Raw genomic sequence first — 118987 nt, 5'->3', positions numbered from 1 at the left:
TCTTTCACTTTAGAACAGTACTGTGGGAATATGTGAGAAATACGTCTGCTTCCAAAAGGCACCACTTACTGACAAGACATCATGGCAGAGAAGATTTTCTGATTTGTGTGTAAGCAAAAGGTTTAATGTGAAGGAGAGGAAGGGATGCCAGAGTGGACTCCTTTCTAACTCTTCAGGGTTAGTTTTACGTATTATAAGGTTGGACCATCTACAGGTTGTTTGTTCCTCTGGAGTTTTTGTCCTTTATTATGCTGCAGAATTGCCAATTTTGCTCAGTTAATCATGGTCCTCTCTGTCATTTTTGAGACTTGACAAAAAGAACCTGTGTTTTCTGGGTGAAGAATGGACAATGAGCAATCCCCAGGATAACACCACTCCCACTTCTGCACTACTATTATCGAAGGAGGATGACAGTGTGCTTAATAAACTGGGGGTAAATTCTGCCTTGTGGATATGCAGCTCCTCTTAAATGCATCAAAGAGTACAGATGTGGTTCTCTTTGTGCAGATATCCCTTGCTAGTTGCATTTCAGCAGCAAGCGATCTCTGCGGTGGGAAACACAGCCGCCTTTCCCATTCTGTACCACCAGGATTACACAAAGGAAGGGAAGTGAGGAATACGTCATCCAGCTGAAATTACAGAGAAAGTTCAGGAAGAAAAAAAAACATCTGAACTGGAACATAGCCCACATCTCAGAGGTTAACACCCTACTTCTGTGGAAAGTGCTGTAGCTGTAACGATAAAAAAGTGGTCAAGGCCTCATGTTTCATACAAAGGAAGGTTTTTCAATTCAACTTCCATTTAAAAAAAATTTAAATTCAGAGCAATGCTGTTCTTTCCAGTCACTCTAAAGTTCTGGGTAAAATCTGCAACAAACAGGAGACCTTTTTTGGTTAAGAAATATTAAAAAATGTGGTGTATGTCAGAATGCAGTGAGCAAATCAGTTAATAACTCTCAGCCAATGGCTTATTTGTGAATCATTTCTTTGCGTACTTTGCTATCCATTACTCATGTTGTGTGGTCGATTGCTTAAGTCTTTGTCTTCACTATGAAAGGGATCTATTCTTCTCTTGGAAGTACCTGGGCCAGATCAGCTTTACTCTCTGCAGCTGCATTTTTCCTTGAGTTTACAGAGATAGAAACTGCTGAGCCTTGCTTCCATTAGGATTTATACTGGGATAACCAGCTGGAGAAAGACAGCTATTTAATGGAAAAAAACCACTGGGCTTGTGTTTGTTTTTTGTTTGCTTTGCAGCAAACATGTCATTTTTGTCCAAGACATTGTTTCGGATCCTTAATTGAATGACGGAAATTTTTTAAGCAGAACAATGAAGTGGCATTCTTGTGAAAAAATATCTGGTTGTCATCCAAATATTTGCAAATAATTCTGATTGCAGAAGTCAGAATAAAGCAAACTGATTAAAGTATTTGTGAATACATTTGGTATTTTGTATTTTTTCAATAAATTCTGCTTAGCACCACACTTGGGCATTGCTCTGTGCAGAGAAGGGAATCTTATTTGCCATCCAGCATCACCAGTTTCTCACCCATTTGTTCCTAGTCGGTAGGATCCTACTCAGTCATGTACCATAACAGCTTAGCTTTCCTTCATGTTATGCTCCATGAAGCTTTAACTCATTCTGATAAGAAACAAGATATCTAGAAGAAAGCAGGAAGGTCCAGCTAAAAATACAACTGAATTAAAAGCTCACTTTTGAATGCCTTTTTTGTTACTTAAGGTCTGCTTGTCAAGTGAGGTGACATTCAGCATTGAACTGGACCTCAGAATCTCAGCCTTAGTCATTTCTGCTTAATGCAATAACCTCTTGAATGAAATAGTTTATTTCCTGGCAAAGGGCTTAACAGAGAAATTAGACTGTGTTCTGGCATGGCACTTAAATTGGCTTCCAGAAAGCTTGTGATTATCTTCTGAAGCCAGCTGAGCCAAAAGTCTGTTCTTTGTCAGGGCTTCTTGGTCTGTTCTGTTCTTTCCATTCGAGGTGCGGCCTCCCCAGTGCCTAGTACAGGGGCAAAATCACTGCCCTGGTCCTGCTGGTCACACTATTGCTGATACAGGCCAGGATGCCATTGGCCTTCTTGGCCACCTGAGCACACTGCTGGCTCGTGTTCAGCTGGCTGTTGACCAGCATCCCCAGGTCCTTTTCCTCAAGGCAGCTTTCCAGCCACTCTACTCCCATCCTATAGCACTGCCTGGGGTTGTTGTGACAAAAGTGCAAAACCCAGCACTTGGCCTTGTTGAACCTTGTACAATTGGCCTCAGCCCATCAATCCAGCCTGTCCAGATTCCTCTGCAGAGCCCTCCTACCCTCCACCAGTTCAACACTCCTGCCCAACTTGGTGTCATCTACAAACTGACTAAGGGTTCACTCCATCCCCTCGACCAGATCATCGATAAAGATGTTAAACACAACTCACCCCAACAATGAGCCGTGGAAGCACCACTCGTGACTGGCCAGCAGCTGGATGAAACTCCATCCACCACTACTCTCTGGGCCTGGTGATCCAGAAAATTTGTTACCCACAGTGCACCTGTCCAAGCCATGAGCAGCCAGTTTCTCCAGGAGAATGCTTTGTCAAAGGCTTTACTAAAGTATAAACATGTGATGAAAGAGATGTAAAGGCTTCCATTGCTGCTGGTTATGCAGTTCTTGTTTCTAATAATGTTTAAAAAGACCCATTATTCCATAAACATGAGTTTGCAATGTGGACAACCTGACAGTGTAAAAGAGAAAATAACTTTCATTATCAAGACAATAAATCAATCACAAAGACCTATAGAATTACTTTCTTCTGTCCTTGATTTAGATCCTTTATACATGAAAGGGTAGGTCATCTCCCTGACATTCATCTTTTAGTCTATTAGATTGGAAACATTCACAAATTTATAGAAAACACTACGTGTTTTGAGGTTTGTGACAGACATTTCCATGTAGGGAAATGGGACTGCAAGTGTGAAACATTGGCCAGTTTTGAACTCATTGCAACTTGCAGAAGTGAGTCACTAGGAGATGAAAAACTTCAAATCCCTTTTTACTAATCACTTAACCTAATCACGCCCTTTCCTCTCTTGGACATAAATGAAAAAATTAATTTTCCAGAATGTTTTTAACAACATCTCCAAGTATTTTTGCATATGTGGGCAAAACATGCAAAACAATTAAAGCAACAACAAAGAAAAGTCCAGAGGAATGTGAGCTGTTTTAAATGACCAAATGTCACAGAGGTTCCTTCTTGAAACTTATCACTTCGCTAGAGAAACAGACCCTTGCTATATTTTTTTCATCCTCCTGGGGAACTAACTCTACAGCAGGAATACAAACCTGTTTCATTCTAGAGTGATCCATATAAGAAAAAGTTTACAGAAATAACTTTTGCCCTACTGATTAGAATCACAAAATGGTTTAGGCTGGAAAGGACTTCTAAGATTGTAGAGTCCAACTATTAACCCAGGGCCACTAAACCATGTCCCCAAAGTGCCACATCCACACACCTTTTGAATACTTCCACGAATGGATATTCCACCACTTTCCTGGGCAGCCTGTTCCAATGCCTGAAACAGGATTAACAGGATATTGAGTTAAGGGAAGAAAACAGCAGGAATCACTGCTTGCAGGGTGCCAGAAGAACGATGCTTCAACCCTAATCTGAATTGCTGACAACTCCCAGAAAGTTCAGGTGTAGCTGGTCAGCACCAGGTTCCAAAGTTGAAGTCTACAGAGAAGTTACTGGTAGTACGCCAGGAACTTGCTCTCCTCTCCCTTGCTTTCTGGCCGCTAAATTGCTTTAAAGGAGAAACTGAAAATACAACAAATGCTTCCTGATAAATATTTTTCCACATACATCATTTCTGCACTTGTCATAGGGCTGTTATGAGAGTGAAATGTTCTACCAGCCACCCTCTCTGCTAAGATGCCTGGCACATAATGACTGTTTGAGAGCTTGAGATTTAAATGTCAGTACATCCAAAGCAGAGGAAACCCATAGAACTTCATAGCTCTAGCTGGGATGTGGAAAAGCTTCCTGGTTTAAAAAAGTAATAATAATAAAAAAGCCTATGAAAACGGGTAATTCCACATTTATGCCTGGTGTTATGTGATCCTTCCTCCCTTTGAGGTACAGAGGATACCTTGTTCCACCTTCAGAAAACATCCGGCTCAGTGGAAGGAGGATGTTTGTTCTCTTCTTCTGAAGGAGTTTGAAGCAGAGCCCAGTCTGAGGGCCCCGATGAAAGGCTTCGTGATGCCACACTCCCTTGAGGAGATTGTGAAGGAACCTAATTTGCTGTGAGATACAAATGAAACTGTTCACTTGAACAGGCTTTTCCCTTTCGTGCGTAATGCAATCCTCCTTTTAAGCTGGTGGATTCCTGTCACCCTGTTTTGCTGAGGCACACACTGACTTGTTCAGCATATCCACTTACAATGTCAAAAATATTGAGTGCCCTGACTAGCATGGCTGGGTTATTTGTAAATACGAACCACCAGAATTTGCAAGTTTGTTGGGCAAATTTTTGGTCTTAACAACATGTTTCTCAGCTGACAATCTAGGTGGATATTTTTAAGGCTGATGTCATTCTTTGGATTTTTATGATGATGCAGAAGGTTTAAGAGGAGTTTACGTCTGTCTGTAAGATGTGGCTTACTTTTATCCTGGAAAAGAGATTGGAGAACTTGCAAAAGTCTCACAAAAAGTGAACAAAAGATGAGTCTTAGCAGGACAAAGCATTTTGTCCACTGTTTAAGCTAGAATTTTATTTTATTTCCGTTATTGCTACCCATTAACTCCAACTTCTGACACATATCCCAAAGAAAACCATATCTGTTCCAGATTCCATGCCTTATATTGTTTTTGCTGAAAATAATGAAAAATTCTCTGCTGCCACAAAGAAGAAAGCTGATTTCCAGATTTTTAAAAGTTAAACCACAATCAAACAAATTGCCAAACAAATAGATTGCAATGCCTCTAAAAATACCCAAGTGAAACCATCTCTGTCTCAGATGCCTGGTTCCTACACTGTTAAAACCAGGACAGGTTATCTTTCTACACTGTATCGCTGTGAGAAGATCAGTGGTACTGTGTGTGTGAAATTTGCCCACAACTGCAATCTTATCTTTATTTAATAATTGGCCAACTGAGACCATGCTTGTTGCTCTTAACATCAGTGATTCTGCTGAAGGGACTAAATAAACAGTTAAATGCTCAAAAGTGCTCATCCATAGCAAAACATCCCAATAGTCAGAATTACTTCAGCTTTACCGTAGCAGAAATGGAGTCAGAGACTTGTCCTGTATAATTCTCATCCTGTTAATGACAAGTTCACTGAAGACAGCAGCTTCTGCCTCCAAATGCAGAATGGAAATAAAACAGAAATCTAAACTTCATGGTGTTTTTCAGACTATGTGTTTGGCTTGTAGTGGTGAGCCTCATGTCTATACTCCACTCTGGTGACACCCTGTCTGAAGTACTATGTCCAGCCCCTGAGTCCTCAGTGGAGAAAGACATGACCATGTTGGAGTGGGACCAGAGGAGGGCCACAAAAGTTATCAGAGGGCTGGAGCACCTCTCCTGTAAGGAGAGGCTGAGAGAAGGGGTTGTTCTGCCTTCAAAGAGACTTTATTGCAGCCTTCCAGTAAAAGGGGGATTAGGAGAAAGATGGAGAGAGACGTGACAAGGGCATGTAGTGCAGGACCAGAAGAAATGGCTTTAAACTGAGAGAGGGAGGGTTTAGATTAGATATTTGGAAAAAATTATTTACTGGGAGAGTGATGAGGCACTGGCATAGATTGCTGCAGAGAGCCGGTAGATTCCCTATCCCTGGAAACATTCAAGGTCAGGTTGGATGGGGCTGTGAGCAGTGTGCCTAGTGGAAGATGTCCCTGCTCATGGCAGGGGAGTTGGAACTCAATGGTCTTTTAAGATCCCTTCCCACCCAAACCATTCTATGATTCTATGATTGTACAACCTGTTCAGCAGATGCCAAATCCACTCCTTAGAAAAAAGTCAAACTGTTGCCATGCTCCACCACTACAGCCTGCTCCTGTAAAGCCACTTTGGAGTGATCCTGTATCTACCACAAAGCTAGAAAGGCTTAAGAGCATTTTTATCAATCAAACTCTTGTTTGTTAAGTAGTAAATTCAGTGGACCAGATTGTTTCAGTTCCAGCTCCAGTGGGTACAGCTGCTATTTGATCTTGGCATTTTATTTTCAAGCCTTGTTTTATCCAAGTGGTGACATTTTTTTGTTTATTTGCAAAGAGTCCTTGTGAACACATCCACTGCTCCATTTGTGGGTAATTTCATGGTGTTCAAATACCTTAGTTTTTAATCCTCCTCTCACTGCAGCACGGGAAACTACAGAAAGCTGGTTCCACTTCTGACATACTGAGCAGGCACAGTCCACATCTGGGTTTGACTTCTTTTGATGACATTCAAGAAATTCCATTGCTAAAGGACTTCTGCAAGGAAATGGAGAAAAAAGTCAACATTTCATAATGCCTTGGTTTGGATGTCTTGGACCAGGGGAGCTCGTCAGAAATACTGTCTTTATTATACACAACATACTCAGATTCTTTGAGCTCCACTGATTTTTGGACCTACGGGGTGACACAGGTGCGTCTCCTCTAAAAAGCTCAAGCCCAAGAGCAACTACAGCCAGTTTGGCCTCTAGCATAAATTAAAGTCAGAGAGACATCAGCTCTGCTTCTCATTATTAGAGCAATACAACCTTACAAATGAATTTCAAATTTGCCTTTAAAAGAGTATTTATGAAGAGCATAATCTCATTCAAGTGGTATAAGAACATGTTGATAATAGCCTCTATACATTCTGTAGGATGAAAACAACTGATTAAATATCTTATACAAACATGCTCTTAGCTTTGTTGTTTATCCATTGCAGAGCTAAAAAAATACTGTGCAAGAATTCACTTTAAATATTTCATTAACCTTCTTGACTCTGACCCACAGGAGGACACATGCCAAGAAAGTAACAATGTATTTACATAGCAAGTACATGTCTACCCCAGTAATTTCTGAGCAGAGAACAAATAAATGCGGATTTTCCAGCTGTACCAGCTGAGGAAATTACAGACCCTCCTCCGTAAAACACTTAGCATCTTGTTAATTTTAATAGCTCCCAGGAAAAGCTTTAAGCAAAATAAATGACCCTTTCCCTTAATGAGAAGTTAGGGGCAGCAAATGAGCAAATTTGCATATGGGAAATACTTACTATTCACTAGCACTAAATGTTTCCTGTTCAAATTGGCAACAGAGAAGAATCTAATTCCCTGTAATGTTTTATTGAGGAGCTAGAAAGTTAATGGGGGAGGGAAGATACTACTCATGTCTACCTCAGGAAATAAGCTAAAGTCAGCATTGATAATTCTGCTGAAGCGCTCCAAATTTCCATAATAAATGCATTCTTATTTGCTTGCCTGAATCCACATCTAAATAAGACAGGTCTGAGGAGGGTTCAGGATTATTGCGCGTAGATTCTAATAATACAAACAAGTTTGCAGGGTCTTTTAAAACGTACATAATAACTATAAGGTCAAAGAATAACTTTGCCAAGATTTTCAAAAGAGTCTATGATTTTTGTTACTGCCCATTTACACTGAGACAACTGAAAAAGACTCAGTTTTACAGATGAGGAGCACAGTTTTTCCAAAAACAGACTTTCTGAGATATTTTATGGAGGTCACTCAAATATTAGAGACTTTAGTACACTCAGATTATCCATATCTTTGGAAAATCTTAGCCACAAGGGAAGTGGCTCCTCAATAGTGTTATAAGCTGTATGAGATAACCAGCCTGGCTTTAGTTTTCTGGCTAGCTCATAATGCAGCCCCTTCTGAAAAAAAGCAGTGAAAACAAAGTTTGCTTGAAGCATTGCACAAGACTGTAGCACTAGGGAAGCAGAAAAATCTTATATTCCTCTCACTGTGAGACAAAATCTAACCGATAATGCCCAGATGTCCTCTTTTAGTGAGGAGAAGCTTCTCTAACAGAAGCTACCTCACCATTTTGGCAGCCATCCACAGTGTGTATTTTGTGTCCAAAGTTAGAGGAAAAAAGGCTATAGAGGCAAATGATTTTGCAGGAAGATTGACATGAAAAAAAAGAGGTCAGAGTATTTTTAACAGGAGCAAATATTTTGCACATTTTACCTTCAAAGGGCTGACTGAGGCTTTTGTTTAGTTTCTTTTGTACTTTGGCTACATCCCAGTGTATGATTTGCAGAACATGATCTGCCTTTCCTGTACCTATGGGTTTTTGGGTAGCTCAGGATTAGCATCTGTTGAAAAACATATTTTGGAGATCTCAAGGCAACATATTCAACTGCACTCACCAAAATCTTATGTTAACAAGATCAGTAGCAGTGTGAGTTATGTGACCCAGGGAATAGCTCATCTTGGGCACCTCATCAGTCATTAGCAGTGACTGGAAAAGCGATAGGGTTCCAACAGTGACTGAAGGTAGATACCAAATGTAAAAGCAACCAGAATTAAGTGGTTTAGGCTGGGGGGCTACCCCAACATAGCTTGGCCACTGTCCCTTTTGTCCCTGGGTCTTAGGGATTGGAATTAGCCCAGCTCTGAAACACCATCAAAGCACTCCCTCAGAAATTAAGGAGGGATGAAAAAACAGAGAAGGCAAAGAAAAGGAGAAGCCAAAGGACTACAGGGAACAATGACTGAAAAGAAGGAAAGGGATGACAACAAAAGGTTAAAAACTTAAGAGTGGAGAGGTACAAAGAGGAAAGGACTCCCAACAGTAGCAACACTCTGGTAAGCTGCTGGAACACCACTGCTATTCTGTACAAGGTCAAAAAGACAAACAAAGAGAAACCTCACAACTGGGGGGATCAGTCAAGCTCAGTCCTCCTGTTACCACAACTGACTGGCTTGGCCAAGGCCAGAAGGACGTAGGTGAGAAGGTCCCACAGTGTTGGTGGGGTCTTAGCTGGGACAAAAGTAAATAAAAATGTGAGAGGAAAAGTGCAGCCTCAAGAAGAGATTCTGTGGGAGAAGAAAGAGGGAATGCAGCCTGACAGGCCTTACCCAAATGTGTGCTAGCCCTCATCTTGCAACAAGGCATAATTATGCTTATGAGCTGCTCTGTGAACTTATTTCTGTCATAGAACCATAGAATCATAGAATGGTTTGAGTTGGAAAGGACCTTTGAATAACCTCTAGTACAAGCTCCCTGCCATGGACAGGGATGTCTTCTACTAGACCAGATTGCTCAAAGCCCTGTCCAACCTTGAACACTTCAAGAGATGGAGCAGCCACAACTTCTCTGGGCAACCTGTTCCAGTGCCTCACCACCCTTACTGTAAAAAAATTCCTTGCCTGAGTGAGATTTTTCCATTTTTTGTCTACAGTAATCAGTGGGATTAGATCAGAATATAAATTGGAAGACTGGATACCAGGCTAACTAAAATCAGTGAACAAGAAAACAGGAAGAGAAGAAGAAATATCACTCTCAGGACGGAACATGTTGGCTACTGATTCTCCTGGATATAGGAAGTGAAAGCACAGAGCTACATGAATGATGACTGGGCTCTCTTTGCATGTGTACTCAAGAGAGCTTGCCGTTGTGACCAGTACTGTTCTGGTAGTGCTGAGGAGTCAGGGATCCTGGCCACAGGGCTGTCCATGCTGTATACACCGGCAGGCCTTAGCTCTAAAGCCCACAATTAACAAGGAATAAGAAGACAGGAAACAGATGGGGAAACTTTAAAAGAAAATGATAGGTTAAGGAGGGAACATTAATCTATCTTATCTCTGACATTTAGAAGACATCTATCACCTTGTTTTCTAAATCCCAAACAAATTTACAGAATTACAGAGTTCAGAGGAACAATGTATTTCTCTCTGCTCCTCTGGAATGACAGTGGTAGGTCAACTGAGTCTTAAAAAGGTGATGGATAGAGGCATCTCCTTCCTTTTCCAGAAACTGGAGCCTAGGACAGGCATCTAGATGGAGGAAGATCAGTTTGTGGCACAAATTTAAGTGAAAGAACACAATTTTTTTGCCATGTACTAGTTGTTTTAGAGACTCCTTCTGTTGATTTTTAAGTATAGGAGTTGCTTCATCTAATATAGAATTCATAATTCTCTTGGGAAATCCTATCCAGATCCCTCAAGCAATGCCTTGTCCTAAGGGTGAGGGGATGATACCTCTCTATCATTCTGACATTCCCACTAGAATATAGTTTTCCTATTAAGTTAAAAGCCCTGTTTTGCCCCCCCCCCATACTTGCATTACATATCTTGTTCACTGCGAGTTACAGACTTTATGAATGCATTCCAAATTCTGTTTGATTTAATCAATTCAATTTTCTCTTTCCTAATGGATTGGCCTTTCCCTCTGTGAGCCAGGAACACTTCAGCTGCAGCAAGAGCAGGGAGTGCTCATTGGTGTTGTTAGCTAAACCAGAACAGGAATCACAGCAAACCTTCCACCATTCTGCTGTTCATGGTGTTTGTTCCCCATTCTTTACCAACAGCTCCTCCTCTCAAGGTCCACTTGAACTGAGTGAACTTTGAAGCCCTGTCACTTCATATAGCCACCTTGCTGTCCCTGTAAATATAGGCTCCTTAAAAATTCTGTGTCACTCACTGCCTCCTATTTCTGCAGTGACAAACTGGAACCTTCAGCTGAGACTGATGGAAAATTTATCTCATCACAAAGCCCCCTCTTACCTCTTTTTGTCATGTCCAGGATGTCCCAGAGACCCGATCTCCAAAGGTCATGGTAGAACTGCTTTTAACAGGCTCCAGGGAATAGTAGAAGTTTATCTCAGATTTGTCCCCACATCTTGACTTTCCTCCCCCACGTTCAGCCAGAATTTAATAAATTTGGCTCTTTTCCAAAAACAAAAACAAAGGAAAGAGTATCACCTTTATTTCCATGTCTTGCTTTCTACATCAGTAAAGGAAGGGTAATAAAACACATTTGTGCAGCTCTGAGGGGTGTTGTGAGGGATAAATTAGTCTGTAACATATTCTGTAATTGTTCAAAATGCTATAATGGAAAGTGTGAGCAGCATGTGAAAAGGGGATCATCTTCAGAGCCCAAACGATGCTGAGCTGAAGTTTTACAGAAAGAACCATATTTAAGAACACCAGCACTGTGTACTGAGCTCACTTTTAATGATGATGAAAACACTGTATTGAGAAAAGCAGGGGAAAGCCACCACCTCTGCCATCCACATTGGTCTAAAGCTCTTCCTTTTCTCAAGAGGAAAATAAGTAATTGTGGAGGTGCAAGCAGTGCCTAGCTGACATGACTTTTGAGATGCAAGCAGGTATCAGGAAACCTGTTGTGCTGCTGTTACACAGCACAAACTGTGTGCTGGGTCTACGACCAGATGTGAAAGAGTCTGTGGGACTATGCAAAGGACATTAAAAGAGGCACTATCAACAGCCCAGATCTTAAAACATCATGACTCAGATTTCATTACCATAAGATTTGCTTAAAAATCGCATAATTTCCTTTAGATAGCAATTGCGGAGAGGGATTACCCTTCCTTCTAACTTCTGAGCCCTGAATTCAGAAGTCCTTTCTTTGCAAACCTGAACACTAGAAAGCTTCCAAACAAATAAACAAAAGTTGAATTTCTCCCATAACCACTCAATTCCAGAAGGTGGGCTTTAATGTAAAATGCAAAGAATTATAAATGTCAACAACAGAGCTATCAGCTTGGGAAAGTATCCTCTGTTCTTGGCAAAGGCTTCCTGCAGGTGGCAAGTTTGAGCTCTGGTCTGTCTTTCTCGCAAGGCACAGAAAGGGGCAGGTTGAGGAAGGACACCTGTCACAATATGAACCCTCAGGTGCACCAAGGAGTATTACAAAGGTATAAAGGCTGCGTCAATCTCCTGATTTGCTGAGCAAGTGACTTCAGAAATGGGTCTGGCTTCTCTCTGTCCTCACATTTTTGAGTCATTAGTCAGCATGTCTGTGGCTCAGTTATTTTCCTGCTACATGAACAGCAATATTTACAGCGCCCAGAAATAGACTGAGGTGGCAAGACATCCCAGCAGTCTGAAAGCCAAAGAGCTTAGCTGGCTCCATAATTACAGTTTAAAATACCTGCAGTCACATCTGGAGAGCAAAGCAGGATAGGTATTCTCTTCTCCCTTCCTCCTCCTTTCCATGTGAAAGGTATGGCGCTATGATGCACTGTCTGAGGGCTAAGGTCATGTTTGCTTTGATCCGATAACAAATTGTCTAATAATAGCTGGTTGGCATTCAAGGAAAAACCTGCTTGTTTTAACTTGTGGTTTATCATCAGAAGTGGAAACAAAGATTACTTCTTTTCAGGGACATGCAAAAGGAAGGACAATTTGCAGGAGACAAATTCCAGACAACTGGCCCACCCTGCAGCAACAACAGAATAAACTCCAGATTTTGATATAGCTTCCAGCCACATCTTGGATAGGAAATTTTGATGGTTTTGAGGTGGTATGGGCTTGAATTCCAGCAAGACACACAGTATCTATTCTTAATTCTGCTACAGGTTTACTTTGCAACTTCTTGTTAGTTTCTAGAGAGGAACTGAAGAGTTCTATCTTACTTAAAATAAATTCCAGCACATATCACCTTTGGCAAGCTTCTGTATGGAGATAATAATGTTTACTCCTTAGCTTTACAAGGTTATTTGGGCTGTTATTACAACTGTAGTACTTTGACCATGTAGATGCTGCGTTGTCATAATTTTCTCTCCTGCACTCTGTTATGCCTAAAGCAGGACTTTGAGATTTATAGGTCTCTCAGTCATCCTTCTTTCCCGGGTGTCAAAGACACCAAAAAATCATGCTTGCCTGTGACAAAAGCTTGTGAGTGAATATTAAATACAGTCGGGGTTTTGACACCTTTTTGGAGCTTGTTATTACATCACTAAAAGAAAAGGTAATGTGGCTAGAGGCCATAGATCAAGGATGCATAATTTATCACCTGCTCTGTGGGTACCAATGGCACTCACAGAATCTTCTTGGAAAAGCTGCACCTCTGACACCACTGAGTTTATTTCAGAATCAATATTATCAACGAACTATTATTTCCTCCTTCAGAGGTAGATTTATACTGCACATAAATATGCTTCAAATTTTGTCAACTTCAGAACTGTAGCTCATATTTTATTGCTTGGAATAAAATGCTATTTTCAGCATTAATATCTTAACTAAGTCAAGGTGTACATTTACCTTGTGACTACAAACTCTCTCTGATGCCAGTACACAACTCCTATACAGCCCCTTGGATCTACACAGAAATTCTGATATATAAAACACTCCTTCAGTTAAAAGGTCACTTAAGAATTCTGGGTTTTAAATGCTTCAATTCTTTCTTGCTATGTGAAACCCCCTAAAGCCTCAAATGTAGATCTCTCCCTTTCTTCCTGAGTAGAAGTCCTGTTGCTTTTCTTAGTCATTTTGAAAGGCTGGATTCTCACAATTTTATTTAAGAATGGAGGCAAAAGAAATGGAGTATTCTGTTTCGCGTTTGTGAAATACATTAATGAGTGGTTCAGCCACAGGGAACTGGGAAGGGAGGAGGGCTGGAAGATAAATCACAGTGATAAATTCAGTAACTGTGTTTCTCTTTTAAAATAGGCTTGCTATAGTTTCAAAGGACATTATTTATAGAGCACCACATGACATACCAGTTTAACAGGCAAGACAAACAGAAAGTTTCAGTCCCAAAGCATGGTTCAATATTCTGTCACTGGACTGCCAAAGACCTATGGTTTTCATATCCCTAAACTCCCACTCTTGCCTGTACATTCCCACCTCTCATCTCCTTTACTCTCCCGACTTTGGAGCCACATCACAAACTGGAACAGGAAACTCTGATGCAAGTGAAAAAGTAACTCTGCAAAAAAAGTGTTGATAAAACACCAGCGGTATTTTTTGGTCAGATTAGTTCCCTGGTCAGATTCATCACTCAGCAGCACAAACACTGCATGAACAAGGGCAGTGCATGAGGTAGAGGTAGCTGCAGTGGCAGGAGGAGTGTCACATTGTCTGCTTAAGCAATGCCACAAGCTGATTATTAAACTGGTCTTCTGGTGCCTTCACCACAAGGGTCTGAGGACATGCTTCACTTTGGACATGGTGAGTCATTCCCTTCGCTAAATGGCACTATTCACAGCAAAGAAAGACTAAGGTTTCCCCCGTTCTTGTGATCTTTGTGGGAGCCTGGAGTCATGTTACCCATGTGAGAATCTCACCACCCCTCTGGAAAGATCAGTTTAATCTGAATCTCTCCTGACTGTGGAGGAAAAAGGCACGAAAGTCAGATCCTAACAGCTCAAAACATTGGAAGCTAAGAGAAGAATCTTACGTTCATAACAGCAAAAATGTAATGACTCCACTGCCCTTTCTAATGCAAATGTATGGCCTTTGTTAACTATTTTGTTTGATGTTCATTAAGGGAAAAGCATCTTTCAATACATCCTACTTTAAAAAGCATGTCCCAAGAAGAGAGCAAAAGAGTGTAAATCAAGATTAGGGCCATGAGAAAACTAAGGGGCAAACAATTTTGGGTGGAAGGTAAGGGGGGAGAGGGAAGGAAGAGAAAGGCATAGGAAGCAAGGACAAGAGGGAAGAACTGTCAGGAAGGATACAGAAGACCTTAGAATATGTTTAGTCCATACAGTGAACAAACTAGCTGGGTTGCAGTACACACTGTAGGTGTTCTCACTCAGCAATCCCTCTCATTACTGCACCTACCTGCTGTAGTGTGCTCTGTAGGTGTAGCCTGAATTGTATTGGTATTGTAAAGACCTCTGGGAAGGTGCAGGAGGTGAGGGGAGACCAAAGGCAGGCACTGGGCAGAAGATAATATCTTGCTGAGCAGGTGAGATAGATGGTTCTTCTGTCTGGTTTCAGCTAGATTATGGGGAACATGAGAGTTTGAGAGACTCATTAGAATTTTTTTCCAGTATTTTGTCATGCATGGGCCATCCAAGCATCACAGCTAGATATTCACAAGTTCTGACCAATGGAACTGTTTAATTAAATAGGGAGTTGCTTCAGCATGATGCTGTGTAAACTCCATTTTCAATCATCAAAGCTTCTTCTGTTCCTGTGCTACAGCAAATGTCCTTGCAGCTTCTTAGGGCTCAGAGAAGTGTCGGCATAGTTCTAAGACAGAGCATGTGACTCCTGAGACTTGTGTCCTGCATGGGATCAAAGTTCTGTCAAAAGCCCTGTACACATGGGAAATCCTCTTCATAATTAGCATTTATGTAACGACTTCTTTACTGGCCAAACACATGTTTACATTCCTCCAGTCTGTTTTTTTAAGAGACAGTGCTGGCCAGATGTTTTTGCAGGAGCTCTAGAATTATGTCTTTGTTTTCAACACTGCTCCCTCTACTCATACAAAGTCTCTAAGGGGACAAATGCTCCCACATATCCCTTTGTGTACCAAAGAATCTGGATGCATTCTGCTTTTGCTGATAGTATGTATCAGGGACAAGTGACAGAGGGCCTGTGGGGTGACTGAGCCGTCCTACCTCCTCCCACCAAAGGGATACGGGGTCAGTGCAGAAAAGAGATCTGAGGATCTTTGTGGAAGGATGCCCACCAATTGTGTCTCACCTAAAGAGGTCACAGCTCTGTGGAGTGTCTTACAAAGTGAATAACTGGCCTTGACTTGAGGAAAGGTTAGATTTCTGCATCACCCTTTAATCTTTGGGGCCCTTCTTGTCTTTGTGCTTCCTGTCTTGGTGTTTATTGTCTGTAAAATGTGTAAGCTAAAATAATCATCACGCTCTGTGACTGTAGGATACATCTTATAGACAGTCTGATGTGTATAATCATCAAATTCCCCAAAGATGGAAGTTGGTAAAAGAGTAAGGTGTGCTCCATTTGACTTTTGAGTGATTCCTCTTCTCGTTGCAAGTTCCCCTTCAGACTGGCTCACAGCCCCATGACTATCTAGTTTACATAATTTTGGCTATAATCACAATCTCACTCAGGACTACTACAATATCATGAAGGGTCAGAAGCCCAAATTTGGGAATTATTGCCTAAGGGTGCTCCTGTTATACTGGTTTCTGAAGGAAAGTTTTTTAACAGGCAAAGCATCTGTGCAAGGAAAAGTCAGTCCTATGAAATGATGAGCTGTAGTTTCTAGGAAACAAAATGACCTGGATTAGAGAAACACTAAGAGTTGTAGTCTGTGAGGCAATTTAGAAAAGTTCTTCTGGTAACTGTTTCTTCTAAAACTATGAAATGTCATACCTGGGAATGAGGCGATCTTCTGTTTTTGAAAAAAAAATAATTCTGAGGATTGCAAAGGCCACTAAATGTAAATTTGGTAGCTGTCTGCACATAGCCCTCTAGCCCAGGGGCCAGTGTTACTCCCAAACTGAGCTGGGCTGTTTACAGAGAAGTGAATGGTGAGAGCAGCTGCCACATGAACTAATTTAATGCATATCCTCTTCACCTTACTGGCAGGAATTTGAACTGCAATTTAAAACAGTAAAACTTTGCAGGGAGGGTAACAATGGCCCTCCTCAAGGAATTTCTCCGGATTCAGTCCTCACTAGCTCAAGAAGAATCCACTTTATCTTTTAGTAACAGGACTGGTTTGAAGCCTACACCTAGTTTCATCAAAGGTTTTCTTATTGGATTTTTTGTTGGTTTTTCATGACTCTTGAGGGTATCTTTTCTTAAGGATGTGCATTTGAAAATAACAGAATTCTACCCTTAAATTTCTACAAGAAAGTGTCTGCTTAGGAAGACAGTGCAGTTCCATCACATACAGGCAGGAACTACATCTAGGTTAGATTTTGTAAGCACTGATAAGATGTCTACTCAGTTGATGTTTGTTTATCTTTAATAACCAATTTACCCCATATTAATATTATACCTCTAACCTCATCAAAACCCATCTTATGCAACTGGGCACACAGAAATTAAGAAGTGGTGGATTTTGACATCTTGACAATTGAAAATGTTCACTCCAGTTGAAACATCTTGAAATTTCATTTGCCATAGAAGACTGGATCCCCAAATCAACAAAACTGTTTGTAGGGGATGATGTTACTCTGTGTCACTAAGAATGCCAGGATTTGGCCAAAAGACTTTACTGATTTCAATATGTAAGTAGTTTTCCTCAAAATTTTTGTGTCACTGATAATCACTTTCTCTAGATTTTGTTTATTTCAGTAACATACAACTTTAAAACTGTGCTCTTCTGTTCCGTTAAAATATGTGGGCTAATCTCTGGTAAACCACCATATTTGATCTAATTGAACATGTTTTGGTAACATTTCGAGTTAGCCCAGTTAGTTCATGTGCCAACTATTACATTTTTTTCATTCCCCACAAAATCAGGACAAACTGTACGTCTCCTGCTGTGTCCGAAGCCGATTTGGCTAACTTTCAGCTATGTTAATTAAAGAATACAGCAATCCTATTTTTGTCTGATTTTAAAATACTACAGATATACTGCTGGCAATTTTACTTGTTTTGATGCAAAATTACTTATTTGAAAAAGAAGTTCAGTAGTTTGTCTTCCGCTATTCATTTTCACATCCATGCACAGACCCATGCTCAGACATATGCCACAAGGCTAAGAAATGTCAAAGATTTATCAAATCCACTTTCAGGATAAGGCTTAAGAATATAGATTTTGATAAACTTTACTAAAGAAAATGTCATAGAATGGAGGAGAAGGTAAAAGAAAGAGAATAGCAATACCACGGTTAAAGACCTTTACTGAACAAAACTTGCTGCAATACCAAAAAGCTCTGTTTTGAAAAGAATGTTTCTAATGCTTCTGGACATTTAGGCTAACTATTTAAAAAATATTTACTAATACTTACTAATATAAACTAATAAAATTTATTAGCATTAAGCATTCCAGCCAACAGGCTTTAAAATATTGTGAACCTAAAAAACCCAATGATTGATATGATGTCCCAAGAGTAAAAGGGTTTTGTTCATTTGAAAATAAAAGTATTAAGATCAGATAGGCAGTAAATTTGCAGTACCAACTCCCTATTCCTCACCTACACAATTTATTTCTATTCTGACTTGGTATTGCTGGCCATACTCATAGCTTTCAGGGACAAAACCTATTCTGTTTGAAGTCAGTGGGCATTTTGCCACAGATTCAATAAGAACAGAACTTGGCATCTGAAAGCATACTGTGTTTGATGAAATATGGGCCTGCAGAGTATTTGATCTGTGGTTTTACCTGCCTACACTACTGTTTTCTTTACAACTACCCTTAGTAAAATGTTCTTTTTGGTATCTGGTCTTTCAGGTCAACAAGATGTTGCACAAACTCCTTATCTTCTCCTCCCTCCTCCAACTGTGTTATCTAATCTGAATAAGTTCAGTGCATCTGATATCAATTTTTGCCCTTTATCATTTGCTGGTTTTTTGGTTATAAGGGTTAAAAAACACTGGTGCACAGAATGTTCACCAGTATCTTGCTTTTGTAGTTCTTCCTAGGTTTCAGCTGTTGCAATGCATAAATTCTTTAGCAATGAACAGGCTCTCTTGGAGAATGTTACAAGTGAATATCAAGACATGCAGGGTTAGTGTTTGACTTGAGAATATCCCAGTGCAATTTCAGAGACTATAATACTTTCTTTTGGATCATTATTCCTTCTTTATTCCTCCGGTAGCAAGTACTGCCAACATGTCTGGCTTTCCATTGAAAAGGGACGCTGTAATAAAAAAGCAGGGGAGGGCTTAACTGATTAGTGAAAGCACACAGAAGTGGTCCAAAGAGAACTGGATAGGTGGATGCATTAGAAAACACGGATCCTCTACCACTTTTTGCCCCGGCATGCAGAAAAAAAGTGACCAGTAAAAATGTTGGTTATTTTGTGATCCATGGAAAGTGAATTTGTTGGCCTGCAGCCAGCAGCCAGTGGAAATATTCACATCACACAACTTCCAACACAGTGGGCGACTTATGATCTGAAGTCACAGAAGTTTGTTGCCAGAGTCACTTGTAGCTTTAAACCCATATGGATTTACCAGGAGGCTACCAAGGGAATTTTAGCATTCTTGTAGCCCCTCTCCCACTCCACTACAGTAGTCCAGACAATTGCCTTGTTCCCAGCATATCACCTCATCCCCTATCTGGCACCTCAACCCCATCTGCAAGCAGTGGGGAGTCACAGAGAAGGCACGACATGAGGCAGAACTGTGAGTGTGCATTCTCCTGCATTTGGCCCTCCACCGTGGGATCTCCCCAAGGCCCTTGAGCTGGTGAGAGGTGGGTGCTGACATTTAGTTGTGAAGGGAGCACTGCGTCCCTGCCATTCACATCTGGCCTGCAGCTGTCTCTGGCCTTGGCGGAGGAAACAAGCAGAACATACAATCCAATCACTTCTAGACGAGGGGGTGTGGCTGAAGTATGTTATCAAGACAAGCCTGCACCACTGCTACTCAGGAAGTATTGCTTTTTGAGCTCCAAGAAATAAAGCTAGGAAGGATGACAGAGGAGGTGAGAACATTCATTCCAGTATTACCTGTAGTTCTTTGCTTCTCAGATCCTGAAAAGAAGGCAATTTTAAATTCCAGTTAATTTCTTTTTCTATGCATTTGCTCCATTTCGCTGAATGGAAAGCATTTTATTTTATGTGCTTGCGTTTACTGGAATGTATTAGGATAAACCCTCTATGGATTTTAAGATTCAGAGTATCTTATACACCATCAGAATGTTGGGAAGCATTTAGTTAATGTTCTTTTCAGTGCAGCAGTTTGACTTAATCAGCATGGAGTCTGCCCACGTGTAAATGCAGTCACTGACCCCTGAAACATAGAGCCAAACACCGATAGCCTGACTCACTTCAGTAGGCAAGATTCAGATCTCACATAAAGACCAGGGAGTGGGACCCACCTATACAAGGCTTGAAAGTAACTCACTGCCATAAATGGATTTATTTGTTTGAGGGGGGAACCAGGATTTACTTTTGGTGCACAGACCCAGTTATGAGAATACTTTTCACACATAGGTTTTCTTCTGGGTGAGAAGCCCCATTCAAGTCAGCATTGGCAGGACCCAGCTATTTACTCTCTATAGTTGGCATTGCCAGCATCAACATTTTTGTTTCAGCTCCACATCAAAATTCATGTGGGTGTAAAGCTTTCCCAGACACAGAGCATGAGCACATGAGCCTCAACATTAATGAGGGAATTGATTAAGCTCTGCTGCACGTATGTGTGTGCAAGAGTGTGAGCATAAGTAACAATTATAGTTCGGCGGCAGGCTGAAGTGGCTGCTCCATTGTCACCCTCAATGTTTGTTTGCTTGCAACTTTCCTTAAAAATATTCCTTTGGGATTGAAGTGTGTTCTGCTTGCCTTTGATTCAAAGGTGACTGAAGAAAATTATAGGAGCGGCTTCCGAGTTACAGGAGCCCAAAAGGAATGCAGTTCCTCCTGCACTCACCCTGCTGGCATGGTGCTTGTGAACTGGCAGGGAAGTGAAATGAATGACAGTACCGTCTCAGAAGTGCCCAGAGAAGGATTCTTATCAAATGTTGTCTCCTGCTAAGTCTCACAAGCCAGCCTGCAATGATGGGGAGAAGTATTTGGCAGCAAGGCCCTAGTTTTCAACATCAAACTAGGGGGAAGGAATGAGTACAAGTGACACTAGCTGGGACAGGGCCACTTTTTTTTCCTGTATGATAGACAGTCTCCAGAAATTTTAGGGAAGTGTATGGGTGCATTTATCACGCTGGTAAAGCTGTGTTGTAAGGTTTGATTTTCCTTGTGCAGTATCTGAAGCAAGTTGCTGTGAGAGTGCCCACTGGCAAGAAAAAAAACATGGTATGAAAGAGCAGCAGGAGTGCATTAGGAATTCTCGCTGATGGGCAATGCACAGAAGACACAGAGGACAGCAGGCCTCTTGCTCTTCAGAGGTGTCGGTGTGTGACAGTTCCACTGGGATGTGTGAACAAAATGTAAGGGAGCTTGTTTCCTTCCTCTCTCACACTGGAAGACATTTGTTGCATGCATTTGTCAGTCAGGTAAAAATCCTCCTTATAGTGTTAATGACACCATCAATTTTGCAAGGTGCAAGTCTCGTGTCAGGCCAAGGAAAAGGTGTTATAACACACAAACGAATTCAGAAGCATCATATTTGTTTTCCATACCCACTTTGATACTCTCATATGGCATGGGAGCTCCTACCCAGATATTCTGCTCCTAAGTGAAGGCAGTAAAATTAGTTCTGATTGTTCCCCTCCTGTGAAATGGTACTGACTCATTTTTCTCCCTTCCTACATGCTTTTCTCAAGTCAAAATTACGTTAGCTCTCGGGCAGCTGCTTTCTTCCTTGACAAAGTCAACTTCCTTTGGGGGAACAGAACAGCAAGGGGTATTAATTACTAGATAACTGGAGCTGCATGAGAAGGTGACACAAGCTGCAGAGCTCAGAATAGTGCATATGAGGAAGGATGTTGGATATTGGCATTACAAAAGAGGAAGTGTGAAAGGAACAAAAGAAACATGAAAGCTGTCACTATTTCCAGAAAGAGGGAAGAGAATTAGGAAAGAGATCTCTGATTCACCATGGACTTCAGGAAGCTGGCTTTATCTGCAAGAGCAAGACTTGGACTAGATGTGAGGACAGTGAGAAGCTTGAAGAAAAGTGGGTGATATAAGAGGACTGCAGAGCAATAGCTGGATGTTCCTGTTTCAGCAGGAAAATTCTGGATAGGCTCAAGGTGGATATTTGGATGGAAGAGGGTGACGTATTTGAAAGAGGAATGAACACGGAATAATGATCATTAGGAAAGGAAGGAGCTGAGTAGAAAGTGTTTGAAGGATCAAAAACATAATTTCATACAAACTGGATACAAGACGAGCAAAAGGAAAACCTGTGAACAAGTGCATCTGGAATAGTGAAGAGGGGTATCAATTAAAACGTATCCTAACTCCATTGTGGTTTTTTATTATTTTGCAATATTACAGCAGGCCTCAATAATCATTTCGCCTCCCTTTCTTCCACGCATGCAATCTGGCCACTTTGAGTACCTCTGCTGACACATGCCTGGGCTGCTTCATTTCACTGTGCCACTAACAACTGCTACTTTAACTGCAAGTTTTCTACGTCCCAGTTTCTTTTTGTTTATCTTCTTAGAGGTGATACTGGAAAAAAATTCATTATTGTCCATAAAATTATTTGATGAAGTTGCTATGGTGACGCAAATTATATTGACTTCTTACTATAGTCACAGAAAAGAAATATTGGGTAAATTATTATGCTGGAGTTAAATGGGCAGATTTCTATTAGGCTGGGGCAAATTTAGGCTACTCAAAAGTTCATCACTAGTCCTAGATTGCTGCATATGGTCAGTGAGTGGCCTGGTTCTAGCCATGCAGCTGCTCTGGAGTTCTACATTGCCAGAGGTGCATGAAAAAATGGACACGGGCAGATGTCATAGAGAGCTACATTTGGGAAGCTGGTGTTTCCTGCTGTCTTGTTCTATATCTTATATCTCTAACTCAGATGCTAGCTTCTTGGGGCTGACATCAAATTCACCTTTCCTGAAAAGTTGGGGAAAATACTATAGCCCTTAAGAGTAAATGAAACTACAGTGATCCTTGAAATGGGTCATGTGAAACATCTGGATTGTAACAGGTTTCCAAATCATTTATACAACACTGATAGACTGTTTCCCAACCTTATGGACGTGGCATCTCTGCCTCTGCTTTCCCTTCCCATTGCCTTCTTGCCCCATCGCTCCTACTATTCCCTTGAGCAGTTCCACTGTTCCAGCCCTATTTCAAACTTGTTCCCTCTCTGCAACTTCTCTTCCCCAGCCCTGTTCACTTCCCAGATTATGGTTGCTGGGTTTTTTTGTTTTTGTTTCTGTTAGGACATATGCCCTCATCCTTGGTAATGAGCCTGTGACAGTTTATTAGCATGTGCTCAGCTTTGTGTCTCACTGGCTTTGTGCCTCAGAAGGGCTGATTTCTAATAGGCCTGAAATTCAGCCCAAACACCTGTTTTAAATCTGAAGCCAGTTCTGATTAATAGTGCTCCAACCCATGTCTCCTAATTGCATGCAATAGTATGAAGTGTGGAGGAAGGGCATGGATGCCAGCAGCACTGGGAACACCAAAGCACCCAGGCAGATCACAGGCATTACAGTGTGGCAGGCACCTCACCGAGTAGAAATGACAGTATTGCAAGAAAATTATATACATAATAAATTACAGAGGTCATGATGAGGCAGTGTTTTCAGTACTGCACAATACACATGGGAAGAAACAGCCCTGTCAGCTTGTTTGTCCTTCCAGGATAGCTGGATGCCAGTGAAATACTGACAATTTTGGGGAGCTTGTGAACACAAGATTCAGCATTTTCACAAAAGCTGGATCCAGATTATGGAAGAACTTTTCACAGGATAAAAGAATGTTGTTTAAGTTTGCTGCTTCACTAAATATAGGACTCCTATCTGCACTAGTTTCTCTTCAGATATATACTCCCTTCTTTCATTCTCGAGCACACCCAGGCACACAAACAAAAACAAATGAGTTATAAACTAATCAAACTTGTTTTCTTCAGGTTGGAAAGGAAAAGAGATAATATTTTGATTTCAATTTCCAAATCTTTGGGAGGTGCTCAGATATTATCTATCACAGAGCTTAAAGCTCCTCACTGGAATGGTATCTAGTGGCTCCCAAGCAATTAAAAAGCAACAATTACAAAAATATATTTTCCCATCACTTCTATCTCCCATTTCTGCTTATGAACAAACATAACAAGCAGAATTTTTAACTGTGGAGTAAAACTGTGAGGTTTCTGTGCACATGAAGGGCTGTAAAAAAAGGCAAAATTTATTTTTGGTTTTGGACCTCTAAGACCGAGGTCACTTTTTGTTCCCTTAGGAATGAAATATTTTGTCCAAATCTGGTCTCAGTAACTCCTAGAGTCACAAGCTTCCTCTGTTTGGATAGTTTCACTGTTCCTGAAGAAAAAAATGGGCATCGTCAGAGAAGAACTGATGAAGCCTAATTTACTTAGGCCTATTCCATGGAATTTCTCCAAACAGGAACTTGGGATGTTGAAATCCAGCTCCTAGCTGGAGTTAGCATAAAAAATACCAGCAGTGTCAAAATTGTTTATATCTCTGGTTTACCATATAATCTAGAAATAATATAAAAAGATGATCACAGCAATGTGTGTTGCTGTATCAGTAGCCTATAGCAGCCTCTCTGTTCTGATGGTGGGCAGCTCTATGCTAAAGCTGTCTTATGTCAGTCCACTGCTGTATATGTCAGTGATTTATTTCCCCAGCATGGATACTTGGGACTCCAAAAGCCGTTTAGACGGAGCCAAGAAATACAAATACAAGAGTATTTTCAAAGAGCTTGGCATTATGAAGGAAGCAAGTTCTACATGTGCAAGCCCTCTTTACACACACACACACACAAATAGCATTATATGGGTTCAGTTTTCGCCAGATGTCTTTCCTCTGACACCAGTTTTCCTTACGCATTATAAACAGATAATCCTACTTATACGTCCAGTCAAGCAGACAGAGCCGAGTATCATTTGTATACCTCTGTTCTTTAAGTTGCCTAATAAATATTTCATTGGCTTCATGGATGAGGGACAGTTACAAGACAACTCCTCGGGAAGCACTTCTGGGAGAGGAAGAACTTTTGTCTGCTGGAATCCTGTGGTTTTGCTGTGTTATTTGCTGCAGTGTGTTTGGGATGGGGGAGAAGAGCCCTGTTGTAAGGAGTAATGGAAGTTGCAGATCGGAGGGAGGCTGGAACAGCGCTTTGGCAATGCACAGTGGGAGGTGAGGACTCCAAGTAGCTGCTCCTCACTGTCTACCACTGGGATATAGGTAACCCTGTTTACAGATGGAGGTATCAGGTTTGGAGAATGCACCTGAAGGAACAGTTAGCTGACTTTTATGAACAGAAACCAAGTAACTTCGTACAAAATTCCTGGCTGCCAAGGGCAGAGCCACTAAGTCCAAGAGCCCTGAGAAGTATTAGCAGAATAGCAGAACAGTGGGAGGCTAATCATGAAAGACCTGAGAACCATCAATGTTTTTATGCTGGCCGTGATGTACATTCAAGACATTTCTGGTGAGCTTTCAAATAAAAATAACTCCGAATAGAAGCCCGATCACAGCAACCAGACAGCTCCGGACCCCTCGCTGCCTGCGAACAGATTTTTTTTTTTTTTTCCCCTTTACTCTTTCCCTTGCCTCAGGTGACACCGAAAGGAGTTTCCACAAAAACCTTTCAGGCTGAGAAATACAAAATTACTTCCTTCAGGGACGGACCCCCCTACACACATACACACACTCGCTCGACGAAAACTTTACCCTGCGCTGAATCCAAATAGGGGCCCATCGACCCTCCCCAGGGGAGCGTGCCCAGGGAAGGGGATGCTAGAGGGAGGTGATGCCATCGGGAGGGATGCCAGACGGAGGATCCCGCCCTGGAGGGGATCCCGAGCCCTCAGCGCTGGGGGGGCGGCGCGTGTCACGGGGCGGGGCGCCGGGCGGTCACGTGAGGCGGGAGAGGCCCGGCAAGGCCCGAGGAGGAGCTCGGTCGCCGCCATTTTCCTGCGGCGCCCAGTGCGTGTCCCTGTCCCCGGCCGGGCGGGCGCGCAGGGGGAGGGGACGGCGGCCGGGGGAGGGGGGCGGGAGGAGGAGGAGGAGGAGGAGGAGGAGGGGTCCCTGCTCGGGTGACAGGTCCGTCCCTGAGGGCGGAGCGGGGGCCGCCTGCGGCACGGCGGGGTGAGGAGCCCGCGCAGCTCCATCCCTCCGGCGACTCCTCCCGTCCCGGCCCCTGAGGAGGGAGCGGAGCCGCGCTCGGTTCCAGCGCCGCCAGCGAACCCGCCATGTCCGGCCAAAGCCTCACCGACCGCATCACGGCGGCGCAGCACAGTGTGACCGGTTCGGCCGTCTCCAAGACCGTGTGCAAGGCCACGACCCACGAGGTCATGGGCCCCAAGAAGAAGCACCTGGACTGTGAGTACCGGGCGGGGACGGCGGCCCGGGGGCTTTCTGCGCCGAGGAGCAGGGCTGTCCGGCCTGTCCCGGGGTCCCGCTGCGGGGCTGCCGCCCTTCCCACCGGCCTCGTGGGGACGAGAAGCCTCCTGAGGCAGAGGAGCTCTGTGTTCCAGCATCGGGCTTTCCCGGAGCGCGGGGGGGTGGGATCGGGGACGTGGCGATGGAGAGCTTGGGAGAGGCTGTTCAGTGTATCTGCTCTCCGTAAGGGGCCTTGCTGGCTCTTCCCTATGCACAGGGCCCTGGACAGTGTGAGCTTCTGAAGGACAGGACTTGCTCTATACCCCTTCCTTGGGAAGAGAGAACCACGGAGGCCACGCAGAGGAATGGGCTGCAATTTCCTTACTAATTGATCTTATTTGTGTCTTGCTAGGGGCAGCACTCCCCCATTCTCAAGAGGAGGTGCAGGAGTTTCAGGAAGGAATAGCTGATCACTGATCTTAATTCTTTTTCAGGTAGTCTACTAGGAAAAAAAAAATCCTTCTCTATCAATCAGGTAATTCTTCCACGTAGGGAAATATGTGAAATGAGTGCTTGAGGGGCATATCTCTCCCAGTAAGGATGTTCTTCTAGTTCGTCTTTCTGGTCTGTCTCATTCACTTGGGAAGATGGATCTAAGAGAACTTCTTTAGAACTTCAGTAGCTGAACTTAACATCCCATACAGGGATGGGCCATTTTTCAGCTTCTGTTAGAAATAAATCGAAGGTGGGAAGGCCTCAAAGGTTTTCTATCAGCTCCGGTCCACCCAGGTGATTATGAAGAGAATGATGAGCACCGAAGTTCACATTAGTGTATCTCCTACTAAGCTGTAAGGTCACAGGACTGAGGAAGTTCTTCGCTTGAATACCTGATTATCTTGCATCTGTTTATTCTAGGCCTTTTAAGGACACCCCCCCTTCACTTCACCCAATATATAATGAAAGGTACTGGATAGAGATGTGTGTCTGTGCCTTTTGTATGTATGCTTTCTCCTTTTCTCCCACCCACATCTGTGAGGAGAAGGTTGAGTCTTCATGCATCTTGAATTTGTGTCTTCTGAATTGCTCTGTATCCAAATGAGAAGATCAGATGACAGTACTAGGATTAATTGTGCTGTAGTTCTTTCTTCTTTCCACTGAAATGTGTCTGCATTAAAGGTTTAAGAAATTCTTGTTCTGCAAGCACCAGAGAGGGATGTGATCAATTTTTTAGGGTAGCCCCAGAACAGCTGCCTCTGTTTAGTTCTGGTATTCTCTCATCCATTTAATCTCTTGTGTGAAGATGGTAGTAACTGAGTGACTTTGTTATTTTTGGTGAGCCAGGGGTGTTAAAACACTGAGGAAATCTTTGGGCATTAAATAACTTACTCTCATGTGGAGAAAATACCTTGTCATATGGCTTATGTATGAAATTGTGATGTTACTGAATTTCACACAGCAGAAGTGAGGCTTTCTGAAAAACAAACTTTGTCGGGTTTAGCCTGTAATAGTGCTAAAAGTACAGTTTCAGTAATAAGGTGTTTAGGAGCTGAATTATTTAGTGGCAAAGCTTTATGAAAAAGAACATCAATCTGGCCAGAAAACTGCTCTGCAGATTGGGGGATGTGTGTGTGTGTGTGTGTGTGTGTGTGTGCAAGAGGGTGGTGTTCTGAGCAGGGCTACTAGGGGACAACCTAATTGAGACCTCCAGGATGCTGCTGCAGAAGGATGCTTGGACTTCCTTAGAAAGCTGTGTGGTAGCTTCTGGATGAGGAGACCATTTCTGTGTCTCCTTTTTCTACTCTAGATTGTCCCAGGTTCTAATTTCTGCCTCTCTCTGAGAATTCTTTTCTCAGAGCAAACCAAACTTTTTTTTTAATTAGTTTTACTACTAGTCCCTTATTTTTTTTTAGCAGTTAAAATAGATCATGGGTAGATAAGTTTTGTATGCCGCCCCCAATATGTTTGTTAGAAGTCTCTGTTCCTGGCATCAGGAAATGACACATGGTCTTGTATTTTGAACATTTTCTTTGTTCATACCCGTTATGGTTATATGTTTAAAAATAAATATTTTTTGCCCAGGCTGTGACTCAAGCCCCACCTCTGAGTTATTTGTACATACCTTCCTTTTACAACAGTTTAACTAGGTAAGTCCTATGAACTGACATCTCATTGTGAATGACAATTAATATACCAGTCTTCATAGGCAGCATGGTGCTTAAATATTTTTCTGATTATTGTTTATTGTGGTAATACAGTTAAAACTTGCTTTGTTGTGTCCCGAGTGAGTGGATTAGCTGAGTTTTCCTATACTGCCCTGTAATGAAGTCTTAGTTTTGTGGCATTTTCTGTGACCATGACACGCCTTGTTGTTAACGTGGTCTCTGTATTTCTTGTACAGATCTCAAGATCTCTGACTGTCCTGTTACTGAAATTCTTTCTTCATTAAGCTCGAGCTGTCATGAACACATTTAAGTAACTCAGCCTCATGTTAACTCATATAAATGAGGGGAAATCCAACAGAAGTACTCGTGCACGTGATTATTCCTGTCCTTATTTATCTTACTCTTGACTGTGTTTGGAGGTCCAAAACTGAAGTGCTCCCTGTCCTAGGTTTGTATATTCCCTCTGTATTTCCCTCAGTGACAGTTATCATAATAATCATTGTAGGTAAAAAGGCATTCTTTTCTTAGCCAGTAATGTTTAAAATATAATTACTTCAAAGAATGCTCTTTCTCTCCCATTACAAAGATCAGTTGCTTGTTTGGTTTGAGGAAGGAAGAATTTTAGTGAACATGACTTATGATAAGTAAAACCAGCATATTGAGGTTGTATACTTGAACTCACAATATTTTTTTTTTTTTTTGTCCTGTTTTGAAAGTCCAGTCTTTCAGCTGGGATAAGGATGCTGTTTGGTAACGTAGGTGCTGCTTTTGTAATGATGAATTCCTTGTTTTACAGAAATCAGACAGGTTTAATAGTCTTGGAACCCTGAAAGCATAGTTCATGAAATTTCTTTTACGGAAAACCCAGTTTCACTAGGACTTTGTCCTAGTTTTCACACCTCTCTGAGCAGTGAGAACTCTAAACTGGTTTGTGGGTTTAACTTGCATGCTGAGATTCATACAACCCTTTCAAGTTAGCTTTTTGTCGCCATGTTGAGTGCTGTATAGTGATGCTAAGGACAAGTGGTTTGGTTTGTTTGAATATAAATGGTGCTGGAAAACTTGTGGCTAGGTTTCACTCCTTTTTTTACGTGATTTTGATGGGGAGGTGTTCTTGTGTATGTTTGTGTGGTGGATAATTAATATTAGGAATACCTGAAGATACCCAGTTAATGCCAGATAGGATATTTCACTAGGTTGGTTCAGTGAAACTGCTGTAGCTGTGTTAGCTCAGCAGCATAAAAGTTTTTGTGTGCACGTGCACATTGTGGGGTGTACTTCAAACAGCTGTGTTGTGATACACACTTAGGGTTGGGTTCTTGAATGAGTATCTTGAATGAGTGACCCTATCTGCTGGTAGCTAATTGGTGCTCTTTAAAGGAGAATGTGGATGGATGGCTTGGAAGGAAGTTGTGATGCTGTAATTATCCATTCTTAACAGGAAATCTCTCTAATTATGCCAGAGTGTAACTTCCTTGACTTCTTATTGTGAGGGAAAATGTGTATTTTTAAGCAAGACAGTAAACCAGAGCCCTGCCCTGTGTTGGGTAGATATCTGTGAGAAGCTGTGTAAGTGAAAGTAAACTTAAGGGAGCTTGTTGGGAACTTACTTCCCAAGTCCCTGGTGTCAGCTGTTTTGATTTTGTCTAGAGGCTATTTACTAGCACAGATAAAAGTCCAGCTAAAGATTTGCTTCATGTCTGTGCTGGGGACAGCTTCTGTTTCAAAATGAGATGGTATGAAGAGGGTAACTTGTAGAACTGAGGGATAAGGACCATTGCTTTTCCCTGTATCACCCAAGAGATTTGTAAAAACGCTGGGAAAACCAATGTCTTGAGTGTTCTCTTGCCTCTACATGCAAAAGTGTAACCGAGTTGTTTCAGTGATGTGGTGAAACAACTCCTATGTCTGTGGATACTTCTGTGTTCTCCAGTAGAAACAGATTATCCACATTCCTTTTGTGATATTGTAGTACTTCAAGAAATTCATATTTTGTCTCTGGTTTTGGTAGAATTACCTGAAGTTTCTTGTGGCTTTGCTTCTCATTTTATAGTTGACTTAAATTTCTGGAGGCAATCCAGTGTTATTTTTGCTTAGAAATGTTCTGTGTAACTGTAATTATTTCAAATCCAGATAATTGCATTATTACAACTTTCTTTTGAAGTATTCTTTTTTCTCTCTGAGTCCTTCCATGATTCCTTCATCATTTCTTCTTTAGCCAACTTTTTCTTTCTTTTTATTAAAATTCCTTTGGAATATTTGTTTGTGCCTTTTAGTAGAGTGTGAGCACTATCATACTCTTCTAGTCTGCCAGAGGGCCAATTTTCTACCACAGCTGCTCATTTGCAGAAAGAATAGCCATTTAGTTGTGCAGCTGTTGTTTTATTTTACTTAGCCTGAAGCAATATTCTACTTTGGATGAAGTAAGAGGCAGGAGCTAAGGAGGAGAAGCTGTAGGACACCTGCAATCAGCTTACTGTGAATCTCCATACTGCCATTATTTCCCATCAGCTGTGACTATTCAGGTGTCATGTAACTTTGAGCTGTAGCTCTAGTGGTGGTTTGTGGGTTTTTTTGGGGGTTTATTTTGGGGTTTTTTTCATTTTCCTTTTTTTTTTTTTAGTGATGCAGTCATCTCTTGCATTTTCTGAAAGCAATGCTTGGGAGAGGCATTCTCATGCAGTTCAGCCTGTGACCTAATGATCTATTTGAGTCTTCAGTTTCTAATCCTAAAATCAGTTTTTGATTTGTAGATGTGAAAGTTTTAAGTTGTTCCTAATGACTTGGCTCACAAAGTAATGCTAGTTTGCATAATAATACAGAAGAGATGACTTATCCAACATGGAATTTAAAGCTTCTCATATTTGCTTTGTGTATGTTGCCTTATGTGAAGTACATGACCTATTGATAGTAGAATTCTGGGAAAGTTCACTTATAAAATGTTATGGGCATCGTCTCCCCCTGGAAAATGCAGCATGTTTTCTGAAGCAGAGACATCTTATGTATTTGAAAGCTTAATTTTTTAAACAGCCTTCTTAAGTTTAAGTTTCTCAATACCTTTAAATATTTTCACTCTGAACATCTCAAACATCAATTAATACTTTAAAAATAGCGCACTAGTTTACTACTGGTAGGATATGTGCACTCTTATTTTCTGTAAACTGTGAAGTAGCTGTTCCTCAAGCATGTTAGAAGAAATCAGGTAAGTATTGTAAATGACTTGATTATAAAATCTTGAAGTCCTGTAGTGGGACAATTATTAAACATTTCCAGATAGTTTGTAAACAAGTTTAAAGCAATAATATCAAGTATGTGTTCTTACTTTTGAGTATTTTAGCAAACTCTTCTGCAAACTTTGCTTTGTGTTGAAGAATTGGGTGGATTTTTTTGGGGTTTTCGTGTGGTGGTTTTTTGGTTGTTTGTTTTTTTTTGTCCATGAGTGTGTGAATTTAACCATTTAGATTTCCTGCTGATTGAGATCTTAGCTGTGGAAGTAGTTGTAATTTGGAGCTTAATGCAAATTTGGAGCTTGAAAAGATTTAGGTTGGAGAGAGATTTTATCACTGATTATGTATGCAGCCAGTTAGAAGTAAGCAGGAAGTAACTGGCCAAAAAATATGCAATCAAGTGGAAAGAAGCTTTTGTTGATATAAAATTGTTGGGTTTGATGTTTTCCTTGCTCTTGTAGCAGTTCTCTGTATTATGAATTAAGATCGGGAAGGGGCAGGGTTACTCTTGGTAACTCTGTATCCTTACAAAGGAATAAGGAAGAAGAAATACTGTTGTAGGTTGTATTTTAACCCCTAGGTTTATATCAGAGCTTTATTAATTAGCTGGTAGTTCCTAAATGTAAAAATAGTAAGTTCAGAGCTAATGTGTGGTGCTTTCAAGTCTGCTAACGGTAAATCCAAGTTATGAGTAATATATGACAAATCGGGTATAGGGATTTGAGAAATTAGGGAACTAAGCTGTATTTAACTGTGTGAGAATAACTTAATGAAGTTAAGCATTTCATGCAGATTTAGCAAATGTGCTGGATTTTCTGATTGTGGCTAAACATCTCCTGTGCTGTTTTGCTAAAGGAGCTTTTTTTAAAGTAATGCTTATCTGGATCATTTGCAATATTATACAAGGATAAATTGAGCTTTTATAAGTTTTACCTCTAAACAGAATGTGTAAAATAACAAGATCTACACCAAAATTTAACTTGGACGTGGTAATTCATAGAATGAAGCATAAGAGAATTTACTGGAGTGAACAGTGGTGGCATAAAGGAAAATCCAGAGATTTTAGTTCATGTCATGACATAAGTAGTCTAAAATAAAATAAAGAAAGAAACCCCAAAAGGTGGGTTTTGTACTCATTCTGAGCTCTTCTATATAATTTCATCCAGACTTATGTTAACTTACTGAGAAGTTCTCCACATCAAGCCTTTTTTCCTTTTCTCCTGAAAAACACTTTTGAAATCTTCACTTAATATCCTTTATTGCTTCCTCCCAAGCAAGTCCTTCAGTCACAACATCCGTATGCTGTGGCAGTGGTGCCGTTCTGGGAGGAGTGATTCTTTTGCTGATGTGGGAAGTGAGAAGTTTGCACGGGTTGAAACTGCTCTGGTATTTCACATATTTACTCTAAATATGGTACTTGCAGTAGCTTGTAGCTCAGCTGTTCCACTTGCTGCCTGTGTGTTATGACATCAACAAAGTATCTCTATTGTTTGTAACCTTTGTCGTTTTTTTTTTTTTAATAGTTAATACAATTTAAAGCACAAATTGTGAATCATTAATAAAACTGTTACCTAGTAAAATATTTAGTGTATAAAAAAAGTTTTCCATATTAATAAATTGTAAAAAGGATATTCTTTTATCCATTTGAAAAAAGGTTATAATGAGATTCATATCATTCCTTAATTACTTTTGTTCAAAAAAACCCTAAACCCCAACAAACCCAAACCAACCCAGAGGTATTTATCTGCACAGCATAAGTTTCTGAAGTTACAATAGTAAACTGGATTTCCAGACCTGGAGTGGGTATCATACAAAGTTTTAAACTAAACTCAGGCTACAAACAGAAGTAAATGTGTTTTAAATACTTGTTTTTAATTTAAAAAAAAAATTCTTTGCCTTTAATCTGGCTGTAAATCCACTCAGAGCAGTTCTGGTTGTCTGTGACTTGCTGCTCTGTCTGCCAGCTGAGAAGGTTGAATGTCTTGGCTATGAAAAAGTAGAAGTCTTCATGTTCCTTGGCATTCTTAAGAGTTGCTTATAAATTGTTTTGCTGTTGGTAGTGTTTGGTTTCTTCTGGGGTGGATAGTGAGCTGTAAAATGACATGGCAGTATTTCTGTACCTGTCTTCTGTTCAGGTGTGTGCTTTTTGTATTGGGTTTAGTTTTGTTAGGTAGCGTGTCCCTCTCTTCCCTTATATTCAGAAATCACATGGTCATTTCACCTACATTTGTTTGCAGTTGCACTGGGTTTATTTGGCTGATATCTCTGCTCTTGCTGACAAATGGGTCAATATTTAGTTGGAAATGGGGTCACCCTTGAATTTGATTTATCCCTTTTCCCTCCCTCCCTGCCCAATATGACCATAATAGTTTCAGCCATCATTGCAACCTATTTCAAACTTTGACTTTTTCTGATCCATAATTCTGTGTATTCTGGATCTGACCTTATTTTTTATGTGAAGTGTTGAAAGTTGTTTAAACTATTGTGATGGTTAAGCCTCCATGCAGAGAGTGGTGTCATTTGATTTGGTTTAATTCTATACCTTTTTCTATTTGCCAGAAACCACTGGTGTTCATAATTCAGCATGTATACTATTATGAAGAGATTAAAAATAACTTCCATTAAAAATCAGACTGTTAGGAATATCTACTTGATTATATATTGCAGCTACATACAACTGTAGTTCACAAAGCAGTTTTTCATTTCTGGATTGATGCAAAACTGGCTGCATTAAGTCCTACTTACTCATGAAATACCTTCATTCTTTTCTTCTGTCTTAAAAGGGGCACTTAAGTTTAATATTTACATAATGATTACATCACTTTTTAAATTTTAAGGATGAAATTCGGTTGGTTTACTTGCAATTACTCTTTATTCATTGTGAATCACAACTAGCACTGTTCAAATCATAGTTGCAGGTAAACAAGAAAAATGTCTTTTTGAACAATATCCTTGTGTTCTTTTTTCTTTTTAAAAGCCAAGTTTGTTTACTCTTTAGAAATATACTGGAATCCTTAGGTAGATTTTAATTTTTAATTAATTCTCAGGATAACAGTCCATATCACTGCTTTCATTGATATGTTCTGATTGGATTATTTTTATTCAAATGACTGAATTTGGATTTATTATCCTTTAAATCACTTTTCCTGTTGTATGTTAATAACTTGTCTTAAATTCATTAGGGATTATTTCTCCCCAGAGTGCTTGCATTTCACTCATGAGTGTCACAGTGTAGCATTGTAGAGTAAAACTTAGAGTATCAAAAATACACGTGAAGTGGATTTTAATCATATGAATTAAAGAAAAATCAGTGGAAACCAAATATGACCACTTCTGCATTCATGGGCTAGAGTTATTTATAATAAGGATGTGTGATGCATGGTAAGTTGCCACATTTGATTAGATGTTGAATGGAAAAGCTCAGGATGAACAGTCCTACCTATAAACTGTGTGACACACAGGGACTAGCACACAATGTTGGGATTTGAGGAAAACTGGTGGTCTGGATACAGACTTCTGTTTTTAGGTTCTTGATAGTTAATAAGGAGTTAGCCCAAACTGTCTTCCAGACCTGTTCAGCTGAAATGTTTGCCGCAATGGTATCATCATTTAGCCTGTCAAATGTAATTAAAGCTAAAACATAAATTAAGTCAGTTTCTGAGTAGGTTACTCTGCATTAAAAATCTGGCACACATGAAGTTTGTTTCAGTGCTGAATTTGATGTGCAAGTGCATGGAAATCCAAAGCAGCTTTTGTGGTAGTTCTCAAATACTAGGGAACAGCACAGTTAGTTTAACCTCTGATGCTTGGGATTTCATTGTTATGAATTTGAAGCTAATGCATTTCCAGGGGCTGATTTTCACTTTTGTTTTGTTGTTTTGGTTTTTTTTTTGCTTTTTGTTTACACACAGTTTTTGAGGAGCCTTTCTTCATATTTAATGATCTGTAAGTAAAATACAGTGTGTTGAAGGAGATACTTTTGTCCTTATTTTAAACTGTAATGAGGAGTCTTAGTAGACAGGAATGTGGTCTTGATATATAGTAGGGCTGACACAAGATGTCTTAACACCTAGTTTTACTATGGCTCCATATTCTTTTTAGCTCCCTGAAGTTTTAACCAGTGAACAAACCTTACTTTGAAGCAAATTAAATGACTGGTTTTTGACTTTTTCGAGCTTTTATTCTGAAACAGTTTCATTTTAGGGATATAATCTGGCTGAAGGTATTTTTTTTTCCTGAAGACCGAAAGGCAGATGTTATTTACTTCTGCTCTTGGCTTTAGTTTATCTTAGAGGCTGTTTGTGATAGGGACATGTCTTTGTGCATGGTAAATAGAGAAATTCCTGTCTGAAGTCTGTGGGTGCTGAGAAGTTCTTTCTGTCTATAATTTCCCTTCCCCATCTAATTTCAAACTTAGGAGTTTGAAACTCCGTGTTTGCTCTGAAACTTTGAAACTTGATAACTTATGAAGTGCTCGGGAACAGTCTCTAAAACTGGGGGATGAAGGAAAGAGCTGATCTGGATTTATGAAACTCAGACAGCAATCTTGCTGTAAGAGGATGGGTTCTCCTTTGTAAGATCCTTGGCTGTAGCTATTGAAAATCAGTAATGGTTAGTGCGTGATGCTGGAAAAATTCAACTTCATTTTCATTCTCCATGTTAAATGAATATTGTTCCTTCTCCATCTAATCTACTCTATCACAGTATATTTTAAAATTATTACTCTGGGCAGCTTTGATGTGGGCTGGGAGGGATGGTTTTGTTGTGCCGTTGTATAAAGGTGCTATTCAGATGCGCATTGAGGATGTACTTGGATGAACCAGAGGGAGTTTTGTTTGGTCAGAGAGCTCCAAATATCTCATGGGAGATGCTAGCCTAAATTGAAGAAGGAAGTAAAAGCTAAATTAGGCAGGCATTTCCAACATTTCTATTAATAGAATGGAAGAATTTAGCTGTACTTTTGCTTGACTGCCTTCCTTCATGAGAGAACCACACGCTTACATTACATGAGTGTCAGTGGGAACAGTTTTGTGGTGATACCTGTGTTTTCATGGGGTAGAGAGGTAATTTTTCTTTGAGCTCTGGTGCTTTGCTTTATCCAGTTTTCTAACAGTTCGTGTCAAAATCTGAGCCTGTATTAGCCAAAAGAAAAGGTATGAAAGTGGCTGTCAGTGACAAATCTCCTTTAATGAGTTCACCTACTTTAAGCACAAAAAGTGAACTAGATGGTATGGAATTAATGGAGCTTTTATTAAAATGGTTACAAGAAGTGCTCTAAATACATGTATCTTGAACTCTTCTAGTTGCTTAAGAAATCATAGTTTAGAAAATAGTGACACTTTTTTAGAATTTTGCTTGTCACCAAATAGGATGGCATGGAAGGAGCAGCTCCATGCTTTTTGTTAAGCTTCTTTCTCCTATTCCCAATGGGGGGGGGGGGGAAAATGAAGATTAATCCCACTTAGGAGTAGACAGAAGTCCTATAAGAACGTCTGGTGTGCAGACTATTATTTTGTTTTTTCACTACAGAGAAAGATAAATCTCAGACACATTTTGCAAAGCTGTGTGTTCAGACTGTTTTGTATGACACCAGGGAGTACAAAATTTGGCCTATTTGATCTCTGAGATGTTACCTCAAGTACCCAACTGTGTAAACCTGTGCTGTTCTGTGTGTTGTTCTGCCAGGCACTTTGTAAGAGAAGGTTTTTGAATGGTGTTTGAATAATAAATATTTGAAGTTTGAGGATTTGCTGCTTTGCACGTTTAGATAATTTGTCAGGAGATTTTTTTTTTTCCTGTAAGAAAATGCACTGTATGATATAATAGGCAAATATTTTAAATTGCTTTCCTCCTTGGTCTCTTAACTGAGATTTGGTAAGGAAATCTTTGCAGCAACCTTTGGGCAAGTGTTAGTTTACAGTATTGAGAATTACTAGTTTGGGATTGACCAGCTTCTTTTATAGAAACTACAAGGAAAGAAATATTCCTCAGCAAAGCTCCTTCATGAAATCTCTGTTTTGTCACTTATTATCAGCATGATTTTTTCTTTGCCTTATTTTTCCCTCTTTTCAGCTTTTTCCAGTTTTGTAGAACTATTTATGTCATTGTTTATAAGCCTTTAAATCAGAGCTACAGTTTTAATTAGGACCTGTTAAGTTCTGTTTAGTCAGCTATAACAGTAAGTGATCATCTGACAGGACACTGCTGTATGTATTTCCTGAGAGATCAATAGAAAAGTAAGATACACAGATTATCCGTACAAAATAGGAAATATTGCACAGCTGGATTGTAGCGTGGTGTGTGCAAAGTTTATTCATGGTGAGAATGTGGACTAAAGTCTATCATCTAAGGTGGTTTTCTCCAATGTGTGAGCATTGTGCTATTTATAAGGAAAAGCATATAACACTATCTTGTAATAAATAGCACTATTTAAAAAAAACTAAATACTTTGGACTTCCTTCTATTTCTTATATGCTGGGAAATGTACCATTTGCAGTAAGCTTATGTATTGTGCTTTTGATATTTCCTATATTAAAATGAACCCAAATTATTTAGTCATTTTTGCATCTTTATGATGTTGAAAGAGCATTATGTAATAATCATGCCATTTTATAGTATGTTTTAAGCTTCTTTGGTGTTAGGTGCAAAAGTTTCCCAGATTTTTTCCCTTTATCATGTTAGTTTTGCTACTCTGTGTAATTACATAAAAAGCAATTGGTTTCTAACCAATATACTGTAGGGGCAAAAGGACGTGTAGTAGATGCTGTTGCACCCTTAGAATCTCTTGACAGTACAGCTGTTTCATACAACATACTAGAGTGAACTCGTGACAAGAGGGAGTGTATTTCCACAAAATTATATGTCTGGTTTATTGGGTTTTTTGGTGGTTTTTTTGGGGGGGGGCAGTAGTTAACCAGATAGCCCTTTACTGTAGGTGAAGCTGTAGAAGGTGATATCTGCCAAGAAATATGTCCTACCATGCATTTAAATATTTTTATGGTTAAATTGAATTTATCATCCTATATAATTTCCGGCTTGCTGAGAACGCCAGAACACTTAGTGTATTGCAGGCCTTACACAGTCTGGGAGGCTGCATAGTAGAAGATTTGCTTTGCCATGAGTGCTTTCCAGAAACTGGAAAAACTCTGATATAGAGAAGGTCATAATCTGACCAGGAAACTTTGCTGCACAGAGGTGGATATACACACATTCATTGACAGTTTCAGCATTGATGGAGATAGGCAAATACAGAGGCATTAAATACATGCTTCCTGACAACTCCCAAAGGCATTCAGGAAAAATGTGCTATTCTTGCTCTAAGTGAGATTCTGTTCAGAAGGAAATTTAATTTCCAAAGTCTCATTTTAAAATAGGCAAGAATAACAGATATTCCAAACAGCTTTGCTAGAGTGAGTAAGACTTCTGAGCTACTGAAATGAGACAAGTGTGTTGAAGTAGGAAAGATCAGATGGCTTTGGTTTTTTATCATTAGTTTTGTCTATTAAACTGTCTAATTAAAGATGCAACACTGCTATTCAAAAGGAAAAAAATGTGAATTACATGTGTGTGATTAGTTTTAAAATTACAAAGGTCTTGAATTTTTTGGCTTGAGAATCTGTTCAGTGAGATGTGGTGGCTGGAGGTCAGGCTGTTGTTAATGATAGATGGTGGTTTCAGTTTCCCTATGCTGTCGTGATGGTACATCACTACTACAAAATTACTTCTGGTGTGTCTTTTAGAGTAAAGGAATGCAGAAGCTAAACATCTAAGAAACACCTAAATTACACTCGTGTGAATGCTTTGTATATCTAGAAGATACATGTATTTAGATTTAGAAACTGTGCTAGAAGTGTTAACTGACAAAATGTGCTGTGCTCGAAGTCAGGCGTGTTTTCTGTGTTTGCTCTTCTGTAACGCAGGATTAAGGCAACCACAGGTGTTGGAAGGTGGCACTGGCTGAGAGAGGTGGAGTTGTCAGCATGGAGATGAGAAGGCTTCAGGAAGACCTAGTTGCAGCATTCCAGTACCTGAAGGGGGATTATAAAAAGGAGGGAGAGGGACTTTTTATACTGACAGGACAAGGGGGAATGGCTTTAAACTAGCAGAGGGCAGGTTTAGATTGGATACTAGGAAGACAATCAGAGGATGGTGAAGCACTGGAACACCTTGCCCAGAGAGGTTGTGGATGCCCCATCCCTTCAAGTGTTTGAGTGCCCTCAGGTTTGATGGGGCTTTGAGCAGCCTGATCATTAGAGGCATCCCTGCCCGTAGTGGGGGTGTTGGAACTAGATGATCTTTAAGGTCCCTTCCAACCTAAACCATTCTATGGTTCTATGATAGGTACTTTGGCTGCCTGTGGGTGTACTTTTAAACAGGTACGATCTGAATGCCAGTGAGGCAGGTGAGGTGAAGTTGAGATCAGGAGTTCCTGGCAGGACTGAGGAGGTTAGATAGTTAAACAAACCCTAGTTACATTAAAGGCTCACCTTCTTGAAAAAATAAGTCATCTTGCTGCAAAACTACAGTAGAGTTGTGTTCATTGAGGATCTTTTTTTCCTGTGGTGTCTGCTGTTAACAAAATGGTTTCTTTGTTCCAGTAGGCTGGGCTACAATAATGTTACTCTACCACTGCTAGCAAGCTGCCAGGTAAGAGCATTTTTAGTACTTTGCATGAGTCTGGGAGGTATTCCAGAGCAATCTGCAAGGATTGATTGCATACAAATGGTAGTACAATAGCAGCTTGTGTATGTGTTTCACAAGTCTTGTTTTAAACACACATCCATTAGCACAACTTGTTTTTTGTTGCATGGAGGTGCAATAGCTGTAGAATATTTACAGACTGAGTTCCTTCGGAGCAGAAGGAAAGGGCTTTAAGTGCATACTATAACCAAAAATATACAGTATGCAAAGGCACTATTTACAGTATGCTTGAGCACTATTGCTGTCAGAGAGAAAGGTAGAGAACAACATGGTAATATATTCAATGTGTACGTGGTGATGAAGAGACCAATATCTTTGGCATCACATACTGATCTCTCAGTTATCTATAAACCATGTTATGTGCCTTCTCTATTCACCTGAAGGTGAAATCATAGGGTAAACTTGCATGTATGCAGACTGTTCCCTTTCAATAGCTTCATGTTTTCAGTAGGAGATGAAAGCAGTGTTAAAGCTATACAATTTTCAAAGTAATTAGTCTTCATCAAAGTAAAAATGTTCCTCCTAATGCAGTTCATTGTGCTTCCATCCATCCATGTGTGACTATTCACACTATAAATATTATATGGGATGCTTAAGTATTCATTATAATATTTAATATAATAATTTAATATTATACTCTAATATATTATTTATTTAAATATTGAACCAATGACTGTCATTCAGAATCAAAGCCTGCCTGGCCGTCTGTCCTGATGTATTCTTAAATAGCAGTACTCATACAGAACCCTTAAGGGTTCTGCTTTCTAGCTCATCAGAACCTGAAACAGTGGATGCATCCTCAAGTGTTGGCAGTTATGCACTCTGAAAATACTGACTTATTGTTGAACAAAGCTATTCTTAATTTTATTGATAAATGCATTGAAATTAGCATATGATCAGTGTAAAAGAATATTGGTTTTTCTCCCTGGTTTAAATAGGCCAGTGGGTTAAATACTCAAATTGAATGTACAGCTTATGCAAGAATTGTCATGTTGGTTGTCTGATACAGACATTTTTCATCCTGTAATCAAGAGTCTTTAGATTATGATTTATAGGCTCATTATTAAGCATGTTTTTAAAGATAGGATCAAGACTCTAAGTTTACAGATACTTTTCAGTGGGAATAATGTGCTAGCATAAGTGTGGGAGCTAATGCTTATTTTGGATTAGATTTCACGATAAAATGCTTTTAAAGGGTAGCGTAGGAATTGAATGTAATGCAAAAGTCTTCGGTAGTTTTAGTATGTCTTGCATATTTCTCAGTATTAGGGAGCTGAGGCAGTAGTTGATTTGTTCTGTTGAGGAAGAAAATCTTTTCTTAAGAGTGAGTGGTAGCTGGAAAATTAGTCTTTAGAAAGGTAACTTAATATATTTTAGATACTTTTGCACTGATTAATATTTTAATATTTTAACAAAGATAGTTCTCTCCTGTTACAACAGCCGATGAGTACAGGTTAAAACGATGGGGTTTTGGCATGTTTTTTCTTCAGGAGTCTTGAACTTAATAGAGCATAAGAGTGCTGCTTCAATACAGACTGCATCCATCACTTTGCCCACAATTAGAGGATATTTAAAGTGGAGAATATGTCCATATCTGATTCTTATGATGCTTTTTATTAATCACTGGTATGCTGGTATACACCGTGTGTCAACGTAGAATAGCATTACGCTGGGAATGTTTGCAGCTGCTCTTCAGACCAAGATTAGAAAACAGTTACCCTGATAAATTGGAGCAGTGTTCTGTGATTGCTTGCAAGTGCAGAGTTACAAATGTGTAAGGACGGTGTAAAACTTGAGTATAAAAGGATTATCTGAAAGTCTAGGAGCACTGCAAGGGACTTTGGCTCATTTAATTTTCGTTATAAACCACCAGTGTGAGAATGCAGGAAAGATGGGCATCCATCCATATGTCTGCTTAAGAATGTATTATGGGACAGAAAGTTGTTTCCATTATCCAGCTGGGACACTATATTTAAATATGTATATATGACTTAGTGAAACTATAGAGAATCCAGAGGAGATCACCTGGATTAAGAAGACTGGAAAGTCAGGAAACATTGAAAGAAAAATATTTCTTTTATTGATAAAGAAAATAGTGTTTTTTCTATTGTGTTGAAGTTTTTTTATGGAGAGAATTCAGACTCCTCTGAGAAGTACAAGAGGAAGTTTCTTTTTTAATCTGCACCAGAACATCAGGCTTTTGGGATATAAGTCAAAGGAAAGTTGGAATTATGGGGATGAACAGTAACCACTGAAGGCCAATGCAGACATCTTTGGGGAACAGAGGGTGACTGTAGCTGGGGAGTTGAGTAACATAATCACTCATTATTGCCGAAAGTGGGAGGACTTTTCCACTTTTTTCCTCTTTTTCTTCTTACTTTTGCATGTCATCATCTCCTCTTCTTGCAGTGGCTTTTACCAGTTTGTTCTTCTGTGAGCCATTTTTTATCTTGGAGGATAATGAAAAAACTATGGAGGGTTGTGTCACCCCTTGTGTCATCCCCATTATCCCATCCACCACCACTTAAGTTAGGTTTTATTGTGTGGGGTTTTTTTTCTTTTCCGAGAAATTATTGTTTCAGAGAAGTACACCAGCGCTGACAAAACATGAGCAATAGAAATGTGTGACTTAGCAGGTAGAGACAGGAATGGGACCACCCTGTTTTGTGTCATGAAAACGTATCCTATGAGTTATATATCCTAGGAATTTGTGTTGGTCTAAAAAAAACTTATGTGATGTGTTAAACTTTCTTCAGCATCTAGTCGAATTAAGCTATGATTTGTGTACTTTTCAGAGTAGAAATGTAGGATAGTGAAGGAATGAGTTACCTTGTAGCAACAGCCACAGAAGCCAGATTCATTAGTGCCAAGTCTGTTCGGTTGGGACCTTAGTAGCCTTTTCCTTATGTAAAAAAGGAGAGGAAAAGGCATAACACTGAACAAAACTAGTTGTCACTGATACTGGGTCCACATTTGGATGACTTTGAAAACTCATTCCTCAGAGGGATCCAGGCACCACAGCCTGTGTATTCAGTCAGGGGTCTACAGTAGCTGAGTGGAGTTTATATGATGTCCAGAGGTTCTGAACAACATGAATTATTTTATAAGTTGGTGATCCTAAGTGTGTATAACTAATTTTATTTATTCTGCTATGATGATCTGACAGTTCAGGTTATTTTCTTATGTTGAATTTAGCAGAATCAACTTCTCTGAAAGAGTAACATGGTGATTCTTTGCAGGATGAACAGAACAACTTAAAGTTGTCATTTTTTTCAAAGGAGAAATGTATCTGATTAGATGAGCAGATAAGAACAAGCATTATGGTGTTGGTATATTCAGTTTCTAAACTGCTCAAGCTTGTTTATGTACTGTCATGGTACACTGAATGTTTATGTAAGTGTGGTTGTCACTGTTCCTGGATTAATGAGACAAATCTAGTTGAAATTAGAATGTTGTGATTACAATCTGTGGCTGGAGCTGTTGAGGCAATATTTAGCTGTATTTTAATGTTAGTCTTTAAAGTGTGTTGAGGGTACTCAGCAAGCTTAAAGGGAAGTATTGTTCAGGTCTACCAAGTGTTGCCATAGGAGAAAAATCTAGAGTTAAGAGATACCCAAGGCAGTAATGCAGAGTTCACAGGGTTGCTGATAAAGTTAAAGTAATTTCTAAGAATTGCAATTAGAAATAGCAGTTTTAAGTACATGACATGACAGTCTTATTTGAATTGGAAGAAAAAAGCAAGATGCAGCTTGATGAAATGAAAATAAAAATTGTTGGCTGTGGAATAAGTTATTCAGCGTTCTAATAAATCTACTTTATGCATTTTTTTCTTGCTTATCTAATATAAATTAGATTAAATCACAGTTCTTTTTAAACATGGAAAGTTCAGAATAAAATGGGTCTTCTCAGATTTCTTTAACTCTTCCATAAATTGTTTCCTGAGTCAGTGTATCTAGCTCTTAAAGTGCTCCTGTATGCAGAGGAAGAATTATCAACTGGAATTTTTATTTTAGAAATGTGTAATCCAGATTTCTTTGTCCACCCTCTCAAGGATACTTGGGTGAAGCCACTGGAAAATATTATATAGTAAACTACTTCTAGTGAAGAAGTAGTTTGGTACAAGTGGGTTTTTTCAGAAGAGAAACAAAACTAAATTTAGAACAAATAGTGGGTTTAGCATACACAAAATACCTGCAAATACAGGTATTTTCTATTAATTAAGAAAATACTTAAGTATTCACTCAGTTTTCAAATATATGCTTGTTATATAATATTCTTCTAGCAGGTTAAATGCCCTTTAGTGAGTGGCTCAGACTGAAATTTAACATCACACTTCCTCGCCTGATCACTCCAATATGTCATTGGGGGTTTCTCTGTTTTGGCACAAGCTTAATTTTTAATTACCAAATGTATCTCTTTGAGGGAGAAATAAATCTTAAAACTTTGACGATTTTACCTGCTTGCATTAATATTCAGAACTATTTTGAGGATGATTTTTAGACAAAATAGTTTGGTTCTATAATGAAAATTACTTATTTACATCCAGGAACTTTCCAGTTCTATTTCACATGTTTAAATATGGAGGAGGTAGGAAACTATTTAGAAATTTACCATATGCTTGCACTAAGTTATTGGATTTTAAAATGTGAGTTGGAATGTGTAGAATCAGATTTGAATGTGTCAGGGTTTGCAGCGTTCAGAACTCTTAATATATAGAAGCAGATTTCAATTATAGATTTTACAGACAACCTTTCTCTTTTGTTCTTATTTTAGTTTTTCCAATTTCTTATTTTGTAATTGTCTTTTCATGGCACAGTTAAATCCTCTACTATTTCAATAATAAAGAACATAGTCTGTTAAATGTTCTAGAAATGTTTTCAAGGAGTTTTCCTAGAGTAAAACTGGTATGCATTTGTGAAGTCATTTCAAGTTTTGTTTTTAGTTTTTGTAACAAGATAAAATTAGTGTGAACTCTTCATAATCATTGTGTCAAAGTGAGTAGAAAAAATTACCTTCATAGTCCAAAATAGTTGTCATCAGCAGCCAGTAGAAAAACTCTTCTCCTCGATACTTTATGTTGAACGCTTGAAAACAGCGGGCCATCTTGACTTGCCAATTATTCAGGGAAAGAAGATGACCTGTTCATAGAAATTTGAAGAAACCAATACAACTAGAAAAATATCTAATATACAGACGTTAGATGTTTCTAATATTTTATGTTACTTTTCACACAAACCACTCAAGTTAAAAAAAACCTTCTTATTTAGTAAGTAACAGAATAAAAATTGACCATGAAAAACTTTGCTGCTGCTAAATTCAGTTTGTCTAATTTAAGATCTACTGGCAAATATTACATTAGTGTAACTGGATCGTGTTTGTTTCTTTGTTTTTTCCTCAATAACCCCTATTCCATAACTTCTTCTACGTCCTCCTGGAAAGGAAAGATGTGACATGTGTGCTTTCCCAGAACCTGTGACAGGACTATTTAAAATGAAAGTGGGCATATAGTTCATGAGCTGTTTGGGGGGGAAGCAGGAGGAATGTTAATCTTAAACTCATAAAATAGTAAAAGTAAATTAAACTTTACACTACTGCTAGTGCTTGCTGTAAACTGTATTCCAAACAGAAAATGGAAGGAATTTTTTGTCTAGTGGCTGACTTCCTGATGGCATAAAGCCAATAATTTTTCAGATCATTAACCAATTTGATGCAAACTTGCTGACTTCTGATATTTGAAATTTTCCACCAAATTTGTAAGGTTGACAGTGTCAGCTGCTGCTACACTGTGTGTCACTGCCTGGGAAATGGTCACATCACTGCTGACTTCCTCACCTACTCCTTGGTAATGTTTTAGCTGTTTAACAGATGTTTATGTTCAGGATTTGCATTTTGATTAAGATTGCTAACCAGATGAGGGAGCAGCTCTGTTCCAGTGATGAAATACTTGTAGAGAAGAAGTATTAATATAAGAAAATGAGACCCTAACGTAGAGGAAAGTGGTATGGTTTGAAAATCATTATATGAATTGAAATCTAGACAACTGGAGAAGGGAATTGAACTTGAATATTAGTACTGTGGATAACTGTATCTTTTTTATTAGTATTTTATTATTGTTGCGGCCGTTGGGTTAAGTCGAGACACCAAAATTTTTCCCACTGATTTTCACAGGGATGATAAAATGAAAGTGTTATGTCTTGTGGAGAAACTGGTCCCGTAGAAGAAAGCAAAATAATCCTATATCAATAGCTTTTTAAAACTTCTGCTCAAATCTGAAAATTGTTTTGTATGGCCTTAGGTGAAGGGGGAATTGATCGGAAGGAAATGCACACTTCTGAGCAGAATTATCTTAAGAGTAGGCCCGGCCCTGTATTCCACCATTATGATTAGCCATAACTGTTCCCTCCTGTGAGTGGAGTGTCAGTCACTGGCATGTTTTCTCTTCAGTTTGAAAGGTGTTCCATATACTAAATTAACTGTGTTCTATTGAACTCCTCTGTGTGGACATAAGACATATTCATTCATGCAAGAAACATTTTATATTTCCTTCTGTTTTTTAAAAAAAGAAACTGTTAAAAACCACTTTGCTCTGTGTTTTGACTTCAGTTATAAAATTTACTAATTGAGCAAATGTGATCTGATGCATATTGGCTTATACTTTGGATCCATTGATGTGTATTGAAATTCTAATATTATTTAGCTTTCATCCAGTCAAGAAAAGTTGAAGTGCTAAGGCAAATAAGAGCTTCCTGACAACTTTGTAGTTTGTTGGGTAACTTGAATTCTCTGGGCATGCAAACTTCTGATAGTTTGTATTTTATAGCATTTAGATTCTGACTATTCTGGGGAGAGTATAGTATTGAAAATTTTTTGTGGAAGTTTTAATTTGTGTGTGATTATATATGCATCCTTTTATGATTCTGTTTTCTCTATCTGGCTGTTGAGTTTATCTGAAATAAAGCAGCATATGCTATCTGAAAAGTGATTCAGAATGACCTTTAGGCTTTGGCAATACCTTGGGGTAGGGCAGAGGTATGTAATGTGTACATCTGCCCAAAGGTAGTGATAGAAAGAAATGAGCTATTTACTTAATTTATTAGGGTGGTACTTGAATAATCTTAAAAAGTAAATCTAAGAACTGTTCATATATAGGACTTGTTACTGGGCATAGCTGTGCAAATGTGTGTTTGTGGAAGATCACAGAATAAATTGGAGACTCTTGTTGCACCTGGAGCTAAGTGTATGCATATTCTGAATATATAAGCTCAGACTGTTACATGTGGTTTACTTGACTAATCATCCATAGTATCTTTTGTATGTTGATTTTGTGTTGGCTTGGGAGAAATGGAGTATTTGTTTAATGTGTTGAAGGTAGACATGCCTGTCTTTAATCACGCCTTGTGCTTCTGATGTTGGTTAGGTTCTGAAGTTAAACTATATACTAAGGCAAATTTTGCCCCTTTTGTTGTTCGGAGGGCCATTTCCACATTGAGTCTTGTACTGAGTTGCAATGCTGCCTTTGTGATGCCAATTTGTGTGACCCATGGGTGGATGTTAAACACAGGCTCAACTCTTTAAAGAAGCAGTTTGGGGGGACACTGAGTTTTTTCAATGGTAGTACCTCTAGCAGGGCACAGGAGACACACTGTCCAAGCAAAGAGGCTCACATGTTGGATAGTGCAGTGGGGAAACTACATCCTTTAAACAAGAGCAGTAGGAAACCAGTCTGCTTGTCTTGTTGAGCTCTTTATGAGCTGCTTTTTAATAACTTTTAAAAAATAAATAAATTGGGCTAATTCGTACTGTGAAAATTTATTGAGTTTCTGGCAGACCTGTGACTTATCATCTAATTGTAATTAGCCTGAATATTGCATACAAGCTGCTTCCCAGGAGAGCAGGACTTTTTTCCTAATTGTTTGAGAGTCAATCTCATAAAACTGCAATATATGCATACCTGTGTGCATGAAGAGCTGTGAAGATTTTTTTGGTCCTGTTTTAGACGAAATTTTAGCCAGTCTGGAAGAACTGTATATTGTCGTACTTTCACTTAATTTTTTGTCATCCCAATGAGCTCCTTCATTGCAAATATTACTTGGAGGTGCTGTTCCATACATCACTCACTCTGCTGTGGCTTCCCAACTCAGGGAGGGATGATGTAGACTGCAGTAATTTCTGTTCCCAAGTAATTTCCACATAAGTGTTTAAAAAACTTATTTTGCAGCAGTTTTTCCTGGGAAAGCTCGACTGCTGAATCTTGCAGCAGAATCATCTAATTTTTTTAAATCATTTTAGTGAACATGAATTCAGATTCAGTGAGATGTAGAAAATGGGCAGGTGACTATTGGGAAAAAGAGTTCAGCATTTTCCAGCTTTTTGGTTTTCAGCCCAAACTTATTATGTGATGAGTTGAAAGAATTTCATCTGTATCTGAGGGAATATGTAAATAAAGAATTAGCTAAGTGGGATGTCATTTATCTTACTCTACTTCTATGTTTTTAGGGATTTTTGTGTTGTTTTTTTTGTTTGTGGGTTGGTTGGTTGGTTTGGTTTGTTTTTTTACTGAAGAATATGATGTGTTTAACTCTTGGCAGTATCTGCCTACTCATGTTTGATGATCAATATTTCAATTACTTGCTTACTGAAATGATACTGTCTCTCTCATTATATATATTTAAAAAAATTGGACCAACTGTCAGCAACTTAAAGGACATAACCAATCATTTGCTCACTCTAGATAGCATCTGTGGTATAATGGATGAAAAAGCAATAGCTACCGAAATGGATACCAATATCTGTCACAGTTGCTTGACCTATTTTGGAGTAGCTAGGGGTGTGGGGCACACTTTTTGGCCTGGAAGATCTGATTCTTTTAAATATTTTCAGGTTGATACTTATGAATAGAAACATTATTCAAGATGAGAGATACAGGTAAACCATTGGAAATAATGGGATACTGTACAGGAAGTGTGTAATTCCAGTTTATGGTCAACCTATTTGTCAAGTTACTGCAAGTGATACAGTCTGAAACTATATCTGAAACCAAAACTGGTAACAAAAGCTATTTTCAACCGAATTCTTTATAATCTTACTGGGAAATAATGTGAGTGAGATTTTGGGAAAAGAAATCATTAAAAAATTGTGGTTCTTTATTGTGGGAAAGAAGACCAGTCTTTCATAGCTTTGTCTTAGCAGGCTGCCTGGTGCAGAAAGAGGTTCTGCCCAAGGAGTTGGGTCACAGGCACACGCTGAAAGCACGCGCGTCCTCTGGGGTCATTTGGGGCAGACGCCTTTGCTTTATTATCCGGCCTGACTGCCTCATGTTTGCCACGGGTCAAGACTCATGATCATTTGCTGGGGTTGGCTAATCCACATCTGCATTCCTAGTGTGGAGTAGATGCTGTACTTCAGCACCATAGCCTTGTAGTAATTGCTTTGTGTAGATGACTGCAGCTTGGGTTTTGAGTATGAGTCTTTAGTCTTGCTCTACTATTACTGTACTTTTTACCTTTATACTTCTTTGACCTAGTGACTACCAATTGTGTAAAGCAATGGATCATTTGGTTCTTTCCTGTAACAGAGGCTAAACAATTAAAAGGCTATAGATGTTTTGGTTGGGAGTGCAAATATATTATTTTTCAAAGCCTGTGTTCATAGCCATACCCAGAAACTGGCACTATTGATCTTGCTTTGGGGCCCTTAGGTTTCAAAACACATAGTTAGTATTTTCATAGGTGGGTGTGAGATGAGTTGTGTTAAATGTAGGATGTGAAAATAACTTTATATTTGTTCCTCTCCTTTAATGAAGGGTGTCTGTGTGAATAGGATAAATGAGCAGAAACACAGTATATGACAGTGCAGCCGTGTGGGATGCAGGGTACTGTCTTCTGCTGTGTCTGTACTATGCTGCTTATGCTATGGTTGGCACAAAAATTGCTGATCTAATTTGGGATTAACTGTGCAAATATTTCTTTACCTATTTAGCATTGCTTATGCAAATACTTTCAAAAGAAGCTTTGAGATGTAACTTTTCTGAGATGTATATGATGTAGGTACTTTGGGGTATTAAGATATACCAGACTATTGAACATTTGAGTTGTTCATCCTGCATTTTGTAGAGAAAGAAACTTTGTTTTACTTAACTTGGTTTGTAGTAACTGTGATATTGTAATGACTCTTTCCCTTCTTTGCATTTGCAAATTTACTTCCTTCCATTCAAGGCTAGGCTTGCTTGTTTGCTTCTCTTCTTGCCTGTCTTCTTTCCCAGTTGGTTACTAGTTCAGTTCTGTGAAGGATGATGTTCTGCTAGGTTACAGAGCCTGTTTTCTTTTACACACTGCAACAGATACCAAAACATGATTTGGAAGTTCAGTGGCATTTCAGAAAACATTTCTCCTAACACAAAATACCATCTACAATGGATATTTATTTGGGGTGTTTGTGGCTTTTTAAGAATTATTTTAGATAGTAAATTTTCAGGTGCCACTTTTTTTTTTTTTGTCACTGTTGACCTGTTGGCAAATGTTGCATTTAAGAATAGAAGCTCTCACTTTCTAATATGCACTTGAACCTCTTATGCCAAAATGTATGACTTGACATCCAGTGCTGTGTGCACCTTTGTGTTTGTGTGTTCCTGTCAGATAGCCTTGCACAAAACTGCTTGTGTTATTACTTGGGTGGGAAGACCTGAAGATCAAGGAGCTGCAGGGCTTCGTTTTAATGATCTAGTTCAGAGCACGTCTCTTACTGAGTAATATCCTGGCATTGTCTTAACAGCCCCAAATCATCATCCAATAATAGATAACCGTGACTTAAAAATGAGGTCATAAATGCCTGTAGTCATCACAGTTTTACTTGTAGATAAAGGAATGGTTTATCTCTCGATCTCATTACATTTATGAATGTGGAAGTCATTTCCTGCTTGCTTCCTTTAATACTTAAACATGGAAATAGCAGCTTTTTCAGTTCTGACTGTTCTAGTTCTGAGTATGTGGTAGCCATGCTTACCTGCTGCTCTGGCTGTCTTTCGTGAGTCAGTCCTTCAAGATGAATGATTGTTCATAGCAAGATATAAAACTATCTGCGAAGGTTAAGCATTTGCCTTCAAATTAAATGGATGTTTCCAGTATGTCTTAGTAGCCCTTAGACAGGCAGGCGTAGGATTTACTGAAGTCTTGATTTTTATTGAGCTATGGCCTTTAGCAGGGCTGTCAGTTTGAGTGAAAGTTACTGTTTTATTTTTGGGGTGATAATGGTAGTAAAATGTCATCAGTAGTATGTTGCATTAAGTTAAGCTTCCTATTAAATGATAGCAAGCTGTATTATATCATACCTAGATATTGCTGTAGTTGTTCCTATTGTATTTGTCAGCATAGCATCATTATCTTTCTTCATCAACATTTGGAAATAAATTACTGGGTGATAATACTCTGGTTGTATTCTAAGTATGGCTCCCTGTGTTTATACAGGTGCGACAATAGCAACTCTGGAAGAAAGAGTAACTTTTTTTTAACAACTATTTGAAGAGCCACTAGATTTTATCTACTATCAAGTCCAGACTGAACAGAAATTGGATAGCTTTGTTTTAGCTAGCCACCCTCAGGTTTTATTGTGTTCCTAACCATCTTCCTGGTTGACAACCTGCTTTGTTTTAACTAAATTCAGCTGTCAGCTTCTTACACTGTTGCTAGAGGCTCCTTTTTTTACTTAACATTTCCTCTGCCCTTTTGAAGGTGTTGATTGTGTTGTATCAAGACTAAGCAGTATTTGAATCTTCTATTAATCACATTGAACCCATGTCTAAAAGGGTTTACTGGTCCATTAAGAGGCCAGAAATCTGAGATTACAGTTAATTCTAGTCATAATCTTCTAGTAAAACTTAACTAAATGGTACCATGCAGTAATTATTTTACTGTTTAGTGCTTTTAGGTGTTTGAAAGTGTAAGTCATTAAGGTACTTCTATTCCAGGGCCTTCTAAGCTACAAAAGCAGTTGAGAACCCAAAATCTTGACAGTGAGCAGGATGAAGTTTGTATTACAAAGTTCTGGTACTACAGTACTGTGGTGCTTTTCAATAAATGAATTATTTTACTGGAAAGCCCTTCATTTTTCATAGAAAATATTACTATATAAAATGAATGTACTGTGGGGTTTTTTTGTTTGTTTGGGGTTTTTTTTTGTGTATTATTGATCTTCCTTCACAGAACTCATAATAACAACAAAAATTTCTGTATTGCAGATTTAATCCAGTGCACAAATGAGATGAATGTGAACATCCCACAACTGGCAGACAGTTTGTTTGAAAGAACGACCAACAGTAGCTGGGTAGTGGTCTTCAAATCTCTTATCACAACCCATCATCTAATGGTGTATGGAAATGAGGTAATACAAAAAATGATGTGTTTGAGGACAGTTGCAGCCTTTTGTTCCTATAAATATCAGCTAAATCCTTACACTAATTCTCTTCGTAAGAAAATCTTTATTTTTACCTCGTTGTCTAGCTCTGCATTAACACAGATCTTGTTTTATATCTGTCTACTTTGTTTCTACTTTAAAGTTTATAATTCTAGAATCAAAAGTAAGTGTCCCGAATGCTGGAGGTACCTTTTTTCGGTGTTCTTATTCTACTGATGAAACAAACAAACAAAACCAACCGAAATTAACTCTCATGGGATTCTAAAAGCTGAAAATGGAAGCATTTTTAGGTTTATGCTGTAGCTAATCCTCTGATCTTTCCTCCTGGATAACTTGATTCTAAATTGCTTTCTACCATCTCCCCCTAACCATTTACAGTGAAGACAAATGTGTGCCTGTGAGTTAGCTTTGAGTGTGAACATCTAAATAACACCAAATACCATTGACCAATTTAATAAACAGTTACCCAGAAAGGAATAAGCTTGTTTCGTTTTACAGTTTGAATTCTATGGGGCCTTATTGTTCAAAACGCCAACATAGCAGCAGCTTGAATTTTCTGCATTTAAAAAAAACAGAACTGTATTTCTAAGGCTTTCTTAGAAAGTGTTTGCAAACATTCCGTTTTACTTCAAACAGTCAGAATAAGGTAAGCTATATGAACTGTGGCAATAGCTTTAGAAAATCACCAGAACTTTTCAGGTTGCATTCAGGGTTTTTATAGGTTGTGTAACCGCTTCCTCTGGCTGATTTTGCTGGATTGCGGTGGGAGGTTAAGTTTTTAAAACATAGACTGGTTTCTCTTACAGGTTATTGCTGGTCTGGGTGAAAATCTATTCTGTGAAGCCAACTAAGCCACAAGAGGGCAAACTCCTGTTGTTGACTTGAGGCTTTAAACTTTATCACTGGGATAATTGACACTTTCCAAAACACACTATACATTTTGCACTTTGGGTCATGTGAATTTTAAACTGATATTGGTGCAGTTTATAGCAATTAGAGGTATTTCATAGTACTGCTATCTGAAATACTTTACATTTGAAGAATAGAACTGCCAAACAAATTTTGCTTGGTGAGTGTGGTACAGACGTAGTGAGGGTAAGATTGCTGCTCAAGATGAAACTTTTCACAGCTAGAAAAAGTACTCTGAACAATGAGCATGGAAATGGAATACTTAGAGCACCATTTAGGTTGGAAAGAACCTTTAAGATCATCTAGTCCAACTGTTAACCCAGAACTGCCAAGCCCACCACTAAACCATGTCCTGAAGTCCCACGTGTCTTTTAAATACCTCCAGGGATGGTGACTCCTCCACTTCCTAGGGCAACCTGCTCTAATGCTTGAAATTAGGAAAGTATCTAGAAGTTTATGGAGAAGCTGTAAATCCCTTTGGGAAAAACCGTAAGGCAATTGGTCCTCCAGCTTTTGCTTAATTCATTTATAGCTAGGTACTGATTGCCTTTACCCTTCTCCAGTCTGTTTTCTATGTAAGTTATGTATACTAGTGAAAATGATGAAGTAGTACATGTTACACTAATCAAAACTATCTTTGTCTTTTGTCAAAGTGAATGATTGGTTTATTTTTGTAGCAGCTCTATACAATCATTTATAAGACAAAATTATTTTTCCTACTAAATTAAGATGTGATGACAGTGTCTTTACAAGATAAAAATAGTGTCATTCACAAGTACTGAGTGTGATACTGTGTTAATGCTTTATCTGGATTCTTATGTTTATTTGATATTTGATTTATAAGCAAACTAACATTTATATCACGTTATTTTCATATTTAAGCTAAGTACCGTTACAAGTGTATGATGAGCAAAGATGGCTTTGCTAATTGATAAAATTAAATCAGCTGTTATAAAATTGAAGTCAGTGAAACAACTCTGAGCATGTAAAATGAGAATTGTATTTGGGGGGATTTTTTCAGAAGTTTACAGTTCCATAATCTGGCTTAAAATAAACAGTCTTTCAGTCAATGGCCTTCATACAATATCTGTGTGACTTTGATTTTTTCACAGATTTATACGTATAAAAGAACTAGTTTAATTTGATAGTTCGGCTGAGTTTTTGTAATAGTTTCCAGGTTTGAAATCAGTCTTAAAGCATGAAGGCTTGATTTCATAAGTTGGATAAAAAATTTCTAGTACTGTTACCTCAACCTCTTCTCATTTGGTAACGTAGTAAAAGCATTCAATTTTTTTTTTTCTTTCATCTAGCGGTTTATCCAGTATCTGGCGTCCAGAAACACATTGTTTAATTTGAGCAATTTCCTAGACAAAAGTGGATTGCAAGGTAAGGCATCTTTTTTTTTCATTAAAAGTTAGTAATGTGCTGGGGGTTAGTAAACTCATCTTGGTTACTCTAATGGATGATGTCGTTTAAGAGGTAACTTTTCTGTCAGTTTTACCCCAGACTGCATTTCTTAATTTAAAATACTGTAGTGGTATGGCAGGTAATGTCTGCTGGAGGAAATTCTTGTGTCTTTTAGAAAAGACTTAGTTAAATGTTTCTGACTTCCTTAGCGAAACAGATCCAACTTTTTTTTATTTCTGAACAGATTGCCTCATTCAAAGAGGTATATTTTGATGAGTAACTTAAAATTTAAAAAATGCACCTTACAACATATCAGTGAGACAAGAACTTTGTCTAAAAAATTAGAAATTAACATTTTGGGAAATTGGTTAAAGACCATTCCATCCATCTTTGAGACTAATTTGATGGGCAAAGAAGCTTTTCTCTGGTTCAGATTTTTCAAGTGACATACCCTTCCAAACTGTTATGCTGCAGTCCAGTGCAGTTCTGACCATACATGTAGCCGTCACTGTTTTTTCTCCTAAAGTGCTTCCTTGCTTTCTCTACTGTGTTTTATGTACTTCTAATCTTTGCCACAAGTGTACTGAAACAGACAAAGTGAAACAGAAACCTTCTCAGTGATAACCAAGGCTGCACTAAATTGTGTCATTTTATTGAGTCTTAGCTTCCGTGGTCTCAGTGTAGGCTATGAACAGATCTTTTTCTTAGTCTATATTCCTGGATTGACAGTTGTCAAAATATTTCCTATCACTGCTGTCTTAACACAGAAAAATTTCTGTCATATCTTAATGTTTCCTTCAATGCCTCTTGTTCTGTTCAGTTGCAAATGAGAGAATGTGTTGTGGAGCTGATGTGAACATCACTGTGAATGCATCATTTAAATTTTTTGGTAGTAATTTCTATTGTAGTATGAGAACTTGCATAAAAGTTACTTTGTTTTGCTTTTGGAAGCAATTTCCTTAGGAAGTGAAGTGTAAACTTCTACCTAGTGGTATTGTCTGTTTGATTTACATAGTGAATATGATGACGTACATGGTTCTTATCAGATTATATTTTTGCCTGATTTTGCATAGTTAATGGAGCTGTCTTGTGTTAATATCTTTCACTTAAGAACAAGAACACTACTCTAAATTAATTGATTAGGTAATAAAGTCATAAACCTCTGAAACTTGTTTTTTAGGTTATGACATGTCAACGTTTATCAGGCGGTATAGCAGATATCTGAATGAAAAGGCAGTTTCTTATAGACAAGTGGCTTTTGACTTCACAAAAGTAAAAAGAGGGTAAGGTTGATATTCTATTTTGTTTATCTTGAGGTTTTGTCTTTTGTCCTGTAATTCAAGTGAGAAATACTGATGTTGGCTCAGGCTTAGTACAGGCAAAGAAGACTCCTTTTCTCAATTGATATCTCTCACAACACACAAAGGCTCAACTGCCCAATCATGTATATTGCAAAAATATTTTACTTCAATTGTTGTAATTTTTCATTTTAAATATTGACAGTTTAATACAAAGAAATGAAGTGATTTGTATCAAAGTCTATATCAAAAAAAGCAGAAGTTTGAGCAAGTCTTTCACAGTATGTCACGTGCTTTGCCTTGTATGTAATGTAGAGGACTGTGCAGTTTATTTGTGCTTCTAGCTCTAGAACATTTAAATGACAGGTAAAGTGAAACACCTTGCAGTCTTTCCTAGTGTTTCTCTGTTTTTATCCCAAAATATCTGTATGAAGTTTACCACCTTTATGAAGGTAGTGCAATTTGTACTTTCATTAGAACATTGCAGTAGATGCTATCCTGAGTTTGACTTCAAGAACTGAAATTTTCCCTGGAAAGTGAACTCACTTGAAAGAAATAAGTTGTTTGAGACTAGATAGCTCTTTACATATAAAATAACACAGTGCAGAGCACTGATAGCTGGGTAAATTGCATGTTATAGGAACAATGGAATTAATCTTGAACTCTTCATTGGGAAGGCTGGAGAGGAGATACCAATCACGGTTGAAAGTCTTTCCATCTTTGTTACCTCTTTTTAAAGTTTAGAAACATAATATTAGTTTTACATTTTGGCATCCTATGTCATCCATGCACAGGTTAGTTTATATTGAAGCTAAAAACTTAGTTTTTAACCCACAAAAATCCCAACTTAATACTGTTAAATGAATTAACTGTAGTAGTGGGCTGTCTAATAATATCTTGCATTAATGTTGCAAAGGAATTTGCAGTGGGCCTCAGAACACTCTCCAAATCCTTTATGCTTCCTTGCTAACATGTAAGAGTCCATTTTATTTTGAAGTGTGATGGTAGAGTTAAAGGGGGATGCTTGGGCTCTTTGCTCTCTCTGCCTTTTAGAGATGCTTGGAGCACCCACAACACAAAACAGCATTTTCCACACTTAGGATCTGTGTGTGTCCAGGTGGCTGCAGCTGCTCTAGAGAGATGCATAATTGTTTTATCAGGTGTTTTAGGCTTAATGAGTTGAATTGTTTAGCCTACAACTTGTGCCTGGAGGTCATTCTGTGAGCCAATAGGAATAGCTGTGCTGGTGGCAGCAGTCTGCCTTTTCCCCACTCAGTTTTTCTCAGGGCCTTTGCACCCATGTCCTGCCCCATTAAGTTTCTTGCAGTTGCTGTTTGCTGTTTGGATCAAGTATACAGCACAAATAGAAAGCTGGAAGAAGTGTGCTCCTCACTGCTTCCCAGCCTGGAGAACAGCCATGGCCTTTTCTCTGCAGATGCACTGTGAGATTTGCACTTGCAGGAAACATTTGGTTTGCCATGTGCATGCTGATGAACTGCAAGGCTGTCTGATTTGTCTTGCAGAAAGCAGTTGTTTCATGTCACTGAGGTGATTTAATCTCTTCCTCAGTTGTTGCTTTTCTTGGATATGTTTGGTATTCACTTGATGAGGTTTTTTTTCAAATACATGTCCAATCTTACTCAATCTGAACAATTAATAAACACTAAATATTTGTAGTCAGTGGTTAAAAGAGAATTCTGTGTAGTCTCTAGAATCTTTCTGAAAAAGCTTGTAAAACATACTACCACATTTGTTTATTCTTTCTTACTGCTTTAAGTTGAAAAGAAAAACATCCAAACTGACACAAAGGAATAACCAGGTGATTGGAAAAAAAGTAGATAGAAATTTGCTGCAGAAATAACCTTCAGAGCATTTTTTTACCTAATGAATTTTATCTCTCCTATATTTCTGACCACTGTCAAGTTTCATTTCCTCTAATTGAAAATTCATCTTCTATTCATATTTTGACCAAATAAAAATTGTTGGCTTTCTGCCACTTGTATTGGCTAGACAGCATTCCTAAACACCAAAAGACCTGCTTTGAATGACAAAGACTTAAATGTTTTCTCTGATGACCTGATGTATTTTCTGTGTTGTTTCTTACTAACAAGAATTCAAAATTAACATGAAGAATTTTCTTTTGTTTTTTTCACAACAGGGCTGATGGAGTGATGAGAACAATGAGCACAGAAAAACTCCTAAAAACTGTACCAATTATACAAAATCAAATGGATGCACTTCTTGACTTTAATGTAAGTTTAGCAGCATGTACATTTCTAACATACACTCAACTTAGAAAACTACCCAAGCTTGTAAAATAGATCAAGGTTAAAGGTCTTGAACTTGGTTCCATGTTACCTGCACAGCTTAAAAAGCACAAATAGTTTTGTTCATTGAGATTCCCCCAAGAAATCAGGAAAAAGAAATACGATGCTCACTGGAGAGAATGCTCTGTGCTAAATTACTGTGTTTATTGTGTACCTTTTGTAAGAATTGCATGTTCATTTAAAAGCTGATTATTTCTACCTTCTGTCTTCTAGTTATATTAGTTAACATTAACACTGGTTAACAAAAATGTCTTCCAAAATGATTTAATTTTGTGCTGAGACAACTTGTGTTGGTGTGTTGTGGTGCTACTTTCCACTACTAGCCAGCAGGATGATTGAACTGGAGTTCAGCTAAAAGTTTTCCTTTAAGAGATCAGTTCAGTTACATTAACTTTTTTTCTGATCTTCCTAGGTTAATAGCAATGAACTTACAAATGGTGTAATTAATGCTGCCTTCATGCTCCTCTTCAAAGATGCCATTAGACTGTTTGCGGCATATAACGAAGGGATTATTAACCTCTTGGGTAAATATTACTAAATATTAATTTCTACAACGTTCAGCTTTGGGGAGGGAGCTCCGTGAATGTTTGAAAATAGCTGCTTTCTTGAGAAATTGAAATAGTTTTGTTGTAAAACATCAAGATTTTACTGTTAATTTCCAATGTTTATCTGTCCAGTTGCATTTTTCATTGCTTTGTATACAGGGATTGGTAAAATCTGAAAGCAAAGCCCATTCAAGATTTTATTTGCTTAATTTTTGTCTTTCACTGCTTTGACATGGAGTTTTTTGTGTGTGTTTTTCTCAGATTTTTTTTTTTTTTTGTCTCATTGAACTGCATGGCAAACCTGAATCACTATATTAATGGGGGGTTTTTTTGCAGAACGAGATCAGGTTGTGTTTCGTTTTGAATGGAATAAGTTATGGTCAGTTAGAAATTTGCTGTCACATCATCTGTGATTACTTGGCTATTGAAACTTCCATGTTGCTAAGTTTTAATGATTGGTTCTCTTATGTTCCTAGAGCATATCTTATATTTTAAGGGGAATTACAAATTCAGAGTTCCGTCTCTTTCACTTGCACATACTGGAGATGAAGGGGAGCCTAAATTTAGAAAATAATTAAGTTGAAAGCAATCTGTTGCCTTGCTTGATTTGGTTGTAGTCTGTGATTGGATCAAGCTACCTGATTGCTGTCATTACCCAGTGCTTGCAAAATGAAAAGCAAAATCCAGAGTAAGTTAGTCAGCCTTCCAGTCTGAAACCCCTGTCAGCTTATTTTCTTCTAGAAGCAGTTACTTTCACTCATGTTTTGAGTGAAGCTTAATATAGAAACAGGTCTTGAAAGGGCTTTTCAAAAGTGGGGTGGGACCCTCTTGCTCTCAGCACTGGTGTTTTGTAATCAGTTGTACCTCACTGCACCAGACCATAACAAGAGGCATCAGTGTGTCAGAGAAGATTGAAATCTGATATCTGGCTACTGGAATAGAGTAGGTATTTGACTGCCAGATTGTAAAACTGCCTTTTTCTTTTCTTCTTCTTCTTCCCAAGAAGATGAATTTACTTTTCTTTGGGTGACCTTTCTTAAACTTGATTGTCCTCTTCAGGGTGGTTATGCTTTTGTGAGATCTAGTACCTGCAAGGTAAGGTGTAATTGCATGCGTGGAATCATTAGCTTACACATGACAGAGCTTTTGTCATTTGGTGCAAGTTAAGCATAGTGACTTCTGCAGTTGTCATAATAACAGATCTGCAGGCCTTTGCAGAATCTTGACAGCAAGTATTCTTACTGTTTCTAGAAAAATACTTTGATATGAAAAAGAACCAGTGCAAAGAAGGCCTTGATATATATAAGAAGTTCCTCACTAGAATGACACGGATCTCAGAGTTCCTTAAAGTTGCAGAGGTAAGCTTCAGTCAGTCAACTTTGCCCTTTATTTGAAACAGCTTATGAAGGGCTTATTTTGTTATAAAGCAGACGCTTCTTCCTTCCTGCCTAATTGCCCTTACATCAAGGGTCATTTTGTCAATCCCTATGCTGGTGATTAGTTCATTTGAGGACTGTATTGAAAAACCTGACTGTGGAGTACTTATTGGTTTATCTGTTACTTAAGGAGGGTGTATTAATGTGCCTTTTAAAATTTGCATGGTTGATAATATTTGTGAACTTTCTTTGAAGAATAGCTTTGCTTTAAGCAAACAAAGTAACTTCATGGTGATCTGCTCTCTATGATTCTGGCTATATTCTAGTTTGAAACTCACAATTCTACCATAAATTTTAGACGAAATAACAGTGTTACAAATAAGAAACTGTAGATGAATTGTAGACAAGTAGATGAACATGTGATTTCTTTCTTAGATTTCTTGGTTGCAGGTGTGTTCACAAAGGAAGAAGCAAGTTACTTTGCAAAATGTTTAGTTTGTGGTGGTTTTTTCAAAAAAATGTGTTTAGTCTGTTGCCTTCTTATTACTGAACATTGCTGAATTGATATTCTGGTATTATGGAATTCCTCAATTGAGATGTGCCCCTGTTCTTTATTTCATTTGTATTCATATCTCTCTTAACAAAAATATAAGCCTTAAAGCTGGACTTACTGTGTGTCCTGACAGAGTATCTCTATCAGAAATACTGTTCAGCTGATAACATTATCAACTGAAGTTGAGAGTATTAATTTTTCTGTTGTAACAGTGTATGTCCTGCTGCAAAACATCCTAAATTTGATCTGCACATGAGAAAAGAGTTTCTTTCCAAAACTTCAAAGGTGCTTTGTTATAGCAAATATACCCTTTGTATCAGTAGGTCTGAGAATTTAACACATAAATTGTGAGATAGGCAAAATTCTCCAGCCTTAAAGTTCTGAAACACAAGATTCTTACTTTCTTGTTTCTAAGGTTCTATCTGTTAAAATATCTTTGTAACATACCTGCTTCAAATATGTATACATTTAACAAGAATTTATTATAACCAACCATTACAGAGTTCAGACTGTGGAAATTTAAAATATATATTGAACAGGTTTGTGGTTTTTGCATTACTTCATCTAAATGTTGTTTACTTTCTGAGCATCTCAGCCTTCAACAAAAGCAACCAGGTTCTAAAGGTCGTTTGTTTTATTACAGCAAGTTGGAATTGACAGAGGAGACATACCAGATCTCTCACAGGTAGATAAACTTATTATGTGTTTGCCAGTGCATGTCTGGTTTTGGGGTTGCATAATCAGAAAAATTTGGCATTATGGCATTCACTTAGGCTTTCTTGTATACATTGTCACCAAGTTATTTCTAAATTTGTGATTAAATCCAAGCTCTGTCAGAGCCTGGCTTTCATATTCAGTGATCCTGTTGTAAAATATTATATATCATTTCTGTCATTCTCTAATTGGATTTTAAGGCAACCTTATTTCTATCATGCTTCAAGATGCAAATTATATCTGTGAGTTCACATAATGAAAATTTTATATGATATTATGAAGCTGTGGTTTTAGCAGCCTTGCTTTTAACTATATGCCTATCGAAATTAAAGTGAAGGCCTGCAGAGCTTGAACATAAAAATGACTTTCCGTGTAATATCCTTCTCAGTGTCTCTTGAAATACTGTCTGCTTCTGATTGTTTGCTTGCTGTTTCCTAGTTGTTAATTTTAACATCTCTTGACATATTTCAGTCCTTACTGATGAATCATTATGATGGAGTGATGTAATGAGGAGAGTACATCACCTGATACCTTAAGTAATTAAATAGGTACAGAGTGCCAAGATGGGGTATAAGTATTCTGAGCTGTTGTACCTGGTGCCGCACAGTTCCATTCTCTGGAAGTATTTTAATTACTGATATCTTCAAATCTCTTCCCTAACGTCTGTCTTTGCAGGCACCGAGTAGCCTTCTTGATGCTTTGGAACAACATTTAGCTTCTCTAGAGGGGAAGAAAATCAAAGATTCCACAGCTGCAAGCAGGTGCTTATGTCCTTGTCCTTCTGAACAATTGTCAAATGGAATGTTAAATCAGTTATTTTCAATTTCATTATAAACTAAGGTTCGAGCAGGCTAAAGGCAAAAAATATGAGCAATTATGGAATGGCAATTTGTCATAGTTTTTGCTGAATACTTAAAACAGCTTCTTCCAGGTCAACAGAACTAGAATCTAAGGAGCTGCAAGGACTTGCTCTAGCATCCCTACTTATACTTTTGACATTTAATCCTGAACTTCTGAAGAGAAACGAAATTTTTCATGTACTGCCTGCAAATATTCATTTTGTTAATAATTAGACTTCTGTAAAGTATGCAACATGAATAAATAAATGTCCTTAGACTTATATCTCAGCTTTAATCCCTTTTTTGTCAAAACCAAGGAAATGCTTCTAGAAGTCCTTAAATTAAGAGTGGATTTTAAAGTAATTGGGGGTTAAAGCCATAATGTATATGGTAAAAGACATTAAATGATTTTGAGTACTTTATAAAACACAACATGCAATCTGGAGAAGTCCTCTACACAACAAACTTCATTGTTTAAATGAGAACTCAGTTGGTCAGAACATGGTGCTAATAATGCCAAGGTTGCAGGTTTGATCTGGGCCATTCATTCAAGAGTTGGACCTGATGATCCTTGCAGGTCCCTTCCAACTCAGAATATTCTGTGACATCAAAATTAAGTAGCATTTCTTTATTATATGTTCGACAAATAAGGCAGTAATATTTTATAAGTTCTTTATGGTAGTGACAATATTAGGGCAGTATTTTGTTACCTTCTTTTTAGAATATTTGCTTTCTTTGGTAAGATTACTCTTCTAAAAGTTAAGGGTTTCTTTTAAATCTTTTTGCATACTCTTAAAAATGATGATAAATTGCAAACTTCCTTTGGGATATACTAGTAGCATTGATAGTTTGTTAGCTAAACCTATTAAATTAACAACAATTTGAATTGGAGCCCAGATTATTGGAGATTCCTGTATGTCTACAAATAATGCCATTTTAGGCAAGCGGGAAAAGAGCAAATCAAACATGAATTTTGTGATACGGTTTGGAGAGGAAACATTTAAGGGGGAAAATCTAAAAGCCAGTGTGCAAGAGTAGATAGCGTGCTTTCTGGGCATTTTGCATTTTTAGTGGTGTATCTTATTTAAACTTACCACTTTGTCTTGTACAGTGTAAGATATAACCAGTGTTATAAAGAGTTCTGAAGGAGACTGGGTGGATACAAGCAAAGTGTTCTTTAGAAGCTCCAATCACATGTCATCTGTTAACAGCTAGCTTTTCTCCTGTCCAATTACTTTAGAGCTACCACCCTTTCCAATGCAGTCTCTTCCCTTGCAAGTACTGGCCTGTCCCTCACAAAAGTTGATGAAAGGGAAAAACAAGCTGCGTTAGAGGAGGAACAGGCTCGCTTAAAAGCTTTAAAGGTAGGCATACAGAATTTTTAATTGCAAATGCTTTTCCTGCATTCTTGTTGATAGCTTATTGGGATTCTTACAGGAGCAAAGGGAAAACCAGAGTGATTAATACTGAACATGTACTTCTGGCAAAGTGCTGGAAGTAGAACCGTGAGTACTTAGATGATACAACTTGTGGAGAGTTTGTTAAAATAGTTTCTGAAGGATTTGTGGAAGCACTGATTCTTGTAATTATAACTGGTTGATACTAGTCTGTAGAATAAATAAGAACAGTTCTTTAGTTCTGCTTTATTTACCTCCAGTGTCATATACACAAATATTGTTTCTGGATTTCTTATGCCAGCTCACTTTTCCAACAGGAGCAACGTCTAAAGGAACTTGCAAAGAAACCTCATACCTCTTTAACAACTGCAGCTTCTCCTGTGTCGACTGCAGCAGGAAGCATAATGACTACACCAGCCATTGATATTTTTTCTACCCCTAGCTCCTCAAACAGGTATGCTGAATGCTTCACTGTGAGATGCACTGCAAGCGAGGGGCTCCTCTAAGTATCTGATGCAGTGTATATTGCAGAGGATTGGTTGGGTGTAGAGTACATTAGTGATGTTATAGGAAATGATGTTTTGGGTACAGCTGATGGGAAAATAATCTATTGCCATAAATAACATAGGAAGTGTGTTTTCATCATCTGTTTGGAGAATGGTTTCTGGTATGAACCAATGCTGACAACATTTGTAGCTGTTCTTAGTCAGTAAGCCAGACAGTTGGAACTGTAAAACACACATTTGTCCTTATGAAGAACATGCTTTGTCCTCAGAGAACCTGGCAAGTAAATTTGAGAAGTCAAATAAAAATTCCATTTGAGAAGTCATAAAGAAAGTACATTTCTAGATCTTGAAAAGTAGAGTGGCAACAAATATTCTTGGTAGATTTTCAGAGAAAGGGGAGCCTGAAACAGGGTTTGAAATAAGAGAGGTAGGTTTTGCAGTCTTGCATTGCATCTGGAACATCTCTGCCTGAAAGGACCTGCAAAGACAATGCAGGAGTACTCACTGCATGCTAATCCTGATCTTTGACTAGCAGGAGCTGTTGATGTGAGCAAGTGTGTGATCTTCATTCTGTAAATTACCTATCAAATTAAGCAGCAGCAGAAGGTACACTGCTTTTATCAGTATAGAAGGAATTGGTTCTCGGAAGGCACATTTTTGCCATGAGTGTGATCCTGTCAGCACTTTGACAGCTTTCTTTTTCCATTAGAAAGCTGTTGTAGGAAATTACTTGACATGAAGTACTTGGAAAATAGCTGAATCACGTATAAGGAGCTAGAGAATCTATCAGTGTTAGTAACTGTAAGACTTTCTTGTAAGAAAGATTTTCTTTTAAATTGCTTTTTAGAGGCCAGAAAATTTGTAATGAGTATATGAACTCTGAATATCTGATCTTGCTTCTTAAGAGGTCTGAAAAAGAGAAACATCTGATGAAGCTTCTTCAGACAGACAGAAATGCTGTGTAGTAAAGACAAGAGCATTTTCTTCTGAAGAAACCAAATGTTAGTGATTCTTCATGTTTAAATTCAGTTGCTGGCAATATGACTGCTATGAGCAAAGAACAGATTTTACAGCAGGAGCTGTCATGAAGGGGATATGCTGGGTCAGAAGTTCAGTTGCTTGCTATTAAATGCAATGTGTCTGCTTAATCCCTGTCATTACCTTGAACAAGGTTTACCTTGAAAATTATCTTGGTTCAGCTGCTCACATTACAGGGCAGTGCTAGACCATGCTGCTTTTTAATAGGAGCTGTGGTGGCAAAATATGACTGCAATCACTGCTGGAATGGAACACTAAAAACTGTGAATTATTCAAGTGATGGGGTCAGCAAGAAAATATACAGAGACCTAGGACATCACTACTAGCCCTTAAGCTCTTGTGCCAATCTCATTTTGAGAGATGCTTGGATGTCGTAGTGATACAGCTTGTGTCCATAAGAGTAGCCATATGTGCAAATTTTGGTTCATTTTGTGTACTAAAAAGTTCTGGGAGAACACAGTACTGCAAGATTTATTTAAAGTATGAAATGAACTCTCTGCAAGTGGATGAATTTTACTGTTACTGTTAGATTTTTTAAATTCTTGCAGCAGTTGTATGTAAGCCTTCACTCTACATTTCCATGTGATGTTTTGAGGTTTCAGTTTGGTTTTGAATGATCTAAAATGTGCATTTAAATGGGTTTTCATTCACATGCCTGAGGTTTGATCAAGTGTTTCAAGGCTTGCTTTATTTTGCTTTCCCCGAAGTTCTTTTATAGTTCACAAGTGCAAGGCAGTTTCTTAGCAATGGTTGATAGTGGAGGGATGTGAGTTGTGGATTTAGATGTAATATTTTGGTGGCACAACCCATTATAGTTCATTTTGTCAGTCTGTTTTTGTCAGATTGTAGGGCTTTCACGAGGTGATTTTAAAAGTTGCTGAAGACTGCTGAACATAACTTGCTCTAGCCCTGGAGTTGGACTGTGTGAAAGATGAGAAGACTACCAGTCTTTCTGTCTTAGACAGCTTTGACAAAAATCACTTGGCATAACATACAACTCATCTTGCTAAATTAACACTTTTTTACAGAACTGAAAATATGGAGTTCATCAGCCCTTATAATTTTGGCTTAGTTCTGCCCATTCTGTAATAACCATTTTGTAACAAAGCTTTCATTACTGTTGACAGTCACTACCATTTGCCTATATTGAAAACTGTGATGTAGTTCAAACAGTTGTATTAATTTATCTTTGTAGCACTTCAAAGCTGCCAAATGATCTGCTTGATTTGCAGCCAACTTTTCATCCGTCTGTACATCCCATATCTGCTGCTCCACAAGTAGGAAGTACCTGGGGAGGTAAGAATTCTGAGCTGGATTAAGGTTCTAAGTGCTATGGCTGTGTTCCTGTAAATGTTTCCCCTAGTGTGGGGGCTATTTCTTTCTTAAAGAGAGACATCTTACAAACACAAGCTTTAATTGGGTGAAGGAAGCAGAAAAATAAAATCTGAGTATGGATTAAAATAATGCAGCAGCCTGTGGTGATTCTAAATAATTTTGATATGAGAGTTCATTGTTAGCAAAGTTACTTTTATTGTTGAACAACTCTGTCAGCCTCATAACTGCAGTCTTCAAGAGTCACATGGCAAGCTGGAGGAACTTGGCTGTGAGAAGCTGGTTTTGTGAAGGTGTCTGCCAGGTAGCCTGTGCTGCATCAGAATTTTTTTAATAAATATTCTAAATTTTGTCTAATGTTTAATCAAATTTGCTGGTGATGATAAAGCAGAACTTGGATGAGGCCTGATAGGAGACAGTTGCGATAACTGTACATAGAAAGAAAAGCCAGAGTTAGTTACTGAAATAATAATAAGACTTCTCTTTACAAATTCTCTGCTGTATTTCATTTAACTGTAATGGCAAATTAGCAAAAAGCTGTGATTGGATCTCTTAAATGCAGAGACAAAAATTATATTCTTCCCTCTGAAGTTTACTTCAGAACATCCAAATTATCATTCTGCTGAGTTGCTAGGATGGACTGAATGTGATGCGAGATGATCCCATTGATATAGGCAAGCCATCAAACCAGTGAGCCAAACAAGAGCATTCTAGAAAGTCATGGAAGTTACTTCAAGATAAGATTGAATGCTAGAGGATTTAGATATTCACTCAAAGTTCTTGGCTACTTTGCAGTGTTCCAGAGTAATTCAGATACAGTAACATATTGCCTGCTTGCATTGTTGGTTATACTGGTGGACAATTAAAAATCTTTAACAGATGGTTGTGTTTTTGTTGTGGGTTTTTGTTTTGTTTTTTTTTACTTTTTTACATAAATGACACTTAAGAAATAGTAAACTCCTGAACTATGTGACTATTTTCAGATTTTTTTTTTTATTAGATGCTTGCAAAAATGCTTTCTTTTATGATGCAAAACATTAGGAGTTGCTGCTTCAGGAAGTTTTGTAGGCACCAGAACAACCTTGTTCTAAATTTTTACTTCCCTGTTTCTTTTTTATAAGCTGTGGCTCTTCTTAACATCTTTCCAGTTATCTAATATATCTTCATAATAAGTGGTGTATGTATTCTGCTTTCCTATTTACTTTTTGCTGTGTACTTTGCGTTTTTGTGTACCCTCTCACATTTGTTTGTATGGAAATAACACAATTTTGAGTGACAGAGGCAATGCTAATGTATGTGGTAGCTTCTAAAATAAATAAAAGTAGCTTACTTGTCCTTTAGTTTTGCTGAGCAGAGCATCTTCTGAGAAAGATGCAGTGAAGAGTGTATGGAGTTAGGCATAAAAATTTCAGCTCTTAATAGACTTATGGTTTAGAAATGGAGAAAAATGTTTTGGCTCATCTTGATTGCTTTCTGCAAAATATCTTCTGTTTCAGCTGGTCCTATTTGTTTCAAGGGTGACAGGTAAAAGGGGAAATTATCTTCCTCTTGAAGGTCACATCACATTTCTTTATTAACCTGAAAATTTAGCCTGAAAGTCTGTGTTTGTTCAATGTTTTGTTACTCCTGGTATGAGTCTTCACTAATAGTCATTGATATATTTGCTTACTATTGACACATTTCTAAATATTTTTAAGACTTAATTAACTGTGAAGGTTTTGGATTGTCTGCTAAAATTTTAGGCTAAAATTCTGGGATCACCATTTTTTGTGTTACCTTTCATCAAAAAACCCCCAACTCTTCAGCTTTACAGACATGAACACTCACTTCACACAGGTGAGGTAGATAAGAAGTGCTTTCCACATTTTACAGATGGGGAAATCTGAGCAATTAACTGACTTGTCTGAAGTCATACGGCAAGTCAGTGGCAGAGCCAAGAATGGAACCTGAACTATTTCCAGTCCTGTGCTCTAACCACTGCACAGCAACCCTCCCTTAGGTAATTTTCTGACATGATGATGTTTGTATTTGGTGTATATGGTGACTTTGAGAAGAGTATCAAATCAACTACAATCAGCTAAAATCAGTTACTGTAAAAAATTTTGTGCAGCAGCTCTTAGGTATGTAATAAACCAGTAAATTGTTACAGAAGCATTATATTTGGGTTGCTGCCTTTATAGTCTTGTGCTTCTCAAAATGTTAAAACTAACGAGGTTAAACTCCTGGGGAATGGGTTCTGTGGTTGTATGTTCTAGTTTACCTTTTTCAAACTGTAAGAGATTCTGCTGAAAAACCTTTGTCGCTATCCTTTCAGGTAAAATCTAGTGGGATAACTGAAAGGTAGAAGTTTGCAAAATTCAGATCTTTTTTAAATGCACCTGAATCATTAATACCTAATGATAGCATGTAGGTGCAGAGTGATTCCATCGACTCAAACAGATGCCGTGTGTATTCAAGGATGAAATTGGGCCTTAGAAACATTGGGGTGTTGCTGTCAAGACTGACAGCAAATTTTAAAACCTGAATATGCAAGAATATAAATTACCCAAACCCAATTAATTTTTGGTTACTTTTGTCACTAGCATTGGCATGTTCTGAGACTCAGACAAGACTGAACACACTGGCTAGAATTAGAATGAGGCAGACAAGCGAAGAGTCTGAGAGCTGATTACATTCCTGAGGAAATCTTGATTGTCTAAAGATGCATTATATTGTCTTACTAGTCAAAACACAGGAAACTCCATATACAACCTTGGGATTTGGGAACAGAAAGTAATATGCAGGAGTTTTCCTGATGAGTGCATGTGTAAAATAATTTCAGTAGGCAGTAGATTTTTGACAAATATGATTTAAAAACTTTTTGTCTTTCTTAGCTTCCTCTATATTGTTTTATCTGGGCTGTTTAATGGGATTGCTTGGAGACTGTTCCAGCTGTGTGTGGTATATTTGCCAGCTATGAATTTGTACCGAAACTTGAAGCAAAACAAATGTATCAGTGTGGAAGTGACTGTTTTGACTGTTTGAATTTTTTTCCAATTACAAGGAGAACCAATAAAATCAGAAGAATGTGAAGCAGCAACAGAAAAAGCAAGGAGGAGCTGACCAAAGGATTATTGTCAGATCTGTTTATTCTACAGCTTTTAGAGTAGCATTCAAAGCAGACAACAGTTTTAAGGAGTACCTGAAAGCCGGGGCTTAGTTTCAGGTGACTGGCTGATTGGCATGCCCACTATATAAAACATACATAAGACAACACAAGGTTTTGTATTGTTGTTATATATTACAAATTCTAAATTAGCTTGTTCTTCTTATCCTTTATTTAGTGTTGGACACTGTCATTTTGCTGCCTGAATGATTTAGGAAAAGGTGTTCTAAAGTACTTCACCCGTTCTTGCAACGTAGCCAAGCAATCTGAGAGAGAAGTCGGGTCTTACCTAATAGAGGCCTTAAGCTTGCAGAAAATCAAAGCATTCACTGAACCTGCTAAGAACAATGCAGTTATAGTTTTTAAATTTTGTTTCCTTTAGAATTTGCGTACTACTGAACATGTTATCAGGGTCTGTGGGATTTATAGCTAAGAATCGGGTCAGATTCAGGGAGAGAAAATAACGTACACTTTGAAACTGCAGCACACAGCATGGCAGTATTTACAAGAGTTGTGGATAAATTGATAATCTAACCAGGTTTTAAAAAAGAAAGAAGAAATGGCCAGGAACTGAAGTACTTAAGAAATCTCTCTTCTAATTATTATTCAGACATTTCTCTGTAGTGACTTTGCATAGAAGAGTAAGTTGCAGATCTAGGCACTGTGATAAAACAAACAGGGCTTCGATGTGACCCTTGCTGATCTCACCTAGCGTGTTCTTGAGTTTTCCATCAAGGATTCATAGACTTTGAAACCAGGCAGCTAAACCACAGCTCCTTCTGTCAACAATTATTGTGGCTGCCTTTCCTATCCTGTTCATCTGTTGGATCCTGAAGTAAAGGAGTATTTTAGCTTGGCAATTGTCAGGAAGCCTTGAAACTCTCCTGTATGCCTTGGGAAGTTGTTCGTATAGATCCATGTTTCCTTCATTGCAGTGAGGTCTGACAGTTTTTTAGTAAGGAACATTTTCCTCATCGCAGCTGTCTGGCTGTTGTCCCTCAAAGTAGAACAGGATTTTTCTTGCTTGCAGGTAATGGCATATCCACAACAAGTTTGTAGCTCCAGATGCCCCAGGTACTGAAGGAATTGCTTATGTCCTGTATGCTACCTTGGTATATAGCTCATGAAAACTTCATGATGCTCAGTAACAGAAAAATCCATAACCACAATTTGAAGAAGGAAAAGTACAGCTCAGTTGTTTTTGTTGGGATTTTTAAAGCTGTCCTGAGGGTGGTATTGCATCGAATCCTCGCTTAGCACCTGGGGTTCTGTTGTGCTGACAGGCAGTCTCTGCTCCAGAGACTTTGTTGCTGCAAGTGTCATACTTATTTTCAGTATAAAACGCACTCAGGAATAAGCAGTTTATAAGACCAAGGTGTTATTAATTAAAAAAAAAGGAAATCTGTGGCTAATATCTGTAGTATTTTTCTTGAGTAGAGAATAGGTAATTCTGGATAATTTGAAAATACTACAATTAGCTAGATCATCCTGAGTTTAGAGGTGTCAGGAGAAAACTATACCTCCTGGACTCTTCTTAACTCTGCTCTTTTGTACGTAGGAAGCAGCATGTAACTAAATCCATCTCCCTTTTCTTCTTTCTCTTGCTCTCTGGAATTGAACAGATCCTTTTTCTGCTACTGTTGATAGTGTTGATGATGCCATTCCAAACCTAAATCCTTTCCTTACAAAAACTAACGATGCTGCTCATCTGTCTGTGTCTTCTGATGTATCTACTTTCACCAGTAGGACACCCACACATGAAATGTTTGTTGGTAACGTACAATTTTAAACTAATTTCCTAAAAAATTTAACATAATTTTAGTATGTTTTTGGGGCCTTTCAGAAGCTAAAAGCTGGTCGCTGGTCATTTGGGGCTGGTTTTGTGCTATGTTAGAATTTGATTTAGTAACTGTGCCATGAAAATGCTTGGCTTCCTAGATGGGATTCTACCCCAATGTAAAGAAACTCAGTTATAGTTAAAGCAGTTGCTTGAGTGCAGTTTTACACAGTCTCTTATAGTTGGGGAATTTTAATTTAAAATACTACATATGTCTGCAAATGAAAAGAAAATGCTGCTGCTTTCTTCCTCAGGTTGCAATGTTCCTTTTTTTAAAAAAGGGTTTTTTTCGTAGTGGATGTTTTTCCCGAGTCATTAACAAAGTTGATAGAGCCCTGCACATTTTGGTGGGTGATCTACTCAGACTGTTTACCTACGAGGCAATAAACTAATAACTCACCTATTAAAAACTGTTGACATCTTAATTTGGAGATGGCTCAGCATGGCTGTCTCATTAGAAATCCTTCTAACGTTTCTGTTGGTGCAGCTGTATAGTAACTTGATTACTTTTCAATATGAAAAGTCCAGTTAGCTTTCATAGACTAATGATCAATTAATTACATGTCAGTTCTGATAAGGAAAGCTAGGTTTAAAGACAGTTGTACACCACAGGCTGTCTTTATGCTGGTTGAACCCCACTAGAATTGATAAAAAGAAAAATCCAGAATCTTACAACAGAGAGGGCTTTTTTATACCTTTTATACTTGTTAACAGAGATAAAAACAAGGAATGTCTTTAGAGATATTCATACCACCTCTACCTTGTCGCATCTGCTGACTAGTTTCCTAGTTTGTCTGCCTTTAGTGGAAAGAGAAAGCAAGTAAGATGAAGCTGAGCAACTCTTGCTGTGAACTTGTCTCCAGAGTTCCCAGGGAGGATTAGTTGACTGAAACAGCAGTGTACAAATACTTTAAGTTAGTACTACTGTGTAACAATCTGCCCTGTGCTTTTAGTTTTCCATGCTTCCAGTAAAATTTGTATGGTTCACGTGAATGTAGAGTGATTATTTGAAATACAGCTGGTTTTTTTTTAAAGTAGGATGGTTATTTAGTCAGATGAGTTTCCTCTGTATAATTTGTTCTGCAGTCATACAAAGAGTTGCGGTGCAGGGCTGTGAACAAGGAGCCTGGTGGGTTTGCCTGTGGCGTTTGCTGGTCTGAGTAGTACATGACAGCCCTGAAGTCATTGGAAATGGATGGCATTGATACATTGCATCCCCTTCCAGTGTCTCATGCTCTAAGGATATATCTAGAACCAAATTGTGGCCTCCTGGCAAATTGATATGTGAAATGTAAATGCAGTTTTAGCTGTAGCACAGTCAAGGTGCTACGATAATGTGCACATGGATTTAAAATAACTCTTTCTGGTTCTTTAGATCATTACAATCCGTTTACTCAGCTAAATCCTTTTGTGGCAACCAAATATGAATCCACTATTGGGCTGTATCCTTATACTTCAGGTATAAGAAAAATGCCTTCAAGCTTTTACGCTCATTTCTTTCAAGGGTGTAAAACATGGCATTTGGTTGGGAAAAAAAAAAGTTTTCATCTTAATATAGCTGTTGCTTCGAAACTGTGCTTTCCCCTTTTGTGTTATAGAGTGTGTAAACTTGTTTCTTACTGTATGTCTGTGTATTGATTTCATTCCATTGGTTCTATGTTATTAGACTGTTATGTGGATTTATAGACTGACCTGAAATTAAAGTTCTGAATAGCAGATAAACCGTATATCTTGGTTCTCTTTCTGTAACTCTCCCTCTTCTCCTTTCATGGCTTTCTCTCTTGTGTGATACGCCTTATCAGATTCTTTTTGTGGTCCTCAAGCTTACCCTAGCGCTTCTCATTTCCACAATGAGCCTTCTTCTGTAGCTGGTCTATTTGGAGGTAGGTAATGGGATCCAGCCTTACCACAGACACAGAAGTTTGAATGTGTTGTGTGCCTAGAACTAGTAGGTTATTGGCTACAGAAGTGCGTTGTTGTAGTGGCTCCAACTGTTATTCCTGTGCTTGTGCCAGGTGTGTGGTCACAAATGGTATGTATTTTTTTTTAGTTTGTGCTAAACTAAGGCTTATCTAATCTAAACATGAAATGAGTATCTCCCCATTTCAGGTTCTCTTGTAGTTAACCTGTTGCTACATACCACACAAAAGACGTGCATGTTTATAAGTATCTTGTCATCTTGCTCTACCTCATTGTTTTTAAGGTAAAGGGATTGGGATGCTCGTGCTGCTTATGGCAGTTTTGTTGGTATATTACTCTTAAACAGTGCACTAAACTAGAAATAAGCTTTACAACAGAACAGGAAAAAGAGGTATCTGCTGCATTAAATTAATAAATAAAATTTAAAAATTATTTGTGTAATGTCTGTGTAGTACCCCCATAATGATGCTGGTTCGGGAACACTGTCCTGACAGTTACTAGACAGGCTGTGGGCTATGACAGGTGATAATCTGTCTAAACCAGGTGAATAGGATGTGTTAACACTGCTGAAATGCAAGGCTTAGGAATACCTTCAGTAAATGATTTGTAGAAGGGTTAGTTCTTAAAAACCCCATAAAGTCACATTTTAGTTTAGTGTCTTTGAATAGAAATCAGCTCGAGTCATTTAACCAAAGGTTAAATACTACAAATGAATCTGTTCCATATCCAAAAAGCAGGATGATTAGTTTCTGTCAAGTCTTGCCTGTTTATTCTCTTGAAGGAACTAAATTAAAAATACTGACCTTTACACCTTTCAAAACATCCATGTTAAAGAGAATGCCCTGGGCTGGTGGCTGATACCAAAAGTAGGATTTGATCTTTTCCAGAGGCTGATTCAGAGGAGTTCTGTGTATTGTTTTGTCTTGGAGCTGGTCTCATCTTGTTAGCTTCATAAAAAAACTCAGCGTGGTTCAGTTAAGGCTGTTTGCTAAAGCAAAATATGAGCTATTTTAAGTCAAGTTTTCTATTAGTACAGGCACGGTTTTAAGAGTTGCAGGACATCCCATCAAAAGAATTCCTGTCTGCAGTTCAGAGTCTCTGAAATGGCTTGTCACAACTTGATGGTGTACGTGTCATAAAGATACTCATTTTGGTTAGTTGATTGTTTACTCATGATCTTTTCCCACATTACTGCTTCCTATGTTTTGTTGTATGCTGTTTTACTCTGATTTGGTTTTAATGAAAACTATGTTGTCAAAATTCTTAGTGATGGATGCTTTTCAGTTAGGAGTGTTATGTTCCTTTAAGACAAATAGAAAGGAACATGTAATCCGTATTTATTTTTTTTCTGTGAACTTACTGCTCAAGGGTAGCATTCTGTAGTTACTAATTTTTTAGGTGAAATGTGACTTATTTTGGGAAAACAGTTAAGATTGAAATGAAGTGCTGTCACAGCAGGCTAAATGAAAGTATTCTCTGTCAGTTATTTCTATCCACTGCAGTGTTCAACTGCTGAAGTATTTGTGATTCTTTTATTTCTCTGCGTGATCCCGTTTTTGTTAGAAACCAGAAGAGCTAGTTTTCAAGATGGCATTGCATTTTTTTTTTATGCTTTTCATATAAAGTAATAATTACTTCTGTCATTGCCTGAATATCAAGGTGATGTACATGCATGTGCTTGTGTGTGATCATATTTAACATTGAAAAATTTTAGAAACAAATCAATATTCCTCTCTGTATTACTAAACTATCAACTTAAAGCTGCTGAACATCATACGCTATGCTTCGTACTGCAATAAATTTTCAGTGTTGAAAAAAATTGTGTTTTTGTAGAACACTACTTTACAGATATATATGAGACAAATGGAGTAAGTTTAGACAGAAATAGGAGTTGAAACTTTGCTGTAACTCCCCTTATCTTGCAAAAATTTCTAGAAACTTGCCTGAAAAACGTGGTCAACTGCAGAACGTGTATTCAAAAATATCTAAGTAAGCCCTATGAAAATGATTAGTATTATGAGAGTGTCTAATCGAAGGCATTGCTAGTCAGGTACCTTGTGAGAGTTTGAATCTTACTCCAGTTGTATCTAAGAGAAGTGCTGCGCTAATGTAAAACATGGAGGGAATAATCTTCTGGCGAGTAATCTTGAAACAGATTCTGCACCTAGCCAGCTTCTTTTCCTGGAGAAGCATGGTGATTATTTCCTCTGTAATTTTGTTGTAAGTGTATGGTAAAAGAATAAGGAAGATGCCAACAGTCAGAGATTCAGCAGTTGCAGGGGTGTGTCTACTATGGCCTCTCTGTCCAGTTTGAGACAAAACCTCTCTTTGGAAGAGTAGCTTCAAATAAAGACCAAATAAATTGCTCAGTGTCAGGGTGTAATCTGAACCTTTGAGGTATTCCTAGTCTTTCTGCAGTACTGAAATAATCTAAGTATTTATTTGTCTTGTCTTGCATAAAGGTGGATTTGTGGGAAATGCTGTATAAAAACATTCAACTTCTTTCTTTTTTTCCCCTACAGGGTTCACTCCATCTCCTGTTGCTCAACCACAGCCATCAGCTGGCCTTAATGTTGACTTTGAGTCTGTGTTTGGAAACAAATCTTCTAATGTTGTCCCAGATTCTGGTGGTAAGAGACTTGCTAAAATAGATGACACATGTCCTTTAACTTAATTTGTTCTTGAGGTATAAATCTCTTAATCTGTATTTACTAATACTGCTGGGACAGAGTTTCAGCTGAAGAAAATAAAACTGACTTTAAAAGGTCAATAACAGCACATTAATCAAGTAATTTTTCCTTACATACTATTTCTACCTGCACCCTGCTGAAATGCTTACGCTGATTTCCTTCACTTAAATATTTTGTGCATTAAAACTTAACACAGTGAACAGCCTTCGTTTTTATGTGCTGTTAGCTGAAATTAAGTCTGGAGAGTGTGGTTGGAAGAGGTGAAGTGGCATCTTCATTTTATGGATCTGTGCAACACGTTTTTTGGCACTTCTTTGCCTATTCTTTTGACATTAAGATTAGTTCAGAAAATGGTCAGTTATCAAAACATACACAGTCAATTTGGATTGCAGTCAGCAGGCTCTTTCTGTTCTTTACAGCATCTGGAAAGTAAATATTTTCTGGTCTTTTGATATTAGACTCTTAACATTGGATTTTTTTTTTTTATAAACCAGTGATTTGCTAAAAGCAGATACATACATGTTTTTGTAAGCAAGATTGAACTATTTTGGATATTTTTTTCTTTCTTTGGTTTACATTTTGATTGTGCTATGGTCACTGGCAATCCATTGCATGTAAAGTTGATATCACATAGGTTAAATTACTGAAGTGAAATCTCATTTCCATAGTAAATATCTCCTTTATAAAGAGGCATAATAAGTTTTGTCCTTCTTGTGTAGAGTAGCATCACTAGGTTAAATTTTATATTTTTGCCATTGTGTTGACCTTGCTGTCTATTTAATCAAATGTCATGACAGTTGTGGAAGGCCTGTGATTCAAATCACTTATGTTTCTCATTCCAAGGCTTTGATGAACTAGGTGGTCTCCTAAAACCAACAGTGGCCTCTCAAAACCAGAGTCTTCCAGTTGCCAAAGTACCGCCTAATAAATTAGTGTCAGATGATCTGGATTCATCTTTAGCCAATCTTGTAGGCAGTAAGTATGCAACCACTAACATGTAAATACTTATTTAATTCTTTGAAACCAATAGAATTTCACTAGTCTCTTTTGTTCCTTTGTGACAGATTTGGGCATTGGAAATGGAACTACTAAAAAGTGAGTATGCTTAATCGGAAGTTGAGCATTGTGATTTTCATGATAGTAGATTGTTATGAATGTATGTGTTGAAACCAATGCATAACAACATAATGTTAACCTTCAGAGCATTTTTGGGGTTGTACTTCTCATCCAAGGGAAATGAATTGTTGAGAGCTGTTGGAAGGTGGCTCTAGACTGAGAGGTAGTGACAGTGGTAGCAGCAGGCAAGGTGTCCTGTCTGTGATTCCTTTCAGACATTATCTATATTGAAGAAAAAGAGTTCATCAAAATGTTTCTTTGTAGTTGTTATAGGTAGTCACGGTACACCTTAAATACTTCGTGTGATCCGAGGGTGTGCAGAGCTGTATTAAAGATTATGAAACGACAACCTCTGTCTTGAGATTGACCTTTAGACAAGTGAATTTTGAAGCAAGGTGTGTGTGTGTTCAAGAGTAGTGAATATCTGCTCTAGCAGCAAAGTTGAGAAATGGGATTAGCAAATTTCAGGCTTATTGGGACCATCTGTGTCAGCTCTGGAATAATTCAGAAATCTAATGTGCAGTTGCTCCTGACTAAACTATCTTGTCCCAAAGGAAGTCCAATACACTAACTTACCTATTCTGGGGAACTCAACTAAGATTAAATACAGCTGAGGAGGCTCATGCTGAACATCTTGTCTTACTTTTCCAAGCCAAAATGTGTCATCATGAGACTTTTTATCAACTCCTTTGCTAAATGAACTTCGCTAATAAAAGAAGTCTCATTCCCAAGTGGAAATGGTGTTTACCTGAGGAAGTTTTGTAAGAAAGTCCAATGTTTTCTAACAATTCTTAAAAAAATTTATTTGAAGTGATGTAAACTGGACTCAGCCAGGTGAAAAGAAACTAACAGGTGGTTCCAACTGGCAACCCAAGATTGCGCCTACAACTGCGTGGAACGCTCCAACGTTGGTAAGCAAATACTCATTTTAAGTTAGTGAGTTCCCTGCAACTTAGATATGCAGGATGATGTATAATGGATGAATTTGAAAGTGATCTATAGTTGCAGTAAAAAGGTAATAGAAAACTGAAGAAGTGATCAGTTAGAGATGTATACTGCTTGGGTTTGTTTTTCTTGGTTGTGTTATACTAGTAAATAGTTTGTGATGAGACATGCAGGTTTAGCAGGTGTTTGAACAGCGCCTCTTATGGTGAGCAGCCTTTGGGTTTCGCTCAGTGGACTTCTCAAGTGACAGGAAAAGGGGGAATGGCTTTAAACTGACAGAGGGTAGGTTTAGGATTAGGTATTGGAAAGAAATTCTTTACTGTGAGGCTGGTGAGGCACTGGCACAGGTTGCCCAGAGAAGGTGTGGCTGCCCCATCCCTGGAAGTGTTCAAGGCCAGGTTGGATGGGGCTTTGAGCAGCCTGATCCTGTGGAAGGTGTCCCTACCCATGGCAGGGGCATTGGAACTAGGTTATCTTCAAGGTCCTTTCCAACTCAAACCATTCCATGAGTTTGACATAAAACTGTGAATTCCAGGGAGTGAGTGGATACTTCTCTGTCTAGAGAAGTAGAAGTGTGAAAGTACGCCCTTCAGGTGCACTGATACATTCTATATGTATACATTGCAACTTAGCCTGCTCTAGGGGTGAGAACTGGCCCCATCGATACTTGCAGAGCTGTCTGTGCAGTCATGTGGGCTATAGCTTTCTTGATGTACATAACTACTGCTTTCCTGCCCTGGTGTGTGCAGCTGTTTTTAATCCTTGGCAGTTTTGCTGATCAACTTCATGTCTATTGTAGCGGGTAGTATTGGCAAGGACTTTGAAGTGGCATGTAGTACAAGGGCTCTTAATTACGTAATCAGGACTTTACAGAAGTAGTTTTCACAATGCTCACAGAACATTTTTGCATGTGAATCCTACTCACCTTTTCACCAGTGTCCTGAAGAACTGTACATGTACAGAACAGGTAGCAAACAGCCCTCAAGGATTTATTGCATCTGACTCTCTAGCTGGAGGTTGAATCCTCACTGTAGTAATGCTGCAGTGTTGTGGATTTGGAAAGGGAGAACTTATCTCCCTGCGTGCAGCACCTCTTCCCTACCAAGTGTCCCCTATCAACTCACTGCCTTTATATAGGGACAGATGTTTGTGGATCTTACTGGAGGGTGTGTAGATATTGAAGAAACTGTAACTACTCACCTGCGTTAATGACTGGTGGTTTGAGTTTACCTGTGTGCTTGAATCTGTTTAATAACTCGTCTTGTATATGCATCTTCTTGTGATAAGTCATTACATTGAACAGCTTTTATTATTTAGAGATACTGTTGAGACACTTCTCTTCCTGTGAAACTGTTCTAAACATAAAAACCCGGAAACAGAAGTAATGTAAGGGGGAAAAAACAGCTTTGTTTTCCTCTGCTGGTCTATTTATTGTGGAGTTGCTGCTGCTTGCTAAATAGATATGCTTTTGAAAATCTTTGAAAAAAAGGCATATACCAAATAAATGGACTATGCAAACCAGTGTCAAACCTAATAACAATGACAGTATCACAGGTGTGTGTTGTCTCAGTAAATGACTTGAATTACAAGAATGTGTTGGGGTAAACATTTAATGTATTTGTGAACTAAAATGCTATCTGTGTATATTCTGTTGTGTAAGTATTTGCTTCTAATCCAGTGTTATTGCATTATGTAATTGTTCTCCCTGGGAAATACAGAATGGCATGCATTTTCCACAATACGTAAGTGAAACAACCCACAGCCTTTTTGCAATCGACTGGCATGCTGATATTAACCACTGCTGTTGCAGAATCTCATAACCTTCTTGCTATTTACACATTTCTCATTTTAAAATCTTTGGTGTGCCAAAAATTGAGCTTCTCCTAGCATACACGAACTTCTTAGGTGGTGTGCAGGCTCTTGACTCGAATGATGGCATGGGAAATACCAAGATTATTTTTCCTTGCTTTAAACTGTACCATCTGCTGCCAGAGAGCTGGGGTGTGTGTCTGTGCTGCCTTTAATGCATTTGGTGAATTCTGAATGAAGATAAAAATATTGTGTTTGAATAACTGCATGAAACCTCACGAGCTTTTGTTATATTTGGCACTCAATCCACATTTATGGTAGATCTTGATTTTTTTTTTAAATTATTTTTAAGTGGGGAGAGACCAATATGTCATTAATAAAAAGAAAATTCATGCAGATAGTGTACAAAGGGCAAGCAATAACCTGTGCTTGCTGTCTGAGGAACACAGGCTTTCACTTCAAAGGACTTTTTTCTTTATGTCAACAGCAATATTGGTCTTTCCCTATATTCTGTTTTATTGCAGGGTAACTCTGTAACTAAAGGATACTTGAGCACTCAAAAAAAAAAAATTATTCAGCATGGTTGTGTAGGTGTGTGTGTACACAAACAAAACAAAAAATGTAATTTTCAGGATAGCTTTGTCCACTGTGTGAAATATATGGATAGTACACTGTCTCTAAATGATTCTTTGTCTTTTTTGATGGCAGTTGAAATGCCAATTACACTGGCTCTACTATATAAGAACAAGCAGCTGATACCTTAGAATTGAACTCAGAAGCGGCTTTCCTGATGTCCTGTTCTGGATTTTATAATTTAGCTGCTTTAGTTAATCCAGTATGATTGATATTTTATCATTTCCCTCTTTTCAGTATCAATAATGTCTGTGTACCAAGAAATGCTTATGGCATTTGTTTTGTCACAAATAGGAATCCCCACAGCAATACCATGAAAACTAGTCTCTTCTTTCTAAAAGGGGAGACTTAACAGGAGATGGAGAGGATAGACAGCAAGTTATGAGTATTTATAAGCACCAATTTAGAATCTGAAAAAAGAAACAAACCAACTTTTTTGTCCTTGTAAGAGTTAATATTAATTTAGAAAGTGAATAAGGAACTGTAGAGCAAAGAACATGGTTAGGAGATGAACTCTTTCTACATCCATCTTTCTAAGAGTTATCAGCTGTTTTTCTATGTATATATTGCCAAGCTGTTTACAAAACTTAACTTCACCCCAGGTTTTGTCTGTTGACAGCAATTGTACCTTCATAAAAGTACAGTAAGTATGTAAGGGTAATATAAACATATCTACCAAGTACTAAGAGGACTTATAGTCTGTTCAAATTCACAGTATGAAGGAGGTATGGGAGAGGGAATGCAAGCTGTATATTCCTGTGAGAGTCTAATTTATATTGAAGTGTGGTAGGATAGTTCCCATAGTGTGTCCATCCTGGCTAAGGAGAAAAGAATTTCTGTAATGTCAGCAGAAGCAATGGTAATTTGGTCTTTCAGTCTTTAAAATTGTCTTTTAAGACTCCTTATGTACCATTACTTCCGATGCTGAAATATAAGTATGTACTTCATGGGATTAAAACAACACTTCTGCTTCATGAATATTTTCTCTCAAACTTCTCTGTGTCCTGTACTGTGGTCCCTAAACAGGATGGTGAAAGAATGTAGCTTGCAGTTTAGTTCAGATAGCCAGAATCCTGATAGGTTAAAACCAAGTACATAACTAAGATTTGCCAAGATGGTCTAGAAACTTTAGCTTAGGTATTGTATTCCATCTGAATTAATTAGAAAATCCTCTTAACACCAGACTGCAAATCCTATTTATTCTTTGCTATGTTTATGACAAGCTAAATGCTGCCGTTGATCATAAGCAATGCCTTACCAGTACACAGTTTTATCTTCCTCCTCTCAGTTCACCACTGTTTTTCACACCAGGCACCTCCTGTAATGGCTTATCCTGCCACAACGCCAACAGGAATGATGGGCTATGTGATGGTGAGTGAAATTCCTACAACTGGAAACAGTCAAATGCTGTATATCGTTTGATTCCTTACAGTTTGGTAGCAGTTGTTTTTCTTAACTATTTTACTGAAGATTGAATTTCAGCTCCCACTGGTTAATTCTTCATCAAATCATTAAGTTCTGGTTTTCTGAGCTACTTCAGTTGTGTTTGTCTGAAATTAACTCTGCCCTTCCTTACTTCGCTTGTTTTTTTTGTAAACTTCTTGAGATGGAACTAGATGATCTTTAAAGTCCCTTCCAACCCAGTTCATTCTGTGATTCTATGAAAGTTAAGGCAGTGTCTATTCTTGGGGGACTTTATTGGTGTAGAAATAAGTTTATCATGTGAGTAATAGCTGCTTACAGAACAGAAGTGTTTTATTGGTGAAGTGAAGCCTTTCTTAAATACCTTCTGCTGAGGTTGGGATCAAGTACCTGTAATGATTAATGCTACAAAACTACAAGTTTGTAACACTACTATGTGGCATGTTGTTGGTTGAGAATTGAATCTTATTGACACACCAGTACCTCAAGGCTTTTGATGTAAACCCGACCTTCCAGCTTGTTGCTCTGAAAATTTTTTTTCTTAGCTCAAATTTTAGAATATTTCTGAAATTATATCCCTTAACTCTGTTAGTATGATTTTGATGCAACACAGCTTTGCTGGGTGAATGAAAGGCAAGAAAACTTCAGTAGGACAGTTATTCTATTAAATGTCTCATGGATTAGAGAAAAAAATTAAGTTAAATGTCTCATCATATAACCAAATTAGTGTAATGTCTAATAACTTGTATATGCTCAGTAAGTGAACTGCAGAAGTGGCCAAGTGTTTTTGAGGGTCTTTTGGGAGAGTATCATATCCATGAACTCCCATATTCTTGTTCAAAGTTGTTGTGGCTAAACTAGTGTTAGTGTGGATTCAGACTTTATCTACACAACTTTGCACTGATGGGACCAGCAGCATTTTCATAGTTATTTTGATTCAGCAGCTGGGGAAGGTAACAGACATAGTGTACAGGAAGCAGTCTTGCAGGTTATGTCAAGCAGCTTTTATCCTGGGGTATAAATGCCAGTGTGAAATGAAAACTAGAATTAAGGAACCATGGCTCTGTTACCCTGAGTTGCTGCTACTTGTTCATACACCTGCAACATCTGAGTAGGTGGGTGAGATGGGCCATTACAAAATGACCAGTGGGCTCTGTAATGCATCCTGAAACTGTCCCGGCTCATTCAGACATTACCGAGGACATTTGCTACTGGGAATCTCTGAAATGTTGGCACGTTTTACTACCCTCGTGTTTAATTTTTCCTAAAAGCAGTAGTAGGGACCACAGTTCTAGGTCCCTTTCTAAGGGTGGCCCTTTCTAAGTGGCAGGCTTTTCCCTTGGTGCAGGCATGCTGGGACAGGCAGTTTTGTTAGTGCTGTAGTGCTGTGCCTGGGCATTCCCTGGCTGCTGGTTCCTGTGTCTTCCTTGGGCCAGCAGTTGTTCCTAAATTATATTTTTTGTAGGGTGTTTTCACCAGGGTCAGTTTCTTGAATGGGTTTACCCTGTGATTGCCCAAACAGCTGGTTGGCATGAAAGGAGGAGTACCACCACCACCAGTATTAGTCGGGGAAAAGCTGCTTGGAATGGGGATTGCTTCAGTGGGACTGCTGCTGGCTGTTAATTCAATCCTGAGGGAGTGCCAAAAGCTGTGCTAGAGATGGGCATCTGCTTTAACTGTAACCTTATTTGTAAGACCATTACTACGTGTGGAACTCCTAATTTGGCTCAGCTAGAGTGTCGGTAACACTTTGATTGCATAATGACTTTGTGTTAATTGCCAATACAGTTCTCAGTTTTCAGTTTTTCCTGAATGGTGTCAGCTCTGCATTGCTATCTGTAAACTGTGCTTGTGCTTTCAGAGGCAGTCAGGGAAGTGCTGTCAGACTTTGGTTTTGGGAACAGGAGGACCAGCGCAGATGCTTGTGCTTAAACAAGTGCTTCAGGTCGTTGCAGCAAGATATTGAATGGGCTCAGTCGGATAATTCCTTGAAAAGGCTCTAATGTTCCTTTCATTTATTTGCAGAATATTGTAGAAAGATCTGACATGATTGCATATCTCATATAATGAAGCCTTTTCACCCATTTTCTATTTTCTTTTCTCTCCTTAAATGCTTTCAAAGTATTATTGCTGTGTGTGATTTGATGCTGTCTGGATTTTTTCAGCCGTCACAGATGGGAGGCATACCAGTAATGACACAGCCAACTTTAATATACAGTCAGCCAGTCATGAGACCACCAAACCCTTTCAGCCCTGTACCAGGAGCACAGGTGTGTATATTCAAGTATTGCTGCTGGGAATGAATTGCATGAGGCAGTTTCCTTAAAAGTATTTCAATATTTTCTTGTGCTGGACAAATGTACTGCACAAGCCCAGTGGTCCATGGAAGGCTTCCTTCTTACCTGCTTGTATCCAGGTTGGCAGCAGCAAGCTTGTGTTACAAAAGCAAAGAGGGTAGTTTTTTAAGGCATTGTTTTTCTCAGAATGTGACAATGCCTTAGTAAAAGGATAAGAAAAGTTGATATCTGTGCTCTTTACTGAAGATAGGCCTTTTCCCCAAAATCCAATTCCGTGCTGATTTACCACAGTATGTAACCAAGTGTAAGGTGCCTGCTTGGATTGCAGCATTTTTTAGGGGCCCAACAGGGTGTGTGCAGCCTTTTATGTCTATGACTGTATTAGATGGCTCTGAAACTTGGTGAAACCTCAACCCAACGCCTGGTTGTTGGTCCTGACCACCTCAGGGGGAGGCACATGGAATGTTCGTCTAGTTTGAACCGTGGTAGTCTCCGGCAGTTCTTATATTCCTCCTTCCTGGTTTTGCAGGAGACAGTATTTACAGCATAGTGAAGATATGCAATAGCAATAGTGGCCTTTCCTGTTAATTGTTACCTTAAATGGAGTGTTCTTTAAGTCACCTGCTGACCTGCTTCTCAGGATACGCCGTGTCTAGATTCATTACCTAACATACTGCAGTGAGTGTGCCAAAGGGCTACTCTGAGTGTTAAGAATAATTTCATCAATACTGGAGTTAAATATATACCTTTTATTGTTTGTTCTAGAAACTTCTGTCACTGGATACTTTCTATCTGAATGCACTTTTTTAATCCAATAACCATCTGAAGAGGGGACTTGTTTTTTGGTTGGTTGGATTTTTACAGAAGGAAAAACCGTATTAACTGTGATTTACTTACCCGTAAAATGCTTCTTTTTGATGTTCACCCTGTGCATTATGATTCTGTTATAAAAATGAAATATATTGTCCCTGTATATTTTGATCTTACTATAAAGAGCTCTGTCTCTATAGGTGACTGTTTAAAAGCATGCATGTATAACTTAGTTAGGTATAGTTGGTTTATGTGTGGGGTTTGGGACTAAAGTGTGGAGAGAAGAGAATTCAGCAGTAAGCTGGAAGGGAAAAGAGCCTCAAGCCTTTTCCAGTGCCTCAGTCTGATCCTTTAACAGGAAAGGCTCTCCTGTGTGCTGCCAACAGGCAGTGTGTCCATTGTCGTCCTTAAAACACTTCCCTGTGGATAGATTTTTTTTTTTATTATTATTTTTAAATGCTTTATCTCTAAGGGATGCAGTTAGATTTCTTTAGCTAGAAATGCAGTTCTCAGTTGACTTTCTCTTGGACTTCTGAGAGCTGCTTTGCACATTCACTGTCACTTAAGTGATTTAGTATCTTTCACGTGGGTTTTATACTATTTCAAGGGGAAAAGTAGTGTTTAGATAGTTCTTAAATAAAAACCAAGTGAAAGGATCCTCAAGGATCCTCAAGGATAAGAATTTTTTCTACATCAAAAAAAAATCAATTTTTAAATGATCCTTAAAAAAAAATAATCTGCCTACCTGCCTGATTCAGTTATGAACAGATAGGTGAGTCTGAATAGCTCAGTGAGCATTTCTGCTTCATTTGACTTTGCAAGGCTTGGCCTAGGTTGAATCCCAGCTGGCTGTCATAACAGGAGAAAGAAGAATTAGTCACAAGTGAGGTGTGTGGAGCTATATTTATTCTACTTATCTGACAACATATTTGGCTCCTGTAAGAATTAATTTGGTAGAGAACACACCCTTTGAATCAGCATTTGCTGTGTGACTGAGAAGGGTTTTCTCTGTGTTGCTGGCAGGTCTTGCTTTGGTCTTGCTGTTTAGTTTTCAAAAGTCTGACATCAATAAAGCAACTTCAGTGAAACAAAGGCTGCCTGTGAGAACTTCTCCATGCACGGCAGAGGTGGCATTTATTAATGTATAGTCACAGAGGGGAGTTACACTGTTATCACACTATATTTACTGTATGCTTAGTCTTGAGGCTCTTCTGAGAGCCTGTTTGTCATTTTAGGTTTAGTTAGTGCTCCTGTTGTGCCAGAAATAGAACTAAGAAAATAAAGAAACAAAAACGTGTGTTCTTGGGGTAAGTAAACAAATTTCAATGAATAATGGTTATCTGAGAGGCACACAGTTCAAACTGCCCACATGGATCACTCTAAACACCGTTATTTGAATAGTGGTTTTGTCTATGGTGTCATCATTGCCAAAAACTAAATTGTTTTTCGTATTTACTTTTAAAGCACCAGATTATATCACCTCTAGTCTGCTGATAGATCTTGGTTGTTGTCTACAGTAAAGAAACCTGAAGGTACTTAAAAGCATGACGACAGATAGGAAGTTGTTGCCAAAAAATTACATTGCCAAGTTGTAGCGTGTTCAGAACTCCTCCTGCTCTGTAAACAGACTGGGAAAATGAGCACTGCGATGTTGTTCCTAACTGGATATTCGTAAGGATTTGACTTAATAAAGGTATTTTTCCTATCTCTAGACATACTTACTTTGCAGGTGTTCTCTTCACAGCTTTGCAACTTTATTCCTAATTGTTGCTGTCAAAAGCAAGGGTAATTTGGCTTTTAAGGGCTAAATAATTTGAAATAATTGAGAGTGAGACTAGAACAGTTGTTTCTTTTGACAGTCTAGATGCAGAAGACATAGTTTTAAAAGGTGTGCACCTTTTATCTTTGAGGTCATTTATTGCATTAGGGTCAGTATTTCCCACTTGAGAAAGAAAACAATAGTTTTCATCATGATAAAATAGCAGGCTTTGCACACTGCAAACTGTTATATCATGCTGCCCACAACAGTGAGAATGGTTGGAGTTGTTTGATTAAATTTTTGCTGGAGAGTGTGTGTGTATGTCTAAGGAAGGGGCAGGCTGAAGCAGTGTCCAAGCAGAGGGATGACAGATGTGATACAGTACAGCAAACACAGAATATTTCAGACAAGCCAGATCTGACTGATGTGCAGTGGCTGAAATGTGGCTGCCCATCACAGGGCCCAAGTGTTGCAATGTGCAGCTTGAATGTTCAGACAAAATGGTATCTTGTTGGCTGGTATAAAATGGTACAGTCATGACAAATTAGTGATGTTCCTTGAAGCATCACATGTTCTGGTGTGATTGCCCCCAGCAGGGACATAGCCTTAGGAGGCGGGAGCAGCTGGCTAGTGAAAAATTAAGGATTTAAAATGGAATAAATAAATTACTCAACCTACTGCCAGCATCTATGCAAATTGTAACACTGCAGTTGTTAACTCACTGAATTGTACAGGCCAAGTAGCAGGAGTGATTGCCTGGTGATGGAGGATAGGTAAATGTGCAAATGAATAAGTTGGTTTTGTGGGTGGGTGTTTTTTGTGGTTGTTTTTTGGTTGCGTGTTGGGGGATTTTTTTTGGGGGGGGGTTGTTTGTTTTATTTTGTGGGGTGTTTGAAACTGTAAGAACAGGGTATGAAGTTCAGGACAGACTTATGCCAGAAAGTGGACTTTACAGATGCTCACTTTGGCACATTATCCTAAAATATATGCTAAAACAGCTTGACAGACTTGTTCCATGAGAAACCAGAACGTAGCTAATGATGGTAGTCAGCCCAACACTCACTTATGGAGTTGGTCTTGCTATGACTCAGGGGAGTTTTGTCTTTGTTAGAGGCAGTGAGAGGTGATGACTGCTCTTGGAAGTGAGACTGAGCTGTCTGAGCAATGCGGTGTGTTACATTTCAGATCACACAAGCAGTAAGGGCATTAAATCCACAGTGCCAGGTGTATTAGCACTACAGAAACTGATGGCCAGCACTGTTGTTTTAAATGTTTCTCTTCAGAAACTGCTAAGGTAGGTCCTGGGTTTCAGATCCATTTAGAAACAGTAATCTGGAGAGGTGCAATGTAGGAAACTGTCTGACTGTACTTGCCAGATACTTCTTTTGGGCCTCCTTTTTAATAGTTAGAGGAATCTTGTTAAAATACGTATTTACTATAAGATGCTGTGTCTTGTCTGAATTTGACTGTGGCATATAGGTAGTAGCATTATTAGGTTTTTTCCCAGATTTTAACCTGGACAGGCTTCCTGAAATTTCCACTGTTACTGGTTACATGCTGATGTTGCACAAATGACTCTTAACCTACCAGTCTTCCACACTGCTTTCAAACTGGGACATTATTTTGGACTTGATATCAGTCGGAGATTTGCCAACTCAGTTTAACAAGACTTTTAAAATGTGACTTCAAGTCATTTAACCATGAAGAGAAAGAATGTCTCCTGAAATCAAGTGGCAGCAGGCATGCCTTGCTGAAGTTAGGACTCTATTGGACCATATCATTAGTCTGGCTCAAATCCCAGAGAGTGGTGGGGTGTGTTGGGCTATGGCTTTCCAAAGGGAAGAACCAGGTTTAAGAGGGGAACATCTGACATCCTGAAACTGCTTCTCAAGCATTTTCCATTCTGTCTCATGATTCTTCCATAATCTGTTTATGGGGACTGGATCCAAGTGCCCCACTGGGAGTGGGGTTCTGGGAGGAGATGAAGATTCCAATGCAGATCAAGAGTGCACTGACCCTGAAAGAACTCCTCCTCCTCATGTGGTTTCTGAGATACACATTCATGTGAAAAATACAAATGTGCAGTTGGCAGTATTTACACTCTGAGCACTTCTGCAAGCAGTTCCCATAAGCACATTCCCTGTCATGCATGGGTTGGCAGGTGTCTGGTGTTTCCAAAGGAAATAGGTCTTCATGCCATGTTTTTTGCAGAGGGTATGGAGTGCAGGTATACACTGGTGATTAGTGACTTGGTTCTGAACAAACTGTTCCAGTGACAGAACCTGAATTGGAGGATGCTGACTTTTATTCGTAACTGCAAAAACATGCATGTTCTATCCGAGGGGAGGGCAAACAGAATTTAATAGAGCACCATTTATAACTGGGAAAGTACTAACAAAGAAGGAAAAATAAATCAACAAACAGCAGATCCTCTGCAAGTACAGCCTGCAGATTATTGGTCCCTTCCAGCAGTAGCAGCTGGAATGCCAATATTAGCCACTTTTAAATTATGTGCTTTATGTGGCTGAGTTTGTAGTGTGGGGCTTTAATACGTGGCTGTAGGATGTGATTTTTGTGACTGCATAGACTGTTGGTCGCAGTCTTCAGTTCTCACCTAAAACAGCAGCAGTTGACAAACCCAGCTTTTTTCCTTTTTTTTTTTTTTCCTCCTCACAGAATATATCTCATGTTCTCCTTCTAGGTCCCAAATTGAGAATTATCCATTCTCTGCTCTCCAGCCTCTTTTTATATGCATCTTATTTTGACAGGAAAAGATAATGAGAGCTATTTCTTCTGGAGAAACCTTGTGGAGAGCTACCGTGCTCTGGCCAGACCCCACCCTCATCCCTCCCTGCCAGTCTATAGTTTTCCCAGTTAAGCAGGGAGAGTACTAACCTGTTTCACAGAAGTCAGGCTGAGTATTTTGTATCTTCTTTTGAAGAAAGCTGCTGTGAAAGTGTGAGGTTATCTGCTTGTTTGGCAAATGCCATTGGCTTTTCCTTTCTGGAGGGTCACGTCCAGCTTGTTTCTGCATTACACCAACCACTGAAGAGGCTTTGTTTTCTGTATGACCAAACACCTTGTTTTAGTAGTTGATTTCTGCCAAGTTTGCCTCTTAACCTCCCCTTGTCCTTTCATTACACGTTCAGCTTTCATATTCTGTCATTCTGAGACCTTGTTTTCTTTTTCTTTCCCTTTCTCTGTCCTCTTTCCTACTAGCTGTCTGCAGCATCCAGCCCTTCCAGTCAGAGTCCTCACAGAGCCTCAGGAAAGGATCCCTTTGCAGAGCTCTCTCTCCAGGATTTCTTGTAGAACAACTTAGGTATTGTCCATTATTCTGGGGAGATGCTGGTATTTGTGATATGAAACAAAGTTCTAATTCAGCTTTTATTAAGATGGCTAGAACTGTTTCTGAAGGAAATACAAACAAGTCATGTTGAGTTGGAAGCATTGTGGAAGTGACTTGGAAACTGTATTTAACTGCAGGGTTTTAAAGGCTGATTGAGTTTTTTTGCTTCGGTCTGTTGGAAATGAGGTTTGATAGTTCCCTTCTGAATGGCAGGAGCCAGCTCATGTGGTACTTGCTGCAGTTAGGAAGAAGGAACTGGTGCTACCTGGTGTTCACCATTCCATCAGGAAAATTATTAGAGTTCATGGTTAGCAGCACAGACTGACTGCTGCTGGCAGACTGCGCTTCCCCACATGGGCTGACCAAAGATTTCACTTCTTGCAGGAGGAGCTGCTTGGTTCATGTGTGCCAGGGTTCAGTTTTGGTGCAGATGTGCACTGGAGGAGTTGTGTTCTTTTTTATCAGTTGGGGCAGGCGGGAATTACATCCTAAAATGAGTGAAAACATGAAAAAATTTGAGAGTTCATAGTAGAAGGAAAGAGCAGGCTTATTGCACACAGCAGCTGCTTTTCTTTGTGCACTTCTTCTGGTTGAGCATGAAAAATGACCTTGAGTTCTCTTCATAATGGCATTGGTCTGTGTTAGGCTGCCACTGATGACTATGTTGCATGGATAACTAGGGAGCTTTTTATTCTTAACGCAGAGGTGTTCCAAAGGCTGATGTCGTTGGAAAAACATCCTGATGGCTTTTGGTTGTTTCCTGGCCCTGGTTTTTGTAAAATTTTTAACTTCCATTCAAACCTTCAGATCATGGGGTAGCTTGGGCATCAGAAGAATGGAAATGTTTGAAGAAGACAGGTTTATAGTGAAGTCCTACTTCTGTTGGATGCTAACCCAAGGGTTTTTCATCTTTCCAGATTCAGTTTATGTAACTGTATTAGATGGAAGAAAAAGGAACGTTTCCAAAAAGATGTGCTCAGCAGTAAACCCCCACTTCCAGGAAAAAATGAACTTCAGCCTCTCAAGCTCTCCTCTTCCATTAAGTGATGCAGTGAAATGATGAAGACCAATGAAGGAAGCTGGGACACCTCCATAAGAACACAAGTACACAACACAAAGCCAAGAATTGCCATGAATTAAGACCAAGATCTATTTTTTGTCCTGGTGACTAACACGTCAATACTCTCAGCTTCTAATAATGTCCTTAATTGGTAACGTATGAAGAGAAGCCTTTACTCTGGAAATTGAGATTGGTGTTTGGAAATGCTGTCTGGAGTGGATATGTGTCCTTTACCGTAACTCAAAAGAAGACTCTGGGCAGGGGAGGGTCAAATCCTAACTCTTAATTCTGCAGTTACCTTTTCTTCAGTCCTCACAAATGTAGGCACAGCAGTAATGGAAATTAACTTTTTTTAAAAATTATATATTCAGTTTGCAGTAGACATTCCTTATGTATTATTGTTTGTATTTATTTATGATTATCAATTTAACATTAATATTGTATCAAAAAAACCTCCTTATGAAAATGAGTATGGATGTATACAGTATGTCTGATTTTTATCCACAAAGAATGAATCTGATTCAGAATGCTTTTCAGCTGACATACAGAGCACTAAATATTTTAAAGGTCTGAATCTAATGAATTCTCAGCATATATGGGAATTAGGGAAGAGCTGTAAAATGCATTAATCCTTATAGTCAATTCTGTGCCTAGGATTTTGCAAGGGAACAGTTAACTGACTAGAAGAAGCACTACATTTTTAATTCAGCATTAGTGCATTGGGAAGGAAATTTATTGCTTTGTGCTTGGCATGTCATTATTTTTACATTTGACATTATAAGGCCTTTCCAAAATGAATGTGAGGAATTGCTTTCACTTTAAGACTTTCCTTCTTTTCTGTAAAAAAAATAAAATCAAGGTGTTGTGTGTTGGGGGGAAAGCCTTTTCAGTTGGCTTGTGCCATGTTTATGATCACGTACCTTTTAAAAGTAAAAAAAGGGGAAGTAGCTTCCTTACATATGTCTAGTGGGTATTTAGTTCACGAAGAATTAAAGTAGCACTGTTGATCGGTGCTTTGTGTAAATACATCATAATTTTTGGGTGGAGTGGGGCCTTCAGAAGGATAGTCAATGATATGAAAGCAATTCTGTACATGAATTAAGCATACTTGCTGCATTGTCTCTGCAGATTCTATTTTTGTTTAAAATATTAAAATGTATGTTAGCAAAAATGGGTGGATTTTCAAATAAAATGCAGCTTCCACAGAACTTTTGTTACGGTATGAAAGTCTGAGGTGCTTCTTTTCTTTTTGCTGCTTAAAATGTGCACTGATAATTGCTTTGTTTACTTAATAAAATACCAAATGTATTTCATATGTGCATATTGTATTGCAGGAAGTGCAGCACTACGAACCTGTGACTGACATGATCCATACGGCACCTTCCCGGGGCTGCTGTTTGTAGATGCCTTCAGTTCCAGTAACAAGTTGTCTCATTCTTCCTGACTTAATATGGTATTTTACCATCTTCTAGTTTTTAAAAATATTCATGGCAATAAACTTGTACTGTTCATAACTGAGCAAGCAGCATAAATATGCCCTCCAAAATTCCCTAATCTTCTAGCAGAGGGTAATGCTGGAAAAGGTGTGGACAGTTTGATGGGACCATCATCTCTAATTAGACACAGGGAGGGTTGATAGAAGTGGAACTTTGCCCCTCACAACCACCTGAGGCTTGTCCTGACAGCATGCATCATAAAATGATCGGTACAGGTTGGTAGATTTGAAGTTTCTTTCTAAAAGTGTGAATAAAGAAACCCTGAAGCTGTTAGAGTACATAACGCACGTGCCTCAATCTGGGGAGTTTGATACATGGTTTACTTAAATTTTTGTCGTCCTACAACTCAGACTTTGTGTGGGACTGTGCCCTCAGAGAACAACTCAGTTTTTGCTTGTGGTCAGAATATAAAAGATGTGAATTACTTGCATCGGAGGTCAGCTGGAAAAAAGGTGCACATCTGTGGCCTGTTAGCTGAATCTGTAACTGCCAGGGTACAGATTGTTCTGAAGCAGTCCAGAGTTTGGGTGGAGGAGGAAGGTCTACCTTCCTCCTCCTCCATAGCCTGGTGTGCTGGGTTATGATAAAAACAGACACCAACCTTCCCATCTTTTTAGGCCTGTGGTGCTCTCTGCAGAGTGGTTTAAGTCTGGTTTGAGGCTTTTACTGCAGATAGATTTGCGTTCCTAGAACTCTTTTGATCCCTTTGGACCCCCTTTTGTGCGGCTCTGGACTCGAGGTTGCAAATCATGAAGGTGACAAAAAATTCCCAACACGCTAAACCGCCTCTTCTGCAGGGATGACGAATTCCTGTTATCCTTTACGGGTCACTAGTTGTTGCTCTGAGTTCCTTAACAGCTGCTGTGCAGGTTAAACTTTCTTGTTGAAGGCCTTGCCTGTAACCCTTGCTTTTTGGTTTACTCCTTGGAGACAAACTGGCTTGAGAATTTTTCTGAGCATTCCTTTCCATTTACTTTGTTCACCATGTTTGCTTTGGGTATCACTGGAATAATAGTTTAGCTTAATTTAAAAAGCATAGCACACAGACATGCTTCTTTTAAATTACTGGCCCTTTTCAGTAATGGGGGATTGTGATAACCTGATCGTCTTCAGAATTGAGTTCAAAGGCTGTTTAATCTAGAGGAGCCCACTCTGTCTAGGGAAGCTGCCTGCTCTTAGCAAGCAAGGGAGGATGCAGTGCTTTGTTAGAGGGATGTTGTTGCTCTTAAGAGCTTTGTGTAGGAAACTGGTGTCTCAGAATAGACACAGTATTTTTAATTTTTTTTTAATCAGAGAATTATGTCATTAATACAGCTGGATTTATCTCTTGAGACAATTACTCTTGCCAGAACAAGAACCTGAATAATTCCTAACTTTGTGTGTTTTCTAAAAGCCCAAATGTAGAATCTTCATCTGGAGGCAGATCTAAATTCCTTTGCTGCTTCTGTTCTTTGTTTCAAAGTCACAAACTAAACGGAACTGTACCTCAGGACATGTTTAAAAGCTGTCTATGCATGACTTTGTGACATCAGAGGGTCTATTTAGCCAGCTACTGGAATAAATCACACACTTTGCCAGCTGCCAAACAGCCCTTCAGCAAGAAGAAGGGACAGGGTGAAACCCTGCATCTTTTATTAGACAAAAAGTGCCTGTTTCCAGAGCCTGACACAAATTTCGTAGCAACATAAATGAATTGCAACTAGAAGGCCATGACACAATTGAGATAAAGATTGTGGCAGAGGAATTAGAATTAAATGCTAAAAACACTGAGAACGATAGTAAATGCTGATGGGAGCAGAAGATTGACAAGATAATGTGAGGGGTAGTGAAGAAATGTGCTAAATACAGACAAAAAAGCAGCACTAATGGAAGCATATGTGAACATATGTGAACTGAGGAAGAGCTTTCTCCTTGGCCTGTCAGCAATCTGGTGACTTGACCTTTGGAGCTCTCACACCACAGTGGAGAGAGTAGAAACAAGCTTGACATCTCCCATGCAATTTGCCCAGCAAGAGAAGTCTTTGAGGAAAATTGCTGATGTTTTCCATGTTCAAACTGGAGAGCGAAAGGGACTTGGCTGATCTGTCTGCTGCAACCTGGCTAGATCAGGAGAATGAGTGAGGAGGAGAGAACCCTGAGCAGGTTCACTGAAGGTGTAACATTGCTACCACCCACTCAGCAGCACCCTTTTGTATCTGAAGGTTGAGTAATACTATATCCATTTCACTTGTGGGAGATGACCTGCCTGAGATAACAGATCAGTCTGAGTGAGTAAAACATATTTACTTCTTTTCTTGCTTCTCTGATGATGAAATTTCCTGAGGCAAAGATCAAAAAGCCCTGGAACAAAGAGCCAACTTCCTTAAATTTCTGTTGTGTGAGGCGATAATGGTACAGAGAACATGTTGGATGCAAGCATATTGCTTTGAATATCTGGCAGCTGTGGTGCACGAGGACCATGGGGTCTCGGGTTTATTTTCATAGCGTGGATCTCTGCTTTGTTCACAGTAGTAACTGCTGAACTTCCCCCTGCCAGCTACGGCAATGGCCTAAGTACTGTTTTTTCAGAAGAGCAGTATTTGATACAATTTTAGTGTCTTGATACAATTTTAGCTCCTTGCTTCACTTTTAGTGATTAAAGTGAGGAATAGATCCAGCACCGTGTTAAATCCCAGTGTTCCATGGCTCAGTGGAGGTGTTCAATGGGCCACATATGGCAATAGTTGTTGGCATCTTATTACTAGGCCGTGTCCTGAAACAGCATGGTGTTTGTGGGATAGTGCAGAACATGAGCTCTGAAGTGTAATATTACAAAAAAACATCCTTCCTTTTATGGTGGACTCAAAATCCAAGGGAAAGTCTTTTTTCAGAGGAACATCCAGCTGCAAAACATCAGTGGCTAAAGATGCTAACACCATTGGACTCTGTTCTGTGCTTGTCACTGTAGTGTAACTTTTCAGTCCATTAATTTCTGCCTTGACCTTATTCTGGCAAACTCCTTTTAGCCCACAGAAGCAGAATGTTTAATAACTTCTCTCTCAGAAAGCAGCCAAACAAGAACAAATGCTGCAGAACAAGTCTCTTACCCTCATTTCCCAAAACATGCAGGTCTAGACCTGTGGAAAGAGTGCCTTGTTACATAACCTAGCTGCAGCAGAAGCTGCAAACCTCTCAAAAAGGAGACCAAAAGTGAAGTAACCCACATTCCCTGCAGCTCAGTCTGGGGGGGAGATCATACTTGCACAGCCAGACTATAAAGCAATATAATCCAGTTGCTTGACTCAACGGGGAAGTTGCTCAGAGAGGGTTCAAGCCAGCAGTGTGCTGAGATAAGCAGCTCCTTTCATCACTGGAGTGGATACAGGCTGTCAGCACCCCCCACCCCATTGGGCTTTTTAGGTATTCCATGGATTAATGTTTCTCAGTTCCAGGTCATGGACCTCAGTTCTATTAAAATAGCTTTTATATCTGTGCAACTTCAGTGGTGCTTGTATTTCTTTAACTTGAATTCCAAGGAATACTAGGTTTTTTTCTTCCTGTTAAAAGTGCAAGTTTCTTACAGCTGTGTTCTAGTTAAATACAAAACTCCAGCTCAACTGAGGCTTTGCTTGGACTGTAATTGTGGGGACACATGGACACTTTCTTGTGTCCTATAGTTGTCTTGTGCAACAAACACAGGAAAGGGATTTCATAATGCTGGGAATGTAAGGATGCCTCCTGAAAGTTTTGTCCTAACTGGACTAGTGAACTCTCATTGTTTAAGTAGGGGTTGGAAGTGCTGGCCATGCTGCCAGAAAGAGGGCTGATCAGCCCTCTGTTTTACAACATGCTGCTCATTTCTGAGATTTTGCCAGTAACAAATTTATCAAATCCAGATGTCTTGTGCTGGAGACCCAGCTTTCTCCATATGGGAGCCTTGTACTGGCCTTAAAGCTAATCCTATAGAAATCAAGGGGATTTGGGACACTCCACTAAATATGTTTTGCTACAGGCTGTTGCTTGTGCAGGCTGTCTGTGGCTTGTACCTTAATTAGCATGTTTGGGTTTCTTTTTAACTCCCTCTCACCCACACAGGCACTTAGGGGAAAAGGCTAAACAGAGACTGGAGGAGGCGAAGGCTCCTTTTCCCAAGGTGCAGGTATTTGTTGTTCTGCCTTATGTCCTGCACATGGTGCATGATGGGCCTAAGCCACAAGAAGCCTAGAGATGGGCCCTGCATTTACACCACTAGAAAATGTAAATCCCCTTTGGGGAGTGGTGGGAAGGAGAGACCTTTCTTTAACTGAAAAGCTGTTCAGCATAAGCCATATTCTAATTCTGCATCTAAACAAGAAGCTAAACTAATCACTGAGCAGAACTAATCTCCCAAGTCAGCCATTTCATGGGGCTTGCCCTGCACTCAAAGCAAGGCAGTGTAGCTGAGGGGAGGCTTCTGTTGTGCTGCAAACACAACCACATCACACATCCGGATCCCCATTCCCTGGACACTCGAGGGCTGGGAATCACCTTAGCCTTTGCCATAACTCACTTGGGTTACAGCAGGGACACGTCCAAACTCCACAGACTGTTTACACATGGCAAAACACGTGAGAGTCAGTCTGAGATGGATCCTGCCGCCTTTACCTGCCTGCTCGTGAGCACGGCTCCTGAGGAGCTGAGCTCAGTGGGGCCCAGAGAACAGCTGGACTCACCTGCAGCTCAAGGAGACGCCTGCTGGGCAGGAACAGCTGAGCTCACTTGGAAAACCAAAAATGTTGGCACAGAAGCACAGGATAAGCCGAGACACTTCATAGGAATACAGGTTGTTTAGAATGTTTTAAATTTTTTAAAAAACTTTATTCCAAACAGCTGATTAACCTGTCAAGGGTTTAAATCAGATTATTCAATGCTGTCACAAGTTTCTAACTAGGAAATACACCCATCAGAGCCTACCTGTGGGAAGTAACTGCGTTGTGTGCTCCTGAGATGGTATCCAGGGTGCGCAGTGGAAAACCCCCCACTGCATCAATGCACTAGGGTATAGGTTCATAGAGACCAGTCACAAACCGAAGATACAGGGTTATACAACGTATTTGGCCAATTCTAAACAAACAAAATATTTAAGAATTCCAAGATTTTTATGCTGGTTTTAATTTTCTTAAATTAATTTTTGTTTATTTCAATATATTTAAGTAGGGAGTTTATGGAGACAGATAAAATTCATTCCAACACTCAATTTGTACCAATAGTTGAATTATGCTTGGACAAATTAATTCTGCTTTAGCAGAGTATTAAATATTTTGTAACAGTTCTATGTTTTATGGCAGCCTGCATTTACCTATTTGTGTCTGATCGAGAGGGAATTCCGCATTTGACAGTCTGCAAGTGGAGACCACACAAACTAAATATCAATTCGGATCCTTTTGTAGATATATGTGCTGCTCTGTGGACTGAGTAGCCCAAAAAGTGCACTAAACCTCTCTCAGTGGTAAGGAAAGGAACCTTTCAATTAGCCATCTGCACACACACATACCTCTCATTAAACTTACACGTGTGAATCATGATTCAGGCACTCAAAAAAGTTTCCACAAAGCCCAATGCCATAGACTCCTTGAAGAACAGAGCAAATATTTGAGGAACTGAGATTGTTACATTTCTGTGTTAACAGCACAGCTTGTCTAGTTTCAATCAACATTTTCTTTAAATAAGGCCCTGATCATCTCAGCTGTGATGTGCCCATCTGATTTACCAACACTGCCATCCTCTCTGTCGCTCCTGCTTGGCATTTCTTGTTCCTTATGATGAGTAGGCACGGCTCTTCCAACTACATACAGCTTTCTCTTCAGAGGACCCAGTTTTAAGTATGCCTTAAGAAGAAAGAATATTATTCTTTATTAGATAGAAAAGGAGCCCTTTAAAAAAAAAAAAAAACGGAGACCCAGCAACTTTCCTTTTTAAAGCAACTGTAGAGATGCTGCCCTAGGGCTGCTGTTTGGTAATGCCAGTGATAATGGGCTTCTTTTACAAGCCAGCTCATCTTAGGAGGCTGCAGCCCTGCTGCCCTCTTCTTCTCCTGTGTGTTTTCACTGATAACACCACCTCTGTAAACCAAATTCTGCTCTCAAGGTCAGTTCTGTGAGAAGAATTAAACTAATCCAAGAGCTCATTCCTGCCAAAAACAGGTCCAAGTCCAGCCATGTGCTTCTGCCACGTTTGCACTGGCTCTGTCTTCTCCAAACCTCTGAGTCAATTTGCTTGACTAACTCAACAGAAAACTAATTTGGGGGGAGAGGGGGAAAGGGAAGGTTTTTCTGCTGGGTCAGAGAGTGAATCAGCTACAGAAAAGGCCGATGTGCAGTATGAGTTCCCTGAGGGCAGGAGCTGTACCATACTGCCAAACCAGAGAGAAGAAAGAAGAAACCCTCCAGTGCAAGCTCTTGAAGCACCTCTCTTTAATCAGTACTTCCATAACAGTTGCCAGTGTAACACTGCTGTTGCAGTTGCACCTTCATTGTTAAGAGGTAGCAGCACCTATGTCAGCAGCACCAATGGCCCTCAGTGGGGTGGGCTCTGTAGTGCTACCAGCAGGAAGAAAGAAGGAGAGCATCCTCTCCCCAGGCAATGACTGCAAAGAAACTAACACCTAGACTGATGTCTTTTGTTAAAGCTGTTCTTTGTAATGCCTCTTCAGGACAGAGCCACCCCTTAAGTTAGTCTCTGATCAAGGCAACAGGATGATTTCTCTCAACACAAGTTGCAGGGTATAAATAAAACTAAAGTGAAATTTCTAGAAAAAGAGTTTTTGAGGGTTTTTTGTTTGTTTTGCTTTTGTGGGTTGTGAGTAAGTTAATAGAATATTCAGGACTAAAGAAACATTGTGGGAAAGTATCTTTACACAGTCCTGCAGTTTGCACCATGTCTATAAAATCTTCTTTAATTTGGAGTAGAAATCAATGATGTAGAGTAATGTATTTTCTAAGAGTAATTAGTTTATTTAGAAATGTATTCAAGTTTTTCTAACTCAAGAGTATCAAAGGCACCCAGGAAGCATTTTTTGCAACCTTGGTTTGAGAATCTTCAGAAGTAGGTACCCCCTCTCTGAGAACCACACAAACTCTGGCTATTTACATATAACCTGTACCTTTTTATTTTCTCAACCCCTGTAGTTTGCACCCAGGAACACCTTCATCCCAGCTTTCTGCTGAAGGAATGTCGATCCTTTAATGCTATTATGCCACACAGATTCTAAAGGGCCAGTATCCAAGCAAGAGCCTGGCAATACCATAGAAAATTGCCAATTGTATTTGGCATTCAGAAATTCTTTCTAGGGGGAATTTCATCCTGACACTCTATGTGTTGATTCCTAGGACACTATTCAATTGCCAAAACAATGTCTCCTGATACCAGAAATGCCTTAAGGCATCCAAAACATCCAAGGGAGGCTGGCCTGTATGACAGAGAACCTTGCTCTTTTGGCCCAGCATCTGAAGGTAATGGAGTGACCTTACTGTCCCAAATAGAGCCAGAGGCTTATGATTAAGAGTCTGAATTGCACACTAGGTAAAAGACACTGGATGCCATAACACCACTGGGAATAGAATGGTCCTGACAGTAGTTCATGCTCCATTCTGAAAAATGTTTGTGTCAGTGAAAGACCTGATGACTTTAACTCATACCTGGAGATCATCTTCATCTTCGTACAGCAAGTGATCCAAGGCTGTAGTGAAGAATTTTTTTCGCAGCTCTTCACTGTCTTGAGTCTCATCCTCTGTTTTAGACTGAACCTTTGGAAAGGCTTTTTTTCTCTGACAGGGAACTGTGGCACTTCTGAGGCTCTCTTCTCCATCTGCCTTTGCTTTTTAAAGAGAAGAAAAATGATGTGTATGTAATTGTTAAGCCTTATGGAAGTCAGAATCGGTACTTGGTATGAGGATTGCCTGCAGTCTTTAATATGGCTTGGCCCATGTGATGCAAAGAACAGCTTGGTAGGATTTTTAATTGGCAATTCAAGCTAAATGTTAGTTTTCTCACTGTTTAATGTGTTTTTGTTCACAATTTCTGATCAAGACCAGGAACTGAAATTGACTGGAAGTGAGAACTAATGAGTCTGTGGGATGGGGCACGAGAAACAATCAATTCAACTTAAGTCCTGCAGAGCCCTGAATAGTTAAAAAGAATAAGTAAGGCAGCAAAAACAAGTATAAACTTTTTCTATATCCATATATCTATAGGTATACAGATACAAGTTCCTGAAACACAGCTAGCCTACTTATAACTCCCCTGAAGAGCTCACATTTGCAGTTGACTCATTCTCAGGATGACAGACAATGCTGAACATGGACTGCCAAGTTACAGGTTTGCCTGGGATCTGATCCCAGCTTATTGGAACAAAACCTAGTACTCCCAGTAACTCTTGCAAAGGTCTAGCAAAGGTATTCAAAGTAAATATATATCTAATTCAGAAGTTTTAGTTAACATGTTTGCTGGTGCCTGATGGTTTCAAAAGGCCTACCTATGGCTCGGACTGATCAGAACTTCAACAGACTTCTTCATGTATCCATAACTGTATGACTTCAATTTTTTTAACTTATCTCTTTAATTTTGTACTTTTTCCATCCTCTTTCTTGTACTAACACAAAGATGTAAAATAAAATGTGATACTAAGGAATCCACAGAAACCATGCTAAACAAATAAGCACATTCACTTGCTCCTTCTTGCCTAATGGTATATCCTTTTCCTGGGCACACCTACCAGAATAGATGGAGATTCAGCCCAAAATTCAGTACTGCTTAATAAGATTTTCACTTTGGGCTGAGCTTCATCTGCTCTTCCTAGGGAGTTACTTATAATTTACCTCCAGTGTATGAGCTGAATGACCGTAAAGTGCACATACACTTGAAGTGAAAGCCAGCACAGAGTTTAAAGAATATTGTCTAAGGGACAAGACATAATGAAGTTATGATGATATGGATCAGTAAAGAACTGAGTAGGATATGAACTATATCTTCATAAAAGATGGCCAATCCTGTTAACTGCATTCCAGGCTAGCTCTAGAGGAGTAATTATATTCCACAATCTAGACACCAATTTCAATTTAAAAACTGTATAACAGGTAGATCGTGATTTTGTCTTAATGCAAACTACAGTCTGTCATTGCTGTGGTGGCTGCCATCAAGTGGGAAATTAAGTGTTCACCATGTCAAACAGGCAGTTTGCTAAAAACCTTAAGAAATAAAAAGTCTGTAAATGTTCAGTAACTTATCAGTTCTTATAAGCTGCTGGCATGCACATTACCTGCATATTCTCTATATTCCACTTCCATTTCATCCTTAGGAAATCCTTCTTGCAAGCCAGCTGCCTCAGTAAGAAACAAATGCCTATGGAATAAAAAAGATAAAGTGAAACTTATATTAGTGGTCTGAAATCCCTCTCTAAACTGTGTAATGTTTTGGGGTGAGATGGAGGACACCCTTTCTGAAAGCCATTTGTTGCTTAACCACAAATGCAGAACAGCACAATGGTTTAAAAATGCAATGGAGGCAGCCAGGTAGCTTAGTGGCTAATAAGCTGCTCTTTCTTATTTTTAGTGTCTAAGTTCAACTATGTCCATGAGACTAAAAGAAAACAAATGTTATAGTCTCCAGTCAGTCCAAGATTCAAACCACAGCTGGCAGCTCTCACTTAGAAGCAATCCAAAGTTTGGAAAGGAGAAACAAATGTTCACTTCTTAAGGCTTGGAACTTTTTATGCAATATGGCTAAAATCACTGAGCTGAGGCTGGAAAGTGAAGATGGATCATTCCCATTGTTGCATTATGCTTTTGATACCGTTAGTGTTGATATTTTGTAGCTAAATTAATCTTTCTCTGGGGAACAAGTTAAATAATTTCAGTACAAAAGAATCTAATCCTACAGATACCTCTACAGACAGACATATCCCAAGGTCTCTTCCTTACTCAGTGCCAGGTAATCTGTTTCACTTGAGGTTGCAAAGCCTGCTGTATTTGCATATTAATCTTCACATTTTTCCAACAGTAAAGGAAATATTATTCAGAACTTGGTCTGAAAAGCTGGGGCTGAGACCATCTAATTACAACATAAAGAAACTATTTCCAAGCCCCAGTGGTATCCCCACTAAGAGGAAGTTAGTAGCACTAGGTCTTCATAGACTATTAAAGAACCAAGTTTCTTCCCTGAATTTTGGTATTTAGGAGGTCACAATGTTACTGTCGTCCTTCAAGGATACAAGTCCCACACAGAGTGAAATCCTCTTTCCCCTCAACTCGGAAACTACCTTGGCTTTGATGTAGGAGAGCCCAAACAGCTTTAGAGGCAGATAGTATCATTGTCTTTAAAAAAAAAATTAATCACTTTTGAGTCTGTAAAGGCATCATTTTACCTGGATCCTATCTGGTTCTGAAGTTTGGTATCAATCAGTTTTGCCACTAAACTGGTATTTTCTTCTTCCAAGAGCTGAACAGAGGCTTTCAAATCACTTACTTCCTTTCGGTAGATCTTAACCTTTTGACAGTTAGAAAAAAAATAAAGAGAAAATCTTAGAATTTTGGAAAGCTTTCGTAGCAACTACCTTGACAGCACATACCTAGAAAGATTGCAGCTGTATCAGCAAGACTGCACATTTGGTGGGGAAACATAGTGACACATTTTCAGATAAAGGGAAGATCTCTCTGGTTCTTTCACACTTTTATTAGAACCCTTTTACTATCACAGCTCTGTCAATCACAGCCATATATTTGGGCTATGCAATCCTGACAGCACAACCTTCTCATGTAGTCAAGCAGGTCTGCTAGACAGCAACTCTGAATTTTTTGTTTTTGCTTTCACATCAGAGCTTTGAGAGAGAAAAACCTTCTTTGCAGAGTTAAATTCAAGGTCTTGCTCAGCAAGCATTGTTTTTCTAACTCCTGCTTATACACAAAACCTTCTTACCCAGAATTAGCAATGACGCAAGTTACCACAATATGGGCTAAGGCCCAGGTACTACTTTCTTTCACTGGTAATCACCCCATATCACCATGAAGTTAGACTAACTAAAGGGTGCCAGTTATTCAGTTTCCACAATTCCTCCCACTTTTCCTGAAATACAAGCAAGTTTTTACCTACTTCACTGGAGAGGGGAATGTATGGGAGAGACACCTTCCCAGAAAACTTAGCCATAGGCCCATGTTTAAGAGCAGTACCCAGTGACCTGAGAGCACCTGTTCTCATCAGAGTCAAATTAACCCAGCTATAATCATCCAAATTTGCAGTTAAAACTAGTTCAAATTTATCCCAGGGATTAAAAAGGTGAAAATGACAGGACATTAACCAGTAACAGGATGTGGCTTGGCACAATGAGGTGATGCGGTTTTGCACCATCTTGGTGTGACACAGTAACCATGGAAAAATGTGGGTGAAGTCTCCAAATCTGTTCAAATTAGGAGATAACTAGTTTAGGGCTGTTTTGGTAAATCATTTTTCAGTTCAGTGGCCAAACTGGGAAAAAAAAATTGAAGTAAGACTAAACTGAAATTTTTGGTTTATCTCCCCAAAAGAAACTACTGGAAGAGTCTGTCAGCTACATATAAACATTAGCCTGAGAGAAAATATTTCATCCATGTAAGAAAAGCAGAGAAAATGAATGGGTGAATTCAGAGAGCTGGAAAAGTTAGTGATAATTGTTTTGTTTTCCCCAAAATTCAAAGCACTAATTCACAACATAGGAAAGTAATTCATAACATAGGAAACTTCTAGTTGAGAGGAAAGAAACCCAAATCCCTCAGCTCCGAGGTGAGGGCCTGTCAGAACATAAGAGTACTCAAAGTGGATCTGTCTTGTTGACACTGTCTAATGTGTGTAAAAGTCATAAGTGTTCAGTGAGACGGGGAGATGGGAAGATAATTCATACTCATTCAGTGATAGGATGTATAGATTTGAGCTCCTATTTGTTTATGCAGAATAAAACACTAATTCTTTCCTATTGACCCCTACCCTCATTGCTTCATAAGCTGTGGTTTGGACACCTGCCCTGGAAAGTTAAAGATGCATGCTCAGAGCTCATTAAGGGAAAGAAGGAAAGCTGTATCCCTGCATACTGGCATGTATCTTAAACTAGTAAGTAAAATGCAGAAACCTCTGCCAGGTTTGTTGATGTGGCATGGAAAAATAAGAAGTTCATTTATTAACTTCCCAAAAAGTTTTGCTCAGTTCTAAACTGTGAGACTGTAAAGGTGGGGAAGGGCATTTCACCCACCAATCTCCTGCTTAGATTTGATCACAACGAAGAACCTGTATTGACTGGAGCAAACACAATCAAACTCTCACTGTGGAAAAATTAGTTTTCTAAATCTGGCTCACAAAAAAGTCTTTTCTTGAGAAGAAAAGTTACAGGTATCTAATATATAGCTGTAAATTGCCATTAAAGGACAGTATAAAAGCTATCAAGTAATCAATTACAACTATATATGATTTTGATTTTCCTCTCTTCAGTATATAGCCCCCATAGTTTCTTTATTACCTTCCATTTAAAGTTGTCTCAAGCCATTTCTCAAAACACATTTCCAACATCCATATCCATTTTCTTTCAATACAGCAACACTAGAACTTTAATGCAATTCAAAACTTCACTTTTCAGATACCTACGTGGTTGAGCCTTTACACTAAATAGCATCCCAGTCTTCACAGATGTAAATACTTATTTATATGGAACATGATAGTCCTTCACCTAACTGCTTAGGCAGGAAAAGGGGTCTTTCATTTGTGAAAGCAGGTGTTTACCTTTTACTTTTGTTCATCACATTACACTGTTTGCTGCTCAGGATTACAGATTAATTACTGGAAAACTGCTCTCTTTTTCCTATGGAATTCTTCAGAGGCCCATCACTGGAAACAGTTATGGCTGTAGGCCATGGCATTTAAAACATGAACTACCATGATAAACTATAGGCAAATGATCCTCTTACCTCTTCTTTTAGCCATTCATTCTCTTGAATTTCTCTGCGACAGTTTTTGTCTAAGTATCCCACAGCACTCTGAGAAAACACAATTTAAGATCATCTCATCTGAGAGCGGAACTTTGACAGTCATGCAGACTATAACGAAGAACCTTCTGCTCTTTAGCAGGAAATAATTAAGAAACATCCACACAACAGACTGTAGCATCCCCTGAGGGATTACAAGGGGATTTAGTTCACAAGGCCAGATGTTTCTTCTCCATCATCCTGCCTAGAGCAGATTATATGTCAAGCAGTTTACCAATATTTTATAATTTCCCATATTAAAATAGGAGATTTCTCCTTTTTTTGCCCAACAAGTTCTTCCATGTTCCCATTATAGTTCAGATCTTCCTGTTTTCAGAAAATCAAACCTTTAGCTACTAAAAACCCCAAGCAAAATCCCAAATGCAGCAGTACTGATCTATGACAAGTGACCTAAACATGTAGAGGTCTGTGCTAATGAGCCCAAGCTACAATTTAATTATTGATGTCAGTAAGTGGAAAGGAACAACTGGGAGGGAAGATGCTCCTGTAGATCACACAGTCCTTTGGATTATGTTCTCACATGACTGGAAATTCCAGCACTGAAGTCAGGGAATTTAAACACATAATGGGCCTAGTGATTCACACTGAAGTATGCTTTGCATTTTGTGAAAGTGAGATGTTGTCACCAGAGCTATTTGTAAATCATGGTTTTAAATCGGAGCTGGCAGAGATGACCAAAAAAATTAATGTATCAGTAAACCTAAATTTTCCTGGGACTGCACTATTTTGGCATTTTAAAAATGTTGTACTTTACAAATACAACACCTTTTTTTCAAATTGACGTATATTTTCATGCAGCCAATCCCTTTGCATATTACTGTTTTTTGAAGTCTATGCAAATGTCAAAATCATTCACAGCAAAAGCAACACATTCTTGAACAAGTCATGTCAGTGCATAGTGCCCCAGTTCCTCATATCTCATTTGTAAAATGCCCTCACATCTACTCATTATTAGTCTGATGTAAAAAAAAGGTACATTATGTATAACAATGACCAATTCCACATGTAGTAAGATTTACAGTTTATGTTACTCTCAATTTATTAGAAAAGTTTCAAGTCTTAATGTGAGTTAAAATAGTTATTAAGGCAGAGTACATGTATCCTAACTATGATGCAGTTAGCAGTTTTAAAAAAGGCAGAAGGAATACCTTAAGAGCCTGTTCACTAAGTAACTTCAAGTGCCTGTCAAACAGACTCTTATGTTCTTCTTTCACTGCATTCAAAGCATCTCTATAATATTCTTCAAAACAATAAAAAAGGAAATCAGAAATCATTATTTGACATCAATTTCTCCTAGCAACAAATAGATAATTGGCATGTTGTTACTGAACTGGAACTTATCAGCAAGCATCATATGCATAGATGCTCCACAGAAAAGGATTCAAACATCCTTCGCCATAGAAATTATCCTCCTAGACCCAAAGGACAGTAGTGTTAACTACAAAACTAGAAATCAGAAGTGGTTTGCACATTTCTGCTGACAACTGCAACAGCTGAGCAATTCACTGCTAACTGAGCAGTGAGCTGAGCAATCCTCTGCTAAAATATTGGCATCTTAACATTAAATTTTGCCTTTATCAATAGCAGTTCCTAGCGTGGTGTGAAACATTTGCTTAGAAAACTTATTTTTTAGGTATAGAAATGTGTTGGATCATCTTATCCACATAGCATTTTTCCAGACATTTATTATAAAGAGCCTAATAAATTTTCTTACTTATCTAAGGCTCTAAGGTTCTAATTTGACAACAGGACAAAACGGACAATGTGGCAAATGCCTCAATGATTTGCTTTTATTTTATCATTACATGCAGTCATTATTTAGAAAGTGTATCTTACATCAAAGTCAATTTGTTTGGCTTCACATTCTAGTCACTTGCTTTTTAATTATTTCATCCTTCCCTTTGTCCCTATAGTTCTTTTTTTGTTCTTCTAAATAGCCCACTTCTGCTTGATATTTCCCCCTTTTGAAGGAAAGAATGAGAGTGTAGTCATTTTCTTTGAAGGAGGGAACTTCCTACTTGTTGCAGAGGCTTGAAGTTCAGCCTTGCTCTGTACTTGTGTTGCAGATAGCCTGTTGCTGATCTGGCTGTAAATGAACATCTGGTCATGGACCCACTGTGGAGTCAAAGGCAGTCAAACATCGAAGGTGTATTAGTTCATTAGTTGTGCATTAGTTCTTAATTTAACACCGTGGAAGCTGGAATCCACCACCTAGACTTGGCAAAATGAAATAGAAGTACTTCCATACTATAATTAATTCACTATTTCATTCTTTCAGACAGCTAGCCTGAGTTGTACTGGGAGAATGAAGAAAAGTCAAAACAGTACGTCTGAACAGTTCCTAAGGAGGCTATTTTCCCCAACTCTCTCACTGCAACACTGTTTCCCCCACACCTCAGCTATGCCTGTGGCTGTCTTTCGCTTCCTCTCCTCTTCAGCTGTTTTTTTTATAATGTCACCACCAGACAACATGAATTGTGCCAGTGTCAAGCCCCTCAGTGGTACATACAGAGACAGAAATCTGTTCACCTAAGCTTATTGCCCAAGCCTGTCACACATATGAGGTGTGAAAAAGCCCAATTTGTTGCTGCATTGCTCTGAAAGCTTGTTGCATTTCTGCTGGAAGGCTGTACTCTCCAGGCACTCTCCAGGTTCAGTTTTAGGAAGTTAAGTAAAATACTGTGCCAACATCCAGTACTGGCAGCATCATTTTGCAATATGTTAAGTAGGCAACTGCAGTTTGTACCTCTGTATCAGTCTCTCAATAAATACACTTCTGTTTGACCACACATTTTTGACTCTGTACCCTGTGACATGCAGGAGGCCAGAGTAAATGTTCCTGGCTCATTCTGGCATTCTATATGAAAGCCCATTCTCTTTTTCTTACTTCAGCATCTATATAGCAAAGTTTTAAACTGATTAAGAACACAGAAAATGCATAAGGAAAAACTCAGTCTCTCCTGAATAGAGAGATGGATGTCTGACAAGCTATCTCGTGATGTAGAAGTCACGGGGCAGATCTTAGTCATGGCAAAATATGTTTCAAGAGACAAAAAGATAGCTAGCTGGCTCTTATCCACAGTAGTTGATGCCTGGTAATGGTTGGCACAGAATATACAGAGACCCTTAGAGCAGTGTCACTGCCTGTTACTACCAGCTGCTTGGCTGTGGTCATGCATACTGAGAGGGACATAAAGGAAGAAAACCAGGACATCCCTATCCCACTGGAAGCATGGGTTATGTAAAAGCAAAATATTTGCATGATTTAAAAATAATGCAGTAGTAAAGAAATCTTTGTAAAAATCACTCAGCACCAGAATATATAAGCTTTCAAATTCATTCCACTGTTGTGATGCTACTGAAACAGTTCCCAGTATCTGTATGTGTCTGCACTGGCTATTTTGCAGGGCTTCACACAGGAGACTAAGCAACTAGGAGGCAAAGTTCAGACCAGTGGCTAAAGAGCTCCCTCTAGTTCTGCTTGTAAACCAGTGTGCTCCATAGAAAAGACTGTTCCAAGAATGAGCTCATGCTACTTTCCTGTCAAAAAAGCTTTCAATATGTGAAGTGTTTGTAACATGATGAGAGGCAACAGCAGTAGAGTCAACATTTTCAAGTATGACTGCTAAGGGAGCCCTGTGTGTAGGTGACCTAAATATATGTAGACTTATTTTTAGGAAACTGCTGTCCTTCACAGTAACATTTTTAAAAAATGGGTTGCCTGTATTTTACAAGAAAATCATCAGAAGTCAAGCTTATCAGTTTCTTTAAGTGTCATAATTTCTGTAAACTTTATCAATTTCTTTAATAAAGGAACTTTTATAGAGAGAGAGAGAAAAGGGGTGTCCCTACATTTTCCAGGATTACACAGCCCACCTTATGTGCACTGTTTTAAGAAAGTTGATACAAGTTACTAGAACATGACCTCAAATTTAATTTATAATTTAATTCCTGCAAGCAATTTGCAAAAAGCCTCTAAGACTTGCATTACACTAGCTGTAAACTGACCTGTAGTTCTTTGAAGATCATCTTTAACTTTCTTAATGTCTTTCTCCAGACTGCTAATCTTGTCAGCATGTATTTTACTTCCTACATTTTTGTACTCCAACCAATAATCTCTCTCACGCTGCTTTACTGAAATTCTTTGCTGAATTTCTTCAATTTGGGAGTGCAGTTCTATTAAAATAAGAATGTCAAAAGTCAAGTTCATTACTGATTTCTTGAACTGATAATTCTTATAGTTTAATCAAACTCTTTAAGAAAGGCACTTTCACAGGGGTTGGAAAAGGAAAGGGGATTCTTCCACACTACAATACATTACAACGTGATGGGCTCACACAGTGTGAAGGGCCACCATCATTGCATGATCTTATTCTTCCAAGGAGAGACAACAGTTCTCACTGAAATATTGTAACCAAACACACATGTGTCTCCCACAGAGAATCACAGGGATGACAGCCAGAATTTTGAACAGATTTACTTATAAGCCCTCCACAATCTCATATCAAATTGAGATAGCCCAATTTTTGGGGAGGAAAACTTATGCTTTTTATGCAACAAGGAAGTTGAAACTCTAAATGCAAAACAACAACAACAACAAAGATCCCCACCGTGTAAATTGCAAACCACACTTCCCCAACTTACAACATACCTTTAAAAAGTTGTTCTTTGTCCTTCACATACTGAAAAATTGCTTCCAGTGACTCTTCCACATCATCCCTAGTTACAACCTCCTTTTCATCTCGTTCTTTCTCCTTTTCTTCTATTTGTTTTATTAGGCGCCTGATAAGTGCTTGCTGTTCTTCCTTCAGAACATCATTCTAAGAAAGAAAAACAGAAGACACAGCACATTTTCAAAGTAGACACATAAAACAGTTTCAAAGTGGCTTTCAAAGTAACTTAAGTAACAAAAGTAAAATCTGGCCTAATGCCAGAGGAAATGCAAGAACACCCAACTAAACACCTGTTCTTCATATTCAAAAGGATAGAGCAGAAGGGAGAGTTTTCAGGTCTCAGAAGTTTCCTCAGTAACTTCAAGACCATTGGAAGGAAATGAGAGACAAATGATTGCTGTATTCCATGCAGTACATCAACGGTTCTCCATTGCCTGGAAAGAAAGTTGCTTGTGAGTAATTTAATAACAATATTTATACGTTGGAGCTATTCAACATTCTTCATGAGAATGTACCGCCTTCATGCAGAAAACTCATGAGACAATCAGGTCGCTTGCATATAACCACAGCAAAGAGTCTTGTCAGAGCTGAAATTGGTTATACCTCCTGATTCCACAGCTGTGATCATAACCCTTTGCCATGACCCTCTCAGGTGATACAGAGATTATGGATCGTGTATATTTGCTCCCAAAGGATACCATACGGGAGCAAATAGTAACAGTAACTATGCAGTAGAGAGAGTCTCAAGCATTCCTCACTTCTAGAAGGATTAACTCTAAACCACTCAGAAACATTAATCAGGAAACAAAGGATGGAGCTCAAAGGGCTGTAAAAACATAGGTAAATTAAACAAATAGCACTTCAACCATGCCCTTAAGTACCCTGCACAGTCTAAAATCTGAAGGAGTCCTCCAGAGACCGTGAACTAGCAGTAAATTGGGGAAGTAATCATAAGAGACTTCTGATGCCCGCAGAAAGAAGAGCAAATGCCACTTGCAATGATAGTTAAGACACAAATGAAACACCATCCAGGCTTCAAGACTGAAAGAAGCACCACGGAATGCTAAACATATGGATACTTATAAAAGCAGGGCAACCATTGGGCATGGGAAGGACAGAGAGACATTGTTTCAATGTTTCACTGCTATACCAACTGCAGGCTGCAACATGATCCAGGGTAAGGATTTTTGAGTAATTTGACTTAATTTCAATAGGTGACCCTCTATACATCTGCTTTCAAAGTTCACTGCTCACAGTCATCAGATGTCATATTATGGGTGTTCACATACAGCTCATACACACAGTTCTTTAAAGTGTCACTCAGGTGCAATCAGTAGTTATACAACCTTGTTCTAAAAAAATACCCAAAATAACTCTTAATCCACGAGAGTCTTCATCAAACAGTGCTAAAAATTACAACTAGTCAGTTGCTTGATGCTCTTTCTTTGTTCAGTTTTTATTGTAACTAAGTTTGCAAGAATAAGTAGATTCTCACAGAAACCTGTGCATTACCTCAGAAGTGAATCAAAAGAGGTCAGCAAAGCTCAATAGTTGGTTAGGTCTGCTAGTGCTACTGACAAAAATGAAGTTAAACCATTTATTCTTTGTGCATTGAAATACTGAGGAATATTTGCAGGACTGGTCAAAAGGCATATCTGAATGTACTGCAGGGAAGGTAGCTACTGAAAGGAGGCTTGCTGTCCTATGTTTGCTGCAGAGGAAGATGCATGTCCAAAGAAGGGCAATAAAGTTGGTAAAAGGATGTCTGAGGGAGCTGAGGATGTTTAGCCTGGAGAAAAGGAGGCTAGTGTGGGACCTTATCTCTCTCTACAAATACCAGAAAGGAGGTTGTAGCCAGTGGGAGTCTGTCCCTTCTCCCAGGTAACAAGTGACAGGACAAGAGGAAATGGCCTCAGATTGTGCCAGGGAGGTTTAGATTGGATATTAGGAAAAATTTCTTCACTGAAAGGGTGATCAGGCATTGGAACAGGCTGACCAGGGAAGTGGTGGAATCACCAGTCCTGGAAGTGTTCAAAAGACATGTGGATGTAGCACTTGTGGACATATTTTAGTGATGAACATGGCAGTGGTGAGATAACAGTTGGACTAAATGACCTTAGAGGTCTTTCCCATCACTAACAATTCTGTGATTCCATGAAATATGTAGGTAGTTATTGAACACCTTCACTGAACTCACTTTACTGCTGTGTCCTATTGTGCAATGATTTACTCCTGCAGTTCATTTTTTACACGTTACATTTAGGATATTTATGCTCTATGTCACATTTAATTCAGGTAACACTTTAACTTTTAGCACATAAAGTGACTCACTAATTCTACTTTCATTGACTGTAACAAATTCACTCCAATAACTAGTTTTATTGTATGTAGTATTAGGATTGAAAGAATAAAACTGAATCTGTGAGTTAAAATATCACATATAAAGTGTGTTGGGAGAAGGATGCATAGTCACTTACTCTTTTATGATACTCTTTGATCTTGTTTTCCAATTCTTCCAGATGAACCAAAACCCGATCAATTGTTGCTTCTTTTGTCTCAATTCTGGGGAGAGAGAATAAAGAAAGAGATATTCTTACAAAACCATGAGAGAAAGGAATGCTATTTAAGCTAGATTAGATGTAAATACTATCAAAATGTTTATTGTCATATCATATTGCTTGACTCATTTGGGTAGATATCACTGTCTGCTTACTACACATAAAGAAATTATTTCCCATATACATCTGGACCTTCGTGTTAGTTTGGATTTCATGCTCTACAGAGATACCTGGTTATGCTGTTCCCTTGTAGCCTCTAAAGAGGCTTGAACTGGTTTACTCTTTGTGCATGTGGCTTAGCTGACCAATTACACAGGTCTCTTTTTGGATAAGATTATTTGTGCTCCAGAAATATTACTCATCACTAGCTATAGAGGAAGCCTGGGCAACTCACTCAGACATAGGTCAGATGAATCCCAAACTGGAGAAGTAAAAGGGATTCAATTCTTCTGAAAATGTGGTTTGTCAAGCTTCATAAACTGTATTTGTACATCAAGAATTTGTTAGCCTTTAAGAAGTACTAAGGAAATAGGAACTCCAGCCTGAGTAGTATGCTCTGTTTATACATTTTTGTCAAAGAACTAGCTTCCTACCTTCACATTTTCATAGGTATTCTCTTTACCACAGCTGTAAAATAAGCCTTTTTTTCTGGTGGTCTCTCTTCTAGAATGAGAAACACCAAGCTGCAAACGTTGTCTATTTGCAAAATTCTCTGTAATCTTTCCCTCTGTTCCCAGAATTCATTCACCATGTGGCACAATAGAGGCAAGTATTACAATTATCACAATATCTTTTACTCTTTCAACAGTTATTGTTCCTTCAGTTTTTCGTTTTGGTATTTATTGGTTTTTTGGTTGTTTTTTTTGTTTGTTTGGTTGGTTTTTTAATCTTTATTTTTCCCCTCCCTATTGTATTAAGTTGTTTTAAAAGATCCTCTTTTTTTTTAATTTTTTTTTTTCCCCTGGCTAACTTGCTAAATTTGGGTCACTGAATCATGCAAACGGCAGGTTACTAAATTTCCATCCTCTGGTGTCAGTGTGCTCCAAAGTATTTTTCAGGTTTTCTACTAAGTACAAGGATATTAGTTAGAGAGAGCAGAGATATGGGGGGTATGGTGGTCATGACTACAGCAAAAGTATGTCACAGACATGACAGTTTGGCCACATAGTGTGATTGTCTAAATTACCTGCCATTTTAGGCCATTTCAAACCATTTCTGTATTTTGGATATTGCTGATCTTATTTTCTCCTGTTTTAAGATTTTCCATTAATATGTCCATCACCTTGCTAATGTCAAAATGTATATGAGTACAATTTGCCATTTTGTCTGCTGCATATTGGAACTTTCTCCTTTAGATTATTTTTCTATGGTATTAGTCAGATTAAAGCCACAAAACAGCTGGATTGATGATTCCTTTGACACTATTTTTCTCAACTCTGTATACTAGGTCTCATCTAGGTGATTTAATCATCTAGAAACAACACTCCCTCCCAGTACGACAACAGTTTTATCAGTCATCTATAGGATGTTACTAAGGCAAGTTATTAATAAGATTGTTGTTCCTAACAATTATGCTGAAACAGAGAACTGTAATGAAAATGGAAAATAACAAACTCCCTATGAACAGTGACCATCCTTTAATGTATAGAAGAAAAAACAGGAATGGAAGTTAAATATACACTAAGTACTTGATAAATCCTAAAGTGGAATGTGACAGATATGCACTTGTATGATTATGCTGCTTTGCTCAGTTAAGTAGTACAGAGAAGTTATAGATTACAGAGGTGAAAAGAAGGAAAGAGAGGAGAGAGAGAAAGACAAAAATAGCAAGAAGAATACTTTTCTTCCCTATTGTTGTTGTAGAAACTACATACTCCTTGTTAGTACAGCACCCATTTCAGTGGAAAACTCTTCAGACAAATGAGTCTTTTGCTTGGATATTTGAATATGCATAAGAATAATTTTATCATAACGTGGTGCAGTTTTTTCTCAGCCTAATAATACAGTTTGCTTATTCCTTAGTGAAATAGATGGGTTGGTTTGTTGACTTTTTGGGTGGTACGTTTGTGATATCAAAGCTAAATCTGGGATATTTCATTATGGAAAATTGTACTCTGTTCCATGTAAACTGAAACTGGAAACACCACAGAAACTGTGAACTCCTGTAGATGTCACTACAACTACTCTTCAGTTCACTTACTCCACTTTTCATTTCCACACCAAGGCACTACTCCTTGCTCCCTAAACACTGGTAATTGTTGAATGTTGGATGTTGCTGAGGCTTTTCTATTTCAATTTCTGTCTCTGATAAAAGTCATGGAGCTTACTTTTTCTCTTTTAATCATCTACTCAAGAGATTGGAGATCAAATAAATTGGACTATTTAGTAACTGCTTCAGATATTTCCCACTTGGGTCTTATTTTTCTCTGCTTGATTTTAAAAGACCTTTAAGTTACCCCTCTCTTACTTTCAAAATAAAACACTGTGCTCTGCTCTCAGCTGCACCAAGGAAGAGAGCAAACCACAGATCTTGAAGTTCTGGCTGGTTACAACAAATCTCCACGAACACCAAGGAATTCTAAAAAATACAGCCAAATGTGATCTTGCAACTTCAGTGTACGCTGATCAAAAGCTTGCTACTAACAGAAAAAATGATGGGGTTTTTTTGTTTTTAATAAAATATTTTTTCCCAAGTTACAGTCTAATGGCATAAAATTATTTCTGGCACATCTAAATGCTTCCTTACATCTATAGTTTAAAAAGTGTACCTTTCTCAAATAGCCTTAAAACCCCCCAAAAAATCAGCTCAGGCCCTAAATTGAATAAGACGTCTTTGTTATCTGCTTCCTTCATTCACATATCCTATATGAGCGAAAAGTTAAAATTTATTAAACCTACTGAAGTTCCAGTATGGCTTCTGGTATATCTGATTCGGGTTCTGTAACTTGCTTTCCTGGCTTCTCCTCTTTCTTGTTCTCTTCCATTTTTTCGGTTGTACTTGTGCTAGAAGTGAAGGGGGAAAAAGACATAGGTGAATGTATAGGATGTCATATATTCATTGGCCTTTGTCACTTGTGGCAAGTTTCTAACAGTTCTGAAATAAAAAAAACTAGTTGGGTTTTTGACAACAATAATCCTGCCCAGGATAGCACTCAGGCCCATGTTTTTGGGGCAACCTGAAGTATCATTCTGAGTAGATTCAGTGTTCTTTATCACCAGTTACTCATTGCATCCCTTGCTGTGGGCTGTGTTTTACATTCTTGCAAATCAAATCAGCAATTGTTCTTTTTCCAGTCCTTTGTTTCTTTATCTTTGTTCTATCAAGTCTACTTGTTAATATGCATCTCTTTCCCTTTCCTTCTGTTCTCCTAGCACTATGAATATTTCCCTTTCACTGCAACTCCGATACCAGTTTTTATTGTCAGAGCTGGAACAAAACCACTTTCTGAAGGGACATGCATGTCAGCAGTATTCCCTGGGCATGTTATCACAACTACCCACCTCAGAATTCAACTGTCAGTGAATAATTCTGTAATGGAACTAGTATCATATATTATTTAAAATAATCCGGCGAATTGCTTACCTCAGTCACGCTGTGACACTCTGCAGTCACACTGTATCCGCTTCCCAATCTCCAAAGTATACTAACAACTCCGTTCCTAGCCGACCCTTCCCTTGTACGTATCCCCCACAACCCCCTTCACCACCAGACAGAGCAGTGGACAAAGCCGGGCTACCCCTCACCGAGGCCCGCAGCCCCAGACCCCACCGGCACCGTCTCCCTGTGCCGGAGCCTCCCCTCCCCTCCCGCCCCCGCTGTCCCCGTCACGCCGTGCCCAAGCCCTCCCGCACCGCCCGCCGCCCCCGAGCACCCACCGCCAGAGTTCCCTGTCAGCCCGAAGCAACCCCTGTCGCCATCGCAACCGGGCCCGGCCCGGCCCCCTGCGCGTTCCGGGGGCCGGCGGCGCCCTCTGCCCCAGGAAACGGGAAATACAGAATGTCAGCGACGGCCCAGGGATGGTCGGAGTCCTGACAGGGGTTTCTGTGAGGCGAAGGTCGTGGGACGGCCCGCGTTTCGCTCAAGTGGGTACCTGCGGTGCCAGGCTGAAATCCTGAGGTAAAATTGCAGCTCTCTTCACGAGGGCGTGTCCCAGCCCCGCAGTGACACAGTCCCACACCGAATGTGAGCTGGGTCACCCATGCTCGCAGAGGGACAAGCTCCCTAAGTGTCCGAGGCGCTGAGGAGGAGCCTTGGATGGTTCCTGCACCAGCCGTGCACTGCTCCCTGTAGCCCCTTCGCCCCATGCACCTGTGCAAAAAGCCATGCTCCAGAGGTGGGGACAGGGCACAAGAGGATGGAAAGGAAGGCTGGAGTCTGATCCTGAATTACTTCTGCTTCTCTCATCCTGACCAGCAGACCACCATCGACTTTGGATTGGCTCTGTACGTTGCCCTCCTTCATAGGACACCAGTGCCTGAATCACGTAACCCTGGGAGCCATACTCGACCACAGAAATAAATTGTGAATCACTAAAGAGCCTTTGTCCTCATTCTCGGGCAACATAGAATCATAGAAAGGATTGTGTTGGAAGGGAACTTAAAGATCATGTAGTTCCAAGTCCCCTAGGGCATCTAGTTCCAAGTTCCTAGATCATCTAGTTCCAAGTCCCGCTAGTTTTCATTGCTCAGGGCCCCATCCATCCTGGCCTTGGACACTTCCAGGGATGGGGCATCCACAGGTTCTTTGGGCTCTCCTCTTTTAGTTTAAAACCATTCACCCTTTTCCTATAACTATCTGCCCGTTTAAAAAAGTCACTCCTCCTCTTTTTTACAAGTCCCTTTTGAGGACTGGAAGGCTGCAATTAAATCTCTCCATAGCTCCATAGGTCTCTCTTTTCTCCATGCTCAACATTCACATTTACTAACTTTGTTCAGAGTTTTTGGCTGTCCCTTGGGAACCTGTGTTCTCCTGTGACAAGTTCTGTTTGACACAGTACAGCAATCTCTGTAATTAAGGCATATTCATTAAAGTAAGGACAAAACACTTTAAGTCCCACACACAGATATCATAATATGCAATGTATCTATGTTGAAGACAGTAGGACAATGCTGTTTAGTTTCATCCAGTGCCCCACATAACTGTTCAAATCAGAAAGCCAAGAAAAGAAAGAAAGAAAGAAACAAAACCCCAAATCGTAAAAAAAATACTGCCCTTTAATTTCCTTCTCCTGTATTATGGACTGACTGATGCTATTGGGATACAGTAGCCAACTGACACATCAGCCAGACTTTGAATACAAGGCAGATAAAAAGAAAGAAGAGAGTCTTAAGTCAGCTGGCAAAGACAAAGTTGTGAACTTCATACCCTATACCACGAGATCTTTAAATCACACTATATTTAAATCACACTATATTTAAATCACACTATGCCAAAAGGTAACAGTGCTTAAGCCTGACTATGGGCAACCTTTGCGTTTTTCTATTTGCATGGGCAGACAATACTTACATCTTTTAGAAAGACTAAAAATACTTTGAGAATTTTGAGTCCTTATTTTGCAGGTTAGCAATGCTGCCAGGATCAGGTAGTGCTTTCAGCTATTTTTGACCCTCTGTTAAAAAGCTTGAATATGGAATCATAGAATCATAGAATATCCTCAGTTGGAAGGGACCCACAAGGATCATCAAGTCCAGGTCCTGATTCTGC

At 38.9% G+C, this 118987-nt stretch overlaps 3 protein-coding genes across 17 annotated transcripts; 1 reads left to right on the top strand and 2 right to left on the bottom strand.

Annotated features, from left to right (window-relative positions):
* Nucleotides 1-3398: 3398 nt before the first annotated feature.
* On the bottom strand, nucleotides 3399-26165 carry LOC127467419 (uncharacterized). The gene is made up of 3 exons (XM_051779367.1): nucleotides 25357-26165; nucleotides 6336-6477; nucleotides 3399-3572 (listed from the first exon to the last, which is right to left on the bottom strand). Exons 1-3 carry the CDS (start codon nucleotides 26163-26165, stop codon nucleotides 3399-3401), a joined length of 1125 nt encoding a protein of 374 aa, XP_051635327.1.
* PICALM (phosphatidylinositol binding clathrin assembly protein) lies at nucleotides 25859-94123 on the top strand. 13 transcript variants are annotated; one of them, XM_051779243.1, is made up of 24 exons: nucleotides 25859-26007; nucleotides 26502-26542; nucleotides 52329-52471; nucleotides 54724-54799; nucleotides 56001-56103; nucleotides 58277-58370; nucleotides 58858-58969; nucleotides 60242-60348; nucleotides 61563-61604; nucleotides 62309-62394; nucleotides 63713-63836; nucleotides 64187-64323; nucleotides 66609-66709; nucleotides 71513-71662; nucleotides 73530-73610; nucleotides 76170-76277; nucleotides 77181-77312; nucleotides 77402-77432; nucleotides 78265-78364; nucleotides 80117-80140; nucleotides 82152-82211; nucleotides 84428-84532; nucleotides 90348-90450; nucleotides 91395-92845. In XM_051779243.1, the coding sequence occupies exons 3-23, from the start codon at nucleotides 52352-52354 to the stop codon at nucleotides 90438-90440; spliced, it is 1986 nt and encodes a 661-aa protein (XP_051635203.1). In that variant the 5' UTR covers nucleotides 25859-26007; nucleotides 26502-26542; nucleotides 52329-52351; the 3' UTR covers nucleotides 90441-90450; nucleotides 91395-92845. The 13 variants fall into 13 exon arrangements, 11 of the variants coding, with proteins under 11 accessions (XP_051635203.1, XP_051635209.1, XP_051635197.1 ...); XR_007903073.1 differs by lacking the exon at nucleotides 26502-26542 and adding an exon at nucleotides 92872-94123 and having other exon boundaries at nucleotides 25865-26007; nucleotides 91395-91688; XM_051779249.1 differs by lacking the exon at nucleotides 26502-26542 and adding an exon at nucleotides 73103-73186 and having other exon boundaries at nucleotides 25865-26007.
* A 3724-nt stretch (nucleotides 94124-97847) lies between these two features.
* Nucleotides 97848-117645, bottom strand: CCDC83 (coiled-coil domain containing 83). Of its 3 annotated transcripts, none has more exons than XM_051779272.1 (11): nucleotides 117375-117645; nucleotides 116182-116286; nucleotides 113203-113287; nucleotides 110704-110872; nucleotides 110061-110228; nucleotides 107201-107292; nucleotides 105975-106043; nucleotides 103412-103533; nucleotides 102308-102390; nucleotides 100689-100867; nucleotides 97848-98879 (listed from the first exon to the last, which is right to left on the bottom strand). In XM_051779272.1, the coding sequence occupies exons 2-11, from the start codon at nucleotides 116265-116267 to the stop codon at nucleotides 98697-98699; spliced, it is 1236 nt and encodes a 411-aa protein (XP_051635232.1). In that variant the 5' UTR covers nucleotides 116268-116286; nucleotides 117375-117645; the 3' UTR covers nucleotides 97848-98696. The 3 variants fall into 3 exon arrangements, with proteins under 3 accessions (XP_051635232.1, XP_051635233.1, XP_051635230.1); XM_051779273.1 differs by lacking the exon at nucleotides 117375-117645 and adding an exon at nucleotides 117160-117275; XM_051779270.1 differs by lacking the exon at nucleotides 117375-117645 and adding an exon at nucleotides 116867-117061.
* Nucleotides 117646-118987: the final 1342 nt, after the last annotated feature.

This window comes from Manacus candei, unplaced genomic scaffold (genome assembly GCF_025592945.1).
Source record: "Manacus candei isolate 608988 ecotype Guabito, Panama unplaced genomic scaffold, ASM2559294v1 h1tg000014l, whole genome shotgun sequence".
Classification (NCBI taxonomy): domain Eukaryota; kingdom Metazoa; phylum Chordata; class Aves; order Passeriformes; family Pipridae; genus Manacus; species Manacus candei.
This window is presented reverse-complemented; position numbering and strand designations above follow the sequence as displayed.

What these genes read in the sequence shown, in the direction of transcription:
- PICALM (XM_051779249.1), top strand. Translation starts at nt 25,878, where the DNA reads ATGTCCGGCCAAAGCCTCACCGACCGCATCACGGCGGCGCAGCACAGT. An exon ending in ACATACCAGATCTCTCACAG is followed by an intron (nt 61,605 to 62,308) that starts GTAGATAAACTT and finishes CTGTCTTTGCAG; the next exon opens with GCACCGAGTAGCCTTCTTGA. An exon ending in GATTCCACAGCTGCAAGCAG is followed by an intron (nt 62,395 to 63,712) that starts GTGCTTATGTCC and finishes CAATTACTTTAG; the next exon opens with AGCTACCACCCTTTCCAATG.
- LOC127467419 (XM_051779367.1), bottom strand. Translation starts at nt 26,165, where the DNA reads ATGCTGGAACACAGAGCTCCTCTGCCTCAGGAGGCTTCTCGTCCCCAC. An exon ending in CTATTTGGATTCAGCGCAGG is followed by an intron (nt 6,478 to 25,356) that starts GTAAAGTTTTCG and finishes ATTTCCTTGCAG; the next exon opens with AAGTCCTTTAGCAATGGAAT. An exon ending in GAGGAGGATTAAAAACTAAG is followed by an intron (nt 3,573 to 6,335) that starts GTATTTGAACAC and finishes ATCCTGTTTCAG; the next exon opens with GCATTGGAACAGGCTGCCCA.
- CCDC83 (XM_051779272.1), bottom strand. Translation starts at nt 116,267, where the DNA reads ATGGAAGAGAACAAGAAAGAGGAGAAGCCAGGAAAGCAAGTTACAGAA. An exon ending in TCAAAGAGTATCATAAAAGA is followed by an intron (nt 110,873 to 113,202) that starts GTAAGTGACTAT and finishes TTTCTTTCTTAG; the next exon opens with AATGATGTTCTGAAGGAAGA. An exon ending in GGAATATAGAGAATATGCAG is followed by an intron (nt 100,868 to 102,307) that starts GTAATGTGCATG and finishes CTCTTTAAAAAG; the next exon opens with CAAAGGCAGATGGAGAAGAG.